Genomic DNA, 144179 nt, shown 5'->3' on the forward strand with positions numbered 1-144179 from the left:
TCCCATGTATTTCACGCTGGAGTGAATGAAGTTGTACTTCTAGAGAAAAATACTCAGGTCCTCAACTGAGGCAATGTCTTAAGTTGACAGAGAATGATATTGCACCTTTGGCACAGATGTGTGAAATTCCCCAATATGTTTGGCTGTCTAAAGGCAGCACGTCTTATCTCTGTTTTTCTTCTCAAATACTATCAGAAATAAAGTCTCTATCTACTTCTGCAGGAATATCATTAGTGATCATATCACGTTGCTTGACTAAAAGCATTATTTTCCTCCCTCCACCCCCATACTACATATCAGAATTTCAGTGAGTCGCAGTGTATTGTGATGTTATAATAGTCTTTTATGCTTATGGGTTATACTGTCTTTAATAGATGTGGAACAGATTTCTCCCCATGTTGGGCACAGCATAACCAGGATTATAATGTTATCTCATTTTTACAGTAATACCTGCCTATAATGGCCATAAATCGTGTCTCTAAAGAGTGAATATAATAGTCTTGCAGAAAATGGATGAATACCTCTGTTCAATAGAGGAAATACGCACTGCTTTTATTTTTTTTTTATTAGTTGAAGGAAATATCAAAGTTACATTCTAAAGGCTAGAGTTTTGTAAAATCTTGGGTCCATTTGTGGCTGTATAAGACCACAGTCTTTGACTTGTTTCCCGAGCACACTCTAGTAATACTGTCTCTTTCATGCATTTTGTGAATAGTAAACAGACTTTTAATTCTATATTGTCAATGGAAATTTTACTTGAAATTAAAGCTTTTGTTATGTTTTTAACCTTGAGGATAAGATTCCACTATTGTATATGAAAAGTGAAAAAAATCAAATCATGTACACTTGGAAATATTTGCACATATTTTTTATGAAAAGTAATATTGCCTTTTAAGCTATTCTGATGTGTCCCTTCCGAACAAACTATTAAATATAATAAAAAGGCTAAATTTAAGTGTTCCAGTAATTTTTTTTTATTGGGGTATAGTTGATTTACAGTATTATATTAGTTTCAGGTATATCATATAGTGATTCAAAATTTTTATAGATTATACTACTTTTAAAGTTATTATAAAATATTGGTTATATTCCCTGTGCTGTACAATATATCCTTGTAGCTTACTTATTTTACTTTATTTATTACTTTTTTAATAATGATACCTTTCTTTCTTTCTTATTTATTTCTTTATTTTTGGCTGCGTTGGGTCTTTGTTGCTGTGCACAGGCTTTCTGTAGTTGCAGCCAGCAGGGGCTACTCTTCGGTGTGGTGTGCATGCTTCTCATTGCCGTGTCTTCTCTTGTTGTGGAGCACAGGCTCTAGGCATGTGGGCTTCAGTAGTTGTGGTGCGTGGGCTCAGCAGTTGTGGCTCGTGGGCTCTAAAGCACAGGCTCAGTAGTTGTGGTGCATGGGCTTAGTTGCTCCGCAGCACTTGGGATTTTCCCAGACCAGGGCTCAAACCTGTGTCCTCTGCATTGGCAGGAGGATTCTTGACCACTGCGCCACCAGGGAAGTCCACTTATTTATTTTATACATAGTAGTTTGTACCTCTTAAATCCCTGCCCCTATCTTGCCCTTCCCCCCTACCCTTTCCCTACTGGTAACCACTAGTTTATTCTCTGTATCTGTGAGTCTGTTTCTGTTTTGTTATATTTGTTTTATTTTTTATATTCCACATATAAGTGATAACATACAGTTTTTGTCTTTCTCTGACTTATTTCACTAAGCATAATACCCACCAGGTCCATCCATGTTGTTGCAAATGGCAAAATGTCATTCTTCTCTATGGCTGAGTAGTACTCCATTTTATATGTGTGTGTGTGTGTGTGTGTGTGTGTATACACACATACCACATTTTCTTTATCCATTCATCTGTTGATGGACAGTTAGGTTGCTTCCACATCTTGGCTATTATAAATAATGCTGCTGTGAACACTGGGGTGCATGTTATCTTTTCAAATTAGTGTTTTCACTTTCTTGGGATATATATTCAGCAGTGGGATTGCTGGATCATATGGTAGTTCTAATTTTGGTTTTTTGAGTAGCCTCCATAATGCTTTCCACAGTGGCTGCACCAATTTGCATTCCCACCAATAGTGTAAGAGGGTTCTCTTTTCTCCACATCTTCACCAACATTTGTTATTTGTGGTCTTTTTGATGATAGCCATTCTGAGAGGTGTGCGGTGATATCTCATTGTGGTTCTGATTTGCAATTCTCTGATGACTTAATGATGTTGAGCATCTTTCCATGTGCCTGTTGGCCATCTGTATGTCTTCTTTAGAAAAATGTCTATTCAGTTCTTCTGCCTATTTTTTGATTGGGTTGTTTGTTTGATATTGAGTTGTATGAGCTGTTTATATATTTCAAATAATAACTGCTTATCGGTCATATCATTTGCAAATATATTCTCCCATTCAGTAGGTTGTCTTTTCTTCTTGCTGATGGTTTCATGTGCTGTGCAGTGTGTCAGTACTCTTTATTAGTCATCATTTTGATGTATTCTTCATAGCTCTACTTCCATTTCTGTGTAATTTCTTTTTGAAAAGACTTATGCATGCAATAAACAATGTTGCTCACAGATATCTCCATTCAATCTTGTAATTCTTACCCAAATATTTCCAGCTTATTTTGTGCAATGATTTTCATTATTTTAAGCAAACTTTTCTTTCTGGTACAACATACACATCAAAATGATACAAAGTATAGTGTACTACATGAAGAATTTTCACAAAACAAGCACTCCAGTGTAGCCAGCACCCAGATCAACAAGCAGGAAATAACCAGCATCCCAGATGCCCTCTCATGCTCCCTTCCAGCAATTGCCCCAATGGATAATTACTGTGCTGATTTCTAACACTTGTTCTTTGAACTTTGTATAAATGGAATCAAAATGGAAAGATTTCTATCAAAGTAGGAAGATTATTTCTCTTTTTCCCTTTCTCTTTTGTGTCTGTCTCCTTTCACTCAATATTACAAATGTAAGATTCATCCATGTTATTGCATATTGCAATCATTCATTAATTCTCACTGTTATATGGTATTCCATTGTCTGAATTTACCACCAGTTATTTATCCATCCTACTGTTTATGGATATTTGGGTTGTTTCCAGTTTTTGGCTTTCATGAATAGTGCTGCTATGAACATTCTTGTTATTTATTTATTTATTTGGTAAACATATGCACACAATTCTGTGAAGTATATACCTAAGAGCAGAGTTGCTGGGTCATATACATATTCTCTGTTTCAGTAGACACTGCAGTAGATAACTAGCATCTACAGCAGAATTTTTTCCAAAGCGATTGTACCAACTCATACTTCTATCAGTTGTGAGTTAGAGTTCTAGTTGCTACACATTTTTGTCAACACTTGGTTTGTGTATCTTTTTCATCTAAGCTGTTCTTGTGGGTGTGTAGTAGTATCATACTGTGGTTTTAATTTGCATTTCTCTGATGACTTAAAGAAGTTGAACACCTCAGATGTTTATTATCATTTAACATTTAAATATCCTCTTTAGTAGTCATGGGCCCAAATCATTTGCCTATTGTTCTTTTCCGGCCATCTGCCTTTTTCTAATTGCCTTGTAAAAGTTTATGTAGTAAGGATACAAATCCTTTTTGAAAAATGTACTGTAAATATCTTATTCTGTGGATTGCCTTTTCACCCTTAATCGTGATGACTTTTGATTGAGAGAAGTTCTTAACTTCAATATAGTTCCTGTAGTTCCATTTATCACCTTTTACCTTAATGGTTAGACTTTTTTTTTTTTTTTTTTTGGTGTCTAGTTTAAGAAATTGTGCCTCCCCAAGATAACGAAGATATTTTCCTATGTTTTCTTCTAAAAACTTTAATTCTCACATTTAGATATATAGTATATTTGAAGTCAATTTTTATATATGGTGTGAGGCAAGGAGTAAAGATACATTTTTTTGTTCCCAAATGAATATCCCATTGACCCAGCAACTTTCATTGAAAATACCACCTCTGGTGGTCCAGTGGGTAAGACTCTAAGCTCCCAATGCTGGGGGCCCAGGTTCGATCCCTGGTCAGGGAACTAGATCCCGCATGCATGCTGCAACTAAGAAGTCCGCAGGCTGCAACTAAAAGATCCTGCATGCTGCAACTAAGACCCAGCACAGCCAAAATAAATAAATAAATAAATATTAAAATAAAGAGAAAATACCATCCTTTCCCCTTCTTCAATGCAATGTAACCTTTATCATAAATCAGCTAACTCTATATGCTTGTGTCTGTTTCTAGACTCTCTGTTCCATTGGTCTATTTTTCTACCCTTGTACCAATACTTTACTGTCTTAATTACTATAGTTTTTAGTAACTCTAGATATTTGGAAGTGTAATTCTTCCAGTTTGTTCTTTTCCTACTATATTTATGCTTAGCCCTCTGCATTCCCATTTATATTTTAGAAGAGCCTATCAAGTTGTAACAATTATTATTCTTAATATGTTTTCTAGAATTAGCAAAAATTTTCATCAGGAAGGGACCGATGACCCTGAAAAAATTAAATTTAAAAAATAAAATGAAATATATACTGAAACTCATAAAATTAATCATGGTTATGCCTTATTAGATGATACAAAATATGAAAGCAACATGATTTTTGTGTTTTTTTTTTTAATTAGAGAGAAGTATAGATTTCAACTCAGGTGCTTCATAAACTTACATGGTGGGACTCCCAGGTTGAGGACAAGTTGTGTTTAGTTGGAACTGAGATGTGTCCAGGCACTGCCACTGATGGGCCAGGCTAAAGAGAAGTCTGTGTAATGACTGAGGAGCTTCTTGGGATAGACGCATTTATTCCAAAGCAAGAAGGAGCAGTCTTAAAGAGCTGACCCAGTAACAAGGCTGAGTTGTTGGTGGACAGGGTGACTGGCATAATATAGTGTCTGTCATTCTGGGTTATGTTCTAGAGACAGATCCATGAGCTCATGTTTGGGTCCTATGAAGCAATGAAGCTGCAAAAATATAATCCAAAAGAGCTGCTTTACTGAAACCCCTATAAAAGGATGGGGCCCATGAAATGCTCTTGACGACCATTATAACAATATAATTCCCAAGGCAGAGGAAGGCATTCTGCCCTGGTCTCCAGGCACACCTACAGCTCTGGAGACACCTCAGGTCTTCTCCTGCAACAATGCATGGAGGATAGCAGTCCTTGGTAGGATTGACTTTCTCATGAACACATTTCAGGGCTCATTAGAACTTCCAGAAATATTTGAGGGGTCTTTTATTTGGGGCTTAGGCCTGTATGAATAGATGAGATAAGAGTCAGTAAATTACAGCTCTTTTCAATTTGCATCAGGCTGGGTTCCTGAAGAAAGTTTGGTTTCGTTTAGAATAGAAAGCCCTTATCATGCAAACAATATAACAAAAACCACATGAATTTTAACCATAAAACTTCAGTTCCATAAAAAAGCCAAATAAAGACAAATAGCCAGAAGGAATGGGAGAGAGAGAAAAATAAAAGTGATGAGGGGGAAGGAAAAGAGGACCAAAGAGGGGAAGGAGAAAGAAAAAGAACCACGATGAGGAAAATGGCATCAGGGAAGGGAGAGAAATAAGAAAGGGGAAATTAACTGAAGAAAGAGAAAGAAAAGGAAGGTTAAAATAAAAGGTGGCGAGAAGAGATAGGACATCAGGGAAAAGTAGAAAGGAAAGATGAGGGAGAGAATTTAGTAGTGGAAAAAGAAAATTCACATAAAGGATTGACTTCAATACAATCGTATCATTTGAGAACTCAGAGAATTTAGCGGCGCTCCCTCTCCCACACATCACGCCAACCCCTGAGTTCTTGGTTCTCCTTACCTGGCTATATATTTTTTTCTCCATAATAGTTATCAGCCCACCTAATGCAATTTATCTCCTCTCCCTACTTCCTCTCTTATGCTAGAACATAAGCTCCACCAGGGTAGGGATCTGTGTTTTATTCCTGGACAGATTCCAAGCACTAGAGGAGTGAAGAGTGCCAGGCCCACAGAAGGTGCTTAATACTGCTGGAAGACTGAATCGCGATGCAGTGATGCTAAGTAAGGCCACCGTGGTTTGGGCATAGCAGTCATCCTGAGTATTCAAGACATTCAGAGTTTCCTGGGCTTTCCAGCCTCTTCCTATGGCCTACACAACTGCCTATCTGCCTGCTCTCCCTACTGGTCTCCAGAAAAACAGCTGGGGATTTACTAGGATACTCACAGAGCTCTAAGGAGCTGAAGGCTCTTCTAGACTCTACACTAATTTTGAATCTGCTGATGTAGCCCACTTCATCCCTTTCTTCAGGAATATCTTTGGGCCTAGACACAGGGGAACTGTTTTTGTATAAGATCCTGCCCCAGTGCACTGTTTTAGACCAAGTGCTCCAGTATTCTGAATCCCTCCCCATTACACTTAAAAAAACAAAAGCAAAACCATTTTATTTTGAAATGATCATAGATTCGCAAAATGTACAGCAAGGTTCCCATGTACCCTTCACCCAGCCTCCCCCAATGTCAGCACCTTACACAACTACAGAACAATTCAGAACCCAGGAAATTGGCATTGGTACAAACCATAGAGCTTATTCACATGTCACTACTCATTGGTGTGTGTGTGTGTGTGTGTGTGTATGTTCTATGCAATTTTATCCCAAGTATAGCTTCACGTAAACACCATCACAATCAAGATGCATGGCTATAACATCACCACAAGACTCCTGAGGACCCTTTTTAAAAAGCATGCCAAGTGCAGATACACCTCTCCACATCACACCACTCCCAGCCTCATTAAGACTGAACAAAGACATTCTGAGTTGAGGGAACACCTCTGATATTACACTTCTGTGGCCAGGATAAGTTGACCACCTAATATTCCATTTTAGAATGTGGTTGCAATTTTCTCCATTTAAAAAAAAATTATTATTTATTTATTTATTTTTGGCTGCATTGGGTCTGCGTTGCTGCATGCAGTCTTTCTCTCGTTGTGGGGAGCAGGGGCTACTCTTCGTTGCTGTGCACAGGCTTCTCATTGCGGTGGCTTCTCTTGTTGCAGAGCACAGGCTCTAGGCGCACAGGCTTCAGTAGTTGTGGCACGTGGGCTCAGTAGTTGTGGCTCACGGGCTCTAGAGCACAGGCTCAGTAGTTGTGGCCCATGGGCCTAGTTGCTCCGTGGCATGTGGGATCTTCCCAGACCAGGGCTCGAGCCCTTGTCCCCTGCATTGGCAGGCGGATTCTTAACCACTGTGCCACCAGGGAAGTCCCCAATTTTCTCCATTTTTACTCATTACTATCCCAGTCATGGAGGAGCTCTAGGCCATACAGCAGGAGTATCTAAAGATCACCCTTTGGACGTAAAAGAATGATACAGGTCCTTGACCAACCAGTGCTACAAGTTGGTGGAGACTCTTCAGGATGGAGACCAGGTATGGCTCTTGTCCTAGTCAGTTCAGGCTGCTAAGAAGGGGTGGCTTAAATAAAAAAACATTTATTTCTATTTATTTCTCATAGTTCTGGAGGCTAAAAGTCTGAGATCAGTGTGCCAACACGGTCAGTGAATGCCCCCTCTGGTTTATAGAAGGCACTCAGAGGGTTGTCTTCTTGCTGAATCCTCACATAGCTAGGTCTCTACTTGGAAGGCACTAATCCCATTGTGAGGGCTCTACTCTTTTGACCTAATTACCTCCCAAAGTCCCCACCCTCCAGATACCATCACTTTGGGATTATGGTTTCAACGTCTGAATTTGGGGGAGGGACACATTCAGTTCATTGCTGCACCCCTCAAGGCACCTGTGAACTAGGTGGCATTGCTATACACCTGAGGATGGGTCCTGATCTCTGCATGTTAATTAAAGTAGTCAATCCTACTCCTTCCAGGTGAATTCACTTCTGAGCTCATCAATTTGTGGTGAGTGTAGCATATCAGGATCCTTTAACCCATTCCCCCAAGCTTATACCGTATACAAAAGGAGCCCTGGGCATCCTTCTATTCCCTGGCACAGAAGTATTCAGGTGAATAGGAGCGGTCTGGACCAGTAGAACACACGTGTGCACCCATGACTTTTCTCCGGTAAGCTCCCCATCAAGCGGGTAAGGGAAGGAAGCGGTGAGAAATGAGGCTGGCAGGTGGACTGGGACCAGATTACAAGGGGCCTTGTACACCACATGAACAAGCGTGGATTTTATCCTCTATCCTGGTAAGAGATAAAGGCAAAATGGCTGGGTTACATTATCTAGCTAATCCAATCAGCTGACCTGGAAACCTAGAAATCAATTCAGAAGGTAAAATTAAAGTAGAGATGAATGAAGCTTTTGTTGTTTGGTTTCCAAGGACGGAGTAACAGGTGATAAATTAGCTTTTGTGATTTAGAAATAAAAAGCTTGTTCTATGGATGTAATTTTTATTTCCTTAGTTTATACTTTTAAGACAATTTCAGTATTCTATTATCTCTAATGATATGAGGCATTACGTTTATGATTAGGAAGATATGTGCTATATAAAACATGTAAGGCAGAAGTAGATACTGATTTGAGATCGTGGAGTCCATGTTTCCTCATAAACATGTTGCTGTTTCTATGCGGGAGTTGTTGTCTTTTCTGGTTTTACCTCCTTGTTTAAAAAACAGAACTTGCGGGCCCCAAACCAAAGGAGGAAGTGATTGCTTAATATTTCTGTTCAAACCAGTTATTAAATGTCTGTGACAAAATACGAGGCCTGGCAAACAAGTCCTCTGTGCTTGCTGTGACCTCCTCCCGAAGAACCGCAGGCTTCCAAGCTGCGGGGGTGAAGCCTGCTCTCCTCCTCCCTCACTGCCTCTCGTCCGCACTGGGTGGTTTGCCTAACCAGAGACACAGCCGGCCACGCGGTGTGAGGACGCTCAGGATAAAGACCTACACTCGGGAGAAGCAACATGGAGGCCAGATCTGCCTGCTTAGAAGAGCTGAGGCTACTTTCTCTTTTTAGTTTCATCTACCTTTATTTTCTTCAGGGCACTCGATTTTCCATCAGCTCCTTGTTCATCAAGTGCCTTTCCTGTGACAGGCACGTAACTAGAAGCTGGGTATACAGTCAGCGGTCAACAAAACAGAGCCCATCTCTATTCTCCTGGGACTTAAGTCTAATGTGGGAGATGGTCAGTAAACAAGCCAACATCCCAGAAAATACAGGTTGACTCCTCTACTTGTGGTAGAGGCTTGAAGGTGACCAAGGGCCTTCTGTCACGGAGGACGACTGGGTGGGAACCCTGTGTGTCTCTCCAAGGAGGGGATGCTTCAGGAAGGAATTAGCAAGCACAGACCTGGGGGAAATTGTCCAAGCGGAGGGAACAGGTAGGGAACAGCCCCAAGGCAGGATTGATCTCAGCTGAGAAGTGGTCATTTGAGCCCGAAAGAAGATCAGCAGGTTGGAGGAGGCTGCCAATGCAAGGTCCTAAACACTCGAGAGTTTGTACCTGGAAGGCACTGACAGGCTTTAAACTGGGAAAGATATGGCCAGTTTTGTGTTTTCAGAAGACTGCTCTGGGAGACTTGTTTGTTTCCCTGTGCAGAGAGTATCTCTCTAGGAATACCCAGGATCTGGTCATCTTGGCTGCGTACAGGAGGAGGAAGTGGGAGTGGGTGGGAGGCAAGGGCGGGAGGAAGAAGTTCTGTAGACCCTTTATTCACTTCTGATTCTGAATGTATTATATATACTCTAAGACTGGACGCAGGAACAGGGAGAAAGCTACTGCAGATGTCTAGGACAAATCTGAGACAGACATACAAAAATCTGGTGACCAGACTGTGGGAGCGAGGAAGAGGGAGGAATTAAGATGACCTGTTTTTGGATTTTAGATTGAGCAACTAAGTAGATGGTGATGATAACAAACTGGGGAGAGTTGAAGATGGACAGTTTGGGGGCCTTGGCAGCTCCTGAATTTCTAATTAGAAGAGGCTTAGGGGTGGCCAGCTGGTTGGAAGTAGTGACTGGAAGAGGTTTGTCTTAAATAGTGAATTTGCATAGCATTTTTTTATATCAGTCAGGATATGTCTGTTTATACCTAGTAACCTAAGATAGACACACGCACACACACCTGAGAACTAAAAAAAAAAAAAAAGAAAAAGGGCAAAACTTCAGGAAATTATATAACAAACTTTTTTTCTTTTTTGTTTTTTTTCCTTCTTGCTCAGTTTGCTGGATGTCCAAATGACCCTCTGGGCAATATTCATCCACGAGATGGCTCAGCATTCCAGGCTGCTTTGATCTTAGGCAGCTTTATCTCAACAAATGATAACCTGAAAACAAAGAAGGAAAAAAAAACAGCAAGGAGAATTGTACACCTAATCTTTTTTTTTTTTTTTGTACAGCTAATCTTAAATATTTCCACCTGGAAGCAATACGTGTAATTTTCACTCAAATTTCAGTAGCCAATGTAAGAGCCAAAGCTAAGTCTACCTTCAAGGAGGTGGATAAATATACTCCTCTTATATAAATAAATAAGATCTCTAGGAAAGGAAGGAGGGCTAGAAGTACTGGTGAGTCCAGTAAGGCTTACTATGATAGCTTACATAAGAATGAAAACACTTCAAAAATCTGTATCAAAGAATGGGGGTGGGGGCTTCCCTGGTGGCGCAGTGGTTGGGAGTCCACCTGCCGATGCAGGGGACACGGGTTCGTGCCCCGGTCCGGGAAGATCCCACATGCCGCAGAGCGGCTGGTCCCGTGAGCCATGGCCGCTGAGCCTGCACGTCCGGAGCCTGTGCTCCGCAGCGGGAGAGGCCACAACAGTGAGAGGCCTGCGTACCGCAAAAAAAAAAAAAAAAGAATGGGGGTGGAGGTTAGGAGGAGAGGTAGAACGTGAGCCATCAGTGAGCGTCCACCACCCTCCACACCCCCTACCCCCTGTTTAGTGCTGTGTTTTGTGTGTGGAGAAGAATACCACACATTCAAGAATCCCATTTCTGGACACATTAAATTAAAAATGCCTCTATCCAAGTGGAAGTGTCAAATAAGCAGCTGAATCAGAAGGTCGGAGGACAGGTCTGGGTTACAGCTATACTTTGGGAGATTAAAATATATACACCTGCAGTTGGATATGCGAGTGTGAAGTCCACGAGAGTGGTCTAGGCTGGTGTGGTTGGGCATGAGAATGTCTAAGGAAGATGTAGAGAGGATGACTGGGAGACAGTTGTGGACAGAACCTTGCTGACGATGAAAATTACAGGGCGTCTGGAAAGGAGACAGAAGAATCAGAGAGCAAGGGGGAGAATCAAGAGTGACTGTTAAAATTAAGGGAAAAAAGCTTTAAAAGGTCTGCATTTCTGCTCTTATCAAAGCAAACCCCTCCACTTGCGCGACGGATCCCCACCCCTTCTGCACCTCAATTCCTCTCTCTACTGACTTGATTCTGTTAGCACTTACACATGCTCCAGTGACATCTCCCTTCTGATAAAACAAGGCCCACCTCTTCCAACCTCCTCTCTAGCCACTGTCATATCACAAAGCTCTAGGTACATGGCTCTCCTTTTAGTCCTTAAACATGCCAAGTTCTTCAGTGCCTTTGCACTTCCTCTTCCCTCTGCCTGGAGGCTTTCCCCCAGCTTCTTCTAAAGGTTAACTCTTTCATCTTTTAAGTTTCAACTTAAACGGCATCTTCTCCAAGAGGCCTTCTGTGACCACACTATGTAAAGCAGTTCTCCCAGTGCCATAGGTGCTTGTTTTAGTCTGTTTGGGCTGCTATAACAAAAATGCCATAAACTCAGTGACATATAAACAACACACGTTCATTTCTCACAGTTTTGGAGGCTGGGAAGTCAAAGATCATGTCTCTGGCAGATTCACTGTCTGGTGAGGGCTCACTTCCTGGTTCACAGAAGGTGCCTTTTCACTGTGTCATTACATGGAGGAAGGGGCAAGGGAAGTCTTTTATAAGGGCACTAATTCTATTCACAAGGGTACCACCCTAAGACCTAATTACCTCCCAAAGGCCCCACCTCCTAATAATATCACCTTGGGGATAAGGATTTTAACATGTGAATTTGATGGCGGGTTGTGGGGGGAGGAGGATGACGACACACACGAACATTCAGACCACAGTAGTGCTTTATATATCACATTGTCCTGCTCTATTTCCTTCACAGTATTTACAGTTCTCTGAAATTATCATTTGTTTACATGTATACTGTGAGTTTCACCCCACTAGAAAGCAAGTTACAAGGGGATATAAGGAAATCTTTGTTGGGGGAGGGGGTGTGGGTTGGGAGCATAAGGAGTGGTCATTTCTTCCTAAGGTATCACATTTTCAGCAATTTTAAGATACTGTGTTGATAGGAGGGTTGTTAATAATATGATGAAAACATTTGAGCAAGCAGTCTGAAATTCAGATTGAGAGGCAAAGAAGAGAAGTGAGTCAAAGGTTGGCACCTTTATAAGAGTTTTCTATCCCACCAATCCAAGTAGTGGGGCTGACCACCACCAGTCCCCCGGCCAGATAACTCTGGTGGATGTTATAACATGGCTACACCCTTGAGACAGGGTCTCATCTAGCTATACATCACAGCGCTTAGAACAGTGTCAAACGCATAGCAGGTGCTCAGTAATTATTAGATAAATGTTAACTGCTGCAAACATTGCAGCCAGCTTCATTAGATCGGCGCCGAAAACCACCCAATGATTTTATTTTGTTTTATTTTATGTATTTATTTGGCTGTGCCGGGTCTTAGTCGCAGCATGAGGGATCTTTGTTGCAGCATGTGGGCTCCTTTAGTTGTGCCATGTGGGATCTAGTTCCCTGACCAGGGACTGAACCCGGGTCCCCTGCATTGGGAGCGCAGAGTGTTAACAACTGGACCACCAGGGAAGTCCTCACCCAATGATTTTGACATGAGGAACTTCACTGGTAACCTGAGTGCGGGCATTTGCAGTTGGGTGTTAGCAAAATGGCCCGACTGCAGGGAGGGAATAGAGAGAGAAGAGAGGAAGTGGAGCCAGAGAGACTGCTCTTTCTAGAAGTTTCGCAGCAAAGGGAAGAAAGAAGAGGACAGCAACTACAAGGTGCTAAATGAAGAGAGAGTTTTGTTTTGTTTCAACAGGTAGAGACTTGAACATTTTTTTTTAATATGTCTAGAGAATAGAGCCAGTAATGAAAGAAGAGTTGAAGCTGTATGAAAGGGAACACTTAACTGATGGTGTGTGGACAAGAGAAGATTTAACATACAAAGAACTCCCTTTCCTCCTGGGTAGAAAGGAGGTAAAGATGGGTTGGAAGTGGGGTTCAGGAAGCTGAAGGAGTGGCAACTATTTTCTTTCTAAACAGAAAGCTCAGAAAATTGACTTCCCAAACTGCTTTTTTCAATTTCTCCTCTTCACCAATTTAATTCTGTTCCCCATTTGTTTACGTCTTCTCTTAACTTTTACCCAGTTACACTTTGTCAGCTCCACTTGTTCTGGATCCGCCTACAGCCCCTAGATCTTCAGCTGGTTTAGTATATTACCATGGCCAGTCTTCTGGGATTGCCCTGCTCTGTGATACCCAACCAAACAACAAAACATTCCAGCCTAAGAAAGTACAGGGATTCCGGGCTTTTCTCTGATTTCTCTAAGTATTAATGAGGATTCCCACTGAGTGCTTTCACATTTCACAATCTTTATCACCTTACTTCGGTAACTCAGTTCCAGTTGGGATAATAATTCAGCCCAAAGATGGACACAAACCTCTCTCTTAATTCCCTAAGATATAACAAAGATATTTTAAACAAGATTTCATTTGAGGCTTAGGGATAACAGAAAGGAATAAGAAAGAAAAGTAAGAAAGTTTTGTAACTCAAATGTCCAGCCCATTTTGTTCTTGTTCTACCTTGAGATCATATTCACAGATGCCAGAAAAGCACATGTAATTGCAAAAGCACTGATGATATTCCTTATCACACAGAAAAACTTGCTAAAACCTCCATCTGAACTCTTTCACATTTCCAACCAAGTTTTTGTGCCTTTGTCAGAGGTCTGTTCCCTACAAAAGTTTCCTCCCTCGGGCACACAAAAATATCCGGCCTACAGCAGGGTCTTTCTCCAAATCACACCCTACTCAGCCTAACAAAAGCTGGAGAAACAGATTTCTGCAAAACAAAAGCCCCAGGTGCTAGCCAAACTGACCAAGTAACACACAAGCACTCCAGGATACAGAACAGGAAGGTTTCTCTGTTCCTGCGCTAATCCCCTGTGTCAGAATCTCCTGGAGTCTAAGAATCAAAAAACAGAACATGTTTGACTTGTAACTATTTTGGACAACTGCTTTAGTAATTATTATGGATCAACTGCTTGGTTTTGGGGCCTCAACATGTTTATATCTATATAGACATATTGCCTTATTACCATGACAGTTTTATTTCTGGCTCTTAGTAGGACTTCCAAACTTTTTTTTTTTTTTTTTTTTTTTTTTTTTTTTTTTTGCGGTACACGGGCCTCTCACTGCTGTGGCCTCTCCCGTTGCGGAGCACAGGCTCCGGACGCGCAGGCTCAGCGGCCATGGCCCACGGGCCCTGCCTTTCCGCGGCATGTGGGATCTTCGCGGACCGGGGCACGAACCCATGTCCCCTGCATAGGCAGGCGGACTCTCAACCACTGCGCGACCAGGGAAGCCCGAACTTCCGAACTTTTGATGAAGATAGTATACATGTGGGAGATTTTACTTACCTGTGGCTAGTGCCACCTAGTGGACATCATCTCTGAAAGAGCTTTGAGTCTAGGATTTTTATCTACCTGGCAAAGGTGGTGATGAAGATGAAGATGGATAACATTCATTACATGCTTATTATTCGTCAGGCATGGTGTTAGATGTGATGCTAATCTATTTAAATTCATAGGTTAATTTAACCTCGAAAACAAAACTAAAAGGTGGAAACAGCTGTCCCCATTTTGCAGACTATGGAAACTGAGACAAGGAAAGCTTAAGTGAATTGCCTAAGGCTGCTCAGGAAATAAATTCCAGAGTCCATGTGTTAACATACTGGGAGGTGAGTGGATGTTGATGGTGTGATTTAGCACCTGGGAGATGACTGAAGAAGACACCTAGTGACAGGTTCCAAGGAAGCAGCTCAGCTAACCCCTGGGGCAATATGAAGAGGCCAAAGAAATGTTCTGCCCTGGACACTGGGCAGACAGGATTCATTCTGAACTCCTCTGGTGCCTGAGGCAAGAACACAAGTGGACCAGGCCATCATTTTTATTGCCTTTTGTTGCAAGAGAGAAACAAATATTCACAATAAATGGGATAGCTAAAGTAGGGTAAAGACTGACACTTTCCCTCCCCCAACATCCAATTAGAAAGCTCAGACTCTACCCTACCACCTGGAGTCTTTTTTTCCTGATGAAGTAAGATTGTATCATCTCTAGCCTCTCAGTGAGAAGTTCAGTGCACTTCTCAACTCATTTCAGCATCAGGTCTGGTCTGTAGTCCAGAGTCTCATCTAAGTATCATCTAAATCATATATAGGTGAAGCTAGGTAGGATTCATCCCGAGGCAAAATTCCTCTCCAGCTGTAAAATCAAACAAGTGCTTCCAAAATAAATTGCGGGACAGGTATACGATAGACATTCCCATTCCAAAAGGGAGAAATAGTTAAGAAGGAAGGCGTGACAGGTTCCAAGTAGGTCCAAAACTCCACAAGGCAAATTCCATTAGATCTTAAGGCTGGAGAACCACCTTCTTTGGTTTGATGCTCTGCCCTCCAGGCTCACTGAGGTGGCACTGTCAGGCCCACAGCTCAGCGGGGCAGCCCTGCCCACATAGCTCTCTGTGAGGGCCCTGTCCATGCAGCTCTGCTGAGCAGCAGTCCTGTCCTTTGAAACCAAGGTGGAGGCAGCCTTGCCCCCTTGCTCAACCTTGCCTGTCTGCTCTGGACCTGTGGTGGGAGCAGCAGCCTTGATGGCCTCCGAAGTCACCTTAGGGGTCCTTCTTCTCTTTTCTTGAAGGATAGCACATATATTCTCAGCCACATAGATCTATGGTCCCATCCTTTGAGATCCAAGAAGCCCGAGAGCCTTCCTTTATTCCTTCCCACCTTCTCTATCCCCTTTAGTTCAAACTGGCAGTATCTCTGCTGTATAATCCCATCTCTCTGCCTGGCTTCTGCTGAGATGGACTAAGTCCGTAAATCTCTTTATCAAATGGTTGTTCAGCCATAGCCTTAGTGCTCTCTTCAGAACAAGCTTTTTCATTTTTTGCCGTATGGATAGGCTGAAGATTTTCCAAATCTTCAAGTTCTGGCTGCTTTTTGCTTAAAAATTCCTCCTTCAGTTCATCTCTCTCCTTTTGCATTTTAGTATATGCAGTCAGGAAGAACCAAGCTGCCCTTCAACAGTTTGCTTAGAAATCTCCTTAGCTAAATATCCATTTTGTCCCTTGCAAGTTCTACCTTCCACAAGACACGAAAACACAGTGCAGCCAAGTTCTTTACCACTTTATAATAAGGACTGCCTTTCCCCCAGTAAACATGTTCCTGCATAACGTTCTTCATTGCTCTTAATGTCTATGTGTCTAGTATGTACCTCAAAACTCTCTCAGCCTCTTCCAATTACCCACTTCCAAAGCCACTTCCACATATTTAGGTATTTGTTACAGCAACACCCCACTTCTTGGTACCAAACTCTGTATTAGTTATCTTGGGCCACCAGAGCAAAATACCATAGATGGGGTGGCTTAAACAACATAAATTTATTTCCTCGCACTTCTGGAAGCTGAAACTCTTGAGATCAGGGTGCCAGCTTGGTTGGGTTCTGGTGAGAGCTCTCTTCCTGGTTGCCTTCTTGCAGTGTGCTCACACGGTCTTTCCTTGGTTTATGCACGTGAAAAGAGAAAGAACAAGTTCTCTGCTCTCTCTTTTTTTAAAGTTAATTAATTAATTAATTGTAATTTTTGGCTGTGTTGGGTCTTCATTTCTGTGCGAGGGCTTTCTCTAGTTGCGGCGAGCGGGGGCCACTCTTCATCGCGGTGCGCGGGCCTCTCACCGTCGTGGCCTCTCTTGTTGCGGAGCACAGGCTCCAGACACGCAGGCTCAGTAGTTGTGGCTCACGGGCCTAGTTGCTCCGCAGCATGTGGGATCTTCCCAGACCAGGGCTCGAACCCCTGTTCCCTGCATTGGCAGGCAGATTCTCAACCACTGCGCCACCAGGGAAGCCCCTCTGCTGTCGCTTTTGATAAGGACACTAATCCCATCATGAGGGTCCCACCTCATGACCTCATCTAATCCTAATTACCTTCCAAAGGCCCCATCACTTTGGGGTTTAGGGCTCCAACATATGAATTTTGAGATGATGCAAACATTCAGTCCACAGCAGCAGATATTTAGTTTCTTTTCTGTATATTTATTTTTATTGCAAATGAGTCTTTCTAGAACTTTTATCCAACTTTTTGTTATGTAGTAGTTCAAACACCAGAAAAGTTGAACAGACAATAGTATACCACACCGAGATTCATTAATCGTCCCATCTGCCTTATCTATATGTCTATATGCCTATTAGCTGTATAGTTTCTGTTTAAAATATCTTGCTGACAGCATGATATTCTACCCCCAACTACCTCAGCATGCATCCCTTAACCAAAATACCATAATTACACTTAAGAAAATAATTCCCTTATATCATCTTGAAGCCAATCCATATTAAAATTTCCTCAATATCTTTTTAAAAATATTTTATTTAGCTATTTATCATTTACTTGGCTGCTCTGGGTCTTAGTTGCAGCATGCGGGATATTTGTTGCCACGTGTGGGATCTTCCTTGCGGCATGCGGGATCTTTAGTTGCGCCATGCGGGATCTTTAGTTGTGGCATGCGGGATCTAGTTCCCCGACCCGGGATTGAACCCGGGACCCCTGTATTGGTAGCACGGAGTCTTAACCACTGGACCACCAGGGAAGTTCCCCTCAATACCTTTTATAGCTGTTTCCCCCCGAGTTTGGATCCAATGACGCTGCAAGTATTACATTTAGTTGCTATAGCTCTTTAGTCTGATAAATCTAGAAAAGTCTTCCTACCCGTTTTTCCCCATGACTCTGACTTTTTGAAGAGACTCAGGTGTGATAATGGCATTGTGACTTTATTACCTCTTAGAATTTATACAGAAATATTTACCAATAGGGGAAATGCTGTTACAAAAATACAGTGCATAATTAATGGACCTTAGATTTGATTTAAACGTCTTAGTTGAGTGGAATCAGAAAGCTTATCAAGGCAGTAGTTAACATATTGTGATATGGTGATAATACTGAAGAAAACTGTGTGTTCATAATTCTAGAAATCTGCCTAAATTTACCATAGTTTTAAACTTATGTTCATTAATCGTTCAGCTCATCAGACTATATGGATGACAAATTTTTAAAAATCCAACTAAACAGTTCTCTAACAATGCAAAAAAAATTACAAGGATAAAAATTTAAGAGTCACTCAAATCAGTTTATACAGAAATAATCATTATTAACACCAGGTGAACAGCTTGCCCAGCTATCTGGGCAATACTTAATAGGTTGGTAGCAATACTTTTAAAAAGACAATACAATACTCTATATTCAATGCAAGGCCTGTGTGCCTGGGCATTCCTTACCCTGCCTCTGCTCTATCAACACTGCAGGTGGTGGTGGTGGGGGTTGATCCCTGCATTTCCCTGGCTCCTGTGCCAGCTGACATCCAGTTGGGGTCAATTAATTGGAGACTGGAGACCACTAGAAAGGGAGGAGCCAGGGGTACAGTCTTCACAGCAGTTGTGTTTTCTTCTGGCCCCTGTGTTTCAGGTAACGCTGCTTTCTCCCTTTGTCCCTTCAGCCTCAGGCTTCAGTGGCTTCTGGCTCTTGCACTAACCACTGTGTCACCTCATTGCCATACCTGGCTTCCTAGCTCTTCCATTCCCTGTATAACAAGTCCCTGCACTAAATTCCCTCATTGAAAATACTTGACGTAGTTTCTGGTTAGACCCTGACTGGTCTACAATAGATGATACTTTTAATTAAAATATTCTAATTTTATTTGAATTTGATACAACAAAAGAAAATGAAGTAGAAAATTCTTTTCTTTAACATGTGGGCATTACTTTCTAAAGGCTCTTTCTAGGTTAAGAAGAGAAATTATGAAAACCTCTCAGAAGTTAGAGTTGTTACTCGTAATAGTTTTAACTGCTTTTCAATTTTAGACAGTAAAGGTAGGCAGTTCATGAAAAATTAGTACTCATGTGCTTCCTGTCACCTTTCTCTTCACAATTTTTTAGTTACATTATTTTTATTTTGTTTATAACATTCACATTTTATTCTGTAACCATAATTTCCATAGTTGCTTAGTATTTGTAAAGTTACATATTTAAACCAGCTATATTTCTCTAGAATGTAAGTTTCACACTGCCAAGCTGGGCTATTTGCTTTGTTTATTGATAGATTCAAAGCAACTAGAAGAGTGTCTGGCACTGATAAATACTTGTTGAATAAATTTTTTACCACAGTTATTCACTTTCTTAGTCTAAATTTTAATTTCTCTCCTAACTGGCTGGATTTCACTGTGGTATATGTGTATATGTTTAAATGAGCACACACCTACACAGAGAATTTTTTCCCTCACTCAAGAAAAGCTCAGGCTTGCTGTGCTGCTTGAGTTCCTTCATGTTGGCAGATATGGGCTGTTGTCTTCTGGCATTAGATGTTCTTTGCTCATTTTATTGAATGAACTATGAATACTGGTGTCATAAATTGTCACTCATTCTTTACAATTCTAGTAGCCAGTGCCCTCCTATTGCAGTTATTTTTTATTGTAAGCTTTTATCCAGTTGTTAGCCGAATCCATTTGTTTTTTGTTGGTTTGTTTTATTTTTTTGCGCAGCGCCGCACGTCATGTGGGCTCTTAGTTCCCCAACCGGGGATGAGACCCGCGCCCTCTGCAGTGGAAGCGCGGAGTCTTAACCACTGGACCGCCAGGGAAGTCCCGCCACGTGCATTTGTGTTCAAAAGTTTTAAACGTTTTTTTTTTTTTTTTGACAGGGTCATGTTATCTCTGATGACATTCTTCAATAAGTCAACCGATATTTTTGTGAGTACCTTCTGCTAAATACTGTGTATTATACAAATATGAATTACTAATGGATACTATCCTCTAGGAGCCTGTCTTGTAGGGCAGATAAAATAAGCATGTTGCTACAATATGAAGTAGAGGGTGATGTCTTAAACATAGTTCTGAAGGGGCGGTAATTACCAAGAGGAATGAAGGAAATGAACATTTATTGAAGGCCTGTTATTTGGCAAGGGATAAAGAGCCTTCACAGACGTTATCTCCTGATCTTCAGACCAACTCTGCAAGGAAAGTTATTATTATTCCCATTTTACTGATACAGAAATTGAGCTTGAGTAATCATCCAGTATAACACAGGGAGAGTGGAGATGTGAACCCAGTTCTGCCTGATTCCAAAGCTCATGCTCTTTCTCTGCTACATATATTACCTACTGTGAGCTTGAGTCAGAGAAGGCTTGATGGGGAAAGCGGCATATGAGCAGGTGCCTGGATGGGTAGGTAGGTTTCCAGGTGGGAGTAAGAACTGCAAATCCATGCCTAGTATTTTTCTCAACTGAGGGACAGGTGGGTTTTAAATCTACTGTCAAGAAACTTTTTGTTCATTTGGAGATCCAGTTCTGAGGGGGTGGCTATTACCAAATACTGGAAAGAAACACCACGTAGCCCTCCTTCTTGAGTTTCCTGGCATTCTTTTCTTTTCTTTTTTTTTTTTTTTGGCCGCACCGTGCGGCATGTGGGATCTTAGTTCCCCGACCAGGGGTTGAATCTGTGCCCCCTGCATTGGAAGCTCAGAGTCTTAACCACTGGACCACCAGGGAAGTCCCTTTCCTGGCATTCTTTGATCTTGGATATCTACTTCCTCATCACCCCTCTGCGCAGACACACAAGGATTAATGCTTCCAGGTGCAAAGATTTACCCTTCCTCTTGGACATTTCTAGAATAGTATAAGCTCTTCAAAACAGCATGGGAGATAGAAAGTAGTGGTTTTCAAACTTAAATTCCATGCCATCAGGGCACTTCAACATTTCAGTGAGTCAAAACTACCACTTTAAAAAGAAATAAATTTATTTATTATATTTATTTATTTTTGGCTGCACTGGGTCTTTGTTGCTGCACGCGGGCTTTCTCTAGTTGCGGCGAGCGGGGTCTCCTCTTCGTTGCGGTGCACAGGCTTCTCATTGCGGTGCTTCTCTTGTTGCAGAGCACGGGCTCTAGGCGCGTGGGCTCGGTTGTTGTAGCGCACGGGCTTAGTTGCTCCGCGGCATGTGGGATCTTCCCGGACCAGGGCTCGAACCCGTGTCCCCTGCATTGGAAGGCGGATTCTTAACCACTGTGCCACCAGGGAAGCCCTACCATTTTTTTTTAAAGGGACAGAATAAAATAGAAATAGCAGAAAGCACTGCATACAGTGAGTACAGTTTCATGACATAGTTACATATATGTGTGTAAGTTTGTGTTTATGTACTGGGCTATGATGTAAAATATATTTCTGATAGTGACAGACATTTCTTTAACAGTAACAAGGCCTATTTACAAACCTAGTATACCAGGGAGGCCTGAAAGCCCCTTCCAGCTGGCATGGAGTGGCAGCTGGGGATACGGTCAAGTCGAGGAAACAGCATGACAGACTGCTTGCTCACAGCAGTTTAAAACTGCCAAGCATTCTTTCAGAAATATGGAGAGAAAAGAACAAAACAATGATCTCTTAGCAGAGGAGCTGCAGGGAGGAGCAGGCTTATCCAGCTGAAAGGATACCCACGGCAAAACAGTCCTTCTCAGAAGAGAAGGCAGGCTGCAGGGCCTCTCTAGATCAAAGGTCCCTATCCAAACGGGTAAGTATATTGCCAGGCCTCAAAGGACAGAGTGGGAAAATGCCTTTAATCAGCAATTTTCAGTCCTTATAGTCCTCCTTCTCATTCCCTGAATCTGTCTCTTGCCCGATTTTTTTTTTTTTTTTTTTTTTTTTTCGGTACGCAGGCCTCTCACTGTTGTGGCCTCTCCCGTTGTGGAGCACAGGCTCCGGACGCACAGGCTCAGCGGCCATGGCTCACGGGCCCAGCCGCTCTGCGGCATGTGGGATCCTCCCGGACCAGGGCACGAACCCGCGTCCCCTGCATCAGCAGGCAGACTCTCAACCACTGCGCCACCAGGGAAGCCCTGCTCATTGTTTTTGAATCTATCTTGCTGGATTGTGTTGTTTATATAAATACCTCATGCTAGGTTTTGTTTATATGCTCTTTCTTAACTGTTACTCTAAACTCTTACTTTCCAAGGTTCTCTACAATCATACCTTATTTTATTTTTCAGTATTCCCAAACATGGATCAACAGTACCAAGTGAAGCTGATCACTGTCCTGCTTAGAGCTATGACAATTCTCACATCTGTGCCCTTGCTCTTTCTTGTTTGACGTGTCTCTTTCATCGCTCTCCTCATCTTCAAATGCTATCCTGTTCATCAAGGATCAATTTAAATCCCTCTGTAAAGCCTACCTAACTGCCCTCAGCTCTACTGCTCATAATTTTCTCTGAATGTAGGTAGCACTGCATTCTCCTGAAACACTTAGACTGTAATTCCGTGTTTTAATTATTTCTATAAATGCTAGCCTGTATGGTCCTGGACGTACGGACCATTATTTATACAGTTCTTGCCTTCTGCAGTCTCAGGCACTACAGGGTGATAACAACTAAAAGAGTAATAAGGAGGAGGGACTTCCCTGGTGGTCCAGTGGTTAAGACTCGGTGCTTCCATGGCAGGGGCTCGGGTTTGATCCCTGGTCGGGGAACTAAGATCCCACATGCTGCATGGTGCAGCCAAAAAAAAAAAAAAAGCATTAAGGAGATGAAGGTTATTGCCCTGATTTGGTATTGAGGAGTCTCATACAAGCTCTCTGATACCCATCCTATGTTTTTTATAGGTAAACAGTGCTATGTAAATGTAAGGTCATCAAACACCTTGAAGAGCATTAGCTTATAATTCATAGGCTGGCAGATGTCTATCAGTGAGATGAAAATATGATATGCACCTTGGTGCTTCCGATAGTCCACTATGATGATGTTTCATTTTTATAAACCTTAGGACAGTACCAAGCTATAAAATAAGTATAAATGTTGACTTTCAATAAAGAAATTGTGACTGATTACAGTACACAGGTTACCAACAATGGATACCAGAGGGCAGTAATAAAATATAAGTCTATATACAGTTTCACTTATCAATTTAGGTGAAGAAATTAATATGCCATGCTGGTACTGCACTGGTACAGTGAGGCAACTACAGTTAAGGAGAAAGTGATTATAGAGCACAGGTACTTAAAGCAATGCATAAAAGCAGCAGAGGTCAAATCAAATAATTCAACTAATGTTTATCTAACATTTTATCAACAAGAAATCTAAAGTGAGTTTCCTTTCAGTAAATTTTCATAACTTGATGCACCACAAAATGCTGACACAACTTTTTTTTTTTAACAGAGAACAGGAGTATTTATTTATTTATTTAAAATTTATTTATTTATTTATTTAGGGCTGTGTTGGGTCTTAATTTCTGTGCGAGGGCTTTGTCTAGTTGCGGCGAGCGGGGGCCACTCCTAATTGCGATGCACGGGCCTCTCACTATCGCAACCTCTCGTTGTGGAGCACAGGCTCCAGATGGAAGGCTCAGTAGTTGGGGCTCATGGGCCTAGTTGCTCCGTGGCATGTGGGAGCCTCCCAGACCAGGGCTCGAACCCGTGTCCCCTGCAGTAGCAGGCAGATTCTCAACCACTGCACCACCAGGGAAGCCCCAACACAACTTTTGACTTACATATTATATTATGTAAAACAGTTTGCAGGCTCTTTTTTTATTCTAATTCTTTAAATATTAACATCAGCAGACACTAATATTATTATTCTGAACCTGGATTTGCATCATCTGAAGTATGGCTGATAGGCTAAATATGAGGATAGGAAAAAATAAAAAGAGCACTTCCTAGGTGAAAACTATCTTCTTTTACACCCCAAATTGGTGAAAAATGCCTGATCATATCAGCACTGTATTTAGAGAAATAGGGAGGAATGGGAGAAAGGTTGCACCCCAACCTGCAAAAGAAAACAAAAAATGCCCAGCAATTGAAAGCATCTTGAAAACCACTTAGTAATACAGAAACTTACATTTTAACAAAAGCAGGAGTAACGTTGATTCACAATTCTCCTTAGTTGTGAATGCACCTAAAAACCTGTTTATAAAGCTGCAGATATAGTGGGAAAGTCTTTAAAAAGATCCCAGTAAAACGTTCAGCAGATAACACAGAACACTTATAGTATTACTCATCATATTATTATTCAAAGCTCTTACTGTTTAACTATACAGATAGAGCACATCGCTACACATACTTTATTCGAAATTCAGGCACCATGAAACCACTTCTCTAAGAGGTCAATACAATAATCTGATTGATCCAGGAACTCTGGCACTGAAAGCGTGCATAACACAAGGTAATGATGTCGTCACCGAGGGACGACAAGAATAGAACCCAAATCCCTTGACTCCCCAGCTTGTGTTTTCCACTAATTGTGCTCCTTTCTACTCATTCGGGAGCATCAAGTGTGAAGGGCTGGAGAAGGGAGTGGACACAGATGCGCCAGGGTCGCGAGGTAGAGACCGCCCTGAAGGTCCTCAGGAATCACTCTTTGGCACTTGCCTTTTGTTTCGGCTGAGGACGATGCAAGCGGCAGCAACCACCGACCCGTGGGACCAAGAACTGGAACTAGGTACTGCCCGTGGCGGTAACTGTCTCTTCCTCATTTTAGGCCTTTCCTCTTTCCACCGCTCCCTCGCGGTCAGCCCTAACGTGCTCTCCCCAAGCTCAGCTCCGCTCTGCACTGGAGTCCCCGCTGCCTCCTAACAAGACGCAGCCACGCTGCATCTGTCCTCCACCTGGCCCCGCGTCCAGTCCTTAGGAGGGGTGTTGTGTGTGTGTGTGTGTGTGCGTGTGTTTGGTGGGGGAGGGTTTCTAGCGCCCCAAGAGCTTGCCCTAGAAAATGAGCGCTAATCAAGCGTTAGAAATGGGCTTCAACTGTTAGCAACTTTAGAGATGGGAACGGGGGTAGATACCCGTCGGCTCTGCCTGGGTCTATGCAGCTTGTCACGACAAAGCAAAAAGGAGACCATTTGCACAGAGCCTTTCTCTCTAGCTGGGAGCCTCATAAAGCTCAACCATCCCCCGGGCAACCTCCCGCTGGAGAACGCCTTCTAGAGCGCGCGTGTTTACACTTTTCCTGGACCGGGGGGCGGGGACCGTAGCTCGCGGACTCTGGGGGATTCCAAACCTTTACTCCGCCCGCCGAGGTGGGGCCAGCCCAACGGCCGAGCCTGCGCAGTGTGCCTGGCAGGCTCCAGGGTCCCGGCGCACTACAAGTCCCAGAAGGCAATGCTCCGCGGGGCTGGCAGCCGCCTTACCTGCTACGAGCTTAGTCCTATGGATACTACCGGCTTTCCCCCTCCCCCGTTCCCGTCGGTCTCCTCTCCACAGTTAAAGGCTACTTCCTTTGGAAGCACACAAGAGGAAGCCTTAGCAGGCTCCACATTGAAACTCTCTGCGTACTCGTTCTTTCTCTCTCTGCTCGAATTATGCCTGACTCCCTCACCGGAGTCAGCTAGCGGACGCGAGACAAGGGACCCTTTGGAGGCCCCAACCCGGGCAACCTGGTTGCACTTCCGCCTCCCAGGCTCCGGAAGGTACCGCGCACGCGCTCCCTGCGACTCCGGCGCGGTTGACTTCCGCTCCCACTGTGCCCTGCGAGCCGAATCATGGATCACACTGGTAAGGAGGCGGAGGCAGTGGGGGTCCTGGTTCCATGCCCCCTGGCCGGCCTGGGACTGGTCGCCCAGCGAGCATAGAGGGTTTACGCTCGCCCTACAGCATTGGGGTGTGGCGGCGAGAAAGAAATCTCACAGACCCCTCCGCGTGTCCGACCAGGGCCTGCTACTTCCTGGCCTACCCTCCGGTTTGGTACCTACAGCCTCGGTGCCGGCAACAGCCGTTCCTTCTCTGCTTCTGCCGGTCTCCGAGCCGGGACGGCGGGCGGCGCGGGCTTCGCGGGGAGGAGAGAGCGCTGGCTCTTTTTTTCCTCATTTTGGGTGCTCTGCCCTACGTTATGGGGACTGGCGGGTAGATTCCAATCTCGGAGTCGGGGAAGCCTCATTACGCTGGGAGTCGATGCGCGAGAGTGGGTTGGAGACTTCCTGCTATCTCAGTCAGCTTTGGGCGGGTGCTGCGGTGGTCACCGCCTGTCGTTTTTGTCTCTCCGCTCTTTCATGGACTAGAGGTGGGAGAAGGGAGTCAGATATGGTTTTCGGAATCCTACCGGGAGCAGCTTTTCTGCTTAAGCCCAAAGCATGCGCCCCGCTTCGGCTGTGGTCCTTAACCATCAGTCTTGAGCTTAAAATCAAGATAGTCTCATTCCTTTCTCCAAGTAAGAATGGCTTCACTCTTTGTTATGTGTTTTTTGGTTTTTGCTTCCTTGTGGTTTTTGGATGTTGAATGAGTGTATTTGGAGTTAGATAATGCTCCGTTCACTTATATCAGCCATATTACAAGTAGGGGGGGGGGAAGGCTTTTTCCAGTATTAAGTATTGTTTAGGATTCCTCAGTCATCAAGTGTCTACTTAATTTCATATATATATGTATACACACACACACACACATATATATATATACGTTATGTGTGTATGTATACATACACATAGATACATATACACACACTTCTAGGCTTGGAAATGGAATGGTAAAGAAGACGGACTGAGTCCCTCCACTTGGAGGTTACGTTCTATTGGGAAAGACAATAAACAAGTTTTTAAAAATACTTAAATGTTTACAGATTATGATGAGTGCTTTGAAGAGGGTAAACGGGTGCTCTGGTAAAGACTATTAGGAGGAAGCTTCAGAGAGGGTGGTTAGGGAAGGTCTTTCTGGAAAAGTAACATTTGTAAGCTGAGATCTGATGGATGAGAAGAATCCAGCGTGGAATAAATCACAAGGAAAGCATTTAGAACAAGTACAAAGACTCTGAGGGAGGAAAATTTAGAGAAGACCAGTCAGCTGCACCCAGTTAACTAGAGGGAAAGAACCGGAAGATGGGATTGGAAAGGAAGGCAGGAGTCAGGTCGTGCAAGACTTTGAAGTCCATGGTAAAGATTTGAATGTTAATTTAAGTGCACTATAAAGCCATTGAACAGAAGTAGAGGAGGAACATAATCTCTTTTTTAAAGCATAATAGGTTGTTTTATGGAGAACGGTGTAAGAGGAGGCAAGAGTAATAGAAAATAGAAAACTTAGGAGGTGATTGCGCTAGATCAGAAGGGAGGCTTGGCCTAGTGAAGGTGGCTGGTTTAGTGAAAAAGGGAGTGGGCAGATAGAACTCAAACAGGCACTGGTGGATTGGTTTGGAAGCGTATGAGAGAAAGGAAAGGTGCCTAGGGTTCTAGTTTGAGTCGTGTCCATTACTGGAAGACTTGGGAGAAAAACACTTTTTTTTACGGAGCAGAGGTGAGAAATGGGAATTTGGGAACAAGATTTTGGACTGCTAAGTAAGAGGTGTGTGTTGAGACATACAAGGGGAGATGTCAAGTGGAGATCAGAGGGAAGTTTGTTTGGGACTTAGTACCACAAATCACTTAAGGCAGAAGAGAAGAGGGCCTAGAACCAGGCTCTACGGAACTCTAGTGTTTGGAAATTTTATAGAATCGAAACTCTGGGATCTTGGTGTTAGGGTAGCAAACATGCCACGTTAGCAAATGTTTTTCATTTGAGCATCTTACTGGAATTTTGGGAGTCAAGCAGCTTCCACAGTTTAGAGAATGTCATGTTAGGAAATTGTAATGTGGGTGGGTGTGTATCTCCATATTTATTATCCTAGTTCTCTAAGTTAAAAGTTTGCCTAAGTAAGTAAAAGTCATCTGAGCATGAAAATATTCACTAATGAACTGGCCACTTAAAAAATTAGTTCCTGCTCAGATATCCCTGCTTAACACCAGCTTCTTTTTTATTCTTTTAGTTAATTTCATTATACGGCAGTGTCCATAGTGTTTCATATCAGGAAATGGTATAAAATGCTGTACACTGATTGTGATTACAAAAGATTCCGATTTTCATTAAATTCATAAATGTGAATTTGGTAATTATTTGAATCGCAAATAAAATCATTGGCAGGTGAGGAAATGCCAGTTAGCCAGTGAATTGAAGACATTATGACAGGATAGGCATCTCAAAAGGATGTTTCTAATATAAAAGGATTAATAGAGGCCCTTGGGGAAATTGATGAAACCCTCTAATGTTATGCAAAAATGACTGGTTTTGTAATCTTGCTGAAAAAGTCAGTCATAAAATAAAGGCTATCCTGTGGTGCTTTTATAATAGAATTTTGCTGGAAAAATTACTCCAGGAAACTCCTCCTTAACACTTGATTCATTCTTTGGCTATTCTAAGAATTAGCACTTAGTTGAAACTATAACCTAAATTTTGTAAAAATATTTCTTGGTTCCTTTAATTCAAGATAAAATTCTACACAAATCTTTTAAAAACCTATATAATATAATATAAAAGTGTTATGCCTTTTTAAAGTGGATTTCACTTTATATGGCCAGTTCTGTCCTTAATTCTCACTTTGTGTAATATCCAAAGACTTGTTGTTAGGGCTTTATGTTTGTAGTTGTCTTATTCAAAAGGAAATTATGCTGTATGTTCTGATTCTTAATAAAACCCCCAAAACCCTAAGACAAACCCAGAGTGATGTCACTATTAACCGCTGTACTTTGCTTATGAACTTGAAGTCTGAGACAGGCTGCAAGGCGTTAGAGGGCAGCAGGCTCTGGAAAGCCATAATAGGCTAAACAAGCCACAGTAGTGACCACAGGTGTCCAGGGTGGTGTGAAAAGGACTTGTAGTAAGGAAGTGGTGGTATCTTGATCATTCATCAAGGTGAAACCGTTAAGAGTCCTTTTACTATCTGAAGGACAGCACTGAACTGTCTACAGCAACTTGCTTTTTGTAGTTCATTGGAAAATCAGGAATACCTATTGAGCAAAAAAAAAAAAAAAAAAAAAAATTTCATTCTGTCTTATCTGTCTTTTTGGTATTACATTGCTTGTAGGTATTTTTACATAAATAAGCAACTAGAGTGAAAGCAGATGAAATGCATTATTCAAATTGTTAATACCTTTTGTGAAGTGTTGAGAGTTGATCGAGTTGGATTTATCCTAACTATAACTATACATGTAATCCCTTTTCCATGAATTTTTTTGAGGGTTAGCTATTATGAAAGTAATAATAGAAAGTAGACTGAAAGATATTTAAATTAATAATTAAGGACCGGTTTTGAATTTTGTTCTAACCTTCAGAAAGAGTGCAAATCGACGTGAGTTCAACATGTGTCTGTAATTCTAGTACCCTTGGAGATCATTAGTACTAATTAGGATACTATTTCCAAATTTGGCTTTACTGAATTTAATGTGGACAGTTTGGCTATCACTCTGGATTGTACTGTCTAATGCAGTGGCAGTTACACAGCCTTGTTCACTAATTGTCACGTTTAAAACATTACTATTTAAAAAATTATTTGCATTTCCTATTTTAGAGCATTTCCCTTTCTGTCTTTAGTAGGTAAAGGTAAATATTTTCTGGATTGTAATATCTTGTCATGGACTTGAAGAAAAGGTGGCTTTTAATCTTCAAATAGAGTCAGTTCTATGAAATAATGCTCCTATTACTCATGGGATATGAGTGAATTTAATTCATAAGCTAATAACAGACGGACGTAGAAAGTTTCAGTTATTTAGGCCAAGTACAGAAAACTTGCATCCTCCTAAATTGTAATTTTCCATTACAGTGCTGACCAAGAATAACACAGTCACATGTGTACATCTAGAAATGTTATAGCACAAGTACATTAGTGTGTGTTTTTACTACTAAAGGTTGCAATAATTTTTACTATATTCCTGAATGCTTTTTAGAAAAACAATTTTACACTTAAGAGAATAATCACATCCCTAAAACTAACTTCATTTTCAGTGCATTATTTATTTAATTTTACCATTGTCGGTGTTAGTTTTGTGTTTCCAGTATTATTGATTGTCCGGACATTTATGCAGATTACTAAATTTACTGAGTGCCTACTTTGCATACTTGATGGAGATAGTGATGATTTTCTTTCTTTTCGTTCTTCTTCCTTTACTTTTTCTTTTTAAAAAAAATCTCTTATAGTTCCAAGACAGAGGTTCTTATCTTAGGCTCATGAAGGGTTTTACGTTTCTGTAAATCCCTCTGGAAAAATGGAAAATTTTTTTAGGGAGAGGTTCTGTAACTTTTGTCAACTCTTTAAAGGTTCCATATCTCAAAAAGCATTGATTTAAGGGTTTGTCCAAAATAGAGAAAATTAGTACTTGAACTTATATAGTATAGTATTTAAAATCAGAAACCAGATATTCAACCCCTGATAATGTTGGGTATGTTGCTTTAATACCTGTGGCAGAATAATCTTCAAAAAGAAAAACTAAAAGAAATTACAACTTTTTTTCTAACATAGACAATGAGTTACAAGGCACTAATAGTTCTGGATCATTGGGTGGTCTTGATGTTCGAAGACGAATTCCTATAAAGCTCATCTCCAAACAAGGGAACAAAGCCAAAGCTTCACCTCGAACTCCAAGGACTATAAACAGGATGCCTGCAAAGGCTCCAGCTGGTGATGAAGGTAATTTGTTTAAACTAATAGGTCCAAAAGTCTTTCTTTTATATCTGATTCCACCAAATAAGCCATGTGATTTTATTTACCTTTAGTCACCTCTTTTTTTATCTTTTATACTCTCTTCCTTCTTCAGTCTTTGACTTCTTATTTTGGCATATTTTACTTTTCTCTCCCTTTATAAATATTTTTGGTTTATTTTGTTGAAAGTAACACTGCCTATTGTTTAAAAAAAATCTAAACAATATTGCAGAAAACATAGAAGTAAAATTGTCCCTCTCCCCCCATAATTATTCTCTTCCCAGATAATCCCTGGTATGACTTTTTCATAGTTACTTTATAACTGCCCTTTGTTCATGCAAGATGCATGTGAGATTTTGCCTTCTCAGTACATACAGTTGTATTTCATTTAAGAAAATAGGTTTAGGTATTTCACTTACAGATATACCGTAATTTATTTAACAGTTTTTCTAATTTTTTGCTGTTAAAAACAATTTTGTAGTAAATATCCTTGTATATGTACCTTAGTGTGTATATTTTGTAGAATTTAAACTTTGCATGAATTTGGGCATCTTAGAACTTGGTGGATTTTAGAATTTGTACATTTTAGAATTTGACAGTTGTTGCCAAATGACCCTTTAAAAACAGTACATCACTTTATACTCCCACACCAATATTGGTACTAATAACCTTCACAAATTTTTGTTCTGATACACATTTCTTTAATTATGAGTGGGGCTGTATATCTTTTTTTTTGCATGGTACGTGGGCCTCTCACTGTTGTGGCCTCTCCCATTGCGGAGCATAGGCTCCAGACGTGCAGGCTTAGCGGCCATGGCTCATGGGCCCAGCCGCTCCACGGCATGTGGGATCTTCCCGGACTGGGGCACAAACCCATGTCCCCTGCATCGGCAGGCGGACTCTCAACCACTGCGCCACCTGGGAAGCCCCATGTATATCTTTTCATAGTACTGGTCATTTCTTTTGCCTAGGATCTACCTGTTCATTTCCTTTTCCCATTTTTTTTTTCTGTTTGATTGTCTTTCTTGATTTTTGTGAGTTCTTCTTTGTAAATTAATACAATTGTCATGTATTGTATATATTCTCCATTTGTCTTTTGAGTTTTATATATAAAATTTTTGTTGTAGAAAAGCTTGACGATTCTATGTAGTCAGATATCCAGTCTTTTCTAGTGTGACTTTTGGGTTTTTTGTCATCATTAGAAAGACCTTTCCCCATTTCATGAGTGTAAAACAGTTTTCCCATCTTACCCTTTAGTACAGGGTCAGCAAACTATGGTCTATTGGCCAAATCCAGTCCTGTTTTTTTGTAAATAAAGTTTTATTGGGACACATCCATGCCTGTTGCTGCTTTTTTTTTTTTTTTTTTTTGCGGTACGCGGGCCTCTCACTGTTGTGGCCTCTCCCGTTGCGGAGCACAGGCTCTGGACACACAGACTCAGCGGTCATGGCTCATAGGCCCAGCGGCTCCGCGGCATGTGGGATCTTCCCGGACCGGGGCACGAACCTGTGTCCCCTGCATCGGCAGGCGGACTCTCAATCACTGCGCCACCAGGGAAGCCCCTCGTGGCTGCTTTTCACACTATATTGGCATAGTTGAGTAATTTCAGGTATGGCCTACAGAGCCTAAAATATTTACTTAACTGGCCTTTAAGCAGAAAAAGTTTGCTGACCCCTGCTTTGGAACTTTTATAGATATGTATTTGGTTATTAAAACAAAAAGGGGGTATGGGCTTGAAGTGGAAGGGAATGAAGAGATAACTGAGAGGAAAAGGATAGAAAGGGGATTTTAGCTTTTTTGCATTGTTTTACTGTTACACAAGAATTTATTTATACATTACTGTGTAGTTTTTAAAAAGTATTTAAAAACCAAAAAGGCCAAAGCGGGGGTACACTAGGTTATTGATAGAGCAGCAGCAGCTGGTATGTTATCTATACAAATATATATATAGCTTAATGATGGGAGTACAAGTTGAACTACTCTGAGAAATGATAATGTGCTCCTAACTTTCTTGGCTGTTGTTCTGCTCAATAATTTTTTGAGTTTTAGGTAAGTAGAAAAGTTAACTTTCCTTATTTTGAGTTTTAGATGACAGCAGCTTTTATAAGGTATAAATGGGCCATATAAGAACCTAGGGTCACTCAGATGTAACTTATAAAAACTCTACATTTGTGTTGGAGGTAATTAGATAGCAGTACACTGGTATGTATGTCTGTATCAGGTTCAAAAAATTCTCGCATCTATGCGTGTGTGTCTGTCTCTGTTTGTGTCCGTGTGTCTGTATGCAGATGCTGCAATGTGGCCATGTGGGTAAAGTTAAAACTTCTGTGCTTTGGCTACTCTGTTTACCAGTTCTAGGGCCAAAAGAGTCGTGAGAAGCCTGGCACCTTGGAAGGATAGATTTGTCTTCTCAGCTTTACTTTAGGTAATTGGATTCTACCTAGAATCCCCATAAGACTGTTTGCTGGTTTTCTTTTCTTTTGTATGAGATGAGAGGATTACCATCAACTTTTTAATTAGGTCAGAGAAATTGATATTGAGCCCATTTGATCTTCATATTGTTTTAAGTTTATTGATATTGATACATGCAGTGTAGGGGAGGATACTTGCAAGTAGATATGATACAAATTCTGCTGTTTGTGTGATTAACCGGGGAGAGGTTTCAATGGAAAGGATGAAGTATGAAAATGTTGGATGTTTCTAAAATCAGGCTCAGTTTAAAGCTGAAGAAGAGGATACCTAATTTACTAAGTCCTAAGAAGAAAGTCTGCAGAATTCTTTGTTTTCATTAATCCTTTAGCAATAATATCAGTTTCTTACAGCATAATACCACTTTTATAGATAGATCAGAATAAATGGTGATAAGTGTCTTTTATTTGTGTAATAATCATGATGATAATTAGTAGTTTTATACTAGAAATAGTTTGGTGAATTAAGAAGAGCACTTGAACGGGAGTGAAGAGATCTGAGATCTTTTCCTAGCTCTGCCACTGATCTTCTCTGTGTTGTTATTATGATCTCCAGTACTGCAATATTCTCAGTCATGAGAGTTGGACTGCATGATTGCCAAGATCATTTCTAGATGGTGCTTTAAACTAGACTTGCTTATCTTGTTCTTAGAAGAGCTTTGAAAGGTGTCAGTGAATAGGTCTATTTGGCCATGTACATGTACTTCCAAAATGAAACTGAGATGTGAAAAGTTAACAGGTAACACTTTCTTCTCTCAGAAGGATTTGATTTTAATGAAGAAGAACGGTATGACTGTAAAGGGGGCGAACTGTTTGGAAATCAGCGAAGATTTCCTGGACACCTTTTTTGGGACTTTCAGGTATAACTAAAAATAAAAAATTTTATTAGAACAATAAAATATTTTAAATACTTTATTAGAACAATTCAGACTACATAAAGAATGGTATCAACTTTTATTATAGTTGTATCTTTCAGTACTCACAAATCATTTGTTTATTAATGCCCTATTTCACTGTTTCCAAAAATAATCTGAAGTAATTTTTAGTAAAGTCAAGTAAAATCAATGACCATTAACACTGTTTAAGGGAATAAACCCCCAAGACTGATGGTGGCCCAACTAATGTGGCATATGTGGGGATTATACCAAGAAACCTTCATTTCTAATTGTTTTAATAACTTTTATAAAATACTAACCAATTCATTGTGTAAATTATGGACGTAAGTTTTAGAAATGCTTAAGGAAAATTTAATTATATCATTTCAACAGATAAACATCTTAGGTGAAAAGGATGATACACCAGTTCATTTCTGTGACAAATGTGGATTGCCTATTAAAATCTATGGGCGAATGGTAAGTGTAAATTAAATTCTGTTCTTGTAAATTAAATATTTGTGTAGAGGTAGGATTCTGAAATTTAAGTAGATAGATTTATTTCTGTTTAGTGATTAAGTTTATAACATTTTAAATAAGTATAAAATAGCTAGGGGAAATTTGGGAATAATATGTATTTAATAGAATTATCTTGACAAATTCTTTAATTGCTTGTAAAATATTAATTACGGAAACTAATTCTGAAAACTAAATAATTTCCTTGGACTGTTTGATACCTGTTAGTTTACATTAATTCTAGTTTATTAGGGAAAAATTTTTATTTTTTCCCTTGTTAACAGAATAAAATCAGTTATTCATTTCTGAAGGCTGTAATTTTTAATATAAAACTGAATTAATAAAGATTATTTATGATTTCTGAGAATTGAATTCTAAATGTTAAAAAATACAGCCCTAACTGTAATTTAATAGTAATTTTTATGTATAAAAAGATAGCTTTACATTTTTGTTGGAAAAAAAATTGAATTCAGTGATATATCTGTGATGGTGGAGGGTGTGGATTATGTACTGTTGCTTTGCTATATATAACACAGCTAAATAATGGTAATGGCCTGTGAGTTTTAAAATGGTGTAACATCATTTTACTGTGTCCTTCTGATTTATTTTTAAATATTTGTAAGTTCATTAACTTAAGACTACCAGGAAAGAAGGCTACTTATATTACATTAGAAGATATTTGTTCTTTTCCTGCCTAGGAATACTTTCAGGAGATACAGGATTAGTTAAAACATTATTCAGTATTCTTCAGGAGCTTTTAACCTGTAGGGACCATGAATGTGTAAGCAAATACGCATGTATATGTTTTTTGAGGAAAGGGCCAAAGTTTTCATCACATTCTCATGAAGAGCTTTGTGACTGAAAAAGGTTAACTGTTGCTTTTATGTAATTGGTACTTAATAAATGTTCATTTTAACAAAACAGTTCTCAAGTGCCTTCTATGTCTAGGTCACTGTGTTACTGTTTTTTTTTTATGGAAGTATTTTAATTTGTTCTAGTATGCTTAACTGTAACATGTCTCTGTTCACAGATTCCATGCAAGCATGTTTTTTGCTATGACTGTGCTATTTTACACGAAAAAAAGGGAGATAAGATGTGTCCAGGGTAAGATCATCATTAAATTTTTAAATAATAAAGTTTGTGATATAATGATTTATAATCTAGGTTAAAGGTCAGGGTGTGCTCTAGACCAGTGGCAGGATATCAAATGTGTAGACATGGCTCATGTTTCTCTGTGAGCCTAGAGTTGGCCTTAGTTAGCCTTCTCCTTAAGATAGGGCTAATTAGCTATTATCTATCAATTCAAATTGGCCAAAATAACGAGTATGGGCTTACCTGGTGGCGCAGTGGTTGAGAGTCCGCCTGCCGATGCAGGGGGCACGGGTTTGTGCCCCGGTCCGGGAACATCCCACATGCCGCGGACCGGCTGGGCCCGTGAGCCATGGCCGTTGAGCCTGCACGTCCGGAGCCTGTGCTCCGGAACGGGAGAGGCTACAACAGTGAGAGGCCCGCGTACCGCAAAAAAAACACAAAAAAACGAGTATATTTGCCATCACAAAGTTAGCGTTATAAACCAAAAACAGTTATTTTCTTGTTTTAATGGGATGCTAGAGAGGTAGTATCACGTAGTGATTGAGAGCAAAGTCTCTCGAATTAGAATTCCTGGATTCAAATCTCTATTCTCTTATTTATTAGCTGTGTGACATAGGTGATTTCTTCATCTGTAAAATGGAGCTAATAATAGTATTTACCTCCCTGGGTTATTATTAGAAGTAAATGAGTTAATACATATATAGTACGTAGCATATAGCAAGTACTATGTAAGTATAAGCTCTTATTTGTTACCTTCAAATCTGATTATTATGTCTTGAGTATATCTTAGAACACCATCATGTTCTAAGATAGACTCAGACAAGTTATGACAATCTAGAGGTGTTGGTTGATAGTGATCTATTTGGGGATGGTCTTGAAGGATCCAGAATAAACTATGAATTTTTATATCAATTTAGAACTCCTGATAGAAGGTTTGAGGAAAGCTTTGAGAGAAACTTCTTTGGAACAACTGTAGGCTTCCTAGATTCCTTATAACCTATGTCAGAACCTATCCCAAGGGTTGTAGTATTAGTTGATAGCAAAGCTATGGACGATTGTAAGGGGTAATTTTCTTTTATGGTGTAGGAAGATTGGTATCACTGAGAGAGAACGGATGATTCATTGACAAACCATTGCCAACTAATTGCCTTGGCATATTTTTATTAGCCCTTTAAAGTCACAGATTATAAAATTTATAGTGTGAGTTTAAAGAGTATTTCCTTCCTAGAATTATAATTCAGAAGAGTTATGAAATTAAAAGTGCATATTCACTGTTTGCCTTATTTTCTGTAATGCCTGATTTTCCAACATGGTGTACATCCACTGTATAGTAAATTTGATGGCCTCATTGGGATAAGGGATTTTGGATGTTGTAAAACACCATGTAGAGGACATCAAAAGGTTTTCTCTTTTATGTAAGTGTTCTAGTGTTAATATTTAAAAGGGAATTTAGTTTTCAGGGTGTTCAGTGTAATTCCAGTAAGCATCTCGCTGGTTGGCCCTGAGGTATATTAGAGCATAAGCCCATCTGGATCAACAGACCCAATCCAAATTAATGTAAGTACTATATACTAATGCTTAAGCATCACCCAAAAGAAGTGCCTCACATCCCATTACTGTGGAGATATTTCAGAGCTTACACCAAGTTAGAAGCAAAAAATAAGTGTGCCAAATGGCCACTAAAGGGATGCCTCCTAGTATCAAGAAGGAGTACCAGCCTTCAGTGAGGAAGGAAAAACAGACACCACTCAAAATCAAGAATATAGAGCCATGTAATATAGTGTCATATGACCTGACACACATATTCAATGATAACAGCTTATACATGTATAGTGCTTAAGTAGTCATTAAGTCCTGTCATTTTCACTGTTTTGTTGATGTTACAGATACTCTTTTAAGTAGGGTGAAGTAGATACAAAAACATTGTGAATTAGGTTAGATGTTTGAACCCCATTTTACAGATAAAGAAACAAAGTTTAAATGACTTCACCGAGATCTCAGAGCCAGTACTAGATCCCAGTTCCAATTCCTAGTTTGGTCCTCTTTCCGCTATTTCAAGAAGACTCTAAAGGCAAGAGTGGATTAAAAACAGTGAATGAAGAATAGTTACAATTTGACCCTGACTCATTAAGAAAATATTGAGTTAAATTTAGTGGTTATAATTTAGAGAAGCAGGAGTGTGTAACACTTTGTAGTAGTAACTTTGTCTGACAGTTCAGGAAGACCCCTTCTTGAAGGGACTCTTGGTGTTTGAATTTAATTTGTTTATGTTGTTTAATGTTAAGAACCTTGATGACTAGGATGATCCTATTTATTTTTGTAGTTCTTACAGTTCTTCCACTTGGTGTCTTCCACGTAGTATTATTTGCACAGAAAACAATACTCAATAAATACGGTACAAGTTTGAATTCCAAGATTGTGATAGATCCTTTGGTTTGCCCTTCCTGGATTTTTCTTTGCAACTGGATGCAAAGCATAGAATTGTTTGAGAAAATCAGATAAATTCTAGGAAGAAAAGGTCTTTTCTTAAAACATACTCTGTTTGATAAACACTTTGAATTTTTTTCTTAAGCGTTCTGATGTTGAAAGAAATGCTGATGCTTAATAGGGAACAGACCACAAAGTGGAAAAGATTAAAGGTTCACTTGCAGTAACTATAACTTTTAATTGTGAACTTCTGTAATATTTTTCATAACAAAATTTAAAACTAGTCATATCTTTGAAATTAAGTGCATTATTTTTATAGTCTGTTTTTAGTAAATCAAACTTTTTTCCCCTTCTGATTTAGCTGTAGTGATCCTGTGCAGCGAATTGAGCAGTGTACACGAGGTTCTCTCTTCATGTGTAGCATTGTTCAAGGGTGCAAGAGAACATACTTGTCCCAGAGAGACTTACAGGCTCATATCAACCACCGCCATATGAGAGCTGGAAAACCTGTTACCCGTGCTTCACTTGAAAATGTTCATCCTCCTATTGCCCCACCACCAGCTGAAATCCCCGATCGTTTTATAATGCCGCCAGACAAGCACCATATGAGCCATATTCCGCCAAAGCAGCACATCATGATGCCACCACCTCCTTTGCAACATGTGCCCCACGAGCACTATAATCAGCCACATGAGGATATTCGTGCTCCTCCAGCAGAATTGTCCATGGCTCCACCTCCACCTCGCTCGGTCAGTCAGGAAACCTTTCGTATTTCAACAAGAAAACACAGCAATTTAATAACTGTCCCTATTCAGGATGACTCAAATTCAGGTGCTAGAGAACCACCACCTCCTGCCCCAGCACCTGCTCACCATCATCCTGAATATCAGGGTCAACCAGTGGTCTCGCACCCTCATCATATTATGCCTCCACAGCAACATTACGCACCACCCCCACCTCCTCCACCACCAATAAGCCATCCAATGCCACATCCTCCCCAGGCCGCAGGTACTCCTCACCTGGTGTATAGCCAAGCTCCACCTCCACCAATGACCTCTGCTCCACCACCAATCACCCCTCCCCCTGGACATATTATGGCCCAGATGCCACCTTATATGAATCATCCTCCTCCAGGACCTCCCCCCCCTCAACATGGTGGTCCACCTGTAACTGCACCCCCTCCTCACCATTATAATCCTAACTCTTTACCCCAGTTCACTGAAGATCAAGGAACTCTGAGCCCTCCATTTACACAGCCAGGGGGAATGAGTCCTGGTATATGGCCTGCACCGAGAGGGCCGCCTCCTCCTCCACGAATGCAGGGTCCGCCTTCTCAAACCCCACTTCCTGGACCACATCATCCAGATCAGACAAGATATAGACCGTATTACCAATGATAATAGTATTTTGAACTGAAGATATGAGGAAACAAACTTATGTATAGTCAATCTTTTAATTAAGCTCTGACTGTTTGGGGAAGGGAAAGCGCCCTTACTGAGGTGGTTGTAAAACACTTAGGGTCTTGTCTCTTAAAATGGTTTTAAATCTTGACCTTAGGAGTGATTTCAAGTACTATACTGTAGTGCAGATAAGTGGCTCAGTTGAGCACAACTATATTTTAACAACTTTCTTCCCCTAGTGTGGTAAATTGACCCAGAGGTGACCATTTGTAAAAAATATGAAAAAATTTTTTCGTCGTCCCACTTTCAAAAATATTGCTTTTGTTTAACCCAATGTTTAGTTTTTCTTGTGATACATTTTGTTAACCTGTGTAAAAGGATTAAATTTCAATATGGTTGTAAAAATGCTATTTTTATGTGAATTTAAGTGCAGCCACATACTGTTTTTTAAACCATATGTTTTACCACTAATTTCCCAAAGTTATAATAAAATCCTAAAAGTAAAAATCTACTAGAATTTACTGTAAGGCAGACTGTTAAATGGTAGAAAATGATTTCACATGTTAGGCACTGAAATTTTGAGGTATATTAGGTGTATAATGCACTTGGATGCCTTTTCATTTGTAGGCAGCCTCAGGAACACCAAAATACATTGGAATTCCAGTACTAAGAAATATTTATGTTTGTAATATTGAAAGGCAGTGTTCGTTACGTGGAAAGTTACGGCCAAAGTAATCAACTCTGTAGGCTCCAAGCTGTTGGGGATGCTGGTACCCATTAATGCTTTTTACTGAATGGTTGGAATCACATGATACACCACACTGACCTATCTTAAGTAACATTATTTTATAGAACTGTTTAAATGGTGTGCTTTAGATGAAGTGTATTCCTCTCATTGTCTTAAACTAAATATTTAGGGCTAAATAGGCTTTATGTAATTCCTCATTTCATGGTAGAATTTGATCCCGTGCTTAAGTGGGTTCTTGTTTATTGGGTTTTAAACTATAATTTGAATGCCATGGAGGAATTTGAATACTGTATTAATGAAGGACATTCTTGTAATCACATACTTGTGTTGCTCAGGTTTCATTACTGTGTGATAAGGTTTTTCCTCTAACTTGATATTTAAAAACTATTAATGATTTCCTGTTTCTTTTATTGGTTAAGCATCTAATAACTTGGAACGTTTTAGCTTGGAGTCAACAGTGAAGACTACCAGATGATTTTGTATTGGAGAAAAGAAAAGTAATCTAAATTGTGAATTTCAGTGCTTTATAAGGTGTCTTCGGAGTCAGCTTTTGCATTATAGGGACTTCTTACAGTCCAGCTGAGATGACCACTTACAGTTTATACAGAACTCATATGTATAAATCAACACTCTTAGGATATTACTATATATCCTTTGAATAAACCCCTGTGAAGTACTTCCCCCTAAAATGGTGCATAACATATAAACATGAAATGTGTAGTATGCAGATGCCATTTATTAAATAGTTAGTAGTGTATAAATTTAGAACATTTCTTTTTGACAAAGGGTGAACTGATTGCTAATTTACCATTTAATTCTGTCGGGAACAGGCAAAACAACCTCTCATCTTGGATAATCAGATGCAAAGTCATCTATGAACTTAGAGCTGAAGTTAGAAATAATATAAATGGCCCTTTCAACCATGACCAGCTGAAAATAACTAATACACTTTTTTTTAAGTGAAAGTACATGATTTTTCACACCTAGCAATTTGAGAGTCCAGTTGTTAATGCAATATTCCTAGTGAGAAATTGTTATTAGAAGCATGGGAGTGAAATAGTATGAAATGGTGGTGAGTGTGTCTATCATATTACTGTAGGTACTTGGTCTGTGCAAACTTGATTCCTTTTCATGGCCCTATTTAGGAGCTGTTAAAATACTCTTGTTGAAAATCCAGTACCATTTTTTGGTTTCATGTAATAGGAAATAGCCGAATTCACTTTAAAGCTTCTCAACTATTTATGAAGAGCTTACCTGTTTTAATGAAATTCACTAGAATTGAATGTGGCATGAAACCACTTAGCCTATGTATTGGACAAAAAAATTAATATGATAAAATGCCACATGTTAAGAGAATTCTTGTAGGCTTTTAAGAAATGATTTCTTTTCGGTTAGGTTTAAGAAATATGTGTTATGCAGGAAGGCAGATCAGATGAAATGTGTTGTAACACAGTTTTTTAAAATGGTGTTAGACTTGAATTCATCCAGTTATTGTTTGAATGAGGGTGGGTGGGTAGAAGGAGAACAAAATTACTGTTAGTGTTTCTTTCCTTAAGGAAAAAGATGTGAATCCCAGCCTTATTTCAGGGAAGACTTTGAAGCTATGATGGACATAAGTCTAAATTAAATGTATGTATATTTCATTATATTGCTCTTAAGACTACTGAGGTGGCAGTTTAATTCTTAAAAACAATAAAATGAAAGCATAAATACTATTTTGCCTAGATGAATTTTTACCTAATGATGACACATTTGGGAGAATGCAGAATTTTTCTTGTTGATACAGCTTTTACAGTAAAATAGATTCACGTTTTTGGAGATGAAAACCAGCAAGTTGAACGTTAATATTTCTAAAGTGGTATGATTGTTCAGAGTACTCTGTAGTATTTTGGGGAAATATCAGTTGCAAAGACTAAGAAACTACTTAATATCCATCTTGCCCTGTAAAAACCACTTGCTCAAGTGATCGTATAAATACTACCACTGAAATATAAATGCAGAAGATAATCTGACCATATTTTTAAACTCAAAATAGGTGACTTTACTGTATGAAGTATACAGAGCTGCTTTACGCTTTGTTCTTACTAACATACCGGAGGAGTATTTTTCATACATCTTTTTGGAAAAACTGTATAGACATAAAATTCTTGAAAAAGCGTTACAAGTACGTGGAAAAATCTCACACGTACCTGAAACAAAAATAAACTTTTCTGACTGTTAGATCAGCCATCAAATTGGTATATTGATGTTAATTGAGGTTTGACATAATCATACTCTATTCTGACTGAAGTGGATTTATTTTTCTTCACTGGTTTTTGTAACTGTAATCTGTTCAGTTGTGGCCTAGACCAAGCCGACTTTACTTATTATAATATATGCACAGTCTAATAAAGCAATATTGGATATACTAGGTTTAAAGGGGAAAGAGAGGTAAGCCAGTTAAAATACTTGGTAATGATACTAATAAAAACATTTGAATTTTCAAACATATTTTGTTTTGATTCATGCCCCTTCAGTTTTCCATCTTTGAGGGGAAAAGTATTAAGGGAGAATTTTTAAAGCAACATTTTAGTATCAAACTTTAATTTTCTCATCTCCCTTAGAATTTGAATTTTTAGGCATTACAGAATCATAGGATTTAAATGAACAATGGTGGGTCATGGGTTTAACTCGAACACTTGGGTGGAACCATGTCTTTAAAAATCTGCCATTTTGAAATGTTAATCTATGTCCTGAGAATGTCTCATTGCTATTCCAAGTAGTTGTTAGCACCAACTTTCATATTGTATTTAAGCTCATTTCCTATTAACCTATTTCCTACCTTTAAAATTGTTCTCCCTTTGTCTTCCTTCAGATTGAAAAATCTTGCTCCCTTTACTTTTCTTCCTATGTGTTACTTTCAAAATCTTTAATTTTTTTGTTTTAAAATTTGCACTCATTTCAATTATACAAGCAATAAGTCTTTTGGGAGAAATATGTCATATTACAAATGAAGATCCCCTTGACTACTACCACAATTAACATTTCCCTTCCAGAGATAATTCATGTTGTAACTTTGGTGTATGAATTGTTTTAGTTGCAGAGCTGACAACTAAGTAATAGGCTCCATCCTCTGGTTAAGGACCCTAATCCATGGTAAATGTAGTATTTCATGCCTGTACTCAAATAGGTACTGAGCACCTACCATATGAAATATAAAGATTCATTTATATGCTAGATACCATTTAAAAAAATTTTTATTTTATATTGGAGTATTGTTGATTAACAATGTTGTGTTAGTTTCGGGTGTACAGCAAAGTGATTCAGTTATACATATATCTATTCATTTTCAAATTCTTTTCCCATTCAGGTTATTACAGAATGTTGAGCGGAGTTCCCTGTGCTATACAGTAGGTCCTTGTTGGTTATCTATTTTAAATATAGCCGTATGTGTCCGTCCCAAACTCCCAGTCTGTCCTTCCCCCCACCCTTCCTGGTAACCAGAAGTTCGTTCTCTAAGTCTGTGAGTCTGTTTCTGTTTTGTAAATAAGTTCATTTGTATTATTTTTTTTTAGATTCTGCATATAAGCAATATCATATGATATTTGGCTAGACACCATTCTAATCACTTTGGATGCACACATCTTTAGAGACAGTTGACCATAAATTTCGTTAAATTATGTAACATGTTAGAAGTGTGATAAAATCCTAGAGAATAAAGGGAAAGTAAGGATAATGGGGTGTTGGTAGGTTTGCAGTTTTAAATAGAGCAGTCTGGGTAGAATTCATTGAAAAGATGACATTTGAGCAAAGATTTGAAGTAGGTGACAGTTAGCCATGTATACTGTGTGGGGAAGAACTTTCCAAGCAGAGGACACAGTCTGTAAAGGCCTTAAAGAGGGGGTTGCACCTGGCATATTTGAGAAATAGCAAGGAGATTGGAATGGAATGAGTGAGTAGTAAGAGGAGGTCAGAGAGGTAATGACAGCGGGAATGGGGAGATCACAGGCTTCCTAGGCCATTGTAAAGATTTTGACCTTACTCCGACATGGAAAGCCATTGTGGGGTTCTGAGCAAAGGAGTGGAATGATCTGGTTCTTTTAAAAGGATTATTCTGGCTGTGTGTTGAGAACAGATGAGGGAAGCAAAGATTGGAAGGCCAGTCAGAAAGCTGTTTTAATCATTTTCACAAGAGATGATGGTGGTGACATAAGTATCAAGAAGTGGGTGAGGGACTTTCCTGGTGGTCCAGTGGGTAAGACTCCACGCTCCCAATTCAGGGGGCCCAGGTTCGATCCCCAGTTGGGGAACTAGAACCCACATGCATGCCGCAACTAAGAGTTCACGTGCCACAACTAAGAGTCCGCATGCTGCAACTAAAGCCCACATGCTCTGACTAAGTAGCCTGCATGCTGCAACTAAAGCCCACACGCTGCGACTAAGTAGCCTGCATGCTGCAACGCAGATCCTGGGTGCCACAACTAAAACCCAGCGTGGCATGCATGCATAAATAAATAAATAATAAGAATTAAAAAAAAGAAGTGGGTGACTTGTGGAAGGATGGAGATATATATATATATATATATAATAAAAATTTATGTATGTAAATTAAGCACTTATATATGATGGACATGGGTATATAATGATGAACCAACTAGATATGATCCCTGCTAATTAGGAGCTTACATTTCTAACTTGCCCAGGAATTGTTCTTGATAGTAACCTCTGAATTTTCCTCAAAAGATTTTATTATGTTCTTTTTCAAAGTATAGCAGCCAGGGTGGGGAAAAACACTAAAAAATGTATTACAACAGTATACAGATATACAACCATAATGAGAGAAATAATTTATTTGATTCTGGAATTAATAATATATTTCCTAATATCTTTTCTGGGTATATTTAATTGTGCAATGCTAAATAAGTGACTTTGGAACAGATCTGCAGAATGCACCTATATTGTTCCTGAATTTAGTCCTGCCTTGTGCTAGATCAGTTTTTAGATAGGTTTTTATTTCTTTGAAGACGTAGTATTTCCTAATGATTAAGAGCCTGGGCTCTGGAGTCAGACCATCTAGACTGAATTCTGGTTCTACTACCTATAGAACTAGCAAGTATATATAACTTAGACTAATAACTTATCCTCTTTGAGCCTTGAATTATTTTGCTTTTCTAAAAAATGAGGATAAACATAGTACCTATCTTAGGGGGGCTATTTTGAGAGTTAAGTGAGTTGATACTAGACATATTTAAAAGGTAGAGTCAATAGAATTTCCTAACAAAATTTTCAGCCTGAGCAGCTGGAAGGCTGGAGTTGGCATTAACTGAGGTGGAAAGGTGCTAGTAGAACAGATTAGGGGGAGAAGATCAGTAGATCAGTTTTAACATGTAGTTGTCCAGATGAAGATGGCAGACAAATATGAAATATTCCTCTCTCTGCTCTTGTTTATGCAGTGTATGGTCCAGCTTGCATTTAAGGCATTTCATTTACATTTCTAACTGGTAAGTTACTGTGTTTAAACAAGAATATGTATCAAATGCATAAATTAGCATTAGAAAATGATTTTGAAGATAAACTGCTCAACATGTATGTATGAGCTCCAACCTTTCTTAATTTCAATAATATATGTTTCTTCACAAGTGGTTCTGTCTCCCAGTTCATCACTGGATATCCTCTCCCCTTCAGTCTTGCTCTGATTTGTGTAAGTTTTATTTTTTGTAAGTTTTTTTTTTTTTTATAAATCTATTTATTTTTGGCTGCGTTGGGTCTTCGTTGCTGCGCGCGGACTTTCTCCAGTTGCAGCGAGCAGGGGCCACTTTTCGTTGCGGTGCGCGGGCTTCTCATTGCAGTGGCTTCTCTTGTTGCGGAGCATGGGCTCTGGGTGCGCTGGCTTCAGTAGTTGTGGCCCGCAGGCTCTAGAGCGCAGCCTCTGTAGTTGTGGCGCACAGGCTTAGTTGATCCGTGGCATGTGGGATCTTCCCGGACCAGGGCTTGAACCCGTGTCCCCCTGCATTGGCAGGCGGATTCTTAACCACTGCGCCACCAGGGAAGTCCCATAAGTTTTATTTTTATCTTCCAACTCAATCTCTTGTCCTCTTCCTAAATCAGGGTTCAGAGTCTTTTCCCTGGTCAGTTTCCAATATTTGCTCTGAGGCAGGCAAATAGAGGCCCAGCCCCATGTATACCCCTCACCCAAAGCATATCCACTTTAGAGGCCTCAGAGAAAAAGCATTTAAGGGTGAGGATAAGTGAACCTCACTCAAGATGTTAAGGTTGAATGGATTGTGATGGGGGCACGGTAATTGGAGTGCTTCTTCCTGCTCTATGACATTTTGGTTGGCAAGAAGAGGGTAGAGGACACCTTTGCTTGGGAAGATGCAGACATCAGTGACAATTCTATGCAAGGCTTTTGCCCCACCCCCAAGCCAAATGACCAACTAAATAGGCTCATGCTTTCAATTTGTACTCCCTGCCCTCTGTAAAGAGCTCTTAACCTGAGATTCATAGGGCATCGTATACAAAGGTATATGTGTATGTGTATTTTTTTCCCAAAGTCCTTAGGGTACATGAGGCTCTCTAAGGTGTCCATGACTCAAAAAGTTTAAGACACGTTGCTATAAAGAGTGCTGACATTCTAGTTTTTAATTAAGAGTCGCTATGCAAATAAGCCTTTGTTTTATTTTTCTGTAATTGGTTTTAAGTCCAGGAGACAAGCCCTCTCAGTAAAGACATTAACAAAGGATAGAAGGGTACTTTGACAATAAACATTCAGAGGTGAGATCTAAAACAATTGGGGCAACTTTTCCCATTGACAAAGTGGTTTGATGTTGAACAGAGGCCACTGAATCTTTTTCTGTTGGTGATGATGTTTAATTTCTATTACATAAAATAAATACAAATTTGCACCAAGAACAGTTCCAGCAAAAAAGAGGAACATGCTGAATCTCATTCTCCAGCTGAATTGAGCTCTAGAGCTGTTACCCTGTGAGTTACAAATAATGACCAGCAGTGAAGAAAGAGTCAAAAACTAGTTATAGTTACAGATAGGGCACTAGAAGGACTGTATCTAAATCTGGATAGGAGGTTGAGTGCTTTAAAAAGCTATAGTAATCATAAAATCTGGGCAAAGAAGTCTCATTGCAGGGGGTTTAGAAGATTCCCATGTAGCAGGTTTCCAGTCAGATCACTATAAAGAGGACCCACAGCAAGCATGTTTCAGAAAGCTAACAAGAAATTTAACAAAGCAAGACACACCCACTGTACAACTGATTTTTTTTTTTTGGTGGTACGCGGGCCTCTCGCTGTTGTGGCCTCTCTCGCTGTTGTGGCCTCTCCCGTTGCGGAGCACAGGCTCCGGATGCGCAGGCTCAGCGGCCATGGCTCACGGGACCAGCCGCTCCGCGGCATGTGGGATCCTCCCGGACCGGAGCACGAACCCGCGTCCCCCGCATCGGCAGGCGGACTCCCAACCACTGTGCCACCAGGGAAGCCCGATTTTTAAAAATGGATATATATTAGTATGAACTATACAAATTACAAGATTCAAAGCCGTGGTGCAAATGCACTGCAAAATATGCACAAAGGTAGTGACTTGGATGGAAATCTGTCAGTGCTATAAAAATACGTACAAACAAAATAATTTTCCTTTGATAAATCTACAAGGTATAAAATTAAGAGTATTTACATAATTGCCTACTAGATATGTGAAAAATAGACCATGCTAGAACAATCTCGTTCCAAAGTTTGAAACATAATTTCTGTCAAACAAAAATATTCTTCATACAATGTATGAACTTATCAATAAGTTTCTGGGTATAAAGTTGTTCTTTATGTGACAGTCAGATGAGGACCCCTCTGAATTATATTTTGATTAGAATTTTGTTTCAGTGGGTACCTGGAGGAAGACAGAAAGTTCTTGCTTTAAAGACTTGTTAAGTTCTGTCCCTCTTAATAATGATATCTTGTATTTAAAAAGAGTAAATGTGGTCAATCTGATTAAAATTGGGAGCTAGAACTTACCAGAGTCACCAACAAGTTTTTTGTCTTCAATTTTAATGATCAAATACCTTCCACGACTACTTGGTTAACGTAGAACCATGTGATACCATGTTGTAATAGAAGTGTATCTTTCAAAGGCCTAATTTAACTTAACCAAAATAACAATATAATGTGTTTTAGTAATATATTTCTTCACGTTTGTTACGGGGGCCATACAAACTCAAAGGGGCTATGTGTGCTGGTCAGGGACACTCAGCTTTTACATGAATCACCACTGGTGGCCTAACCACGACTGCTGATTTATCTTCCTCTAAGTAATGCAAAGAGCTCATGTTAAATGTTTCTTTTTTTTAAATATAGGGAAACAGGTACAGGATGGTATTGACTACATTCTGTTTGACAGTTGGTTCTAAAGCTTTGATTGGACATCAGATTTAAATTCTGTTCCTATACTTGATCCTTTAAAACTTGGTGACAATTCTGAATACAACAACTGGGCAGAGGGTTTCTGGTAAGGCTCTCTTTATGGGGGCCTCAGGCAAGGTGCTAGATGTGGGGTTTTCTGGAAAACAGCCCTGGGAAACAGAATCATGGCTCTCCTCTCCCCCTCCAGGTCTAATTTTCTGGAATGGCTTTTTCATCTAACCTTTTTCTGTTTGATAAAACTCTTAATAATCATCCAGGCCTATCTTATGCTATACATTGCTTCATTTCTAATTTAAATTTCTTTTTGCTATTCTTCTTAGACCTTTCTTCAAATAAGAGAAATACCACCAGCCACTTCCCGTACTTGAAGACAATCATTAGATTCTTTCCCAGGACCCTCACATCCATTAGTTTTTCACCAAAGGAAACAGCCAGTATAACATAGTGTGCAGAACATAGATCTTGACATCAGACAGATCTTGCTTCAAATCCTGTTGTTGTCACTTTGGTGTGTGACCTTAAGCAAATTAGTTAAGCTCTCTGAGCCCTTCTAATTTCCTCATTTGTGAAATGAAGATACCTGCTTTGCATATTGTAAAGATTGAGATCATGAATGTAATGCACCTACCATATACTTGCCTTACAGCAGATACCCATTTTGATTTGTAGTTCTGCTTTTCCCAAACTAGAGACAGTCCCTTATAGGAGTGAATATTCTAGAAATGAATATTCTAGAATGAAACGGCACTATCCAGTTAAATGATGATTTGGCAACTCTTTCAAGTAAGGAAGTAAAGGAACCTAACTTTCAGTGCTGGGCTAACTTCAGTGCTGAACCTAACTTTCATTGTCTGGGGGCTTCGCATGCATCTGGGGGTCAGGAGGTGTACATTAGCTTCTCCGCTCCATCACGAATTCATCTGTAGATGGAAACGGTAATTCCTTCCCTGCCTCATGGATTGACAAGACCAGAATAAGATCTTTGTTGTAAGTACTTTGAAAACATAAAACGTGCTCTCTCTCTCTGCTCAATATTGCGCTACGAGATCGAGTATCACTATTTTCCATCCTTTTTTTGTACTGGTCTGAGCTTATTTCCCCCCCAAGTCCCTATGAGATTGACGTTGCTTCAGTTTTCTTTCTTCTTTTTTTTTTTTTTTGTTATTGCTTCAGTTTTGTAGGGATGAGGCACAGAGGCTCAAACAGGTGCTGGACTTTCTGCAGTGTGCTGGAAGAGGCCTCACTATTTTTAAAAGTGTTTTGTCCTAATATCTAGATACAGGTAAACCTGCTGAAGAGTCTTACCTGACATTCCCGATTACGTAATGCTCCATTTGTGTTTATGGTGAAATCAAATTTTGCTGCTTTTTCCTGAAAAACCAGGATGGAATTATGGATTAGGAATATATTTTTTTAATGTTGAAAAATAAAGGGAAATTTAAGAAGCACAGATGGTTGGTTATACAAACGTGAAAGTCGCCAAAAAACTGGTACCTGACTGGGATTAAACTTCAAAGTACTGTAATCTTTCTTCATCAAAATATGCAAAACAGCATCATGGATTGTTAAGAAGAATATTGAGTCCTTGACTTCATCATCAAAAAATTCACACCGTGCAAGCTTCTCAATGAAGTCATCTGAAGAGAGGAAAAACAGGAAGAAGTAATTGTTTGGCTATGGGTTTCTCCTTGAGGTTGGGGATTTGAACTTACATTTGCAAATGTGCATTTCACTGATGTTTGGTTAAGTGTTTGGGGGTTGCAGTGGTACGATACCAGTGTACCATTAGTACAATGTCTTCTGGAACTAAAGGACACCTTTCTAAGAAAATTACACATATAATGTGTTCATGTAAAAACAAAGAAGGAAAAGGTTCAAATGAGAAAAACTCTTAGGCAGGAGCCTTGTGAGTTAATCTCCCTCGTTAATGACTGGAGCATCAAATGTAGCTTATTACTAAAAGCTGAGATTCTGCCAAAATAGAACATATATACTCATGGACCAGTGCCATGGTTCTGGATTTACTAGTTACTTGCTTTTGTCCATTTTCCCAAAGCTGCTGGGTACTATCAGAAAACATCTTCCTTGGCACCGTACATTACCTCTCCAGTCATCTTTGAGGAATTCTATTCTTGTAGGCACTAACCATTGTTTGCACAGATAACCAAATATTACATCATGTCTACTATATGCAAAGCTCTGGCTGGGTAATATGAAGGATCAAAACCTAAGTTAGACATGAATCTTGTCCTGGAGTGAAGGTAGAGCACGTATATACTATCTTAATGCAAGGGAAATTGTTGTAGAATCATAAGGGCAGGAAGCAATCTGATTTTTTCCTTTAATGTTTTTTTTGGGGTCTTAAATAATGCCTAGCACAAGGTAGGTCCTCACGTTTTTGAAGAATGAATAAGAGAGGCACAGATCATGTGCTATGGAAATTCAGAGAAAGAAGGGTAAAGGTTGTTTCCTCTTGGCAGGATTCTGGGAAAACTTGATGAAGCAGATACCGTTTAAAAGAATGCCTAGGATCTGGAGAAAGAAGGATGAAGAGAAGGTAGGAAAGGGTGGAGGTGGGAAAGTCTGTTCACAGGCAAACGTTCAGTATCGACAAGACCTAGCAGTGCCTGAGGGAGAGGGAGAGAGGAGGGCATTGTGGTTGCCAGAACCCAGGATGCAGGTGGGTGGTGGTGTGCAGTGAGAGGGAAGGTGATGATCTTAGTTAAGGACCAAGAGGGATGCCAGGCAGCAGAGGCAGCAGGAAAGGACAATTTTAAAAAACCTGGGATGATGGAGGAAGAATAACATTGTTTAAGAGATTCAAGGGTTACTGAGAGTAAGAGAATATTTTTAATTATAAGGAAGCCTTGAAACTAGAGTATATCTGTAGATTTTGTGGATAGGAGCCAGTAGAGAGCAAAAAATTAAAGATGCCAATTTCATGCCTCCCTCATAATGATTGCTAATGATTTCATGCCTCCCTCATTGTCCTCCCCCTCCCTAAAATGCTTTCCCCCAAGATACTGTCAAGGTTGACTCCCTCACTTCATTCCAGTCGCTGCTCAAATGCCACATTACCAGACATCCTTGATCACCTGTCTAATATAGCACTACCCCTGTGGCTGTATGTCTCTTAACCCTGCTCTTTTCTTCACAGTGCTTATCATTACCTGAAATATCTTTTTATTTGTTTATTATCGGGCTTTCCCACTAGACTATAAGTTTCTTGAGAAAGGTTAATGGGATGAGTCAGAAAATGGGATGGGAGAATATTCTAGGTATGAACAAGGACACTGATTAATTCTTGCAGAGGACTTAGATGAGAAATGATAAGGATCTGGATTAAGGCTGTAGAAATGGAGAGGAAGAGTGATTCACTAGGGAATATTTATGGTGACTCACTGAATATAGAGGGATGGGGAGGAGAAATTAAAGACGGCTCCAAGGTTTCTACTTTAGGCAACTGGGTGGGTATGTGGTGATGCCGTGATCAAGATAGAAAAGGAGAAGGAGTAGTTTTGGGAGGGAAGGTAATATATTTAGTTCTGAATACATGTATCTTAGGTACTTGGAGGACATCCAGATGGTTGAATACGTGGGTCTGCAGCTCAGAAGAAAGGTCTGGGCTGAAGGTGTAGTTAGCGGATTCATTAACCTGTAGACATACTTGCAGTCATAAGCATGCTAAGAGATTGACTTAGAAAGAGTTGATAGAATTAGAACCATAGGGTTTAGGTTTGAACCTTGGGGAAGACCGACTGTGGCGTGGAGAGGAACCAATGTCAGACACTGGAGCTCTGAGAGTGGTGGGAGAGGACTCAGAAGAATGGTCTTGCAGAAGTCAGGGAGGCAGAGGCTAAAGAAAGGGCTCAATGCTAAAGTAAGCTGCAAGAGAATGAGGCTGGGCTGGGGGTGGTTGATCTTGACAACCTGGACATCACTGATGACCTTGGCGAGGGCAACCTCATCAGTGAGGTGAAGCAGAAACCAGGTAATTATGGGCCGATGAATCAAGGGAGGTGAGGAAAAGAGAAAACAAGCCTACTTTTCTAGGAAGTTTAGAGTAAACAGTGGTTACATATTCACTCCTTTGCTGCCTGTTAAACTAGGATTCAAATTGTAAAGTTAATTACATATTGACACAACTCAAATATAAGTATGCTGTTTCCCTAGAGATTTCTGTTGGAAATCTACAAATTAGATTTCCTTCTTGGTGATCATAAAAAGTGCCCGTTCTTTGGAGAAGCTGTCTAGATTGAGAGTTAGCAGTGAAGAAATTGTCAGAATATAAAAACAAAAAAACTTACCATCAGTTCCAACAATATACACATCTACCTGAATCCTGATAAATTCTTGCAAGATCTGTTAAAAAGAAAGTAGATCTTCCTTAGGGAACAGTTTCACTTGTCAGAATCATAAAGAAAACTATCATAATTGTGTCTCAGGGTGATATGTTGCTTTCAGAGCCTTTTCCATTTTGAAAAGAGACAATAGTGTAGAGATGCTAAAGTTAATAACAAGGCTCTATGACAGAAAGAAAGAAATCCAAAGGAAAGAACTCTAAGGAAGGGTGATGGGAAAATGTTCTGCCTGGACTCACAAGATGAGCTCTGACTTAATTTTATAAGTTTCTTCTATGGGATGATCTTGACTTAGAGCTTTCATCTATATAAAAGTTAAAAACCCCCATGACCCGTACACATTGTTCTTTATTCCTGTCCACAGTGCCTGGAGGTATCTAGCACCAATGAATCTTTATCCGTTTTCTTGGTCTCTGGGCTAAGAACAAAGGACAGTAGTGATATAGGAAAGGTCATATAAGGTTAAGAAAAGTAGCTTGTACTGTTGATCAATTTAGCAATCATTAATATCACTATTATCATCAGTAAACACTTTTAGAGCCTCTACTGGGCTGAAGTAAGAATTAGGACCTTAAGGAAACCAAGGAAACCTAAGGCAGAGTCCCTGTCCTTTGTGCTATACTGCCAAGATCAAAACATAAAATTTGGGCTTCCCTGGTGGCGCAGTGGTTGAGAGTCCGCCTGCTGATGCAGGGGACATGGGTTCATGCCCTGGTCCGGGAAGATCCCACATGCCGCGGAGCGGCTGGGCCTGTGAGCCATGGCCGCTGAGCCTGTGTGTCCGGAGCCTGTGCTCCGCAACGGGAGAGGCCACAACAGCAAGAGGCCCGCGTACCGCAAAAACAACAACAACAACAAGAAAAAAACCCATAAACTTTTTGTGTATTTTCTCCTCCAAAGCTAAAATAAACAGAAACAAAGAAAAAGAAAAGGCAAGCAGTCTCAAAAGTTATGTGATGTTTAGATTTTCTTTTAAAGATAAGTTTGAAGGAAATAAAATTGATCCTATTTTTGAATTTTGTATCCAGTTCACCTATACTTAATAGATCTTAGGTCAGTTTTAATGTAGGCGTATTTCTATTAAAAAAAAAAACAAGCAAAAGAGGGGGACTTGGAATTCTTAAATTCTCTTGATATCTGTTTCTGCATTTCTGTTAGAAACTCATTATTTTAGAAATGCTGACGAAACTGTGCAAAGAAAACAGCCTGCAACCTGACTGTTACAAGTTCTGTTTTAAAATCACATGTGACATTTATTCTTTTGCATATCTACTTTAAAAAAACCACACATTGTTATATAGTCAAGTGAAATCTCGCTGCCTTATGACAGATGAGGATAAAAACAAAAGGCCCACTATTCCACTTTTTCCCAAGACCTCCTCTATTTCAGGACAATTTAGATACAACACCCACAAGGATGTGAAGGCACTGCAGACTTGAAATTTAATAGGATTATGAGCATTGTTGTCTATAAGCATACATTAGAAATTATATGCAGTCTCATGGGAAATGCACTTTTAAAGAGTTCTCTGAACACACCCCACCTGCACTCCCTCCATGAAATATTCTAAGATTAAAATTTACTTCTACTTAAGCATGTGTTATATAAAGGAGCATCCTTCCACAAATACACCTTTTTTACCTTTAGTGACTGATTAGCTGTTTCCATTCAGAAAAAAGAAATTACCATTTTGAGACCCCTCATTGAAGAAATGTCAAGAAATGACACTGCTGAAAAGTCAAGAATGAGGCTGTGGAGGTTGATTTTAGGGACCACGATGTTGAGAGGAAGATCAGCGTTCCAGTCTATCTGGAAGGGCAGGTCTGTGGTATTGATGGGCTGATCCAGTTCTTCTATATTATCATTGTCCAGCTCTTCGTCAGAATCTTTAAAGCCATCAACAGTACATATATATCCTTTCTGCAAGAGAGGATACTAATATGCATAAGAACTGTGACCAAGAAAAACACTGTAGGCAAAGATGTCACAAAAAAAGAAAACTACAGGCCAATATCGCTGATGAACATAGATGCAAAAATCCTCAACAAAATACTAGCAAACAGAATCTAACAGCACATTAAAAAGATCATACACTGTGATTAAGTGGGGTTTATCCCAGGAATGGAAGGATATTAACAAATATTAACAAATTGAAGGAGAAAAACCATATGATTATCTCAATAGATGCAGAAAAAGCTTTGGACAAAATTCAACACTGATTTATAATAAAAACCCTCCAGAAAGTAGGCATAGAGGGAACTTACCTCAACATAATAAAGGCCATATATGACAAACTCACAGCCAACATCATTCTGAATGGTGAAAAACTGAAACCATTTCCACTAAGATCAGGAACAAGACAAGGTTACCCACTCTCACCATGCTTATTCAGCATAGCTTTGGAAGTTTTACCCAGAGCAATCAGAGAAGAAAAAGAAATAAAAGGAATCCAAATTGGAAAAGAAGAAGTAAAACTGTCATTGTTTGCAGATGACATGATACTATACATAGAGAATCCTAAAGATGCTACCAGAAAACTACTAGAGCTAATCAATGAATTTGGTAAAGTAGCAGGATACAAAATTAATGCACAGAAATCTCTTGCATTCCTATACACTAATGATGAAAAATCTGAAAGAGAAATTAAGGAAACACTCCCATTTACCACTGCAACAAAAAGAATAAAATACCCAGGAATAAACCTACCTAAGAGACAAAAGACCTGTATGCAGAAAACTATAAGATACTGATGAAAGAAATTAAAGATGACACAAACAGATGGAGAGATATACCATGTTCTTGGATTGGAAGAATCAACATTGTGAAAATAACTATACTACCCAAAGCAATTTACAGATTCAGTGCAATCCCTATCAAACTACCAATGGCATTTTTCACAGAACTAGAACAAAAAATTTCACAATTTGTATGGAAACACAAAAGACCCCAAATAGCCAAACAATCTTGAGAAAGAAAAACAGAGCTGGAGGAATCAGACTCTCTGACTTCAGACTATACTACAAAGCTACAGTAATCAAGACAGTATAGCTTGTGCTGTTGATCAATTTAGCAATCATTAATATCACTATTATCATCAGTAAACACTTTTAGAGCCTCTACTGGGCTGAAGTAAGAATTAGGACCTTAAGAAAACCAAGGAAACCTAAGGCAGAGTCCCTGTCCTTTGTGCTATACCGCCAAGACCAAAACATAAACTTTGGGCTTCCCTGGTAGCACAGTGGTTAAGAATCTGCCTACCAATGCAGGGGACATGGTTCGAGCCCTGGTCCGGGAAGATCCCACATGCCACAGAGCAACTAAGCCCTCATGCTGCAACGACTGAAGCCTGCATGCCTAGAGCCTTTGCTCCACGACAAGAGAAGCCACCACAATGGGAAGCCCGCACACTGCAACGAAGAGTAGTCCCTGCTTGCCGCAGCTGGAGAAAAGCCCGCACGCAGCAACAAAGACCCAACACAGCCAAAAATAAAGAAAAGAAAAGAAAGGAAAAAAAAAGACAGTATGGTACTGGCACAAACAGAAATATAGATCAATGGAACAGCATAGAAAGCCCCGAGATAAACCCATGCACATATGGTCACCTTATCTTTGATAAAGGAGGCAAGGATATACAATGGAGAAAACACAGCCTCTTCAATAAATGGTGCTGGGAAAACTGGACAGCTACGTGTAAAGGAATGAAATTAGAACACTCCCTAACACCATACACAAAAATAAACTCAAAATGGATTAAAGACTTAAATGTAAGGCCAGACACTATAAAACTCTTAGAGGAAAACGTAGGCAGAACACTCTACAACATAAATCACAGCAAGATCCTTTTTGACCCACCTCCTAGAGAAATGGAAATAAAAACAAAAATAAACAAATGGGACCTAATGAAACTTAAAAGCTTTTGCACAGCAAAGGAAACCATAAACAAGACCACAAGACAACCCTCAGAATGGGAGAAAATATTTGAAAATGAAGCAACTGACAAAGGATTATTAATCTCCAAAATATACAAGCAGCTCATGCAGCTCAATATCAAAAAAACCAACAACCCAATCCAAAAATGGGCAGAAGACCTAAATAGACATTTCTCCAAAGAAGGTATACAGATTGCCAACAAACACATGAAAGGATGCTCAACATCACTAATCATTAGAGAAATACAAATCAAAACTACAATGAGAAAAAAAAAAAAACTACAATGAGGTATCACCTCACACTGGTCAAAATGGCCAACATCAAAAAATCCACAAACAATAAATGGTGGAGAGGGTGTGGAGAAAAGGGAACCCTCTTGCACTGTTGGTGAAAATGTAAATTGATACAGCCACTATGGAGAACAGTATGGAGGTTCCTTAAAAAACTAAAAATAGACCTACCATACGACCCAGCAATCCCACTAGTGGGCATATACCCTAAGAAAACCATAATTCAAAAAGAGTCATGTACCACAATGTTCATGGCAGCTCTATTTACAATAGCCAGGACATGGAAACAACCTGTGTCCCATCGACAGATGAATGGTTAAAGAAGATGTGACACATATATACAATGGAATATTATTTAGCCATAAAAAGAAAGGAAATTGAGTTATTTGTAGTGAGGTGGATGGACCTAGAGACTGTCATACAGAGTGAAATAAGTCAGAAAGAGAAAAACAAATACCGTATGCTAACACATATATATGGAATCTAAAAAAAAATAAATGGTCCTGAAGAACCTAGGGGCAGGACATGAATAAAGATGCAGACATAGAGAATGGACTTGAGGACACGGGGAAGGGGAAGGGTAAACTGGGAAGAAGTGAGAGAGTGGCATGGACATATATACACTACCAAGTGTAAAATAGATAGCTAGTGGGAAGCAGCCCTATAGCACAGGGAGATCAGCTTGGTGCTTTGTGTCCACCTAGGCAGGGGTGGGGGGGCGGATAGGGAGGGTGGGGGGATAGGGAGGGTGGGATGGAGACATAAGAGGGAAAGGCATATGGGGATATATGTATACGTATAGCTGATTCACTTTGTTATAAAGCAACAACTGGGGCTTCCCTGGTGGCGCAGTGGTTGGGAGTCTGCCTGCTGATGCCGGGGACGCGGGTTCGTGTCCCGGTCGGGGAGGATCCCACATGCCGCGGAGCGGCTGGGCCCGTGAGCCATGGCTGCTGAGCCTGTGCGTCCGGAGCCTGTGCTCTGCGGCGGGAGAGGCCACAACAGTGAGAGGCCCGCGTACCGCCAAAAAAAAAAAGAAAAAAAAGCAACAACTTACACACCATTGTAAAGCAAATATACTCCACTAAAGATGTTAAACAAAACACTGTATGTCGAGGATAAGTAGGGAATTTCTGAAGCATAGATTCATAGTTGGGTCAAGTGATAGGACTGTAAACTGTTTTATTTGGAGGATAAAAATTTTCTTAGGAGAATACAATTTTAAGGAGACCCTTAAAAACATGACACTAATTGACACACAAAGTACCTTGTTTATCCGGCATTTCATTTAAAGGAATGGAACCAACCTCTTGAACTACATTTTACTAAGCTTTTAGGTATAGTATGCAGAAATGTGGGCAAGAAGCTTACCAGTGTCATTTGCAACAGGCCTTTCTTCTGCAGTTTTCGGATTTTCTTCAAAGCTTTGTTGCGCTTACGAAGAATTCGAAGTGGACTAAAGCCAACCTGAAAAGCCCATTGCTGTGTTACAAGAATGCTGAGTATTCTGCTACTTATATAGCATAATTCTAGTTAATAGCATAATTCTACTTATATAGCATAATTAAGTGGGATGGGTTGAGGGATTGGGGCACATAAAGCAGATATTCAAAATAAAATTTACAAGTGGTCCAAACATCATCATTGAGAGCATTGTATCAGACCTATGGTCTGCTCAGCCTCTATGCAGTTAACATTCAAAAACCTCTGTACTTGGGCTTCCCTGGTGGCGCAGTGGTTGAGAGTCTGCCTGCCAATGCAGGGAACACGGGTTCGTGCCCCGGTCCGGGAGGATCCCACATGCCGCGGAGCGGCTGGGCCCGTGAGCCATGGCCGCTGAGCCTGCGGGTCCGGAGCCTGTGCTCCGCAACGGGAGAGGCCACAGCGGTGAGAAGCCCGCGTACAGCAAAAAACAAAACAAAACAAAACAAAAAACCTCTGTACCATCCAGGTTTTATCCCTAAAGTATCCATTAATGGGTCTAAATTCTATTTGAAGTTTTTGTTTTTGTTTTTGGCCCACACAACCCTTAGGGAATTTTATTTTATTTTTTCTATTTGTTGAATATGAGTGGCATCTAATTAGTATCCTGCTTCTAGATACTTTTTATTCTATTAAGATTTATATGATTATATTTTATAATATCTACTGTTATATATCTTATTTTATACTTTTAGTATTAGATCTGAGGGTAACATTCATTTTTCCCCTTTTCAAAAGAAATGTGTTCTTATTGTGGTAATATTTAGCTCCAGAGTAATAAGTAAGGAGGATCAAATTATGTAATAAAAAAATCATTGACAAAAAAATGTAGTGAGATGGAAAGATAAGTGAAAAGGACAGTGTCTAAAGCCAGATAGACAGTATGATCCCATTCTTGTAAAAAAAAAATTGTTGAGTAGAAAGATACTTGATGCATAACAAATGACTAAAAATAGTTAGGGTTTAAGGCAGAAGCTCTATGCAAGGTATAGAGTGGACCAGAAGGCATGTGAAAGTGAGTGCTGAGCTTTTGTTTCCTAACCTTAAAGTCTGCTTCTTTGTCAGCTTCTCTCCAGTCCACCAGAGACACTAGTTGTTATTTAGTGTTAAATATTCATTTATATTATATTTATTCATTTCACTTATAAGTATTCATTTGCTATCCTGAATCTCTTCAAGATGCGGTCAAATATTAAGGACTCGTGTTGTTTCTGAAGTTGATTCCCAAAGAAAATCTGTAGGAGACCATCTATTAAAAACCAGCAGCCCAAAATCTTGCAGTAAATCTTTTTACTTTACAGCAGAATTTAATAAAAAGGGTCTCTATATTGGACCTTATACAAAAAGTCTCGGGCTTCCCTGGTGGTGCAGTGGTTGAGAGTCCTCCTGCTGATTCAGGGGATGTGGGTTCGTGCCCCAGTCCGGGAAGATCCCACATGCCACGGAGCGGCTGGGCCCGTGAGCCATGGCCGCAGAGCCTGCGCGTCCGGAGCCTGTGCTCCACAGCGGGAGAGGCCACAACAGTGAGAGGCCTGCGTACCGCAAAAAAAAAAAAAGTCTCATTTCCCAACATATTAATGGACTCCTTATAATGTAGTTCCACCTGCCCTGGGACACAGGATAAAAAAACACAAACACAACCCAGCCTCAACATATGAGAAATGAATGACACTCCTGTTACAGAACAAGCATTTCTTTCCTAGATATTCAGTGGAATTAAAAAAAATTAATAACCCCAAACCTTACAGCATCGATAAGTTTCTGCTTAAAGAAACTAATGTTTGCAAAGTAAATAGGAGATGGACATCTGAAAATCTTCACACCGTCTGGTTCATACATCTGTAAGGCAGAGAAGTCATAGTAGATGGTGCCCATTAGATTTATATTAATATCATTTAGCAAATCAAAGAGAAAAATGAGTTTTCCTTACTTCAGAGTAATCTTTTCTATTCTTATAGATGTTGCTCCTTCCAACATTAGCCAGCGTGCTGCATTTGGGACTGTAGGGAAAAATCAACACCAAGTGAATCATTCACGCATATATGTTAGGCCTATGAGGCTAACATCGATGTTTTCCCAGCATCCCAAAGCAGGCTCGCTTTTTCAAATTTTAAAGGTTGGGGAATCCTCATGCCATCATGCCCTGGAGGGCAAACACCTTCTTTGACTGACCCTCCCACAGCTCCTGGAACCGTGCCTCTCCTCCCACTTACCACATCCAGTTTACAAAGCACTTCCATATGCTTTGCCATTTTGATTCTGAATATTAGTTAGTGGGTGAAATAAGGCAGATACAGTCACCTTATTGTATAGGTGAGGACATGGAGAAGTATTATGATTTGCCTATGACCACTCAGTTTGTCTCTGTGCTTGATGGGTCCCCAAGAAATGAATGAAAATATAAGTGAATAAACAAGTGCAGGAACATTTCAATGTGAATGTGTTCCGTCAGTCCAGGATCAACCTTAACTATGATAACACCTTCTGTTCTAGAGCACCTTAGATCCCAAGAAGCCTTACCTCTCTGTTATGCCATGTAATCCAACATAGGCTGAGTGACCACACGGTGGTGACATTACATGGCAGAGATTTAAGAATCCAAAGATATTTGGACTGGAATTCTGTTTGGAATTCTGTTAAAAATCAAGAATTCTAAGTAGCTTTTGTGGCATTTTGGGATGAGAGGGGCCTTTGAGAAGTTCTCTAATCCAGCTCCTTGATTTTCAGGTGGGAGTCCAATCTAACAACCCATCCAGAGGAACAACAACACTCCCCCAGACACGGAGAATCTCAGAATCTTCTCAGAAACACTTTCCCATGTTTAACAAGTCTGACACGAAGACAGTAAACCTGCTCAAAATAGAATTACCACCAGTTTACAGCAGGGCAAACAGACTCAGAGATTTATGATTTCTTTGAATTGGTGTCAAAGCAGGGAGCAGACCAATAACTGGTGAGATCTGGCTGATGCTCTAAGGTGGGGCCATTCTTTCACCTTCAGGCCTTGGGGTGAGGCAGAACAGATTGGCCAATCTTCTGTTCCTTTTTTTTTTTTTTTTTTGGCTACACCGCACAGCATGTGGGATCTTAGTACCCACCAGGGATGAACCCTCGCCCCCTGCAGTGGAAACGCGGAGTCTTAACCACTGGACCACCAGGGAAATCCCAGGCTTAGCCAATCTTGATAGATTTGCATACCTATAACTAAACTGCTTTTCCCTTAACAAGTGACAGGTTTTTTCTCCTCCGATCTGGGCAGGTCAAAGCCTGCAAGGACGCAGACCACAGTGGGCACTTACAACTGGGTCCTGAAGACGATAGTCAGGAGCTGAAACGCCACACTAGCAGCCAGGCCTAGACCGAGGCCCAGGACGACGGCAAAGATGAAGGTCATAACCCAAATTAGCTGTCAAAAGAACGCAACACATACACTACTGTTTACTCTCATTTAAGTACAGTGTCCTAGGTCCAGAGCTATAAGAAAGCATGAACTTCTAGGGTCCAAAGCAGAAGTTGGGAGTGCACAGCAGATGGGACCTGCCTTGAGGTCATTTCTACTGGCTCGGGTTCTGAGCTGCAGAAACACAAGCAAATCGTTTCAAAAATCGCAAGGGAGTGTATCCATTTCTAATCCCATCCCTGAGCCAGTTAAGGAAATGATCGAATCTGTCACAGCGAAAATTCCAGAACCAGCTGCTGTTTGTCAAAATCAGCAAATTAATTGGTAGAGCCTGGACTAATCTCTTACTTTTGGTCCTCTGATTTAATTAAAGGCTACTGTCTCTACCAGACTCCTAGCATGCCAAAAAAGTGTTAAAATCCCTGACACTGATCTATCAGCAGCAAAACTAAACCAAGTGTGGTTTATTACTTTATGCTTGTTAAGTACCATAAGCTATGTTAACAAGCCTTTTTATACCACAGACTTTGACCCTGATATCATTAGGGACGCGGGCCTCTCATTGCAAGGCATGCTGAGAGTGAGGGGAGCCTTTATAAAGTGTTTCCAAAAGGAATGTTCAGAATTTTTCTTCACAGATTCTCTGGAAACTAACATATGATGTAATGAAGAACAGAAGCAATGCATACCCTAAGATTCAGAGAGTTTCTATGGTGTTAGAGGTGACTGCAAGAATTTTTACAACAGATCTATGAAGTTCTCCCCTTGTGTTTCATGGACCATTTCCTACTTGTAAGTAGCTCATCCTTTTACATTAAAATCCCAGAGAATAATCATTAGAGTATGTAGTTTCAAGACAGCAAAAAAACCAAACTCAGGTTATTTGAACAGACAGATAGAAACAAAATTTCACTTTGTTTACAATATAAATATGCATTTTACATCAGCATTAAAATGTCATTCTGATTCCTCTCTTTCAAATACCATCGCCTCTACTTACACAATCATACTTATCCTTTCGCCACAATCTTCGTATTTCTGTGAACTGCATCAGCATTCCTTTCAAGTTTCCAAGTGCTAAAGCTGCCAGGACAGACTGTGAAAAACATAAAAAGCAGATGTACTTTGAGATAATCCAATAACCATAGAGAAGCAAAGGTGAAGGTTGTAAATAAGTGAGTCCTTTCAAGGGCCTCAAGGCCTATCAAAGGATACACCCTTTTCTGGTGTGCAATGCCATGCACAATACACCAGACCCGGGACTGTGAGCTGTCCCCAGCCATGATTTTGTCCCCACCACAGTGACAGGGACATGCTATAGATGATCTGATAGCATTTACTCGCCTGTACCTTGGGTCAGAGAAAGGCAGATCTGAAGACCTATGACCAAAAGAAATTCTTCCCAAGCAGAGATGGTCTAGTGTATGTCTATTTACTGTAGGTCGGGAGAGGGGGTTGCTCTTTGTTTAAAAAAAAACTTGGGGGGACTTCCCTGGTGGTCCAGTGGTTAAGACTTTGCCCTCCAATGCAGGGGGTGCGGGTTCCATCCCTGGTCGGGGAGATAAGATCATGCCTCGCGGCCAAAAGTCCAAAACATAAAACATAAGCAATATTGTAACGAATTCAATAAAGACTTTAAAAATGGTCCACATCAAAAAAATCTTAAAAAAAAAAAAAAAGAAACTTGGGGAGCTTGGGGTCTTGGAATCAGAATTCAAACCTTGGATGATGATCAGTCATCATGTCATTTAGTAAGAGGAAGCCGAAGATCACAGAGAGGTTCGCAAAGATTTGACGCCGACTCTCTGGGACAGTGTGAAACTTATCTGTCTTGTTCCCTGCTAGATCCCCAGAACCTACTGTGCTAAATGCACATGTGAGGGGCTTCATAATGATTCAGCGAATGAGTGGGTGAACTAATGTGTGGAAGAGGCAGGAACACAGCCTCCTTTAAGAAGCCTGATGGTGATACCGCTGAACAGCAGAGTCACGGAGAGGGGTCTGGGTGGTCAGCTAAGCTCAAGTTTTTGTTTCGTGGCATGCCGAAATGAGATACTTTGTCTTGCAGGAATTATGATAATTAAGGTGAAAAATGCCGAATGGCACGCTCTCTTCCTTATTTGGGTTTTAACACAATGGTAGGAACAGGCCCCCAACCCCTGCCCCCAATTCAGCTGTTCGGTTCTGAATGGACTATGGAATTTGTAGCCTGACTACTTTCACACCATAAAAGAAATGTACAAAGAAAAACCAAACACAGTTTGTGTTTTCCTATCTCAAATATAGTTTAACTGATCTAGACATTTTTTATTTTCACAAGTTATGTTTATACTTTAATGCCTGACTAGCTCATTTACTCAGTGTGAGAATAGAGGTGGTTGTTTAGAAGACTCAATATTGTCTTAAGTGACTTTAAAAAGGAAATTACACACAAATGCACACCAGTTAAAAAATGGGGGAAACTGGATAAAGTCTGTAATGTGGTTAACAGTACTGTACTGATGTCAATGTACTGGTTTTGGTATTGTAGTGTAGCTATGTAGATGCCCTGCCCCCCTGCCATGGTAGCTGTGTGAAAGGTTCACAGTACTCTGTACAATAAGCCTGCTGCTTTGGGGGATTTTACTATACAACATGTACCACCTGCAGAAGAGACATTTTTTTTCTTTTCATTAGGCGTTATTTACCACCTGGTCAGTATTCCATGGAAAAACTTGAAAATGGGTAAACAACATATATATGTATAACTGAATCACTTTGCTGTACACTTGAAACTAATACAACGTTATAAATGAACTATACTTCAACTTAAATTTTTTTAAAAATTAAAAAAAAAATTGAAACAATTTTCAGTGAAATACCTACACAATAGAGCCCTTTAAAGAAAAGTAAAGATTACAGAGCCCTGAGAAGCCATAGACAGGAAAAGGGGAATCATTTTACCAGGAACCAGGTATCCATACTGTAATTGATATAAAAGATTAATTGTAAACAGAATGCTTAGAACTCTGCTGATGCTTAGTAAGCGCTCAAGGAACGTTCATTCTTAGCTATCATGAAGGGTTATTTTGTCCTTATATGATAAAAAGAAGTAGACCGGTTATTCAGATGAAACAAAAACATTACAGACACAATGGTCTAAGAAGGAATTGTCACATGGTTCCTTTACAAAGTAGGGCCTTTGATTAGCATCCTGGACAGCGTCATTGGTGTGGTTTATTCACGAAAGAGATAGGATTTTATTTTTTTATTTTTTAAATAATATTCTTTTTTTTTTAAACCCTACATTTGTTTATTTATTGATTTTTGGCTGTGTTGGGTCTTCGTTTCTGTGCGTGGGCTTTCCCTAGTTGCGGCGAGCGGGGGCCACTCATCATCGCGGTACGCGGGCCTCTCACTGTCGCGGCCTCTCTTGCTGTGGAGCACAGGCTCCAGACGCGCAGGCTCAGTAGCTGTGGCTCACGGGCTTAGTTGCTCCGCAGCATGTGGTATCTTCCCGGACCAGGGCTCGTACCCGTGTCCCCTGCATTAGCAGGCGGATTCTTAACCACTGTGCCACCAGGGAAGCCTGAGAAGGGATTTTAAATGGCAATTGTTTTTTTAGTTTCTCCCAGTTGAAGTGGGTGAGGTAGATCCCAGGGATGCACATGGGAGGAAGCACACAGGGCAGAATTCTCTATGTCGGGGAGCTGTGTGTCCATTTATTTTTATTGAGATATACATTCTTATATACTTTATTTCTTTGGTGGTGGCTTTTTGACCCATTTTATGCCATTCCTCTGGAAATCAGTAGGTTAGCATAGGAAGAATGCATAATTTTAGCAAAGAGTACTGTGCACTGCTTGGCCACATTCGGGATAACTGCACTGGGACTCCAGAAACCTTGGACAAAACTCATGTTCCAGCTACCAACCAACAAGGAAAAAGGCCTAGATAACAACCAACAGACTTTGGTGGGCTGTGTCCTATCTCTATGTCCTTTGTAGTCAGAGGTATAATAGAATGTTTGTAGCATAAGAATAACAACAATAATAATCTTTACAATAAAGGCTAGCATTGGGACTTCCCTGGTGGCGCAGTGGATAGGAATCCGCCTGCTAATGAGGGGAACACGGGTACGATCGTTGGTCCGGGAAGATCCCACATGCCGCGGAGCAACTAGGCCTGTGCGCCACAACTACTGAGCCCGTGCTCTAGAGCCTGCGAGCCACAACTACTGAGCCCGTATGCCTCAAGTACTGAAGCCCACGTGCCTAGATCCCGTGCTCCACAACAAGAGAAGCCACCACAAGAAGAAGCCCATGCAAGGAGAAGCCCACGCACCACAACGAAGAATAGCCCCTGCTCACCACAACTAGAGAAAGCCCCTTCACAGCAACGAAGACCCAACGCAGCCAAAAATAAATAAAAATTTTAAAAAGCTATTATTTATTAAGTGTTTATCATGTGCCACACCCTGGGCTAAATATTTCACGTGCATTATTTCATTCAATTTTTGCAACAACTCTGTGAGGTGGGGACTATTTCCCTCCCTATTTTACAAATGGGCAACTTGAGGTTCAGAGAGGTTAAGTAATCTGCCCAAAACACACAGATAATAAGCAGCAGAGCCGCTAGAAATAAATCTACAGGACTAGAGCCAGTGCCCCCTGTATTCCCTCAAAGTCAAATTAACACCACAAAGAACAAGGTATTGACCATCATCTGGTTTCCTACAGATCCTGTATTTTCTAGGGCCCGCTGTTATTTTTGTAACCTGGATGCTGCCACGGTGGACAAAGCATTAAACTACGCCCTCAAAAATTACAGTTCTGGAGAGATGGACAGAGGAGCATGAGGTGAAGGTACAAGGTCAAAGTCTAGCTGTTTGCTCCCATCCAGCAATCTGACAGCTTTGGTCTTGGAGTCAAACCAAACTCTGGGAGCTGCAGGGCGTATTCCTAAGAAGAGGTTGTGTGGCTGATAGCACCATTCTCTGAATTCGATAGAGGCCCTGATGACCTCAACCTTTAAGAAACACTTTAGTCAATCCATATCGAAGCTGCAGTGCCAGGATGCCTTCCTTTGTAAACATTAATTATATCTGGGGCTACAAACATAGCGGTTGAAGAGGAGAGTTGATAAGGCAGAGTATGAGTTGCAAGGGTAGAGTTGTTGGATATTTGCATTCCTAACATTCATAAGATAGTGCCAGGAGAAAAAGAAATAGTTTTGGCCCATAGAGTATTGGCTAAGAAGAGTACTTGAGAGTTTGTAGATACTCATTTTCCCTAGTTTAGTTTGTGCTTCCTCAGTTTAAGAACCAGCGTCCTTGATTCATCACCCAAAGGAGAGAGGTGTCAGTCCGAGAGAGGAGTGCAACCTTTTGCAGAGGCTCCAGAAGAAATCCAATGGCTAGGATGACAATCAGCACGATGACAGCAGAGAGAAGGCCAGCAATCTGTGAAGATGAGAACATTCTCATCACAAACTCAACTTTCCCCCCGGGCTCCGCATCCCCAGTGACTCATGCTAGGATGACTCTCACAGCAAAGATCCTCCAGTACCTGGGTTTTGCCTCCTGTACTCTCCTGGACCCCTGATCTGGAGAGGGCTGTACTTGCTGCAAATCCTCTGAACAATCCACCAAATATGTTACTCACTCCCAAGGCGATTAACTCCTGATGGGAGAACAAGGAAGAATCTTCTTTAGATGCAGCACCATTGATATTATGCATGCAGAATAGTATATAAAGTTGCCTAATTAGACCCAGCATCAGCTTATACTTACCTGATTGCCATCAATGGGATAATCATATTTGAGGGAATAGACGCTGGCCACAGAGAAGGCCACTGCAAAGCCAACAATGGCAATGCCAAAGCAGTCTCCGATGGTATCTCGGAAAGTCTGCACATTAGGTGTGATAGGGGCCTGAAACCTGAAATTGAAATTAAGCAAGTCAGAGTGTCACCAACCTGCTTATAAACCTTCAACGGTATCCATTTGTTCTCAGGAGAAGTCCAAATTCCTTAGCAAGGTCCCAATTACGCCTCCTCCACATCTTGCTTAATTACTACCATTTTCCCAGAATTTATACTCCAGCTATACCAAGCTTTCTTTGTTTCTCATCACCCATCATCTCTCACCTGGACAGCTTCTAACTTGCTGTTGCCTCTCCCTGAACCATTCCCCTCATCCCTATCCTTCCCCCCAGAAAGTCTTTCTTCACCCCCAAGGTCAGGGTTAGGCAAGATTCTCTATGCTTCCCCAGTTCTTGATGCCTCCTGTTTCCATCCCTGCCCCTCTCTCCCCCAACTCTCCATCCAGACCCAGAGCAGGGACTGTAACCAGTTCATTATTCTATGACCAGGACCAACAATGGTCCTTCACAGCATATGTCAGGTGGTCAGTAATTGTTGGGCAAGTCAGCGAATGAATGAATGCAATCTAGGCTGAGTTGTGCCTTTGGAGTATGACTAGCAAGAATTTAGCACCACTGAAAACCTTGGAATCTGTTATCTTACTGTTGAAAAGCAATGCTGCCTGTATTTGATATGAGTGTAATTCTAGTCCAGTGATGGTGATAAATCTGATATGATTTTGCTAGCATAGCCACACTATAGTGTACACTTAGATCAATATAAGCTTTGTGCAAAATGTCTCAGGTCCCACTTGTATTGTTACATTGGGTTGCAAAGTATCACCCATTCTGCCTCCAATAGCTATCCATGGATGAAGGCTCTTTGAGCAAACGCAATTCTGAGAGAAGGAAAGCAAGAAATTCTTCCCTTCACTGATAATGGTAACCTTTCATGGAAAACCCTTAGCAAATAGACGGGCGTTAGACTCTGGCCCGCACTCCACAGAACTTCTAGAGCCAACTGTGGCCCTGATGGAGGGCGGGTTTCCATTTAAAGTGAGATAGTGTCAGGGAAACATTCAAGTCACAGAGGATACTCCTGTGCCTGTGCCTCATGAACTTAGAGCAGTTAAATAATATTTACTAATTGTATTATAAAGTCCAAATATCCCAAACTCAACATCAATTTACTAAAATGCTCAGCTCCTATAAACATCTGTTTCTGACCTAAAACTTATTGGAGGTAAGTTAATTGGGTCCATTCAACTCTTTTTAAATTGCTATTCATGTTTTGTGAATGTTAATAAATTTTTAGCTCTAATTTTGAAGAAGTACTATTATTTCATATTCTGCAGCTTTCATAAATCAGAAAGTTAGCTTGGAATATTATATATAATCTAAAACCAGTGCTACAATTATAATCTGCATTTTATACCAAAATAACCAGAAGCCTGCTATTATTCTTTTTTTCTAGCCTCTAATCACCATAGGCAGAGTGGTGTGATGGAGATTTACAGTCTGAAAACTTGATTCATTTCCTGGCTCTGCTACTTACCCAGGTTCCCCATTTGTAAAGTGATGATAATAACACTTGATCTCTTTTCTTCATAATTTTTGTGGGAGGGTCAAATAAATAATGAATGTGACTACTGTTGACACACTGTAAAGTACAAAGTACCTGTAAGCTACTATTACAGGGTCCCTCTGGAATCTGAATATATCCTTTGTGTTTCCTTTACTATTTCAATGATCTCTTTTCTTCAGCCAAGTTATTTGCATTCAGTGTATGTGGCTTCACAAAGTCACTTCTAAGGTGTCATATTAATTAATAACAGATTAGCAATAATTAGCAATCGTTACCTTCCAGTTATCTACTATTTGCAATCATCAGAAATTGAAAATGCTCACTCGATTATCACTCAGAAAAAAATGGGACTGTAAAAAGCATGTAGGGGCTTCCCTGGTGGCACAGTGGTTAAGAATCCACCTGCCAATGCAGGGGACACTGGTTCGCGCCCTGGTCTGGGAAGATCCCACATGCCGCGGAGCAACTAAGCCCGTGCGTCACAACTACTGAAGCCTACGCTCTAGAGCCCGCAAGCCACAACTATGGAGCCTGCGTGCCTAAGAGCCCGTGCTCCGTAACAAGAGAAGCCACTGCAATGAGAAACCCGCGCACTGCAAAGAAGAGTAACACCCGTTCGCTGCAACTAGAGAAAGCCCAGGCACAGCAACAAAGACCCAACGCAGCCAAAAATAAAATCAATCAATTAATTTAAAAAAAAAAGCGTGTGAAGTGCCTAGTACCTAATTTAGGTGCTAAATTAGGAACAGCAGTAATGCAGTTTGAACACTTACAGTAGGCCAGGCACTTCAGGACATCACACATATTAACTCACTTAATCCTTACAAGAACCTATGTAATAACCTATGCTATTTTTAGCCCCATTTTTACAGCCAAAGACGTTAAGGCACAAAGTTTATTTGCCCAAGATCAGGAAGTGAGTCTGAAGTAAATCCTAGGCACTCTGCCTCTAGAAAGCATGAGTTTGCTTACTGGGCTACACTGCCTCTCTGTAGAGTGTAATGACCTATAAATGTGAGTTACCCCTTTCCCCACCCACACGCACTATGGAGGGAGGTCCACTGACATTTAAAATATATTTACTAAGTAATGTCTCTAAGACTGTAACTCAGTGTTCTTACCTTTTATTTCAAAACCATTCTGGCAAGATCCTCTTTAATTTTGTATCTACTTATCTATCTAGTTTGTGTCTCCCAAGATGTTTAAATAAAGCATAATCACTTGAAAGTTGCAGAGTAGAGAGAAACATTAGAAATAGTCTTTAAACTTCAGCCTAATTTCTACAATTTAAAAGTGATATTTGTGATCCAAATATTACAAGTGTAACACAATTTTATCTGACGATAAAAATATTTTTTGCTTAAAAAATATATTTGCTTTTAATAGAATTTAGTTAGTTTTAAGTCAACAATGCAATGCATATAAATGCTGATTCCTGGAATAATTCTCAAATACTCCTAAGCATGGGGAGGGAGGGAGGGTTGTTTTTTTCTTTTTTTACAGGAATACCACCTTTCCTTGGTAAGCAAGTTGGAAGAAATTGATGCTATGGCCAGAGGGCAGAGAGAGGAAAGAGCACAAAACTGGATCTCCCTCCTCAATCCAATAAATGCAATGGAATACGTTTTCAAATTCCTTGTACAAGCTGCGCCTCCCATCCTTCTGCAGCGCTAAGAGTTGCTCTGGGCTTGTCTTGAATTTGATCTTGAGAAAGGACAGAGTGTGCCCATCTGTATTGCTCAAGCAGCGTGTGGCAGGTATGCCTTCAGTGTCTCCTTTGAACTGTCGGAACTTGGCTCCAGTAACCTCAAACAAAACACTACATATTGTTTATAGTAATTTATGGCCAAGGAAATCTGGTTTCCCTCGGTTCCTTTTAAGGGGAGGAGCAAGTTCACTTTGCCTATTTTTCTACTTTCACTGTCTCACTTTTCTTGCATGTGAGCCCCTTCTCTTCTGGTCTGTGAGTTCTTCCACACAGAGAAACTTCCTGATGTTAAGAACTGCAGACCCTGTGTCCTTTGTGACTCCCTCCTAGAAGGAGAGAAGTGAGCCCTCTTCCTGGATGCATGATGGATGCCAGATACAGGGAGGGTTCTGAACTGGGTTCATGCATTTCAACTTGGAGTCGTTCGTCACTACTGCTTACTCTCTAATTAGTGCTTGGAGATGCCATAATAAGAGAGACACTTACCCACTTTTCATCTCCCCAACCACGGCCACGTTAAACCTGTTTTTGAAGTCAAAGCCATAGGACACACCTGTTGCGATCACAGTCTGCAAAGTTGCAAATTGCCCAAGTTAGAAATGGAAGATGTAACTAAAGAGTCTTGCTTTGAAAAAAAAAATACCATTGCCAAAAGCCACCCCTTGACTTATTAGATAAGAATCTCAAGCTCAGGTTTGGCTACTTTTTGAAAAGTTCCGAGGCAATTCTAATGTACCACCAAAGCTGAGAACCACAGCTCCATTCCAATGGGTCTCTCACTAGGATTCTCAGAGGTCTGCTCTCTGCCCCATCCTTGTCTTACATGGAAAGAATAAACCCCAAATCATCAAAGCAAGTTATTAAATTCTGAATAAAGAGAAAACCATACTAAATATGATACCCAGAAACTGCAGAGAGGTCGCCGGTCCCACTAAAACCTCCTGATCTACAGACGGTGAAGGGCTTTAGACATAAAAACACAAGACTAACGAATTATGAAAGAAAGTCTTGAGATGATCAGTTACCATGATGAGTTCAATTGGAATGGGCACTGGAAGTTTGGCTTTGTAGCGCTGATTTATTTCTTTAACCATAAATACCACCAACAGGATAACCAAGGATGTCACAAGGTCTGCAATATTAGTCTTCTCTATTTGTGAGAATATGGAAATTAGTACCTAAAGTATAAAAGTAAAAAACACCCAAGTGCTACATTAATGTGTAATTTGGATATAACACTTAATTAATTCCAAATAGATAAAAGTAAACAGACGTGAAACGACTGAAAGATTGATAGCAATTCCCTGTTCTGCTCAGGTTAGCCACGAGTAATTGTAGAGATCAACATGGAGATATGAGAAGGCTAAGTCAGCACAGCATTGTCACCACACTGGTCTAGGGATGCTCTTCGTCTAGTGTTGAATTTTCTTGGATGTTTTTCACATTTTTATAACTGGTCTCTTCTGCTCTTAGGTCTCGTTGCCATCTTTTTTTTTTTTTTTTTTGCGGTACACGGGCCTCTCACTGTTGTGGCCTCTCCTGTTGCAGAGCACAGGCTCCGGACATGCAAGCTCAGCTGCCATGGCTCACGGGCCCAGCCGCTGCGCGGCATGTGGGATCTTCCCGGACCGGGGCACGATCCTGTGTCCCCTGCATCAGCAGGCAGACTCTCAACCACTGTGTCACCAGGGAAGCCCTGCCATCTTTTTTATTTCACAATCAACACTACTGCTCTGTCCAGGGAATAACCTTTGACCTCTGGTAGTTTTTCTTAGCATGTATCCCCTTAATTCCTGGCTTTTTTTTTTTTAATGTTCAGACCCCTCATATTTCTTCGTTGACTCTCTCTGTCACTTTTGGAAACTAGTTTCCTGGCTAGCTGTGTAATTCTTGAAGCCAGTTGGGTGCCATATCTGTGGGATCCAGACAGCTCAAGCAGGTCCAAACTGGATCCCAAATGGTTCCCAAAAGACTCCACTTCTGGAATAGCTCTGGATGGGAGTGAGAGAGGGCTGGTTCCAATTTGGAGGGAGTTTGTCTCTGACTCCCAAAGACTGTATTGACAGAAGCACTAACAAGCCCAAAGTCAGTAAAAGGAAGGAAATAACAAGGATCAGAGTGGAAAGACGTGAAACACAGACTAAAAAGACAATAGAAAAGATGGATGGAACTAAAAGCTGGATTTTTGAAAAGATAAAAGAGACAAACCTGTAGCTAGCCTCAGAAAGAAAAAAAGAATGAGGACAAAAATACATAAATTCAGAGGCACTAAGAACACTCTCTGTTCTACAGAACATCCTTTAGAGGAGAGAAGAAAGAACCACTGTTCTATTTACATATTAGCCAATTTCCTTTTGTTTTATAAACAGGGATGCATAAGAGTCAGAAGAACTTCAATTCTAAAAGAAAAAGACCTGCTCTTTAGAAATAGGGAAGCACTTCCCCTCAATCAGCACATTTCTTTCAAAATAAGATTTTGAGAAAGATTTTAAAACTTGGGACAAACTTTTAATAATGGGCATCGATGTTTTTTTAAAAATACTGAAGACTCAAATCTAAGAGAAGTGGTAGTTAATTTCTGTTATTCACATCAGCTGATGTGGTATATGGTGGCTGGTATGTGGTAGATTTTCAGCATTGTTCTCCCTGCCACTTTTTCTTAATGTGAGTACATTTCACAGCCCGTTGATTTCTTGGAAGTTATAGGTAAGTCCTGCAGCAAAGGCACGAAAGGAAAGTTCTTCTGGAAACATGATAGTGAATTTCGTGTATTTCCATATTTTTTAAGCAAAAGGAATACTTACTTTGAAAATTGAAAATGGATCAGCATGTGCTGGGACTGTCAGCTGAAGAATAAATTTGAGCTGGGAAACCAAAACGTGAACAGCGGCAGCTGTGGTGAAGCCACTGATTAAGGATTCGGACAGATAAATCACCACGAAGCCCAGCTGCAGAACCCCCATGAGCAACTGCAAAGAGAGAGCAGAGCCTTAGTGTAGATTCAGAGAACACCTCGGCAGACTGAAGGATCAGCTACTGTAATGATTCAAAATGTGGAGGTTCAGCCTCCACTCCTGTGTCTTGAAGAAGCAAGTGTTGTTGCCTCCTGGAAAACCTCCCATGCAAGGTACCACCCTCTGCTTCCCTCCCCCATCCCAACACCCCCCACCAAGGTGGAATGTTACATGGTGTTCAAATAACACATCAGTCCAGTATACCCCCAAGAACTAACAGGTTTCTTCTCTTCCCTCTTTTGAAGGCGCGGTATCTTTAGGAGACTCACCCATAAACCTTTCATAGCAGAATCTTATCTAGCATCAGCCCTCATAAATTTTCCCAGGGAATTTTCAGTTAACCTTTACAGCTGCTGTTGCATGCATGGGTGAGCATCCATTCAGATTCCCTCAAACAAGTTGCTTGACTTTCGTTAGGAAATATGTAACTGCTCATGACATCAAAAGTGCTTGATTTTAAATGAGGGCAAAAGTGGTTCATTCCCCCAAAGCATCAGGATTTTGCAAGAAAGTAAATGGATAGATGCTTGGCCTACCTCTCCACTCCTGTCCCCGGAATGCAAACTGAGCTGTGAGTTTGCAAAGGCACTAGGATCAGAGATGCACTCAGACCCCATTGTTGAACTGACCCCATTGTTGGTCAAGAAGACCCACCACTAATGTCTTGGTTTGAATTGACTCTTTTTCTTTTTCTTTAAGGAATGGTCTTAACTAAAAATATCATTAGCCGTAAACTTAGGCAACATCTTGAGGAGTCTGACATTTTCACTATCTAACATCTTGAGGATAGGGACATTTGTATAATCCAGGCATGGTGACAGGGGTGTGGCTTGGGAGTGAGGCTTTAAACCCCTCCATAATCCTTTTCAGCTTTCTCCATATCTTTGGCACGGACTATTCAAAGCACTAAGTGCCTGTCCCTTCCAAATAGACTATAGTCAATGAGGAATTAGAAAGAAAAAAATTCCCTAGCTGCCAGTTTTGCTATTGTATAGAGTTCTGTTTAGTGAGTATATAAATTCCCAGGTATATTATTGAATCCAGCATTTCACTTGTCACCACATGTGCCTCCCCACTCTTATTTTTCCTTCTCTCTAGACCCACATTCAATCATCTTTGCAAAGTAGATCTGCCCTTTCACTTCTGGCTGTGGTGAGTGACTCTTCTTAAATTATTTCCAATGGGCCACTGAAGGAGGCATGTAAACTAACGGGAAGAGTCGGGAGGGGTGGCAGGAAGGAGAAAAACCACAAAGATGTGTACCAGTCAGGACACATAAATTGGGGAGGGTAGATTCTGTGACAAAGTACTCACCTGGATGATTCCAGAAAGAATTGTGACCGTTGCAGCCACCATCACCTTATGCTCATCTAGTGATGAATCATTAGCCACTGAGCTATTAGTGACTGTCAGATCAGCTGTATCGGCTATTGGGGTTAATCTCACAACTACTGCTCCCACCATCATACTAAGAACTGGAAATGGACCTAATAAAGAGAGGGCGAGTTGTAGTCATTATGTCTCCCTATAGCACAGTTGTCTTTCAGCCATAATGTAACATATAAAAAGACTGGTGTCTGGAGTTCTGGTCTACTTCCCCAAGCCCCAGTCCTAATTCTTACAAGAAACTATGACTCCTCTCCTGGATTCTGCACAATTTGGAATTGATACAATGTATGGCTAATGGCATTCATAAAGAAAAGCAATGTGAGCATTAATTAGCCCAGTAGTTCACTTACCCACTGATATGTGTCTAGAAGTGCCCAAGAAAAAGTAGATTATGACTGGGAAAAAGGCTGCATACAACCCATAGCTTGGGGGGACAGTGACCAGCAGAGCAAATGCTAAACCTGTAAATACACAAACATCAGTGTCCTTATTTCATGCAAAGGGATCATAGAAGTTTTCATTAGGTTCTTCAAGTATTTAAGATTGTACCTTAAAAATTATTTTATTAACTCAAATGTATCAACGGTGTAAATGTAAGAGCTAAAGCTATAAAACTTTCAGAAGAAAACTTAGGTGTAAACCTTTGTGACCTTGGATCAGGCATGGGTTTCTTAGAAGTGACACCTATAGCATAAGCAAGCAACTTAAAAACAGATAAACAGGGCCCCATTAAAATGTAAAAATGTGTGCTTCAAAGGATATTATCAAAAAAGTGAAATGGCAGCCTACAGAAAGGGAGAAATTATTTGCAAATCATATCTTGGATAAGGGTCTATTATCCAGAATTATATAATTAACTTTTGCAATCAACAATAAAAAGACACATAACCTAATTTTAAAATGTGCAAAAGATTTACACAGACATTTCTCCGAAGATGTACAATGGTCAGTAAGAACATGAAAAGATGCTCAACATCATTAGTCCTTGGGAGAATGCAAATCAAAACCACAAAGAGAGACCATTTCATGCTCACTAGCATGGCTAAAATAACAAAGGCAGACAATAAGGATGTGGAGAAATTTGAACCCTCACCATTGCTAGTGGGTTATTATATGACACAGCAATTACACTCCTAGGTATATACCCAAGAGAAATGAAACATGTTCACACAAAAACTTGTGTACAAGTGTTCATAATAGTATTATTCATAAAAGCCACAGCGTGGAAACAACCCAAATGTCCATCAACTCATGAATGGACAAACAAATTGTGGTATATCTATACAGTAGAATATTATTCACCCATAAAAAGGAATGAAGTATCCGTACATCATGGATGAAACTTGCAAACATGATGCTAAGTGAAAGAAACCAGACACAAAAGACGACATGTTCTGTGACTGTTTGCATGAAATGCTCAGAATAGGTAAATCCATTGAGACAGAAAGTTGTTGCTGAGGGATGGATGGAGGGGCAGATGGGAAGTGATTGCAAGAGATTTTGGGGGATGGTTGTAGTGAAAAGGTCTTGCAATTAGTTAGTGGTGATAGTTGCACAACCTCGTGAATACACAAAAAACCCTGAATTGTGCACATTAAAAGGGTGAATTTTATGATACATGAATTATATCTCAAAAACAAAAAAAAGTTACCTTGCAGTACAGCCACCAGCCCTGTGCTGATTCCAGAAACAATGTCACTGAGGAGCCATTCCTTTATGTGATACGCTGGCAACCAAGATGCTATGGGGAACAAAGAGAGGGCAATTCTCTTGGCCTTTTGTGCAGAACAGCTGAAAACATTGAAAGCCACCATTCAGTTATTAATGTCCAATTTTAAGTTTAGTACCTATTGTAAATGGAAAATTGGGAAAGATAATAATATATTATCATCTCACTAACTTTCCCACTAACATTCACCTCCTTACCCATATCAACTGCCCCCAAAGGATTGACCACCACCAAAGGATTTTTTTTTTTAAGAAAAATGTTGCTTTTCTTTAGAAACAATAGAAATTATTTGTCATCCTCAGCTTGACTTTACAACACTTTGATGGAGAATTTTCCTCTGTCCTCATGTATCAGTTCTCTGATATGGAGAGATTGTGTTGAGAGCCGAGATTGGTGTTCATTTCAGAGACTACTTTTCTAGCCCTGGCAGGAAGTAGGAGGTTTGGAAACCAAAGATAAAAAGACTTTGGAGAGGGGGGAAAAATATTTGAAAAAGGAAACATTTTAAATCTTTAATAAGTAGCCAATTATAAATATCTGTTTGAAAAAAAAAAGACTTTGGAGACTGTGGGCTAGAAAGAAGAGCTTGGAAGCTTAAAAATGTCAGAGAAAGTGCTTCATTTACTCCTAATGCCAGTACCTTAAAAAAATATCTTACCGGAACCACTTTTTGAGATGATCCAGAAGTGTCTTACGATGTCTGTGTTTCTTCTTATGTTCTTCCCCAAAAGCATTTGCGGAATACACTGGCCTGGCCACGACGTACTGATTCCCGATGGGTTCAATCATTCTGCTTTCTCTGACCGTTGTGGTAAGTGGAAGACCTTTGGAACTATGTGGCAAACCCTTCTTGCCTTTAGCAGGTTAAAAATGCCTGAAACCAAACAGAGCTTGCTTCTTAAATAACTCGGAGATAATGTGATGCAATTTACAGATGAGTGAGCTCTGAACTGAATGTTACCACCTTTTGAGATCAAAAGAGGCTGGATTAAGGGACCTAGATTGTGTTTTGCTCCTGTGATAATCGCTTTTTACTGCAAGGAGCTGGACACAGCTTCGCTGGGTAAGTAAACAAGGGCTTTGATTGATTTATTTTTTAAAAGATTGCCAGAAAGCAATAGAAATTGACTCAGTTTACTAACCAGTGAGTGCATTTTTGACTTGTAAAGCGAGATCTCAAGAAAGGAATTTAGTTAAAAAAATTTTTTTTCAGCAATGTTTCCAAAGTTATGGCACTGGGGGTACTGGGACAGGTTAGATTTAAAGTCTAGTCATTGCCCCTAACTCTAGTCAAGGCTGTTCCATTTGACCCATCAGAATTTTTGTAATACATTATAAAATGTTTTTAATTTGTGAAATTCAAGGATATTGCCCATTTTCTTATTATTTCTGGGAATTAAATAGAGTTTTATCATTTGTAGTTGAGGAAACTACTCGATTTACTTAACCTCTTTGAGCTTCACTTGTATACTTGGAATAATAATACTCGTTACAAGGGGATGGTGAATATTAAATGAGAATGTTTTCACAGCCTCTAGCATTGCTTCAAAGCATCTAGCATTGCTTCAAAGCATCTAGCACACTACAAGCATTCACTAAATGGTAGTTCTTATTCTAACTCTTTGCATTTTCTGCACAAGATTGTTAATTTCTTGGTTCTTATCTCAATCCTTTTTACTACAGTTAAAAGATCAGTTTTGCAAAAGTTTTTTTATGCACATTATCTATTTAGCCCTCACGATTCTTTGAGGCAATTACTATTATTATTCTTGTCATCTTCTTACAAATGAGAAGATAATAAATAGCACATAAAAGTCTCCATAAAAATACAAGAATCTTTTCCTCAGGTCATACAGCTAGTACACTGTCAAAAATGCGACTTCTGTTTTCAGACTTTGCTGTTTCTTCTACAACATGCAGCTTCTCTTTTGTCCAGTGTGAACAGAATTGAAGAACCTTCCAACTGTTAGCATTTTGCCCTCTAATCTTGGTTCTGTATCACAGTTATTAATTGAATTATCTCAAACTAGATTGTACCTTGTTACATGGTGCTTTTCCAAAGCTCAAGGGAGTTTTAGCATGTTTGCAGAGCTCAAGTTATAACCAGGAATCAGATGCTGGCCTCAATTTCTGACCCCACGTGATCTCTCTTTGACACCCATTTCTTTTCCCACCCCATTCCCTAGCTTCCTCCAACGTCCTTTCTATTGACCTTCTCTGACCACAGTGTGGTGTTTCTGCCCCAGCCTCTGGCTTGACCTCCAGCATTTGAGACCCTGTGAACTTTGTTATGACTGTGAGACCACCTTTGCTATTCTTTCTGAGCCTCCTCCAACCCCAAGCTGCTTGTCCTCCTTGCTTCTCATTTCTATTCCCTCTCCCACCTCTCCACACTCAATTCCAGGTGTTATATCCCACTACCTATATAGTACTTTCCATTATCAAAAGAACTTGTACGTGAAGGCGGGGGTTGGCTTACTCATTGCTGTGCATAGCAAGGATTTTTATCCTTGTTTGCCAACTACCAACCATATGGTTGGGATGTTTACACAAGATCTATCCCACGTTAGTGTCTCTTGACACCTTAGGTCTCTTGCAAAGGCTGTCTTCAAGAAGAGCTTTAATCCTTGAGGTATGCAACCTAGCCAGAATTATTATTATTATTAGGCCATGCTGAGCAGCTTGCGGGATCTTATTTCCCCAGCCAGGGATTGAACACTGGCCCCCATATCAGTGGAAGCATGGAGTCCTAACCACTGGACTGACAGGGAATTCCCCAACCTAGCCAATTTAGGATGAAGATGATTCGGGTACTGTGCATTCTATTTCTGGCAGATGCTGCCATGGACAGAAAAAAAAAAAAAAAGAAGATGCTGCTATTTTGTCACTTTACTCATATTTTCATCAAGTTGTTCACAGAAACTCATTAGTTCACTTCTTTAAGAAAGATCCTGAAAGTGCTTTTTTTTTCTTCCTTTTGCGCTGCACATTTTCTCTCTGCTAAGTCACAGTCTAATTTTTTTGGCCAGTGACAATGATGGCAGATATAACTACCTCTCTATGAAACTTCCTTCCCTGAGGATGACCATGCCCTGGCTCTTTAGTGGATCAAAGGCCTGAGCCCTGGCCATCCTGCCACAGCCTGGGAAATGCCACCACCTAATGCCCAAGCGCTGACTACAAGGGGAGTGCTCGAGGGCCGGCGTCAGGGTGGCTTAAGAAATCTTTCCAGGGCCTCCCTGGTGGCGCAGTGGTTGAGAGTCCGCCTGCCGATGCAGGGGATACGGGTTCGTGCCCCGGTCTGGGAGGATCCCATATGCCGCGGAGCGGCTGGGCCCGTGAGCCATGGCCGCTGGGCCTGCGCGTCCGGGGCCTGTGCTCCGCAACGGGGGAGGCCACAGCAGTGAGAGGCCCGCATACCGCAAAAAAAAAAAAAAAAAAAAAAAAAAAAAAAGAAATCTTTCCAGAATTTAGAGCGAGAGAGCTTGAGGGCCAGCATTCCAGTCTTGTGGTTTTCCCCTAGCTGCCATCACTGCTCCCGAAAGCTACTGCTTCATATTCCACATGTAACCAGGGACTTCCCTGGCGGCCCAGTGGTTAAGACTCCATGCTTCCAAAGCAGAGGGAACTTAAGATCCCACGTGCCATGCGGCACAACAAAAAATCACTAAATCGACCACCCCAATAGTGCCTCTGCTGAGAAAAGCTCCAGATACTCATAAATTAATGTCATTCTCCAGTTCATCATTTCTGGGATTCTTGAGAATGACCTACTTTAGTTAGGAATTCAAAAGTGATTTTTCTTAACTTAAAAAAAAAAAAAAACCTGAACATGTTACCTTTTCCCCAGAAATTCTTGGAAAACTTTTTCTTGGTTCCTAGAATCAATTCCAATTTCAAATATTACACCCTCACTAAGGTACACCTTTTCATGTTCTGTTTTATCTTCATGCCTCAAATTTTTCTCTGGGTTTCTTAGGGCATCAGTGGCTTTTGGGGGATTGAAATTCATTCTCAGGTACTTTTCCTCCTCATAATTTTTGAACTTTAAGCCTTGTTTGTGTATATTTCCAGTCTTGCTTCCTTTCCTATGATGTGTTCTTTTTGGCCTCTATTACATATAAATTACATACATAGACACATGCACATACATACATATACCTACATATCTTGGTCCTGTGACTTAGACATACACGTTTGTCTTTCTCTGCTTTTTTTTTTTTTTTTTTTCTGAGCAGAAATTTAGTCCTGGGATTAATTTCTGAAGTTCAGTTTTTCTATTTTAGCTATTCTGATTTATTAATAACATTTTGATACTTCTAGGAATTAGGGATAGTCATGCACATTACCCATCCCCCTAACCCCTCTGAGCTCCACCCAGCTGCAACCTGCAGCGCAGCACTGAGTGTCACCACCTGGCTCCCAGCTACCTGGGCTCCTCCATTTTGCCTGCCCCACTCCCCTGAGAAGTGTCGATGGCCATGACCTTTGCATGTCTCAGCATTTATCCATTCAGTGTTCTAGTCTTTCAGGGGTCTTCCCCTTCTGTGGGAAACTAATTTGAACCAAGATGCTCATAAGCAGTGCTAGTATTTTTCTTTAATTGGTGGTAACTTGAAACCAGGAGGGAAGCAGGTGTGCAGAATATTTCCCAGCCCCTCCCCAGTCATGGTAGATAACCTCTACCACCCTTGCACAAGGTTGGCTTTCAGTGACTCCACCCCTCCGTCAGACCTCAAAATACCCCTGTGCCAGTCGGTGGAAAACCAGAGGAAAGCCAGGCCTATTTCATGAATTGGTCCTTGGACAATGGGAAAAACAGCCATGTCTTGATAGCTACATCTGGGGGAGAGATGGGAGAACAAGCAGAATAATGGCTCTGGTGAGCACCTTCAGAGGGACCCCACTCCACGCCAAAAAGAAACCAGAAATCAAGGGCACGTAGATCCACATTCTGGATGATGTCAAGCTGAATGGAAGTGGGGAGATAATGGCATCAATATCGTAGAGGGACAGAGTGGTGGTTAGGAGTCACTGGGCTGGGGGTGAGTGGGAAGGATACGGGTGAAGAGAGCTCGAGGCGGAGGCTGATCCTAATGAAGAAAGGTCAGAAGGGTCAGAGGCGGGGCAGGCTATACTTTCTAGCTAAATGCTGTGGTTCTTGTGTGCTTCACGTCTATGGTATAGATGTGAAGTTGGACCTGGTAGCTCTTTGGGAGAAATGAATGTGTCCATTACCATTTAGAACATAAAAAGCACTCCTGTTTTCCTTCCACCCTTTAGTCATGATCCTTGGAAAGCTATGAGCACCTCAGAAACCCTTCCAGATTGCTTTTGAAGCCAGAGTCTTCCCCTGAAGAGGGGATACGCTGACATAGAAGGCAATTAAAGGTGGTGGGACTGGAATGAGAATCCTGATGGTGTGGGGCAGTATCTCCAAAGAGTCCCAAAGGTTTTTTTTTTGCCACAATAATATGGATGATTCACACAGCTCTAGTTCAGTGTCCATAGTGGGCAAGAACATAACAGGTATTTTGTATTGCTTATTCAAGAAATCTGTGTATGTGACAGATTTATAGTGGTCTTATCTTCTAGGAACTTAACTCAGTTTTATCTTAATCTTAGTTCAGGCACTATAGTTATTATTGACAATTCTTTTTATTGGCAATTATTATTCTCGACCATCTGCTGAAAAACTCAGTCAAACCCTATTGAGTTGGGAGGTGCAACAGAAAAGAGTGGGAACTGGGCAGCTAAGTAGACCTGCCTTCACATCCTTGCTTTGCCATTGCTTCACTGTGTTGCTATGGGCAAGTGCTCCAAGCCTTAGTTTTTCTCATGGTGAAAGGGGATGTCATTACCTCTCTGGTAGGACTGTTGTCCAGACTGAAAGTGAGGTATGTAAGGAGAGACTTCTTAGCTTTAATTGCACAGATAATAGCTTCAGGATGGAGTTTAATAACTGGGTAGACCTTACGTGACAGTCAGCTGGAACCTGTCTGAAAATGTTAGTGCCGCCATCTTTTCTATAGTTTTGTGTTTATTCTGGACTTCTCCAGAATTCGAGCTTTTCCATTCCCACCCATTTATTTTAACATAATGTTAAAGCATCTCCTATCTAAGCTTCTTAGCATGGCATACAAGGCCCCGCATATCTTGGCTCTGGCCTACCTCAAGACTCTTCACTCCTCCTTCATAATTACAGCAGTTTCTTAACAAACCATGATATTTAACACCCCCTCCCCCCATTCCTTTGCATGCATTGTTTTCTTTATCTGTGTTCTCCAACACCTGGTAAATTCCAATTTGTCCTTAAAAATACTCAGCTGTCCCTGACCATTGATTTGTTCCTTTGTTCCTTCAACAAGCATTTATCATCCTATTGTTTGTTAGGAATCCTGTTCCTATTGTAACTGTATAAGATAAGACAATGCTGTAAAGCCTTCATGGAATCCCCTAAAAAGAGTTAATCATTTCCTTATCATACACACCTTGTGTGTATTTCTCTCCCATAGTGTACTGTATTATCATTATTTGTTGATAAGTTTCTCTTTCCAATAAGACTCAGTTCCTCAAGGACAAGGTCTAAATCTTAATCATTTTTTCCCTTTTGCATAGTACCTGTACCATAGTAATTACTCAGAAAGGTTTGTTGAAATAAACTGAACTATAAGCAAAAGATATAGAAATGATGTAGTCCTAAATTCCAAAGTTTACTTGCATAGAAGGAGTGCCCAAAACGATTGGTACAGATAATAAATTGTAAGCAGAAGGGATGTGAGTGTGGGTTGGCATTGAGGAAGATTTCATCAAGGGACTGTGGGTCTTGAGTTAGACCTTAAAGAACAGGTAAGTTTGAAAGAGATGATGAGAAAGCAGTGGGGGATGAACACATCATGTTCAAAGGCTAGCGGCCAAATACTGGAACAGAAGATTTTGTTGGCCAAAAGGCTGAACTGCTAGAGAAATGTTAAGGTGTGCCATAGGAAGGAATCTCAGACCCACAAGCCTCTCAAAATAATAAAGAGAATCCCTTGACTTTCTCTAAGGCCTTGCATCTTTCTAAGAACTTTCACTTTTCTCTCTTGAGTGTTATCCTGTGAAGGAGGCAGAGAAGGTAGGCGTTATTATCACCAATTTATAGACCAGGAAATTGAGGTCAGAAAAGATATAAGACTTCCCAAGTCTCACAGCTAGCAAGGGACAGGGCCAGGACAAGAAGCCAGGTCTTGTAAATGATTCTCTCCAATCCACACTCTTCTCTGCCTTTTGATGTGGGGATGCCCATGAGCCGTGATCCCCAAGAGAGACAAGAGAACAGAGCTCCAGATGAGGTACCTACAGTGCTCTTGCCCTTATGCAGAAGAGCCCCTCCCACCAGGCTCCTGCTCTCAACATCACGTACACAAAATGTGAGCCTGGATAGCCTGGAGTTCAATCTCACTGAAGTGAACTGGTTTATTCTCCCCTTTACTACTCAACAAAGTGAAACAGAGTCTAGAGGAAGGCTCTTTTCTCCTTGTTTGGAGAACCAAGGACCTCCATCATGGAGAGAAGCTGGACCAAGTTATTACTCATTTATTCTAGTAATTAAAAAACATCCATTCTCATTTTGTGAACTGTTTTGTTCCTTAGTGAAGTATAAGCTATTTAGTAGCTATTGAGACATTTGTTCACTTGTTTATATACCTACTCATTCATTTATCCAGGTGGAGGAGGCAAGGTGTGTGTTAACTCACTGTAAACTGTTTAATACTTTTGTCTGAAATCAAATAGTTGCTTCCTCATTTCTTAGTAGGAATGATCTTTATGTGGTCAACTTTCACTACACTGTTTCTCTGAGTGACACATTTTCTTTGGAAAAGAGAACTATCTAATCCAAAGATTTAATAAGTTGTTTTTCACACTCACGTTTAAAGAATATTGTGTAATCTTTTTTTTTTTTTGGCTGCACTACATGGCATCTGGGACCTTAGTTCCCCTACCAGGGATCAAACCCGTGTCCCTTGCAGTGGCAGAACAGAGTCCTAACCACTAGACTGCCAGGGAATTCCCTGTAATCTTCTTCTGACATTTTAAAGAATGAAATAAATTTTCCTGTTAGGACTGGTAATCCATAGGAAAAGTACTCCTGCTGGTATGATATTATTCATGGCATGTGACATTCTGCTACTTTCCAGTGGCAACTTTTTTCTCTTTCTTTTTTCCTGTCTGTCCTACTTGTTTCTATTCCCTTTTCTCCCCGCTGTCACCCGGCCCTGCTTTCCCTTCTTGGACTTTCTGGACTGTCTGGCAGTTAAATCCCTCACTTTGGGACCAAAAGTCTTTTCTCAATACCTTCTAACAGATCATTCTATCTCCTGGAAAAAACCTTTCCTAAAATCTTGCTTTATTTGCCAAACTTCAGAACAGGTGGTCTACTAATAAAGTCAGGTGTGAGTGCAGAATTAAAGGAATATGTGAATAATGAATGCAAAAAACCCTGCTATCATTGAAAAGGCTATTTTAAGCCCTAACAGTGCATACAAACATTTACTTGGTCATATCAAAATCTACTCAGGTATTTACATCACATTGCTAGGGTTCCAGACTAACATTTTTAGCCTACTGTTAGTGGTATCATTCAAAATTTCCTGCTCATGGAATAAACTCAAGAATGCAACCTAAGTTTTGAATCGGCTTTGATCAAAAAATATAACATTTGCAAGAGAAAACCAGTTTGAGTAAAATGATCACATATTTGTTTCCTACCTGATACACACTCATTGAGGTCCTTCAGCGATGGTGGAAAATAGCCCAGTTCTAAGAGGCAGCGTCCATCCACTTCGGTCTATAGTTCTGCACGCATCCATATGTATAGAGACGTCTATATATAGGTTATGTAAGGCAGTGGGGAAATCACCTTTCTGTCAGCTTTAATAATTAACTTTCATTAACTTTTACAACAATGGAAAGACTCCAGTGTGATCTTGACCTTTGAGACTCTGATCAGCAGATAGGGTGATGACAACAGCTTCCTCAAGTTCCTTGTGAGATGATACCTCTCATTGCACTTGTATGTGTGTGTGTGGATTTCATTGGTCTGCAGAGATCTGCACAGCCTATGTGTATATAGAAGTAAAAAAAAAAAAAAATCTCAGCAAATGTTATCTTCCTGACATTTTACCTACTAGTTTAGATGGGAGTTGAGAGGTGTTACTTCTTGGCTGGATCACTCCAAAGAATGCTCATGAGATGCAAAAGAGCAGTGCACAGGCTAACTCATAGTGTGATAAAGGCCCTTCTTAGGAAGCTCTCCTAACTCCAGGCCACAGGCCTCTGTTTTCCCTTTAATTTCTGCCCCGACCACAGCTCCTGCTAAGGGCAGCAGACCCTACATTGCTAACTCCAATGAGTGTTGTTTTTTTTAACATCTTTATTGGAGTATAATTGCTTTACAATGGTGTGTTAGTTTCTGCTTTATAACAAAGTGAATCAGTTATACATATACATATGTTCCCATGTCCCCTCCCTCTTGTGTCTCCCTCCCTCCCACCCTCCCTATCCCACCCCTCTAGGTGGTCACAAAGCACCCAGCTGATCTCCCTGTGCTATGCGGCTGCTTCCCACTAGCTATCTATTTTACATTTGGTAGTGTATATATGTCCATGCCACTCTCTCACTTTGTCACAGTTTACCCTTCCCCCTCCCCAAATCCTCAAGTCCATTCTCTAGTAGGTCTGAGTCTTTATTCCCATCTTACCCCTAGGTTCTTCATGACTTTTTTTTTTCATCTTACTTAACCTCTTAGCATTTGACTGTGCTGACTACTCGTCCTGGAAAACCTCTCTTTTAAAAATGTTAATCTTTAAAATCACACCTCTCCCCATTTTCACCTCATGCTTCTTTGCCAACTCCTCCTCTGTCCAACTCTTTTTTTTTTTAGGCATTCCCCTCTGTCTTGGTCTCCCTTCTCTTCTTGCTACCAGCTTGAGTCCTTGGACTCTTTATTCAATAGAAACTGATGAGGCCAGACGAGAATTCAGGCAAGGCTTTACTGGGGCCCCTGCTGCAGAAGCGTGAGGGAGCAAAAACAAGCAACAGGTTCCTTTGCTCGCTCCCTGAGGAGGGCGGGCTGGGTCCTTAAGCGGGGCGAGGACAGGGCTCAGTTGGTGAGTCTGGATCGGACCGGAGCGGCAGCTTGGGTGGTCGGCCCATCCTCATGGGGGTGCTGTGTGCAGGGATTGTGTGCAGTACCCTGCTTTTATTCCCGGCACCTCAGAAGTGGCAGTTGGTTTGTGGCCTTTTTGTAACTTATTGTTCATAATTTGCCCCAACTGCGCATGCACGCAGTTCTTTTTAGTCCCTTATAGTTTGCATTCTGTTGCTGGAGGTGACGTTCGTCCGGGTGCAAATGCAAGCACTCTGGTAGATACGGGTCCCAGGTCCCAACCCATCTTATTCTCTCTCTTTATCTTCTTGCTCTAAGAGTCCCGTGGCTCCCAGGGACTTTCAGATTTCTAAGTCCAGCCCTCCAGATCCACATATTTAACTGTGTACCCAATATCTCTGCTTAGAGGCCCCACAGGCCTCTCAAACTTGACACGCCCGGATCTGAACTCTTGATCTTTCCTCCCAAATCTGCTTCATCTCTACTTTTCCCCATTCTAGTAAAGAACCCCACCCCCCAACTCGTGTCAGAAATCTGAGAGTCATTTTGCCAATTTCTCTTACAATCTCCCCACCCCCAGCCAATGCGTCATCACCAAGTCCTGCTGAATCTACCTCCAAAATATATCACAAATTTTCATTGCACTTTTGCCTCCCTAGCCTAAGTCACCACCATCCCCCGCAAGAGCTTCTTGCCGCACTTCTTGCTTCCTCTCTTAGCCCTCCCAGTCTCTTTACCACCCAATAGTTAGAATGATCTTTTCATGCTGGGACTCTTCAGGGAACTAATGATGGTACTTAGGATAAAAGGACTCCAAAGTCTTGCATGATAACCTCTTGCCCAACTCTCCAACCTCATCTGGCTCTGCTTTGCCTATTGTTTTCTTCCTTCCAATCATAGTGGCATCTTTAGTGCCCTGAATTTGCCCACCCCTTCCAGGCATAGTTTCCTCTGCTTCAAAGCTCTCTTCCCTCCCTTTCTGTCTGGCTGTTCAATATCACTTCCTCAGAGAGAAGCATTTTGACTCCCAAATCTAAGTGAATTCCTCTGTGGTATTTCTCTCATAGCGTCCTGTACTTTCCTAAAGTATCATCATAATTAAAAAGTAAACAGTTATTTTTGCAAGTACTTGTTTAATGTTTGGCTCCCTCATTCGAATAAAAGCTCCATACAGGCAGTGACCTTGATGGTCTTATTGACTACTCTGTCCCCAGTACCTAGAATGAATCTACCACAGAACTGGTTGAATGACGGTTAAATGAGTGAATTATATTTGGTACAACAAAATTCCAAAAGAAGTTGGACAAGTCACTAGAGTGCTTTCTAAATTAATCTAACCTGTATTTTTAAATTTGTCTCAAACATGTACTAAGTGTGTAACTGAATTAGTTGTGTCATCATTTAAAGTACATAATACTGCTTTTTTTAAAGAAAAATGTACAGTGTACAAACTACTATATATGAAATAAATAAGCTACAATATATTGTACAATACATATATTGTACAATACAGGAAATATAGCCAATATTTTATAGCTATACGTGGAATACAGCCTTTAAAAATTGTGAATTACTAAGTTGTACACCTGAAACATATAATATTGTACAACAATTATACCTCAATAAAGAAAAGTACAGCATTTATTCAGACCGACTGTGCATTGATCAAATTGTGTTTTGTTTCTTGCTGAGAGAACTGGAAAATGCTTCATAGAAAGATAGAATTTCAGAACCATTTATCAGATGAAAAATTATTTATTTTAGAACAAATAAGAGAGTTTTGAAAGGTTTATGGATACAAGCTGAACAAAGACAAATCAAAAGCATTCCTATATACTAACAATAACCAAATTTTAAAATGTAATAGAAAGATACCATTGGTAATAGCAACAAAAGATACAGAGATAAGTAGAAATAAATTGTTTTTTTGAATTTTATTTTATTTATTTTTTATACAGCAGGTTCTTATTAGTTATCCATTTTATACATATTAGTGTATATATGTCAATCCCAATCTCCCAATTCATCCCACCACCACCACCCCTGCACTTTCCCCCCTTGGTGTCCATATGTTTGTTCTCTACATCTGTGTCTCAATTTCTGCCCTGCAAACCAGTTCATCGGTACCATTTTTCTAGGTTCCACATACATGCGTTAATATACGATATTTGTTTTTCTCTTTCTGACTTACTTCACTCTGTATGACAGTCTCTAGATCCATCCACGTCTCTACAAATTGCCCAGATTCGTTCCTTTTTATGGCTGAGTAATATTCCATTTTATATACGTACCACATCTTCTTTATCCATTCGTCTGTCGATGGGCATTTAGGTTGCTTCCATGACCTGGCTATTGTAAATAGCACTGCAATGAACATTGGGGTGCATGTGTCTTTTTGAATTATGGTTTTCTCTGGGTATATGCCCAGTAGTGGGATTGCTGGGTCATATGGTAATTCTATTCTTAGTTTTTTAAGGAACCTCCATACTGTTCTCCACAGTGGCTGTATCCATTTACATTCCCACCAACAGTACAAGAGGCTTCCCTTTTCTCCACACCCTCTCCACCATTTGTTGTTTGTAGATTTTCTGATGACGCCCATTCTCATTGGTGTGAGGTGATACCTCATTGTAGTTTTGATTTTCATTTCTCTAATAATTAGTGATGTCAAGCAGCTTTTCATGTGCTTCTTGGCCATCTGTACGTCTTCCTTGGAGAAATGTCTATTTAGGTCTTCTGCCCATTTTTGATTGGGTTGTTTGTATTTTTAATATTGAGCTGCATGAGCTGTTTATATATTTTGAAGATTAATCCTTTGTCTGTTGATTTGTTTGCAAATATTTTCTCCCATTCTGAGGGTCGTCTTTTTGTCTTGTTTGTAGTTTCCTTTGCTGTGCAAAAGCTTTTAAGTTTCATTCAGTCCCATTTGTTTATTTTTGTTTTTATTTCCATTACTCTAGGAGGTGGATCAAAAAAATCTTGCTGTGGTTTATGTCAAAGAGTGTTCTTCTTATGCTTTCCTCTAAGAGTTTTATAGTGTCCAGTCTTACATTGAGGTCTTTAATCCATTTTGAGTTTATTTTTGTGTATGGTGTTAGGGAGTGTTCTAATTTCATTCCTTTACACGTAGCTGTCCAGTTTTCCCAGCACCATTTATTGAAGAGACTGTGTTTTCTCCATTGTATATTCTTGTCTCCTTTATCAAAGATAAGGTGACCATATGTGCATGGGTTTATCTCTGGGCTTTCTATCTTGTTCCATTGATATATGTTTCTTTTTATGTGCCAGTACCATATTGTTTTGATTACTGTAGCTTTGTAGTATAGTCTGAAGTCAGGGAGTCTGATTCCTCCAGCTCCGTTTTTTTCCCTCAATACTGCTTTGGCTATTCGGGATCTTTTGTGTCTCCATACAAATTAAAATTTTTTTTGTTCTCATTCTGTAAAAAATGCCATTGGTAATTTGATAGAGATTGCATTGAATCTGTAGATTGCTTTGGGTAGTATAGTCATTTTCACAGTATTGATTCTTCCAATCCAAGAACATGGTATATCTCTCCATCTGCTTGTGTCATCTTTGATTTCTTCATCAGTGTCTTATAGTTTTCTGCATACAGGTCTTTTACCTCCTTAGGTAGGTTTATTCCTAGGTATTTTATTCTGTTTGGTGCAATGGTGAATGGGATTGTTTCCTTAATTTTTCTTTCTGATCTTTCATTGTTAGTGTATAGGAATGCAAGAGATTTCTGTGCATTAATTTTGTATCCTGCAACTTATCAAATTCATTGACTAGCTCTAGTAGTTTTCTGGTGGCATCTTTGGATTCTCTATGTATAGTATCATGTCATCTGCAAACAGTGACAGTTTTACTTCTTCTTTTCTGATTTGGATTCCTTTCATTTCTTTTTGTCTCTGATTGCCGTGGCTAGGACTTCCAAAACTATGTTGAATAATAGTGGTGAGAGTGGGCACCCTTGTCTTGTTCCTGATCTTAGAGGAAATCCTTTCAGTTTTTCACCATTGAGAATGATGTTTGCTGTGGGTTTGTCCTATATGGGCTTTATTATGTTGAGGTAGGTTCACTGTATGTCCATTTTCTGGAGAATTTTTAATCATAAATGGGTGTTGAATTTTGTCAGAAGCTTTTTCTGCATCTATTGAGATGATCATATGGTTTTTATTCTTCAATTTGTTAATATGGTGTATCACATTGATTGATTTGTATATATTGAAGAATTCTTGCATCCCTGGGATAAATCCCACTTGATCATGGTGTATGATCCTTTTAATGTGTTGTTGGATTTTGTTTGCTCGTACTTTGTTGAGGATTTTTGCATCTATATTCATCAGTGATATTGGTCTGTAATTTCCTTTCTTTGTAGTATCTTTATCTGGTTTTGGTATCAGGGTGATGGTGGCCTCATAGAATGAGTTTGGGAATGTTCCTTCCTCTGCAATTTTTTGGAAGAGTTTGAGAAAGATGTGTGTTAGCTCTTCTCTAAATGTTTGATGGAATTCACCTGTGAAGCCTGGACAAAAGCCTGGACTTTTGTTTGTTGGAAGATTTTTAATCACAGTTTCAATTTCATTACTTGTGATTGGTCTGTTCATATTTTCTATTTCTTCCTGGTTCAGTCTTGGAAAGTTATACCTTTCTAAGAACTTGTCCATTTCTTCCAGGTTGTCCATTTTATTGGCATAGAGTTGCTTGTAGTAGTCTCTTAGGATGCTTTGTATTTTTGTAGTGTCTGTTATAACTTTTCCTTTTTCATTTCTAATTTTATTGATTTGAGTTCTCTCCCTCTTTTTCTTGATGAGTCTGGCTAAAGGATTGTCAGTTTTGTTTATCTTCTCAAGGAACCAGCTTTTATTTTTATTGATCTTTGCTATTGTTTTCTTTGTTTCTATTTCATTTATTTCTGCTCTGATCTTTATGATTTCTTTCCTTCTCCTAACTTTGGGTTTTCTTTGTTCTTCTTGCTTTAGTTCCTTTAGATGTAAGGTAGATGGTTTATTTGAGATTTTTCTTGTTTCTTGACGTAGGCTTGTGTTGCTATAAACTTCCCTCTTAGAACTGCTTTTGCTGCATCCCATAGGTTTGGATCATTGTGTTTTTGTTGTAATTTGTCTCTTGGTATTTTTTGATTTCCTCTTTGATTTCTTCAGTGATCTCTTGGTTATTTAGTAGTATATTGTTTAGCCTTCATATGTTTGTGTTTTTTACGTTTTTTTTTCCCCTCTAATTGATTTCTAATCTCATAGTGCTGTGGTCAGAAAAGATTCTTGTATGATTTCAATTTTCTTAAATTTACTGAGGCTTGATTTGTGACCCAAGATGTGATCTATCCTGGAGAATGTTCCATGTGCACTTGAGAAGAAAGTGTAATCTGCTGTTTTTGGATGGAATGTCCTATAAATATCAATTGAATTTATCTGGTCTATTGTGTCATTGAAAGCTTGCGTTTCCTTATGAATTTTCTGTCTGGATGATATGTCCATTGGTGTAAGTGAGGTGTTAGTCCCCCACTATTATTGTGTTACTGTCAATTTCCTCTTTTATAGCTGTTAGCATTTGCCTTATGTATTGAGGTGCTCCTATGTTGAGTGCATATATATTTATAATTGTTATATCTTCTTGGATTGATCCCTTGATCAGTATGTAGTGTCCTTCCTTGTCTCTTGTAACATTCTCTATTTTAAAGTCTATTTTATCTGATATGAGTATAGCTACTCCAGCTTTCTTTTGGTTTCCATTTGCATGGAATATTTATTTCCATCCCCTCACTTTCAGTCTGTATGTGTCCCTAGGTCTGAAGTAGGTCTCTTGTAGACAGCATATATGTGGGTCCTGTTTTTGTATCCATTCAGCAAGCTTGTGTCTTTTGGTTGGAGCATTTAATCCATTCACATTTAAGGTAATTATTGATATGTATGTTCCTATTGCCATTTTCTTAATTGTTTTGGGTTTGTTTTTGTAAGTCCTTTTCTTCTCTTGTGTTTCCCACTTAGAGAAGTTCCTTTAGCATTTGTTGTAGAGCTGGTTTAGTGGTGCTGAATTCTCTTAGCTTTTGCTTGTCTGTAAAGCTCTTGACTTCTCTGTCGAATCTGAATGAGATCCTTGCTGGGTAGAGTAATCTTGGTTGTGGGTTCTTCCCTTTCATCACTTTAAATATATTGTGCCACTCCCTTCTGGCTTGTAGAGTTTCTGCTGAGAACTCTGCTGTTAACCTTATGGGAGTTCCCTTGTATTTATTTGTTGTTTTTCCCTTGTTGCTTTCAATAATTTTCTTTGTCTTTAATTTTTGTCGATTTGATTCCTATGTGTCTCGGCATGTTTCTCCTTGGGTTTATCCTGCTGGTACTCTCTGTGCTTCCTGCACTTGGGTGGCTATTTCCTTTCCCATGTTAGGGAAGTTTTTGACTATAATCTCTTGAAATATTTTCTCGGGTCCTTTCTCTCTTCCCCTTCTAGGACCCCTATAATACGAATGTTGTTGCGTTTAATGTTGTCCCAGAGTTCTCTTAGGCTGTCTTCATTTCTCTTAATTCTTTTTTCTTTATTCTGTTCTGTGGCAGTTAACTCCACCATTCTGTCTTCCAGGTCACTTATCCGTTCTTCTGCCTCAGTTATTCTGCTATTGATTCCTTCTAGTGTATCTTTCATTTCAGTTATTGTATTGTTCATCTCTGTTTGTTTGTTCTTTAATTCTTCTAGGTCTTTGTTAAACATTTCTTGCATCTTCTCGATCTTTGCCTCCATTCTTTTTCCGAGGTCCCGGATCATCTTCACTATGATTATTATGAATTCTTTTTCTGGAAGATTGCCTATCTCCACTTCATTTAGTTGTTTTTCTGGGGTTTTATCTTTTTCATTCATCTGGTACAATGTCCTCTGCCTTTTCATTTTGTCTGTCTTTCTGTGAATGTGGTTTTCCTTCCACAGGCAGCAGAATTGTAGTTCTTCTTGCTTCTGCTGTCTGCCCTCTGCTAGTGTTGGAGGGTGTCCTGCAGAGTTGGGGGGTGGCTGTGGCTCACCGTGGGGACAAGGTCACTAGAAGAAATTTTAATCTAAAGACATAAGAACTTTATGGAGAAAATGGCAAAACATCATTAGGGGATGAAAAGGAAATCTGAGAAAAATATGAAGCCATACATCTTCATGGATGTGAGGACTCAGTGTCATGCAGATGTTTTCCCCAAATTAATTTATTACATTAAATGCTATTGCAATAAAAATCTAAAAGTTTTTTTTATAGGACTGGAAATGCTTATCATAAATAATACATGTATGGAAATACTTGTATGGAAGCACAAAGAACCAAGAAAGTCAAGACAATTTTGAAGAAGGAAAAGTACAGAGACTTACTCTGCCAGAAGTAAAGCCTTATTATAAAGTTTTAGTACTTATGACCGTGCTCTATTTGTGCTATGGGAGACAAGTATACCAATGGAACAGAACAGAAGGCCCAGAAACATATTGAAATTTGAGATATGATTGATGTTGCATTCCAGCTGTGAAAGGATGGACTATTCAATAACTGGTACTGAGAGAACTGGTGATCCACACAGAACAAATTAAACAGATACAATTTCACACCATACACACACAAAAATTTTCAAGTTGACTAAAGATCTCAATGTAAAAAGCAAAATTTTTAACCTTTTAGAAGACAAAGTAATACCATTATAACCTTAGGCTAACAGTATTTCTTAAACAAGTCACAAAAAATGTGCTCATCATAAAGAAAAAGATTGATAAATCCTACTCCATTAAAATTGAAACATGAGGGCTTCCCTGGTGGCGCAGTGGTTGAGAGTCCGCCTGCCGGTGCAGGGGACACGGGTTCGTGCCCCGATCCCGGAAGATCCCACATGCCGCGGAGCGGCTGGGCCCGCGAGCCATGGCCGCGGAGCCTGTGCTCCGCAACGGGAGAGGCCACAGCAGTGAGAGGCCCGCGTACAGCAAAAAAAAAAAAAAAAAAAAAAAAAATTTGAAACATGAAATACACTGATAACAATAGTGAAGACAAGCTCCAAACTGGATATTTGCCCCAATTAAGTCTTAAAGGATTAATGTCCAGAGTATATAAAGAACTCCTACAAGTCAATAAGACAAAAGGCAAAAACTCAATGCAAACTGTCAACCTACAGAAAACTTGAAGTGCCAACTAACATCTGAAAAGATGTTCACTAGTAATTTCATTAGTAATTTCACTAGTAATCAGACTATTTTTTTATGCAATCACATTTTTAATAAAAAAGATACTGTTTTTAACATGGTCACATATACTTGGCTAAGTCCAGCTCTTAAAAAACAAAAGTATCTAGCCCAACAGTACAACCATACAGCTTTGTACAGAACATTCCATAAATCAACAGAAAACACATTTGAGCCCCAAAATAAAAAATATTTAAAGAGAATCTCTAAGCAGCATCTTATTTCTGCAAAACAGACATAAAGTACTGATTAAATATCTACAAGTGCCTTTGCAAAGATACGTATATTCTTTTTTTTTTTTTTTTTTTTTTTTTGCAGTACGCGGGCCTCTCACTGTTGTGGCCTCTCCCGTTGCCGAGCACAGCCTCCGGACGCGCAGGCTTAGCAGCCATGGCTCACGGGCCTAGCCGCTCCACGGCAAGTGGGATCTTCCCAGACCGGGGCACGAACCCGTGTCCCCTGCATTGGCAGGGGGACTCTCAACCACTGCGTCACCAGGGAAGCCCAACAAAAATACGTATATTCTTAATAGACTAAGTCATTCACAATGACCTGGTAAACCTTCACTTCAATCTGAATGATTTATAAGCTAAATCTTACAACCACAAAAAGGTTTTTATTTGTATTAAATGTTACCACTTTTGACCAAAAAATAGCTTAAAATATTTTATATTTCAAAGGAAAATTAGCAACATAACTGTATAATATAGTCTATGATGGTTTTATTTGATGTGAGGGCTACTCTATTAAAAACTGGTGCTTGCTGTTGTGTTGCCAGATGCAGGAATGCAGCAGAACACTGGTGCTTCTCCCACAAACTTGTCGACCACAGCTTCATAAGGATACTTGGGACCCCATCCCCATTCAAAAAAATACAGCAAAAGAAAACCGACCCCAAACAATGTTAGGCTGATCTCATTCCATTTCTAATGTGCAGAACTCCTGCTCTGCTGGACTGATGTGAAGTCCACGGATACATAATCTATTCACTATCTCTGCATTGCCTGGAAATATTTAATCTTCCTTTTGTACTAGGTTAGTTTCTTATTCCATGAAGCTCTGAAAGATAGAAGAAAACTGGACCCAGCATTTAATGTTTCACTTGATTCTAGATTAAAAGATAATTAAAATTAAAAAGCATTTCTGAATAATGACTCAAGTTTTGATTCCTAGAAAAAGGAGCATAACAAGTATTCAGACATTCTAATGAGCATTTAAAATTATTTTTGTTTAGTTTCATAACTTTCTGAAAAGGATGTGCTTAAACATTTTAATTCTATTTGGAAATATAGTAAGGATAGCAAATAAACACACTACTTGTGAAAACTACATTACATTAGGAAGAGGATCACTTTTAAATTATTTGGGAAAATGTCACTGCTTTAAGAAAAAACTATAGGGGCTTCCCTGGTGGCGCAGTGGTTGAGAGTCTGCCTGCCGATGCAGGGGACACGGGTTCGTGCCCCGGTCCGGGAAGATCCCACATGCCGCGGAGCGGCTGGGCCCGTGAGCCATGGCCGCTGATCCTGCGTGTCCGGAGCCTGTGCTCCGCAACGGGAGAGGCCACAATGGTGAGAGGCCCATGTACTGCAAAAACAAAACAAAACAAAACAAACTATGAAAACCCTGTAATGTATATTTGAGTACATTTTAATGAACATTCAATGTTAACTTTTTTCAACAAAATACTACTGAACTAGGTGTATCAAGTAAATCCAGAATTAGTTGGTTATTTTGTGCTTTCCAAGGGTTTGACTTTCTAGTATATTTAATATTTTTCAATTTTTATAAACCGGATCTGGCAGACATGTTATATTCCTTATTGTAGGGATAGATATATCTCTTAAAATAATAGCATTTCATGTTTTTATGTTTCTAACCCAGAAAATTAAAGTTATGGCACACTCACTCATTTTTTAATTCCCACAACCAATATCTATATCTCACTTGTATAATGCATAGCCTGCTGGAAAATTCCTTATGGTAAACCAGAGTATGTAATGGAGTCATCCATATTTATCCTATCCAAGGAGATTTACCAGGTGGCCTGTCAGGAAGACTTCATAATGTGAGCTTTACTTGAGGTGACCCACAGCATGGGCTCCCCAAAAGATCGGTGGGAGAGCAGGGCTTAACCCGGTGTATATGCTCTTCATAAGGGGCTTATCTTGCCAAATTTGGCTATATGGCTAGATTCTAAAATACAAAGTAATTGCTGAGAAACAAGACAAAGAGTTACTTTTAAAAAAACCACAGGCCTTTAGGAAAATTTTGCTTTTGAATACAGAAAAAGCATTTACTTATGTGAGTCCAATAGAATGTACTGTTTTCTATACAAGTAAGCATGTCTGCACTTTTACCCAAGTAATTTCACCAGTGATTTCACTAGTAATCAGGGAAAAGTAAATTAAAACCACAATGAGATCCATTTCACACCTGTCAGCAGGTGTGAAACTATAACTAGATTTGGTGGACCCTGAAGCTTATGCAATTTGTGTGGCTCATTTTAAGAAAAAGAATACAAAATTACAAATACAAAGTTAGCTATGGGCCTTTTGAAGGGGCCCAAGCTTACGAAAGGTCCTTAAGCTTCATTTGCTTCATGGTAAATCTCTTTTGCCTGAAAATGCCAAAGGTCACAGAGGAGCATATGCAGCAATGGGAACTCATACTATTGGTGTGAGTGAAAATTGGGGCATCACTTCAGAGAGATGCTTGGCACTGTCTTGTCAAGTTGAAGATACACGTTTTCTAAGACTTGGCAATTCTACGCTTAGGTATACATCATTAAGAAACGTTGACATGTGTTCCAAGATGTTCATAGCAGCAATGTTTGTAATAGTGGTAAAAAAAAAAGGGTGTGTGTGTGTGGGGAATATCCCAAAAGCCCACTTACAAAACAGTGAATAAAGAAACTATGCTTTGTTCATACAATGGAATTCCGTACAATGATGAAAATTAATGTATCAGAGCTGCACGTGACAATATGAATTCATCTGACAAGCACAAATCAAGTGAAAAAAATTATGAAAGAAAAATTACAACATGATTCTGTTTATATAAGGTTTAAAAATATGCGAAATGCTTATGATTCATACATACACAGCAAATGTATAAAAACAGGCAATAGAATGATAAACAAGAAATTAAGGATAGTGGTTACCTCTATGGTGCGAGGGAGCAAATTAACTGGGGGGTGGGGACTGTGAAGAGGGCTTCAACTATATCTGTAATACTTTATCTTTCTTACTGCAGATTTCTTTCTTTTTTTCTTTTAAAATATGTATTAGTTTTCCAGCACCAGCTTAACAAAGTATCACAAACTAGGTGAATTAAAACAACAGAAATTTATTCTCCCACAGTTTTGGAGGCCAGAAGTCCAAAATTAAGGTGTTGCAGGGCTGTGTTCTGTGTGAAACGCTGGGTAGAATCCCCCCTTGCCTCTTCCAACTTCTGGTGGATGGCAATCCTTGGCATTCCTTGTCTTGCAGCTGCTTCACTCCAGTCTCTGCCTCTGTCATCACATGGTGTTCTCACTGTGTGTCTCGGTCTTCTCCTCTTTTTCTAAGGATGCTTGTCATTTGGGATTAAGGGCTCATCCTATTTTCTATGACCTCATCATAACTAATTACATCTGCAATAATCCTATTTTCAAATACTGGTCATTCTAAAGTACTGGGAGCTAGGACTTGAACGTATCTTTTCAGGAGACGTGATTCAAAGCATCACAAGACATCATTTCCATGCAGTGAAACATACAGATCTAAAATGTATATTTTGATGAGCTTTGACAAATGCATATACCCATTAGTATTAGTTTTCGATTGACCCTGTAACAAGTTACCACAAACTTAGTGGCTTAAACAGCACAAACTTATTATCTTATACTTTTATAGGTCAGAAGTGTGAGATAGATCTCACTGAACTAAAATCAAGGTGTTGATTGGTCTGTGGTCCTTTCTGGGGCTCTAGAGAAGATTCTATTTCCTTACCTATTCCAGTTTCTAGAGACTACCCACATTCCTTGGCTCATAACTCTCCTTCTTCTTCAAAGCCAGCAATGTTACATCTCTCTGCACTTTCTTCTGTTGTCAATCCCAGCCAACACCCAGAGGCAAACTCTGTTCTGATTTCTATCATCTTCAATTAGTTTGGCCTGTTCTAGAACCTCATATAAGTGGTACGTACATACAGTACCACTTTTGTGTGTAGCTTCTGTCTCATTGCATAATACTTTTAAGGTTCATCTATGTTGTACATGTATGGGTCGCCCATTCTTTCTTCTTGTTCAATAGTATCCCATTGTATGAATATACCAGCATTTGTTTGTACATTCTCTTTCTGATAAACATTTGGGTTTTTCCCATCTGGGACAATTGTAAACTTTCTCATACAAGTCTTTTTTGGACACATGTTTTTAATTTCTATCAGGTAAAAATCTAGGCAAATTGGTGAGTCAGGGGATAGAAATATATTTAACTTTATATGAAACTGCCAAATTGTTCTCCAAAAGTGGTTTGACCAATTTAAATTCCCATCATAAATGTATGAGAATTCCAGTTACTCCTCACCTTTGCCAACATTTGGTATTATTGATCTTTTCAGTTTCAGGTGGGTATTGGTTTTATTTCTTTAAAAAAAAAAGAAACAATTATTTTTTTCCTTCAAACAACAAAATAAGGAATATTCCTCAAAAGGTTTGCTCAAGTTTTAAGAGTGAAGCTCTGGTGGTATATGTTAGCAAATTATTTTTATGACCATCATATGATTATAACTTAGAGGCACTCTTAAAAAATTAACAGTTGAGCCTGAATATAACAAATGTATTGATTTTTACATACACCTTAGGAAACCAATCTTTTTCCCTCCCATCAAGTTTTATCCTCATAACTGACCTGATGCCTTGAATTAAATACTTCTCTTGGTTTTTCAACATTCTCCCATTTTCTGAAGATGAGCTGTGTTTTAGTTATTTGCCTTTCTATCCCTAGTACCTAGCATAGTGCTGGGAACATAGCCAATGCTCAGTTAAGGCTGCTGAGTGCATAAACAAATAAGCATACTGATATAAAGCATAAATATGAAAGACTAGAGTTACTTATCTCTCTTTTAATAGAAAACCAATTTCAGATTTGTGCTTAAATCATAATTTGACCTCAGTTACATATTTGGGTTGAGATAAAATCTTTTTTTATTCTAGTTCTAATTTAAAGTGAAAGAAATTTGCTTAAGAAGAAAATTAGCACTTGTCAAAAAAAAATCAGTGATTTGATGTTTGTGTTCTCTGAAACCACCAATTTTCTAGCCACAAGGTTGTTTCAGGTGTGATATCTCATGACTCAACGCTTTTGAGATGGCTGTTTTTATATTTAGTAGCCCCGTATCACCCTATTCTACAACACCAGAAGGCATGGCCTTCCAGCTGTACTGAATTGTACTAGAGGTAAAAGCCTCTGGATAAAATTTTCATGAGTCAAAATCAACCTAAATGAAACCAGCAGTGCCTGTCTGGTACCTCTAGATCTGTGGTTGGGATTCAGGGACTCTGTTAAAATTCTGCAAAAATGTGTATGTGTATGTGAGTGTACAAGTGTGAATTTTTCAGGGAAGATGGTCCCGTTTTCATCAGATTTTCAAAAGCCAAGAAATATGAAAAATTATAGAGCAGAGTTCACAGATTTAATAATGTGGCTACATTGATTTGTCAGTTATATCAGTTTGTGCATAACAGTAAGTTGATTCATCAAATTAAATAATTAACTTGATTTTTCTTCTTCTAAGTTGACCAATCAAGTGTTTGCCTGAATAAATCAAACAAATTCCTTGGCATAATGCAGTTGCATCCCCAGTCATCACTGACAAAGTGGGAAGAAATTACACCAGGAGGCAAATCTCTTGCTCATGGAGAGAACAACAAAAGTTCACCTCCCTGAGGTTTACCATTATGTGTAGATGTCAAATCATACTGATTTTTCTAATAGAACCTAGGCTGCCTTTCCAAAGGTCCAATTGGCCCATCTAGATCATCTTTTTCTGTTTCCTTGAGGAGTTAGGAAATGAGACAGTTATTCTTTTGTATTTCATAGAGACTGACCCCCCAAATGATTCCAATCCATCAAAGAAAATAATTTCTAATTTAAAATGAATCAATCTATTAATCCCTCTTAGAGTCAAGATGAGACCAGAGGGCTTCCCTGGTGGCGCAGTGGTTGAGAGCCTGCCTGCCGATGCAGGGGACACGGGTTCGTGCCCCGGTCCGGGAAGATCCCACATGCCGTGGAGCGGCTGGGCCCGTGAGCCATGGCCGTTGAGCCTGGGCATCCTGAGCCTGTGCTCCACAACGGGAGAGGCCACAACAGCGCGAGGCCCACATACCGCAAAAAAAAAAAAAAAAGGATGAGACCAGACCCCAGAGGGAAATTCAAATTTTAGAACAGAGAGAAAAGAGTAAAGCAAACTAGTAATTACCAATCAGATTTAGAAAAGAGTACCAAGGGAAAGAAGAAGCCATCCTGTAGAATATACTCCTTTGGAAGAGTTTAGATTAGAGTGACCTAGAGGAGGCAAGGTCATCCTCAGATATAAATGGGGGGTGGGGGGTGGTTGAGAAAGGGAGTGGGAGGTGATTCTGAGACATTTGCAGGAAGTATACTTTGTACAAACTTGAAAACAGTCACCTAGGGTTCATGACTCTCATTCCAAGCATAAGTCGCATTTCCTTTATTGTTTTTTATTTCAACTCGTTTTATTATGTGTAGTAGTATAAGATTTCTTATAGCAATATTGGAATGGAGGATTGTATTTTATGTGTTTAAATATAACATTACAACCTTCTGTCCTCATCATTCTCTGCCTCCCTCCCAGTGCTGGTCTTCATTTCAGAGGTGGGACTCCAGGAAAAGAATGAGTGTGCAGAGAGTACTGGGATGGGATGACCATACTGGTCATTTGGAAACTACATTCTACTTTATTGTCAAGATTATATAACATTTTGGAAGTGAGCCAACTTCATCTTTGGGGGAGTTTAAAGAGCTGGCTGGGTTTTGTACCAGCTTCATCATGGTGATGGTTTTCTAGTAAACAGTCAACATTTCTAACATGGATGTTCTCCACAAGAGTCCCAACATCTGAATAATAATAAGACTGAATTAATCCATTTTCATTTCTCTGCCAAATCAGAGGGCTCCTACTTGGCCATCTCCCTTGTTCTTCATGTAACCTGTTATACTTTTCACTTCTTTCCTGGAATTCTCCTCCTTTGCTGTCTATCATCTTAAATTCTCTTGATTCTCTTGTCTCTTATTAGTCTCCTTATAGCCAGTTCTTTCTGCCATCTTCTTTCTGGTTTCCCAGGGTTTAGTTTTGTTCCTCTTCTTTTCTAACTCTGCCTTCACTCTGTGTGTGTGTGTGTATGTGTGTGTGTGTGTGTGTGGTCTTCCAAATAGTCATTTATTTATTTATTTATTTAAATAAACCCTAAATATCCATTATATTTTGTTAAACCACATATACAGTTGTCCCTCAGTATCCACGGAGGATTAGTACCCCGACCTCCCCCACAGATACTAAAATCTGTGGATGCTCAAGTCTCTTATATAAAATGGTGTAGAATTTGCATATAACCTATGCACATTTTCCTGTATACTTTATTATTTTTTTAATTTAATTTTGTTATAATAATGAAGAAACAGACTTGCAGATATAGAGAAAAATCTAGTGGTTACCAGTGAGGAAGAGGGAAAGGGGGAGGGAAAAGATAAGGGTAGAGTATTAAGAGGTACTATGTATAAATAAATAAGCTACCAGGATACATTGTACAGCACAGGGAATATAGCTGATATTTTATAATAACTATAAATAGAGTATAACTTTAAAAATTGAGGATCAGTATGTTGTACATCTGAAACATATAATCTTGTACATCAACTATACTTCAATACAGTCACTCTTTGAGAGACGTTTATTCTTTTTTTGTTGTTTTTGTTGTTGTTTGCTGTTTTTTAAAATTGAAGAATAGCTGATTTACAATGTTGTGCTAATTTCTGATGTACAGCAAAGTGATTCAGTTATACAAATATATACATTCTCTTTCATATTCTTTTCCTTTATGGTTTATCACAGAATATTGAAAATAATTCCCTGTGTTATACAGTAGGACCTTGTTGTTTATCCATTCTCTATATGGCAGTTTGCATCTGCTAATCCCAAACTCCCAATCCATCTCTCCCCCACTCCCTCTCCCCCTTGGCAACCACAAGTCTGGAGAGAACTTTATTTTTTCCACGCTTGTGATTCCAAAATCAGCATTTATGCTCCCCACTCATTCAAATGCAGATCCTATACTTGTAGCTGCCTACATGAATGCTCCCTTTAAATGACCCTGCATCTCCCCAAACTCAGAATGTCTAAAATTTCATGCAGCAACTTAAAACTATAATACAGTCACATTATTCATGTGTCAGTCTGCCAAGATAAAAAGTTTGAAAATATTCATTCTAATGAGAGTGTGGAGAATCAGGGCCATCTGTGCTCCGTGAGTACAAGATGTTTATTAGTAAATGTGATTTATTTGGCAATATTTATCAACATTTAAAAGATATTTATTAAAATTTTAAAAACATATTATTGGACCTAAGTTTTCTAGTCTAAGAATTCAGCTTAGAGATACGTGTCCATAAATATGTAAAAATAATTGCATATAATAATTTGCATTGCAGGAATGTTTTGTAGTTGCAAACAATAATAGCAGCAATGGGGAGGGTGGGAGAGGGATGGATTGGGAGTTGGGGATTAGCAGATGCAAACTGTCATATAGAGAATGGATAAACAACAAGGTCCTGCTGTATAACACAGGGAACTATATTCATTATCTTGTGATAAACCACAGTGGAAAGGAATATGAAAAAGAATATATATATATGTATAACTGAATTACGTTGCTGTACAGCAGAAATTAACACAACATTGTAAATCAACTATACTTCAATAAAATAAATTTTTTAATAACAGCAGCAACAACACCCTACCAAAACAATCCCAATAAATACAGCCAAAATACTTATCAGGAAAGACTTGTTAAACATAGTATGTCCATACAGTGAAATACTATATAATACTATGTAGCTTTGACAAATAATAAGGCATCTCTGGAAAGCTCTGTCTTAAAAATATACTATTCAATGCAATGTAAATAAGAATTGGTAGAGTATGGTCATATTTATGGGAAAAAATTTCAAGTAAGAACACACAAGAAGCAGCTAATAGTCACTATGTTCTGAGGCTATGAGATGGGGAAGAGGAGGAAGAGGATTGTACTTTTCTTTTTTTCTCTTTTTTATAAATTTCTTTATTTTTTGGCTGCATTGGGTTTTTGTTGCTGGGTGTGGGCTTACTCTTCGCTGTGGTGCGTGAGCTTCTCATTGTGGCTTCTCCTGTTGCAGAGTACAGGCTCTAGGTGTGGAGGCTTCAGTAGTTGTGGCACGCAGGCTCAGTAGTTGTGGCTCACAGGCCCTAGAGTGCAGGCTCAGTAGTTGTGGCGCACGGGCTTAGTTGCTCTACAGCATGTAGGATCTTCCCGGGCCAGGGCTTGAACCTGTGTCCCCTGCATTGGAAGGCGGATTCTTAACCACTGCACCACCAGGGAAGTCCTGAGGATTGTACTTTTCAATATACACCATATTGTTTTGCCGGTTTTTTGAAAATACTCACAGTTATATTGATAACAAAAAATAAAATGACTTCATTCTTTCTTACAAATTCATCTCCTGGTTTCCCCAACTTTGTCCACATCACTCTCCTTATCAACCTAGCTTGAGGGTTTGGAATCAGCCTTGATTTCTCTTTCATTTTTAACTGTGTTGTAGTGTCTCCAAATCCCCTTCTTTCTCTTCAGTGTCTCAGCTTCATCTTTTCCCCTCCGTAAGGCAACCTCTGCCCTGGTCCTGATTCTTCACCACTTATTTCCCATGAGGACCTGGGCAAGCCACTTAATCACTCTTTAATTTCCTCATATGTAAAATGGAAATAATAACCCCTATACTGGAGGGGAGGGGATATTTTAGTCCCTGGCCAAGCATCTAGCTGGGTGAGGACACAGCCCCACCCACCAGCAGGCCAGCCACCTTGGATTCCCCAAGCCACCCTGGCCACACGGGAATCTGACTTTGTCCACCTGAGGGCCCAGGACCCAGCCCCACCCACTAGAAGGCCAGCACTAGCCCTGGGACCCCTGGGCCGCCCATAGCCAGCGATCTGACCCAGCCTCTCCCATCACCATTGGTGATGCTCAACATCACTGATCATCAGGGAAATGCAAATCAAAACCACAAAGAGATATCACCTCACACCTGTCAGAATGGCTATCATCAAAATGACAACAAATAAAAAGTGTTGGCAAGGATATGGAGAAAAGGGAACCCTCATGCCCTCGTCCTGAGAATGTAAATTGGTACAGCCACTATGGGAAAGCATTATGGAGATTGCTCAAAAAACTAAAAATAGAACTACCACACCATCCAAGATTCCATTCCTGGGTATTTATCTGAACAAAATGAAAACACTAATTTGAAAAGATATATGCACCGCTATGTTCATTGCAGCATTATTTACAATAGCCAAGATATGGAAGCAACCTAAGTGGCCATCAGTAGATGAATGGTTAAAGAAGATGTGGTACATATATACAATGGAATATTCTTCAGCCATTAAAAAAATGAAATCTTAACATTGTAACAGCATGAAATAAGTCAGGCAGAGAAAGACAAATACTGTATGATTTGACTTATATGTGGAATCTAAAAAAACAAAACAAATGAATAAACACAACTAAACAGAAACAGTCATAGATACAGAGAACAAACGTGTTTGCTGGAAGGGAGAGAATTGGTAAGGGGAGAGAAACAGTTGAGGGAGGTTAAGAGGTACAAATTTTCAGTTACACAATAAATGAATCACAGGTTTGAAATGTGGGGAATTTAGTCAATAATTATGTAATATTTTTGTATGGTAACAGATGAAAACTAGACTTATCATGGTGATCATTTTGAAATGTACATAAATATCAAATTACTATATTATATACCAGAGACTAACATAGTGCTGTAGGTCAATTATGCTTCAAAGATAAACAAGCAAACTCATAGGAAAAGAGATCAGATTTGTGATGACCAGAGGTGGGAGTGGGAGGAGAGTGAATTGGATGAAAGCGTTTAAAAGGTACAAACTTTAATTTGTATGAAAAACTTTCATAATGTATGACATGATAAATATAATTAACACTTCTGTCCATTATATACGAAAGTTTTTTAGAGAGTAAATCATAATAGTTCTCATCACAAGGAAAAAAACTTTTTTCTATTTCTTTCATGTTGTATCTACATGAGATGATGAATGTTCACTAAACTTACTGTGGTAATCATTTCAGGATGTATGTAAGTCACATCATTTTGCTGCACACCTTAAACTTACACAGTGCTGTATGTCAATCACATCTCAATAAAACTAGAAGGAAAAAAAAGAAAAAAAGATCTTGCTCTATCATAACTACCTCATGTTCTTTTAATTTTCCCTTAATTTGGCCCAAGTTTCTATACTCTCCTTCCCATGTTCATTTTCTATTTTTATTTCTTCTGGCACAAAAGTTACACATGCTCATTGTAAAAAAAAGATATTACATTTTATGGAAATATGCACAATAAAAATGCAAGTCGCATTTCACCACCCCAATTTTACTTGTCAACAAGCAAAGCCAATCAAGAGATAGTCAAGATGGAATTTTTGGTTTTGTCAATAGATTTAGATAAGAAGAAAAACTATAATAACCTTTTACCTTTTGTATCTGTTTAAATAGCACTGACCTTTGAAGATTTTTAAAGGGTTTCGTGGACATGATGCAAACATTCCATTTTTCCTCCGCATGTGCTCATGGGACAGGCAGACGTTGCTATTCCTATCGCCCAACAGAGGACCCAGCAAAAACGAGTGAAGCAGAGAAGCCTTGGAGGAGGTTCCCAGAAACAACCAATGCTTGTGTGAAAGGAGATACCATCTGGTGGGACCAGGTATTTATGACCTCAGGTTCTCTCTCCCTTCCTCATGCCCCCCTCACCGGGCACTCCCCATTCTACTGTGTGAGGCTTACCTCACTGGACACAGCTCATTTCCCAGGAGCCTCTTTGCCTCCTGAGTCCCAAGCACAATCATTTCTAGGCGTGCTCAACTGTTCCCTCAGAGCCTCCCTGCTCATCTTGCCAAAATTCTCCATAGGCCTTCGTGAATAAACACAATTCTTATACTTTGGTTATTGGACTGCATTGGCAATTGATTTATGTACACATTAAAAAGTGTATATTGTGTAGCATATAGGCATATAATTCAGAATTGACTACATGCGATACTGTGGTCATTTCCAAAAAAATAAAAAATAGTGTATAGCATGAGGCATTTGGTTACACACATAACCCTGCTCTTGCAGCATTGTTCCTGTGAGAAAATCAGATTTGATTCACAATCTGCTGATTTATTATACTCTTTTGAATAATGCAACCCATTGTAAGTTTAAGAACTGCTGCTTCTAGTATTATTAGTATTTATAATGATTGGATGTTTTTTGAGTTCATTATGAAGCAATTGAATAGGCGAGTACTGCCAACTTTACTGTGTTCTTTACCATGTAATCAACATGGTAGAACCAGAGAGGGAAAGAACACATAAATCATGGGCAACTGGGTATGAAAGGGAAGGAAAAATGACTTCCTTTATTGACCATGGAGGCGTTTTCTTGACAAAATTCACTAGTACTAATTAATAATTGACTTTGCTGCATTGCTCTATTTCTAAAAATAGGAAACAGGATTCCTGTAGGCTTTTCTCTTTTGTTCCAGTAACATTAAAATCTATTTTACTGTTGCACTTTTCTGATCCAAGCTAACCCAGCACGTAACGCAACCCCAATCAGAGGACAGGCTATTGTGAACCATAGAGACATAACTGTTGGCTCAAAAATTCATTACCTTACATTTTTTTAATGATATAACTCCATTAATGAAGCAGATCAAAAACAAGACCAAACAATGTATTGTGTAGGTTACATATTTGGTAAAACTGTAGGGAGAACAAGGGGATGATAAACACAAAATCCAGGAGAATGGCTGCCTCTGGGGGTGGAAAGGATGGAGAGGTGGCCATGGAGGCCGACACAGAGGCCTCCAATAGTGTTGGGAATGCTTCAGCAAGGTGGTGGGTCACAGGGGTTTTACTCTGACATCAGAATGTCTTACAATTGCTGTCAGCAGGTGGCAGTGATGACATAGTTGTTGTTGCCTGGAACGTATCTTTTTTTTTTTTTTCACATTTTTATTTATGTTTTGGCTGTGCCACATGGCTTGCAGGATCTTAGTTCCCTGACCAGGGATAGAACCTGTGCCCCCTGCAGTGGAAGTGCAGAGTCTTAACCACTGGACCGCCAGAGAAGTCCCCCTGCCTGGAACATACCTTAATGATTTTTTTTTCACTTACATTTTCCTTTTGATGTATGCACAGTTACACATGCCATAAATCGAAGCCTGAAAGACCTCTTCCAGCGAGTATAAAATTTAAAAGTCGAAGTGACAAGAAGAACACAAAACAGAGATGAGAAGAGGGGAGCAAAAGCCAGCTGGGCTGGGTGAGAATAGAGGCCCTGGTGGGGGTGATAAACGCAGAACCCGGGAGAATCAGGGATGGAATGAGGGAGGAGAGAAAGGAGTCACTAGAGGTACAGCTGGGAATTATAAATTAGATCCTCCTCAATGCCCTCCAAGAGATTTGATTACAGGGTGCAATTCCTCTTCAATTATTTACAGCCCGTTTTTGCACGGGATTCTTCACGTGTGCGGCAGCTTCAGGTCAGAACCGCAGGGGTCAAGGAGTCTACAGGGTTGCCATGGGCAGGTGGCTTTTATTTAGTGTTGATTAATTTAATCCACCTGTTCGCTACAACAGAAACAACGAAAATAGCATCAGAGGTGAAGCAAGCAAGCACACTTAATCTCCCTGAACCTCATTTTCTTCATTGGACAAATTGGGCTTCTAATGCCAAGCGTCGAGGTGTCCAGGTGCGAGGCTTAACTTCTAGGTGGGTGTCTGGGACGGCTGGTCACCTTGTAAAATAGAAATTCTCTCCTCCCAGCAGCTGCCTAGGGCCAACCTCTGTTCCTTGACTTCTCTTTCCTCTTGCTGTGGGATTCTGCTTTCTGGGCTCCACTTTTATGTTGGGATTCTTCAAGTTTCCACTCCATTATCTTACATTTAATTTAAATGAGTTATCAAGCCCAAATGTCGTCTTCTACTTCTTTGTACATTTATAGAGCCTTGAAAAAAGTCTCCAAATTGTGTTGGGTCCCACTGGGTTGTCTTTTCCCTCTCCAACACAACGTTGTCATAAATGAAGTTTTGATTATGTGGTCCCTCTTCCAGAGCATGCTATTAAGGTATTAAATGAGACCAGGTTCAGGGGTGAAGGCTAAGAACCATTTGTTAACCCTTTCCTGCCTGCAAATGTTCATTTTTGTTCTTATTCTTTCCTGTTAATTTGAGAAAACTCATATTCTCATATTCAAGTTTTTAGACGTTTTCTTCTCTGTGTCTATAAAGGGAAAAGTTTGACATCCAAGAGTGTGAATTGGACACCCCCGTATCTATAGTGAGTTTCACGGATACCAGTTGCAAGATCCCTGGTTCGTTTACCAGAAATCAACATCTCACTATTTCGATGCAATTTTCTGAGAAGTTTGCTATGGTTTGTCTCTTATCATCCATTGTGGTCTGACTGCCTAAAGTGTGCCTTCGCCTCAACATTTTCCCATATCTATGGTAATTCAATGTTTTGTTTTATTTATAGCTTTGAGAATAAAACAGTATTTTAAAATTCAAAAGACATTATGTGAGCCATTACCCTTATCTATGTTCTTATGTATTTTTCAGTAAAATCTAAAGGACTAGTGATACATGATTTTCCTGGACAAAAATCCGTGCCCCTTAGAGGGCCAGCAAACGCTCTTCCTTTCCTTTTTCCTGATGAGACTTCAGATGTGATAGTGAGTTAATTTGGATCACGTGAATACAGGCAACCACTCTAGAGAAGTAGAACAAGATGGAAGGAGCCAGGTTCCTGATACTATGAAGACTCTGTACCAGCCCCAATAAGATCCTTAGTTTTGTATTGAATGATGCCACCTTATATTATAGTTCTATGGCTTATCCAGGTAAAAGAGTTTGATTCATTAATCCACAGTGTTCAAGACTTCTTTAAAATATTTTATGGTTGGAGTTTTAGCTAATAAGGAGCCTGTGTTACAAGTAGAATTAGTATTAAAACTAGTGACCATCCCGTCCCCCACCCCCCAATTTTTTTGCCATGGCTCTAATTTTAAATCACCTGTCTCATTGTCCCTGCAGTACACGTGAACTTGTAAAATCCTGTATTCCCACTTTCTGGTTGGGAAAATACTATGTAGTTACTGAAGCAGATAGCTCTTGGCTGCAAATAACAGAAACCCCAAGTCAAAGAGGTTTTAACATAAAGAAAAAAAGTAATAGCCCATGCAATTGAAAAGTTCAAAGGTAGGTTTCACATAAGGTTTGTCTGGCTTCATTTCTTTGACAATTTCTTGGCTCTGCTGTCCTCCATCATCAGGTTAGCTTTTCCTCATGAGAACTGAGGTAGAGACTACTCGATTCCAGTAGAATTTTTAGCTAGATCCATGATGGCCCAGCCACGGCTAACTTTCCAAACCCCCTTGCACCTGGGTGTGACCACGTGACCAGATCTGGCCAACAGGATATGAGCAGAGGGATGTATGTGATTTCTGAGTCTTGCTTTTAGAAATCGGGGGCTGGGGTCGGGCTCCTTCCACCCTTATCCTCCTTCCTATTAGATAGATTTTTGGACATGGTAATGAGTCACTGAATTATACAGATGAAGGCAACCCTTTTGAGGACAAAGCCATCTTGAATCCTACATATTAAGGCAGAACAAGAGGAAAGGATTCTGGATCCCTGACACTGGAAATGCCATGACAGTTTTCTTTTGTTTTATTTTTTGGCTGCACCGTCAGCATGTGGGAGCTTAGTTTCCCAACCAGGGATCGAATCCCAGCCACGGCAGTGAAAGTGCCGAGTCCTAACCACTGGACCGCCAGGGAATTGCGGAACTGCCATGACAGTCTGGAACTGCTTATGGTTTAACTATAATACAGGAAAGAAACACTCCTATTTTGTTTATACCAATATTATTTAGAGCATCCATCCTGAACCCCTGGGGTCCCTGAGGCCCTTTTAGGGGATCCCTGAGGTCAAGTCTATTTTTGTAATAATGCTGTTGTAGGCTGAATAATGATCTTCCAAAGATGTTGACATTGTAATTCTCAGAACGAGTGAATATGTTACTTTATATGGCAAAGGGAATTTGCAAATGTGATTAAGTTAAGGATAATGAGAGGAGAGTACTTTGGATTATCCAGGTGGGACCAATATAATCAGTGAAGGAAATAAGAGAGCAGAGTCAGAGGAGAAGCCTCAGATGCCACAACATCGCGGGCGTGGAAGATGGGAGGGGAGAGCCGCGAGTCAAGGAATGTGGGCAGCCTCTAGAAGCTGGCAAAGGCAAGGAACTGGAGTGTCCACTAGAGCTTCAAAAAGGAGCCGTCCCTGATGACACCATGTTTTTAGCCCCGTGAAGCTGATTTTTGGACTTCTGATTGAGGAATATAAGGTAAAAGTTGTGTTGTTTTAAGCAGCTATGTTTATTTTGTTACAGTAACAACAGGAAACTAATACAGATGCTTAGACATTATTTGCCTTTATCCTAAGCATACAGTGGAGTTTTCCAGAGGATAGATGATGTGTTATCAGCACGGACTGAATGTGTCAGCTATGAGAATCCAGCTGTCTTTCATTAAACTGAATACTAAGGAGGTTAACAAAAATATAAAAAACAATGCCACTCTTCTCACTAATTTTTTTGGGGGAAATTTTAGTGTTTTGTTTTGGAAATTTTAGTGGTTTTTTCATTTAAAACTATGTTCTTTATATTAAAGAAGACTTTCTTTAATATAAAGAAGAAGTCTTTTTTGTTGTGGCTCTCCCGTTGCAGAGCACAGGCTCCGGACGCGCAGGCTCAGCAGCCACGGCTCACAGGCCCAGCCGCTCCGCGGCATGTGGGGTCCTCCCGGACAGGGGCACGAACCCGTGTTCCCTGCATCGGCAGGTGGACTCTCAACCACTGCGCCACCAGGGAAGCCCCCAGCTTTTATTTTGATTGAACCAATTTAGGATCTCTGCTCCCTCTTACACCAATCACTCTGACAAGGGGCTTGATTACCCTGATTCATGCAGTAATCAGGACCCATGCCTGGGGTTGGGTTTAATCCCAATTCAGCTGTGTGGTTGCTACCCAGTAGGAGAAAGAGACACACAGAGGCTAGGGAGTCAGCCAGCAATATCCATCATGGTTACCATAGAAAATAATGATGATGATAGCAAACATGTGGCACTTCCTGATAGGCTCTGTTCTAAGCCCTCAATTCTCACAGCTGCTCAATGAGAACAGTATTGTTATTATTTATTATAACACGTTATATACCCTCTACCCCCATTTCAGCCCAGAAATATGATTGGAGAATGTTAAAAGATTTCATTTTCGGAAGATTTTGACCAAAGGTTTACCATTAGCACATGCTAGCAGCAAAATGTGATGGTTTAGAGCACAGGCCGTGAGGTTGGACAAATTTATTCACCTTATGCTCAGATTTTTGACTGTGGACAAAGATAGCCTATTTGAGATCCTTTATAACCCCCCATGGTATTTGTTAGTGGGAAAATTCTATTTTGCATTCAGCAAAACTATTTTAGCCTAACTAACTAGTCTCTTTAGACTTAGCATATTCTGTTTCTTTGGGGATAGTGCCCAGTCTGTCGGATTCCTGGCCCCCCTCTTCCAGTTGGTGCTAAGTGTTTTGGGGGACTGGGCGTGGAGAAGTGTGATGGAGTGTCTGTGGCGGAGAAGGGTGAGGTCCTCAGAGCTACATCCTGGATTGGCAACTGCTAAGGGTGACGGACCAGCCCCCGGGTACTTCACCAGTGTCCGCGGCTGAAGGGGGGCTGTGGCGTTCTCTCTCGGCTTGATTAGGCAGCCCTTTCCACCGCCAACACCTGGGCCCTGCCTCGGCCTTCACTGGGCCTGAGGGGTCTTTGCACACCAACACCTTTGGCAAATTCCTCAACCAGTCTCTAAACTCGTGTCTGTAACACACACCCCTGTTCCCCCAACCCCAATATTTCGCGTGGGAACTGATACCCTTCCGGGAACTGGAGTGCGGCCCTCCCTCTGCCGAACCGCGCCGCCTCCTGGATTCGCTTCAACATGGCGGCCTCCAGGCAGCTGCAGGGCGGCTCCTAGGCGGTTGTTCCCCAGAGCCCTCGGCAGAGAGCAGGGCAGAGACCCCTCAGATTTGGTCTTTCCCTTCACCCTATCTACTAGTACTCTTCTCTCAAGGCTGTTGGCACAGAGGGAATTTTGGGGGACACATCTCTCCCTGCCACTACAGCTTTGCTCTTCTCACCACAGGCTATTGAGAGAAAGAGGAGGCTCTTCTGTTTTACCTACGCCTCTCCTCTGTGAAAGTCCAGGATCAAGGCTTCCAAATAGCGTTTCTTGATAGGGCAAAGGAAGAGGTGAGAGAATTTAGAAAAATTCTGTTCTCTGTTGACACAGTCTGACTTCCAAGCCTGTTGTCTTGCTAAGGAATTGAAAATCTGATTTTGGATGTTGCCAGCTGAATATTAACTCTCTCTGTCTCCTTTTCAGCCTTCCTGTTACAACAATCACAACTCACATTCTCACCCGCTCCCTACCTCATTCATGTCCTTGATATGCCTTAGGCGCTCTGGGAGGAAGGTTGTATACATCCGAGAGAAAAGTATACAACATGAAAATACATATGTGGGAGGAAGAAAAAGGGAACATTCATACACTTAATAAGGTTACCCCAGGACATGGACAAAGCTAGCTTAGAATCGTGGCTCTGTTACTTATGAGTTGTGTGCCCTTGGGCAGGTAAAAATCTCTAAGTTCTGACTTCTTTGTTGAGCAGAGAAAACAATAGTATCTATCTGATAGATTTGTTGTGAGGGTAATAATAATAATTATGATTAGTGCATGTGTTTATCACATTTATGGAACTTTGTAGGTGTTCCATAAATGTTAATTATTCTATTATTAGTGCATAGGTTTATCACATGCCTGCCAATCCCATTTACATACTCAGCTGGTATAACACTTACCCTGTGAACATATGTGTTGATGATTCTACACATATTGTTCTTGAATTAGTCATTTAGTCTCTGCTCAGGCTTAGGCTGAACTAAGTCAATACTGTGAGAAAATATTACTCAGTGATTGTTAAAGCATTTTGTCAAGCATTTTACTTTCTAACAGTTCTTCCAATTCTTACAGACTGTGCAAAATAAGATCTCTGGGGCTTCCCTGGTGGCGCAGTGGCTGAGAGTCCGCCTGCCGATGCAGGGGACGTGGGTTCGTGCCCCGGTCTGGGAAGATCCCACATGCCGTGGAGCGGCTAGGCCCGTGAGCCATGGCCGCTGAGCCTGTGTATCCGGAGCCTGTGCTCCGCAACGGGAGAGGCCACAGCAGTGAGAGGCCCACGTACCACACACACACAAAAAATAATAAGATCTCTGTATCTTTGGGGACCTCTTTATCAGGTGGAGGTGCTCCTTCTCCTCTCTGAGCTGTGGAGAAGCTAGATTGGAAAGAAAAGGAGGAAGGAGGCAGGAAAGGAGGGTAGGAGGAAGAGAGGGAGACAGGGAAAGAGAAGAGGAGGGAGACCCAGGTAGCAGCATTTATTATAATCTTTGATTCTAGCTTGGCTGACATGTATGAAGGCTGCTGTAATCCTTATGTAGAAACATCCTTCTGTATAAAATGTGAAGCCAGTCTGGTTATTGTGGGTGTCTTTAACAGGCAGTTTAGATTTTTACATAATTTATTCACATAACAGATTTCCCAAGCTTCTGTAAAACAGGCATGATATTATGATTCTGTGACTAACACAGGCCTGTTTTGTAGCTCTAAGAAAAGTGTTTTAGATGCACAACTATATACCTATAAGGAGGTGATGTGGGCAATCACCTATACCAGGGCTCGGCACACTTTTTTTTTGTAAAGGAACAGATAGTAAATATTTTAGGCTTTGTGGACCATAGAGTTTCTATTACAAATGCTCAGTTCGGCTGTGGAAGCTGAAAGCAGCCATAGACAGTATGCAAATGAATGAGCATGGCTGTGTGCCAATAAAACTATTGATGAGTACTAACATTTGAATTTCATGTTATTTTCCCTTGTCACGAAATATTCTTCTCTGATTTTTTTCCCCCCAACTATTTAAAAATGTGGGCTGAACAAAAAGAGCAGCATGCAGATTTAGCCTCTGGGACTGTAGTTCACTGAACCCTGATCTGTGCAATGGAAGTAGAGAAACACTGAGGGATCTTTCTACTTGCTTCTGCCAAAAACCTGTAATTCCACAGTGGATATTTGAATCTTTTAGCTTAGGGTTTTAAATTTTTTCTTTTTAAAGAAGATACAAATTTTCTCTGCGGAGGCAATGCTTCTAGTTGTTGTCAGCCTTTACAGTTGCTTTTTTTTTTTTTTTTTGGCCGTACGTGGGCCTCTCACTGCTGTGGCCTCTCCCGTTGCAGAGCACAGGCTCTGGATGCACAGGCTCAGCAGCCATGGCTCACGGGCCCAGCCACTCCGCGGCATGTGGGATCCTCCTGGACTGGGGCACAAACCCATGTCCCCTGCATCGGCAGGCAGACTCTCAACTACTGCGCCACCAGGGAAGCCCTACAGTTGCATTTTGATAAATTTCTGATTCTTAGTAGATTTTGACAGAGAGAACATGGGAGGACCCTAAGTTTCCTCAGGAGGGAAGAGGTGATGTAGAATGTGGTTAAGAGGTGGAAAACTGGATTCGTGGGAAACTTGTGGTGGCATCAAAGACAAGCTCCTCTTGTTCAAAATTTGGCCTGGCATCATAGCTGCTTGGATAGACTTTAGAAAAGGAATTGGTTAAGGATGGAAGCTCCAAAGGCAGTGTCAGTAATAACCATTTGAAGAGAAAATCTAGGCTCTAAGTATCAACTTACCCCAGGGCATTGAGGAATCCAGTCTAAAGACATGTTGGTCAATAACTTCCAACGCTAACCCCCAGTTGACCTTCACCACATAGACATTGTATTTTGATACAAGAAGAAAACTCCAGGGAATTCCCTGGTGGTCCAGTGGTTAGGACCCCGTGCTTCCACTGCAGGGGGCACAAGTTCAATCCCTGGCTTAAAAAAAAAAAAAAAAAAAAAACTCCATTTAAGAATGCCCACCCCCAAACTTCATGCGTTATTTAACTAGCTTGTCCTGTCCAGTATGGGAGCTACCAGTCCCATGAGGCTACTGAGCACTGGAAATGTGGCTTGTCTGAACTGATGAGTGCTGCTGGGTATAAAATATGCACTAGAGTTTAAAAACTTAATACCAAAAGAGAATGTAATCAGGTTACATAAACTATATTATTAACATTAATTGGGTTAATTTGGCCCAGCGAAATTGACACAAAAAACTAAGCATGGCAATGCTTAACAGTTTTGAGGCGTATTGGTCAGATACTTTGTAGAATGGTCCTCAACTGGAATTTGGCTGATGTTTTGTCATGTTTGCAGTGGGGGGTTGTATTTTGGGGTGGACTATAGTTTATTGGCCAATGAACCAAGGGGTGACGGTGGCAGGGAGGGTTGTTTGGAAATATGTTCCTTAGAAATATTATCTTGGCCCAGGCCTGGAATATCCAGTGTATGCTTGCTATGGCTTACCATTTGTATTCTGCTGGAATGTTCAATTTGACCTGATGATGACGATAATGATGGTGATGATGATGATGATTTAAACTTTAAAAAAAGATGATATTGGTATTATAATGAATTGCAAAAAATAGTGTAGGAGTTCCTGTAGAAACTTCCCCCAGCTTCCTCTAAAGTTAACATCTTCCATGACCACGGTACGATCACCCAAATGAAGAAATTGACATTAGTACAATACTATTAACTGAACAATAAACTTTATTTGGATGGCACCAGCTTTTCTACTCTTGTCCTTTACTGTTCCAGGATCCAATCAGGATGGCATTCATTTAATTGTCATGTCTCGTTTGTTTCAATCTGTGATAGTCTTTGTCTTGCATGACCTTGAGACTTTTGAAGTGTTCTGGTCAGTTATTCAGAATGTCCCTAGGTTTGATTTGTCTGATATTTTCTAGTATTGTTTGATATTATTCTTAGATTGAGGTTATGCATTACTGGGGAGAATACCATAGAAGTAATGTCTCTTAATGTATAATATTGGGGTACCTGAAATAGATACATCTTATTACTGATGGTGTTAAGCTTGATCATGAGGTTAAGGTATCTGCCAGGTTTCTCCAATGTATAGTTACTACGTAGTTACTATTTTTGCCTTTGTAATTTATAATTTTTTGCAGGGGGATTGGGAAAGAGATAATTTGAGGCTACATAAATATCTTGTTTCTTCTTAAACTTGCATCCACTGATTTTAGTATCGGTTTGTGGATCTTGCCTGCAGCATTTATTACTCCGGTGTTCTAATGATGATTTTCTATTTCCCTCATTTCTCCTACGATTATTAATTGAAATCTTTTGTAAGGAAGAACTAGTCCTTCTCCTCCATTTATTTTTTTATCCGAGTGTTTATTTATATCAGTGTAGACTTACATGCTTTTATGCTTTCGGTAATAAACTGATTATTTTAAATAATTTTCTATTGTAATTTTGAAATGGAGAATTTTAATGAATCTTTGAGAAGATACTTTGATTTTCTCATATTTCTCATTGTTATTACCTATCTTAATGTTCTTTAAAGGAACCAAGTAAATGTAAATTGCTGAAAAGTAAGGAGTAGATTGTCTAGTGAAGTCAACTAAGTTGAATCACACTGCCCAGGTTCCAATCCAGACGGTGCTCTGTGACCTTGAGCCAGCTACTTATCCCCTCTGCTTCGCTTTCCTCACCTGTAAAATGAGCTTGTAGAGAAAACAAACTTATGGTTACCAAAGGCGAAAGGCGGGGTAGGGATAAATTAGAAGTTTGGGATTAAAATATACACACTACTATATATAAAATAGATAACCAACAAGGACCTACTGTATAGCACAGGGAACTATATTCAGTATCTTGTAATAACCTATAATGGAAAAGAATCTAAAAAGAATATATATATATAAAACTGAATCACTTTGCTGTACACCTGAAACTAACACAATGTAAATCAACTATATTTCACTAAAAATTTAAAAAACAAACAGGCAAACAAAACAAATAAAATGAGCTTGTAAGCAATATTTGAGAGGATGAAGGATGAAAGAATAAAAGGATACTTCAGAGGGTAAAACAAGCTATCATATGGAGAATGTTCAGTGTAGCACCTGAGTGTATAGTAAATGCTTGGTAAATGTTAGTTTTCACTAGTAAGAATAAATAGCTGAAGGCACAATTAACTCTTTGTCATGACTGAACCAGAAATAATGAATTGAGGGATTATTAGAAATCATGTCTTAGATTGGTCCTTTCTTTATGTATTCAGTAAATACCAGACTGAGCATTTAACCTAAGTATTATTCTTAAAATTTTGATGAACTGGACCTGACTTGGAGCAGTTGAGAAAATTATAGAATTAAAAACAGGCAGGGAATCCCCTGGCAGTCCAGTGGTTAGGACTCTGCACTTTCACTGCCGAGGACCTGGGGTTCAATCCCTTATTGGGGAACTAAGATCCCGCAAGCCACACTGCATGGCCCAAACAAGCAAACAAACAAAACAAAGCAAGCAAACATTTATCTTCAATGCCCAACCCTCCTCTATAACAATCCCTCTTCCCTGTGGCCCCCTCAATCCCTTAAGCAATGAAACTTCTGTATATTTGGTAACAGGAGCAGACTTACTACTCCTCTCCTGCCACCCCACCTTTTGCCAGTTGGAATATTATGCTCTCGTTCCCTTGTACGGTCAACAAATTCTTATGTGTACCAGCCTCTGTATTCAATCCCTTTATTCTTTCCTAAGATTATTCATGTGTCATTTTATGACATCATTGTTTCTCAGTATAACTAGAAATTTGGGGGTTCCAAAGCAAAACATTTCATAAAGGTCTTTTTGCTAACGTAAAATACAGTGTGTCCCTGGGTTCTACCCTCTTCTTAAATGCCCAGAGAATATAGCTTATATTTTCTTCATAAAATGTAGAAGTAAGGAACTGGCAGGACTATCTCTTTGTACTGACTCTACCCAAAAGTCTATTCAGTGGACTTTTTAAAAATTGAAGTAAAATTCACATAACATAAAACTAATCATTTTAAAGCATACTAATTCGATGGAACTTAGTATATTCACAGTGTTGTGCAACCATCACTTCTGTCTGGTTTCAAAACATTTTCATCACCCCCAAAGGAGGCCCCATACCCATTAAGCAGTCTCTTCCCATTCCCCACTAACAGCCACTAAATCTGCTTTTTTGTCTCTATGGATTTACCAGTTCTAGGTATTTCATATAATTGGAATCATATATGACCTTTTATGTATGGCTTCTTTCAGTTAGAATTATGTTTTTAAGGTTCATCCATGTTGTAGCATGTATCAATATTTCGTCCCTTTTTATGGCTGAATAATATTCCATTGTTTGGATATACCATAGTTTGTTTATCCCTTCATCTGTTGATGGACATTTGGGTTGTTTCTACCTTTTGGCAATTGTGAATTGTGCTGCTGTGAATTTTCATCGGCAAGTATTTGTTTGAACACCTGTTTTCAATTCTTTTGAGTATTTTCTGGGAGTGGAATTGCTGGGTTATATGGTAATTCTATGTTTAAATTTTTGAGGACCTGCCAAACAATTTTTTTATAGCAGATGCACCATTTTACATTCCCACCAGCAATGTCAAGTGTTGCAATTTCTCCTCATTCTTGTCAACACTTGTTGTTTTCTTTTGTTGTTGGTGTTGTTATAGCTATCCTAGTGTGTGTGAAGTGCTCACTGTCATTTTGGCTTGCATTTCCCTAATGACTGATGATGTTCAGTATCTTCTGTTTTCATGTTCTTGTCAGCCATTTGTATATTTTCTTTGGAGAAATACCTATTCAAATCCTTTGTCCATTTTTAACTGGGTTGTTTGTCATTTTTTTGTTGAGTAGTAAGAATTCTTTACGTATCTTGGATACTAGATGGTTATCAAATATATGTCTTTCCCCATTCTGCAGGTTGCCTTTTAACTCTCCTGACAGTATCCTTTTTTTTTTTGGTCAGTCACTTAATATGTATTTATTTATTTTTAACATCTTTATTGGAGTATAATTGCTTTACAATGGTGTGTTAGTTTCTGCTTTATAACAAAGTGAATCAGTTATACATATACATATGTTCCCATATCTCCTCCCTGTTGTGTCTCCCTCCCACCCTCCCTATCCCACCGCTCTAGGTGGTCACATAGCACTGAGCTGATCTCCCTGTGCTATGCAGCTGCTTCCCATTAGCTACCTGTTTTACGTTTGGTAGTGTATATATGTCCATGCCACTCTCTCACTTTGTCCCAGCTTACCCTTCCCCCTCCCCGTGTGCTCAAGTCCATTCTCAACATTTGCGCCTTTATTCCTGTCTGCCCCTAGGTTTTTCAGAACCTTTTTTTTAGATTTCGTATATATGTGTTAGCATACAGTATCTGTTTTTCTCTTTCTGACTTCCTTCACTCTGTATGACAGACTCTAGGTCTATCCACCTCACTACAAATAACTCAATTTCCTTTCTTTTTATGGCTGAGTAATATTCCTTGTATATATGTGCCACATCTTCTTTGTGTTGGGTCTTCATTGCTGTGCACGGGCTTTCTCTAGTTGCGAGCGAGTGCTACTCTTCGTTGCGGTGCGTGGGCTTCTCATTGTGATGCCTTCTTTTGTTGCGGAGCACGGGCTGTAGGCACACAGGCTTCAGTAATTGTGGCTCGTGGGCTCTAGAGCACAGGCTCAGCAGTTGTGGCACACGGGCTTTCTTGCTCCACGGCATGTGGGATCCTCCCGGGCCAGGGCTCAAACCTGTGTCCCCTGCATTGGCAGGCGGATTCTTAACCACTGCGCCACCAGAGAAGCCCCTGATAGTATCCTTTAATGCACTAAAGTTTCTAACTTTAAGGTCCAATTTATCTATTTTTTCTTTTGTTGTTTGTGGCTTTAATGTCATATCTAAAAATCTATCGCCAAATCCAGGGTTATAAAGATCTACCTCTAGGTTTTCTTTTAAGAGTTTATAGTTTGGGGACTTCCCTGGTGGGCCAGTGGTTAAGATTCCACCCTTCCACTGCAGGGGTTTTTGGTTCGATCCCTGGTCGGGGAACTAAGATCCTGCATGCCTCATGGTGCAGCCAAAAAAAAAAAAAGTTTATAGTTTTAGCTGTTACATTTAGATCTTTGATTACTTTGTGTAAACTTTTTATATGACGTAAGGTAGGGGTCCAACTTCATTTTCTTGCCTATAGATATCCAGTTGTCCCAGCACCATTGGTTGAAGAGACTCTTCTTCCCCCATTGGAAGGTCTTGAAACTTTTGCCAAAAACCAACAGACCTTAGGTGTATTATCCATTCACTCTTATACCTTCTCTGCCCAGACAAGACCAGCGGGACATGTGAACTTAACCTTAAAAATGAAAAAGCATTTCTGATTTAACACGTGAAGCTTGTCTATTCTATTTCCCCAATATATCTCCAGTCTGTGCACTTCTCTGCATATCAGCTGCTATCGCTTTAGTCCAAGCCTGCAGTAGCACTCACTGGACCCCTGCAGTGGCCTCTCCACAGGTCTTCCCTTTCCTTTCTCAACTATTCCAATCAGTCTTCAAATCAGCAGGCAGAGACATCTTCTAAAGCTAAAATATGGTCATGTCATCACTGGCCTTCAATTCTTACAGTTTCAAGGGTAAAATTGAAAAATTTTAACACAGTCCCAAAGCCTGCATAATTTGCACTGCCAATACCTTCCCCCACTTGCCTCTAGATCATTGCATTCCAGCCTCTCTGGACTTCTTTGTGTTTCTTGAATTCACCAAGCTCTTTTTTTTTTTTAATGCAGATTCTTTTTTAAAAAAATTAATTAATTAAATTTTTACTGCGTTGGGTCTTCATTGCTGCATGCGGGCTTTCTCTAGTTGTGGTGAGCGGGGGCTACTCTTCATTGCGGTGACTAGGCTTCTCATTGCGGTGGCTTCTCTTGTTGCAAAGCACGGGCTCTAGGCATGTGGGCTTCAGTAGTTATGGCACGTGAGTTCAGTAGTTGTGGTGCACGGGCTTAGTTGCTCTGTGGCATGTGGGATCTTCCTGGACCAGGGATCGAACCTGTGTCCCCTGCATTGGCAGGTGGATTCTTAACCACTGCGCCACCAGGGAAGTCCTCACCAAGCTCTTTACCATATAAAAACCTGTGCGTATATTGTTTCCTCTGCCTGGAATAATTGTTCCCCCTACCCTTCACTTTGCAATTATTCATCCTTTGATCTCAGCTTACAGTGTTACTTCCATGAAGAAGCCCTTGCTGATCTACACCCCTTTATTCTTTCTTGTTGATCCTTGCTCTTTTCTTTCCTGACCCTGATCACACTCTGTAATTACATATATTTTTTAATATCTGCCCCTTTTTTGATGCCTGATTCCCTCACTAGAATGTAAGCTTTATGAAGGCAGAGACATGTTTGTTTTGTGTTGTTACTGTACTTCCTGTGCCTATGGTAGTATCTGGCACATAATAATAAATAAATGCTTTGTCGAATGAATAAACAGCCAAGATGAGAATGTTTAATTCCATTTATTTCCCAGTCATCCATTAAACGTGTGTTAAATATCTATTAGTACTAAGTGCTGGGAATAAAAAAGGAATAAAACCCATACCATACCCATTCTGAAGTCCCAGACTATTGGGACAGTGTAGTGGCCTGAATGTTGGCCCCCAAAATATTAGACACAAATTCCTAAACCTGTAAATGTTACCTTATTTAGAAAAAGGGTCTTTGCAGACATGATTAAGAATCTTGAGATGGGGAGATTAGTCTGGATTGTCCAGGTGAGGGGAGCACTAAATGCCATCACATGTATCCTTATAAGAACGGGGCGGAGGAGAGGGTGATGTGGAGGTTGAGGCAGAGATTGAAGTGATGTGGCCACAAGCCAAGGAGTGCCAGCAGCCCCCAGAAGGTGAAAGAGTCAAGGAACAACTTCTCCCCTAGGACCTCTGGAGAGAGTGTGGCCCTGCTGACACCTGATCTTAACCTAGTGATGCTCACTTTGGACTTCTGGCCCCAAGAACCAGGACAGAGTAAATTTCTGTAGTTTTAAGCCATCCAGTCTGTGATAATTCGTTACAGCAGCCATAGGAAACTAATAGAGATGGTGATGTCAGTAAATAAATCCTTGCAAAACAACATCTTAGGGCCTCCCTGGTGGTGCAGTGGTTAAGAGTCCACCTGCCGATGCAGGGGATACGGGTTTGTGCCCCGGTCTGGGAGGATCCCATATGCCGCGGAGCGGCTGGGCCCGTGAGCCATGGCCGCTGAGCCTGCGTGTCCGGAGCCTGTGCTCCACAACGGGAGAGGCCACAACAGTGAGGGGCCCGCATACCGCAAAAACAAACAAACAAACAAAAAAAACCATCTTATATGGAGATAAGAATCCAGGTGGTGTAATAAATTAAAGAAGTAACAAGGTTCATTTTTATAAGCCTCCTTAGCCTGAACCCCCTACTTCTGGTGATAAGGGTGTCTGTCTACCTCCAGGTGCAGGGAGGGCACCTTTCACAGGAGAGATTGATCTCCTGCTTTTGGGGAGACAGGAGGGTCAGAGTGTCCTTCTTGCATCGGCCATTTCTTAAGTAACTTTCATTCAAAATAATCAATACACCATTAAGTCATGTTTGGGGGCCACCTATGGACCCCAACAGCATGTTCAGGGAACATCTCGGTTCAGCTGGAGTGTCAGGTAGATGGAGAAGAATGATGGGAAATAAGGAGGGAGAGAATTAAATTGTGAGCAGACTGTGAAGGGCTTTGCATGCCATGTCAATGTGCTTCACATTTTCTGTAAGTGATAGGGAACTAATGGAAATATAGGAATAACTGATGTGTGGAAAATGAAGTTCTGCAGCAACTGAATAGTGGACCAGAGTGAGGTGGGGTCAGCTCAGTTCTGCCAGTAACTGTATCTAAAGATGAATAAGACACAGTTATTGCCCTTACATAGCTTGGAGACGATGAGAGGAAACACAAGGGACTCTATTCCAGTTACTCATAATAAGACTGTGGCAAGGGACTTCCCTGGTGGTTCAGTGGATAAGACTCCACGCTCCCAATGAAGGGGACTGGGGTTTGATCCGTGGTCAGGGAAATAGATCCTGCATGCATGCCACAACTAAGAATTCACGTGCTGCAACTAAAGAGCCCACGTGCCACAACTAAAGAGATCCTACAATGAAGATCCCACATACCGCAACTAAGACCCAGTGCAGCCAAAAAAAAAAAAAGACTGTGGCAGTAATCCTGTAAGAGATGATAGACAAAGGCCGTAGCAATAGGGATAGAGAAATGGAGATATTTGGAAGACATCCCCTTGGTATTTAAACTAAGAGAACCTGGAGACCTACTGAATATGGAATGTAGGAGAGGGAGGACTCAGGATGAACCAAGGATTTTAGCTTGTGTGGTGGAGAAATACTGTTAGCGGAATTGTGTGGGGAAAGGTCTAGGAATCTAGTTCTGGATCTATTTCATATGCCTGAGGGATAGCCAAGTAGAGACTTCAGGGAGATGGTTAGAGATATTGACTGGGAGTCTAGAGACACTGATCTGGAGGTCGTCAGCAAGAGATGGGATTTGAAGGCATGAAAGGGCATGAGCAGGTAGAGAAGAGAAGATCAAGGTCAGAGCCCTGGACAGTACTAGTGCTTGAATAGGAGAAGAAATACAAATTGTGTAGTGCACCAAAAGGTTATAGACATGAATGAGTATTCTGGAGTCTTTGAGGTATTGACGAGTTCTATAAAGACTTTATCTGAAGGACTTTTGGGTGTCTTAGAAACTGGAGTTGTCCCCAGGTCAACAAACAGGGAACTTGGCTGGCACCCTATACGTCTGTGCTTGCTGGCTTCCTAGCATCCGGCCTAAGGATAAGGCTGTGTAATTTGGTTAATCTGAACACCCACGTCAGTAACCAAACCCTTGATCAAATCATTAAACAATCCAGTGAGCACTTAATGATCCAATCTACTTGGTCAATAGGGTAACCATAGTGAAAATCAAAATGCTCCTTTGTCCCAACAGTTGGACCAATTCATCATGTAGATGTTTCTTGAGATAAGCATTTAATTTTTCAGTTATTAAGAGGCTTGTGGTCAGATTGTCAGTAACTCTTAAGCTAGGTAAGTTGGGCTTAAATTAATGAGGTCAAGGCTCAGTATTCTTGTGCCCTCATCGCCCTTTCTGGGTGTTACGTGGCAGCCTCGAGGCATGAGCAAGAAAGGGGAAAATAAGGAGGGAAGACAAGGAAAGAAAAAAAGACAGGAGAGAAAGGGGAAGAGGAAAGTGGAGAGAAGTTTGAAGGAGAGAGAAGAAAAGAGAAAAGAAAAGGAAGGGGTATATCCGTATTTGTTCCCTGAAGGTAGGATGAAATCTTTCCTGCATTCACAAGATCAAGGCACCAGTGAGGTGTAGTGGGAGGCATGCATTGTGATGCCATATGAACCTGGCCTCTGAGCCCTGGCTCTGCCATTCTAGTTGTGTAACATTGAGCCAGGTAACCTCTCCGAGCATCCTGAGAGGCAGTGTGGTCCAGAGGGGAAGAGCCTTGTTTCTGGAGCTGGGTTTAACTCCTGATTCTGACACATACCAGCTGCAGGACTTTGGGCAAGTTACTTAACCTCTTAATGACTCAGTTTCCTCATGTTTTAAAGTGGGGATAATAACAGAGTCTGCTTTATCTCATTGTTGTGACTCTTAAATGAGTTAATACTTGTAAAGTACTTAGAAAAGTGTGCTCCATAGTGTTAGCTTTTAGCTATAAAATAGTAACAATTAGGTTGTAAAATATTTGTAAAAGTTCCTAGCCTAGTGCCTGCCTTATGGAGGGACTCAAACTGTGGATCATCTTCCCTTGTCTCAACTCCTCGGATGTCCCAGATTAGAAGAATGACTGTTCCTTAGCTCCTCTTCGTGAGGATACATCCAAGCCCACTTAGACTAGGCTTTTCCAACCCCTCATCCATAGCCTGGTCTCACCAGGCTCTGGGTCAAACAGATGGAGCACTGCGTGGGAGGAGGGTTTTAATAGGTTGCTTTTTTTCCCCAAAGCAATCTTAAGAGTAGTGACAAACGGTCTAATAGTTTCAGAGTTAACTTTGCAACAGCTTCCAAAGCTCAAGACTTTTGGAATGTCCACATGGCATATGCATGGTATGTTGATTAAAACAGTAACCCAGAAGAGAGATCTAAGGGGACAGAAATTACACTCAATATTGGTAAATCTCAGCAACTGGAAAGTCACTGCCATGTTTATCCTTTTGTGTATGAACTGAGTGCAGAGCGTGGAGTAAGAGAGTGAGGCCAAGTATTTTTGCCCCTTTCCTAATGGAGACATGTCACACACACACATATATACATATACACACACCCTTTATTTTCACACAATTCGCTAGCAGTATGAAACCAAACTTTATGACTTAAAAAAAGCCATTCTTCCCATATTTAGCACAATTCTTACAACCCAAAAGTCAAAAATTGGACAGGCATAAATCCTGGATGAAGAAACATCCATGAATGAAGGTGGAGAGCTCTGCATGGCAATTTCACTCCTGCAGTGAGGGGAGCATGAAAGAACCCTCTTTCCACTTTTCCTAGCCTCTAGGTCACCTCCAGTCTCCTGTGATTTCCCATTTAATTAAAAATATTATTTTATTGAAGTATAGTTGATTTACAATATTGTTTAATTTCTACTGTACAGCAAAGTGATTCAGTTATATCAATACATATATATACATTCTTTTTCATATTCTTTTCCATTATAGTTTATTACAGGATATTGACTATAGTTCCCTGTGCTATACAGTAGGACCTTGTTGTTTATCCATGGTCTATGTAATAGTTTGCATCTGCTAGTGCCAGACTCCCACTCTAACCCTTCCCCACCTCCCCACCCCCTTGGCAACCACAAGTCTTTTCTCTGTGTCTGTGAATCTGTTTCTGTTTCATAGATAAGTTCATTTGTGTCATATTTTAGATTCTACATATAAATGATATCATATGGTATTTGTCTTTCTTTCTTATTTCACTTAATACAATAACCTCTAGGTCCATCCATGTTGCTGCAGATGACATTATTTCATTCTTTTTTATGGCTGAGTAGTATTCCATTGTGTATAATATATACCACATCTTCTTTATCCATTCATCTGTTGATGGACATTTAGGTTGTTTCCATGTCTTGGCTATTGTAAATAGTGCTGCTGTGAACATTGGGGTGTATGTATCTTTTCAAATTATAGTTTTCTCTGGATATATGCCCAGGAGTAGATTGCAGGATCACGTGGTACTTCTATTTTTAGTTTTTTGAGGACCCTCTACCTTGTTTTCCCAGTGTCTGCATCCCATTTACTTTCTTTTTTTAAAATAATTAATTTTATTTTATGTTATTTTATTTTTGGCTGTGTTGGGTCTTTGTTGCTGAGCGTGGGCTTTCTCTAGTTGCGGTGAGCGGGGGCTACTCTTCATTGCAGTGCGTGGGCTTCTCATTGTGGTGGCTTCTCTTGTTGCAGAGCACAGGATCTAGGCACGCAGGCTTCAGTAGTTGTGGCTTGGAGGCTCTAGAGCACAGCCTCAGTAGTTGTGGTGTACGGGCTTAGTTGCTCCATGACATGTGGGATCTTCCTGGACCAGGGCGCAAACCCATGTCCCCTGCGCTGGCAGGCAGATTCTTAACTAATGCACCACCAGGGCGGCCCCCATTTACTTTCTACTTCCCTGTTCAGGGGACTGGAAGAAACCGTGACAGATCCCTTCTGGTGACAGCAAATGCAGATGACACTAGGTAGTTTAAAGGGAGATGAGCACATAGATCTGGCATCAAACTATCTGAGTTTGATGCACAAGTTTTAAACCTTCTTCTTGCCCCATTTTTCTCATCTCTAAAATAGAGATGGTGATAGAACCTACCGCATAGGGTTACTGTGGAGATTAAACAAGATGACTAAATGAGAAAAGTTGTTAGCCCAGGCTCTGAGTCATGGTTAGCAGTTAATACCTAGTTGCTGTTATCAATAGCTCAAGGTAAAGGCTACATATCAGGCCAATTATGCAGAAAATCTTTTGCCCACCCTGGGGTGGATGGACACTTTTCCCAAGGTGCAGGAGAAATCGAATTCGTCATAACTGCAGCAATGTGTTAATCACATGGACTTTATCAGGATATGGCTATCTCTTTTAAGTGTTTACAGTGTGCTACGTTATCCTTCATGAATTGCTATCAAGGTCACATGTCAATTAGCTTGGAATTACTGATTAACTGTTTTAGTAAATATCTGCCTCTTCCACCTTTCACTGGAAGCCTGAGCTGCCCAAAGGTGGGTGAGGAATCCTGACATTTTCTGGAGATAAACTCCAAAGAGGAGGATTATTCACACTTGCCAAGTCCAAACTAGGGTGTGGGAAATGGTAGGATGTTACTCAGTCACTTGTACATTTCTGCCACCTAGCCAGCCTAGTGAAGACTTTAGCCAGGGGAGCAGCTCCTCTCTCTTAAAATTGGCTTCTCTTTCTTTCCTGTTGATATCCCAAGGTCATCTGGGGGTGAGGTGAGGGGGGTGGTCAAGAATTGTCATGTCTTTAGGGCTTTGACCTCAGCGAGGCACACCAACTTCTACATGTACTCCCAACACCACATTTAGAGATAAGATAGGGACTTCCTCGGCTGTCCAGTGGTTAATACTCTGTGCTTCCACTGCAGGGGCATGGGTTCGATCCCTGGTTCGGGGAGCTAAGATCCCACATGCTGCTTGGTGTGACAAAAAAATAAAAAAGATATAGTCAGAGGGGAAATAAAAGAAAAAGATATTTGTTGGAGGTTGGAGGTGTGGAAGGTGCCTGGGGGAGCAGAATGGCAGAAATTCAGGTGATAGGTTGTAGCACCAGGCCAGCAGTGCATTTTGGGTTTGAACGAGGTGAAGTTGGAATTGAACTGATGATTCAGCTTTCTGCATCAAAATGCCTCTTGCAGGACTTCCCTGGTGGTCCGGTGGGTAAGACTCCAGGCTCCCTATGCAGGGGACCCGGTTTAATCCCTGGTTGGGGGAACTAGATCCTGCATGCCACAACTAAGAAGTCCGCGTGCTGCAACTAAGACCCGGTGCAGACAAAATAAATAATAAATCAATTAATTAATTAAAAAAATGTCTCTCGCACACTTCCCATGTTTCTATGCCCTGTATTCCTTCCTTGTTCTCACCAAATGAATGAGTCAGCATGGAAACTTTACTTGCAAGGAAGAGATCAACGTTGCCTTAAAAAAAAAATGGAGGCGGGGGACACCTCTGTGTCTCCTCACACCTGCCATCATCTAAAGGTCCCACATAAAGTTCGGTTGTGAAGGTAGCTTGGGGGTGGGGTGTGGTGCAGAGCTCTGGGGAGCTTGCCTGCTCCACCTCTCGGGACACTGCTCTGCCTTCTCTAGCCACCACTCTCCCCACTCGGCCCCCTCCCTCCCCCACCATCCCTGGCCTTCATTCTGTCTTATTCACTCATTTGAACATGCACAGGAAGACCTCGATTAATTTTTGTTGAGTGAACAAAAGAACGTGGATTTGGAGGCTCTGTATATAAAGATTACATTTGTGTGTGTGTGCCAGCCAGAAAGTCAGGATAGAGAGTGAGGTTTACAACTTAAAAAAACTTTTTTTTTCTCCCATAAACAAAATCTTATAGGCCCAGGGAGGAGATATTGCATTTTTTTTCCCTAAACTTTTCTCTCAGGGAAAGTCTTGGAAGATTTGACTCTAACGATTCTGTGGAGGATTAAGCAAGGGCAAAGACACATATCACAGACCCACATCAGGTACATTCCTTATGAAGCACAGACTGAACTGGCCAGGAATGCAAGAAGCCCAGCCCTGACCCCAGCACCACACGAAGACTCTAGGAGATTTTAGCAGACACACAGTGAAGCAGTGTACAGTGATTTTAAACACTCCCTCTACCATCACCACCTCACTCCTCCGAGCATAAATCAACCACCACCTAGATTCAAACAGAGAGGGAAGAAAACACCCAGAAGGAAAGGGGAATGTTGACATGACAGAAAGGACAGGAATGTAGAAGCTGGTAAGTAAATTTTAATCACCGACCTTCAGATGTATGTGGACAGCAGTGTTACTCCTCAGGATTGGAGACAGGACACCTATCAACCTAGAGACAATGCTGAGGGGTTTTTGAGGACAGGGAAGGGCTCCTCTCCCTAGATGGCCTGTGATTTGCTTCTTTGCAGCAAAAGAACACTGGATCGGAAACCCTTTGGAACATGTTCCATTAGAAAACACGTGTGTAGCTAAGGTGGGGTAACAGGGAGAAGCCTCTTGTTCACGGAGTCCTAGGTACATAGCAGGTGCTCAGGACATTTTGCTGTATTGCAGAGTCTGAATAAATAATTCAAGGCCTGCAGCTGTTGCTTCCTGGATCATTTTGAAGTCTAATCTGGGGCGTGCCAAAAGGAACATTGGTCCTTAAGATTAACCATGACCTCCACACTCCAGAGGAAATTCTTCCTTGAAATTCTTCTTGGTCTAATCTAAAATTGTTCTTCCAGATTAAGGCCAAAGACTTCCTGAAGTCTTCATTAAAAAATTAAAAAAAAAAATCCAGGCACATTAACCTAAACACTCATTGACTCTGGTTAGTTTATCAGATTTCTGCAATGGAACAGGGCCCAGAGGGTAAGGTAGGCGGGGAGGCATGGGGAAGTGGGAAGGATTCTCATTTCACCCACACTTCGGCCTGATAAGGGTCCCAGCAAGCACTGTCTTCACTTCACAGTGTAGACAATTGAGGGTCAGAGAGTCATGTCACTTGCCTGACACCACAGCCTTAGTGAGTCCTGGAACCCAGGACACTGGTCTTTCCATCATGTTGGCTCCCCCTGAATCCTGCTGGTTTGTGCTGAGAATTTCAGAGAAATGCCCTCATGGGTGCCAATAGCTAGGGAACCACAAAGCCTAAGAAATATTAGTTTTCCCTTGGACTCTGCAGCTCCTGAGCTATGAACTCCCATCTGGCAACTGAGAAAATAAATATATAGCATCTAGAGGGAAATGGTTGATATTATAAATGACATCAGTCTATCTAGTGTTCATCCAACACATAGTGATCACCTACTATGTGCCAGGCACTGTTCTAGGCCCCGGGGGGATACAATATTTAATAAAAGAGCTTATATTCTAGAGAGCTCTCATTGAGTTTATATTCTAGTGAGGAGACATATGCAATAAACAAAATATGTAGCATTTACAGTATGGCAGATGGGGATAAGTACCATGGAGAAAAGGGGAATGCAGAGGTTGGGTGGGGAAAGTGACGGATGTGATATTGAGTGGTCAGGATGAACCTATTGATATGGTGAATTTTAAGCCAAGTCTCCAGGGAGGTGAAGGACTAAACCATGAGGATATGAGGGAGGGAGTGTTTGAGGCAGAGGGAATGTCAGGTTCAAAGACCCCACTACAAAACGTTAATGACACGTGGTGAAGAAAATCCCGAGTCAGATATGTTGTTTGGTGGTTTCTGCAGACATAGGTGTTGATCAAGGGAGAAAAATATTTAGTTAATACATAAGCTTACAATTTAAACATTTGGCCTATAATTACCAGAGAAGAAATCAATATCTGAATCTTGGACTGTGGTTTAAGTAGGAAATTATCCTTTGAAGTCACTTTTTCATTAGGAAAAGCTTTAACTTATTAATTAATAACTTACTGACTGTGGGAAGGTTTTTGCCTCATATATTGATTAAGTCTGATTCTTTCCTATTGTTGAGGTGTTTGAGTTCTCGTGGCGGTGTTGCTCAGGGCAAAGGTATTGTGAGCACATGCACATCACCATAATGTTCCAATGCATAATAGACACGATTTGGTTCCACCCAGACTTTGGAGAACTCACCCCAGAAGTCTTTCAACATGGAGAAGAAATGCAGTGATGAGGAGCAAATGTACTGGTTTACACAGCTTGGGTTTTAGTGCAGTTCAGTATGGTACAGACATCTTATGCCTCTGAGACTAGGAGATAGTAACAGCTGTTGGCTTTATAGGTAATCATAATACTGGCTCAACTGCTGCTGCTGTTGATTGTTTTGCTTGCTCTGGGAAGGGCCTCTAGTCTCCTTGGTTCAAAAAACATTTATTGAACATGTATTGTCTTACTTAGTCCATTGTGGCTGCTATAACAAACTACCACAGAGCAGGTGGCTAATAAACAACAAATTTTTTTTTTTGCAACTCAAATGACTTTTCTTTAAATAAATTTATTTTATTTATTTATTTATTTTTGGCTGCGTTGGGTCTTCGTTGCTGTGCACGGGCTTTATCTACTTGCAGTGAGGGGGGGCTACTCTTCGTTGTGGTGCGCGGGCTTCTCATTGCGGTGGCTTCTGTTGTTGCGGAGCACGGGCTCTAGGTGCGTGGGCTCCAGTAGTTGTGGCGCGTTGGCTCTAGAGCACAGGCTCAGTAATCGTGGCACATGGGCTTAGTTGCTCTGCAGCATGTGGGATCTTCCCAGACCAGGGCTCGAACCCGTGTCCCCTGCATTGGCAGGTGGATTCTTAACCACTGCACCACCAGGAAAGCCCCAAGATCAGTGTGTCTGCAGATTTGGCATCTGAGACCCTCTTCCTGGTTCATAGATGGCTGTGTTCCCTCTGTGTCTTCATGTGGCCGGAAAGGTGAGAGAGCTCTCTGAGGTCTCTTTTATAACGGTGCTACTCCCATTCATGAGGGCTCCACTCTCATGACCTAATCACCTCCCAAAGGCCCCACTGCATAATACCATCACATTGGGGATCAGGCTCAACATATGAATTTTAGGGGGACATAAACATTCAGTCTATAGCACCTGCTTTGTGCTAGGAACTGTGTGAGGTGTTGGAAACACAACAGTGAACAAGGCAAAAACTGGTGTCTGCTTTCACAGGGCTTCCACCTCCAGGGAAAACAGATGGTCCCTGAATTATGATGGTTAGACTGACAATTTTTGGCTTTACAGTGGTGCAAAAGTCACGTGCATTCAGTAGAAACCATACTTCAAATTTTGAATTTTGATCTTTTCCTGGGCTAGCGGTATGCCGCGTGATACTCTTGTGATTCTGGGCAACGGCAGCTCCCAGCCAGTCATGTGATCACGAGGGTGAACAACCAATATACATACAACCACTCTGTACCCAGACAACCATTCTGTTTTTCACTTTCAGTACAGTATTCAATAAATGACATGAAATATTCAACACTTTATTATAAAATAGGCTTTGTGTTAGATGATTTTGCCCAACTATGAAATAGGCTTTGTGTTAGATGATTTTGGGCTAATGTAAGTGTTCCGAGCACATTTAAGGTAGGCTAGGCTAAGTTATGATGTGTAGTAGGTGAGGTGTATTAAATGCATTTTCGACTTACGATAGTTTCAACTTACGATGGGTTTATTGGGACATAACGCCATCATAAATTGAGTGAGATCTGTATAGGTGATAAACAAATTTATCAGTAAACAAACAAACAAAAAAGTGAAAGATCATGACTTTCAATTGGTACTCAATCTAGCTTGAGGAATCAAGGAGAGGTTCTCTAAGGAGATGGTGCTTAAGCAGAGACCTACAGCATCAGATGGAGCTAGTTGGGGGAGCAGTTGGGAGCGAGCAGCCCTAATTGAGTGAAGTGCCTGTGCAGAGGGGTGGTGGTGGGGAGGCTGCAGTGGTGTCCAGGATCGCTTGAGGCCGGCGTGAGCAGAGTGCAGTGAGCCTGTACACAATGATATGACTGGCCACCAAGCCACCGTTTCATAAAAACACTGAAAGCCGTAGTATTCCTTTGGTCGTATGGATCACACAGATCCAACATTACCTGCAGGAGCTAAGAATGGGGTTTGCCTTTATCTTACATAGATGCAGGGGGTGGGTATCACTTATTTTTTAAGTCAGGTTAATTGGGATGTCATTTACATACAATAAAATTTTTAGTGTACATTCTTATAAGTTTTGATAAACACATAAGTCATGTAGCTACCATCACAGTCAAGTTTAAGAATGGTTTCATCATACAGAAGAATTCCTTTTGTAGTTATTCCCTCCTCTACCCTCAGCTCCTGGCAACCACTGGTCTGTTCTCTGTCCCTATAGTTCTTGCATCAGTGGAATTATACATCACATAACGCTTTTTTGAGTCTGGCTTCTTCACTTAGCATAACACAGTTGAGATTTATTCACGTTTGTGTGTATAAGTAAATTGCTCCTTTTTTACTGCTGAGTAATATTCCTTAGTGTGGATGTACTTTGTACCATTCCCTAATTGAAGGTGTAAAGACGAATAAAGAAAAATATCATGCAAAATGGAGTCAGGAAACCCTGAAAGGGAAGCTGTCACACATGTACTATTGTGGCAGCTTACTTTACATACCCCAGCAGAAAGAAGGAAGATTTTCTTCTTGCCCAGTGACAGCTCAGCCAATGAGAAGCCACCACAACCCCAAACCCTTGCTCTCCTCCAGTGACCTTTTGTTCAAACAGCTCCTCCCAACTTCTTCCTTTCCTCTATAAAAGAAATGCTCCTCTCCTTTGTTCTCTGGACTTGCCTATGATTCACCTTAGTTTGCATGTCCCGAATTGCAGTTCTTCCGCTACTCCCAAATAAATTGGGTTTTGTTGGCTAAACCATTTACCTTTCTGTTTTAAAGGTTGACACAGGTCATTGGGTAGTTTCTGGTTTTTGGTAATGATGAATAAAGCAACTATCAATATTTCTGTCTATTTTATTTTTTGTATGTGGACATATGTTCTTTATTTAGGCTAACCACTTAGGAGTGAGATTGCTGGGTCATATGGTAGTAGTTGTTTAACTTTATAAGAAAGTACCACACTGTTTTCCAAACAGTGGCTGTATCATACTGCATTCCCACCTTGAACTCATGAAAGTTCCAGTCAGCACAGCAACAAATCCAGTGAGCACAAATCTTTTTTTTTGTTTGTTTTGTTTTAAAGGTAATTAAGATTCCCTTTATTTTCTGTCTCATTAAATTTGCAGCATTTATCTCTAGATAGGATTCTATGTTGTTTGGATATGGGTAGAGAATGTTGTATGCTTTGTGAATAACAGTGGAAGGAATTATAAATAGATCCCAAACTGAGAGCAGCTGACAAGCAGAGAAGGCTCAGTTGGAGAAGTTGAGGAGGTATAGGCAATGCTTGCTTTTATTTTCCGTGGACTAGATCATTTTTTCTTTCTTCAACTGCTTTAGCAAAACTTCAAGGCAGTTCCTACTTCTTTCAATAGTCACAGCAACCTGCTTCATGGAGAAAACAAAGAAGAGGTGGAAAGGTGAGGTGGCAGTTATGGGAAGGGGTGTATGTGAGCAACTTCATTAAGTGATCCCATACCTCAGGGCAAAATCATCCAAAAACACATATTTTCATCACATACCATTCTTTTACTACTCTAATTAAAAAATATGGATGTTATTGTCTATTCCTTCCTCCAACCTGTTCCCTGGATAGTTTTTTCAGGAGTAGTGCATTTAAGGGAATTCCCTGGCAGTCCAGTGGTTAGGACTCCAAGCTGTCACTGCCGAGGGCCTGAGTTCATCCCTGGTCAGGGAACTAAGATCCCACAAGCCGTGTGCGTGGCCCCCCCAACCCTGCCTCAAAAAAAAGTATTGCATTTGATTTCATATTTCTCCGAATACTTCATGTGACAAAGAACCTGTATTTGCAGCATGGCTGGCTAGAGATGAGTTGTAGTCTGGGTTAAAGAACTAACTGAAGATCACAGGTAAATTAAATGAGGTCAAGTAAAACCCCTAGGTCAGAGAAGGGTATACTATAAGAAATAAATGTTATTTCGCACTCACTTTACCTACCACTTATCACTCACTGATGGAAGATGAGACCTATGACTTTGATCGTACATAGGGTACCTGGGGATTGTGATTATTTAGATTAATAGCTGCTGTAGATAATTAGAACTTTCTGCCGGTAAAACTTGAAGGGTTAAGCTCACTTGACAAAAATATTTCCCAGTAACTCAGAGCTCCTTGAGTCCCCCAGGTCTTCCAGAGCCAGCCCCCAGCTCTCCGGTGCATCTCTGGCAGTGAAACCCAGTGGCTGGTAATGCACTGCTCTGGAGATGCAAGCATGTCACTGTCAAAGGCATCATCATGTGAGAACAAAGGCTAGAATGGAGACCAATTCAGATGGCTCCTAGTTTTTCCTACTTGATAGCTTCCTTGGCCCATCACAGCTAGAAGTGAGCCTTGCACCAGCTAATGACTGTAATAAAATGTGACCAGGGGAGGAAGATTTGCTGTTTCTTCATTTCACTCCAGAATCATCCCACAAGGCCCCATGTACTGGAATGTTTAACTTTGTCATCTTTCAAATCACTTACGGCCCTCCAAAGACCCCGCCTCTCCAGCATGGGCAGGGCAGTATGGTGGGTGTGGAACAAATGGACTTTAACATGGGTGAGGTCAGTGCCCAGAGGCTTGGTATTACTCACTCAAACTATATTAAACTGCAATTAGGGTTTGGAAAATTGGGAGGAGAGGATGGGAAGGAAAGATGCAGACTCTAGAAAAGAGAGGCACAGGCCTGAGTCTTTGCCCTTGACTTGAAATAAGGTCTGTTTACAGAGAACATACACTGATGCTTTGTCATTGATTCAGTCATTCAACAAATATTTATGGAGCACCAACTTAGGGTCAGACTCTAAGTACTAAGGAACAAAACAGATGGAGTTTTCTTGGAAGCTTACATTCTAGGGAGGACAGACAGACAGATAATAAGTAGACAAATGACAGGATAAAGTGATGCAGACTGGAGAAGGAGAAGCTTTTTTTTTTTTTTTTTTTCTCGTGACTCAAGGGGTTTACTTCATCACACTCTCTTTGTTCCTGGAGCCTACAGGCTCAGTGTTCTTATTTAATATGAACCAAAATTCACCATAAAGTTCTTAGGTACCAGTCTGCAAAAGCCCCATGTAATTATTTATTTTATTATTATTATTATTATTTTTACAGTAGGTCCTTGTTGTTTATCTATTTTAAATATAGCAGTGTGTATATGTGAATCCCAACCTCCCAATCTATTCCTCCCCCCTACCCTTCCCCCCTGGTAACCATAAATTCATTTTCTAAGTCTGTGAGTCTGTTGCTGTTTGGTAAATAAGTTCATTTGTATCATTTTTTTTAGATTCTGCATATAAACGATATCATATGATATTTGTCTTTCTCTTTCTGACTTCACTTAGTATGATCATTTCCAGGTCCATCCACGTTGCTGCAAATGCTATTATTTCATTTTTGTTAATGGCTGAGTAATATTCCATTGTATATATGTACCAAATCTTTATCCATTCATCTGTTAATGGACATTTAGGTTGTTTCCATGTCTTGGATATTGTAAACAGTGCTGCAATGAACACTGGGGTGCATGTATCCTTTCAAACCATGTTTTTCTCCACATACATGCCCAGGAGTGGGAATGCAGGATCACATGGTAGCTCTATTTTTAGTTTTTTAAGGAACCTCCATACTGTTCTCCATAGTGGCTGTACCAATTTACATTCCCACCAACAGTGTAGGAGGGTTCCCTTTTCTCCACACCCTTTCTATCATTTGTTGTTTGTAGATTTTTTGATGATGGCCATTCTGACTGGTGTGAGGTGATATCTCATTGTAGTTTTGATTTGCATTTCTCTAATAATTAGCGATGTTGAGCATCTTTTCATGTGCTTTTTAACCATCTGTATGTCTTCTTTGGAGAAATGTCTGTTTAGGTCTTCTGCCCATTTTTTGATTGGGTAGTTTGCTTTTTGGATATTGAGCTGCATGAGCTGTTTGTAAATTTTGGAGACTAATCCCTTGTCGGTTGCATTGTTTGCAAATAATTTCTCCCATTCTGTGTGTTGTCTTTTCATTTTGTTTGTGGTTTCCTTTTCTGTGCAAAAGCTTTTGAGTTTAATTAAGTCCCATTTGTTTGTTTATTTTTTTAATTTTCATTAGTCTAAGAGAAAAATCAAAAAATTTATTGCTGTGATTTATGTCAAAGAGTGTTATGCCTATGTTTTCCTCTAAGAGCTTTACAATATCCGGTTTTACTTTTAGATCTTTAAGACATTTTGAGTTTATTTTTGTGTATGGTGTTAGAGAATGTTCTAGTTTCAGTTTTTTACATATATAGCTGTTCATATTTACAGCACCATTTATTGAAGAAGACTATCTTTTCTCCAATGTATAGTCTTGCCTCCTTTGTCTTAGATTAACTGACCATAGTTGCATGGGTTTATTTCTGGGCTTTCTATCCTGTTCCATTGATCTATATTTCTGTTTTTGTTTCAGTACCATATTGTTTTGATGACTGTAGCTTTGTAGTATAGTCTAAGTCAGGGAGCCTGATTCTGGAGAAGGAGAAACTTGAGTGATATCTAAATGTCAAGATGGAACCAATTATATGAAGTGCTAGTGAAGAGTATTTCAGGAAGACAGAAGAGTAAATATAAAGACCTTGGACTAAGAAAAAGTCAGGTGGTCTTGAGCAGCAGAAAAAGGGCCAGTGGGTTGGGAATCTTCTCCTAAGACTCTGTTTTGTTTTGTTTTTTAAATTGTGGTAAAATTAACATAACATGATTTACCATTTTAACCATTTTTAAGTGTGCAATTCAGGGGCATTAAATACATCCACATTGTTGTGTGGCCATCACAATCCATCTCCAGAACTCTTTTATTATCCCAAACAGAAACTACCCATTAAAAATAACTCCCTATTCTGCTGTCCCCCCAGCTCCAGGCAGCCACCATTCTACTTTCTGTCTCTATGGATTTGCCTTCTCTAATGCCTCATATAAGTGGAATCTTATAATATCTGTCTTTTTGCGACTGGCTTATTTCATTTAGCATAACGTTTTCAAGGCTCATCTGTGTTGTACCATGTGTCAGAATTTCCTTTTTAAGGCTGGATAATATTCCAGTGTATAAATAGACCATATTTTGTTTGTCTACCATCCGTGGATGGACACTGGGTTGTTTCCACCTTCTGGTTGGCTATCATGAATAATGCTGCTATGAACATTGGTGTTGAGACTCAGGTTTTAGTTGTTGGCATCAATGGTCTAATTTAACTCTTGCAGTGGATATATATGTGATTGAAACACATACCTACAACATGAATTGTGTTTCCAAAAAAAAAAAAAAAAAAACCAAACAAAACATGGTGGGAAATGGCAAATTGACTTAACTGATAGTGTATGTTCCCATCCCCAAGGTCTATAGTTGACATAGTTATTTTGCTTATTTTTATCCATTAATTGGCTTAGTGTCATTCCTAGACATTGTCTTGTACATTTCTAGATATTGATTGGGCATAATTATAAAGAATATCTGTTGAGTCTAAGGATTGCATGTTGAAATCATTATAATTATCTTCTTTCTTAGAGTGCTTAGTGTAAAGTATAAAATAAAAAATAAACATTTTTAAAAAAAATTGCATAATGAGAAAAAGCACCCAGAGATGACTTGGTTTCTAAATTGCCCCAAAGCTCAGCCAGAATGTTCCAGAGGAGAGGATGCCTCTTACTTTGATGCAACAAACAAAGAAACAGCTTTGTTCACGTAGCTGTGCCTGTGTCTACAAAACTGTGCCTGAGTGAATATGCCATAACCATGTTCCCTCAAGGTCACTGCAATGTGTTTTGACAATGGGTCTGAAATTTCAATAAGCCCCGCTTTTCCCATGCCAGTAAGTAACAGTGATTATGACGTCCTTTTTCACCCTACGTGTATGTTTTTTCAAGGTGGTTCTTAACAGATACATTTAAGTGCACACCTAACATTTATCTAGTGAATGTGGTTTAATAAGAAACCAAGTGATTCACTCCCTACATGCCCCCAAATACGTTTGAAATCTTAGCTAGATTCATTAGTTAACCAGATAATTCACTCAGAGCTGAAGACATTCACCCAGGGAAGACTGTCCTCACTATTTTAAAACCCTGGTTTAGGTTTTCAAAATTCCTTTAAAACTCATAAACTCTAAATCATGCAGAAAAGGTGTAGCTATGTAGCACTGTAAGCTTTTGTGAGACTTCACAAACAAATCACAGGGTTTTCTAAGTCCAAATTCACTATAGCTCTGGCATTCTTTGCTGTCAAGGACTACATAAGAATCATCCTCACTTACTGCAATCCTATCATCTACACTTACAATGAATTCTAGATACTAATGTGGTCATTCTCATTGGTGAAGGACCTGCTAGTCGAGGGTGGGGGCTCTGTGAAAAGGTGTCATTGGATTGGGTTCTTAGCTCTGTGTGCATCAATCACATAGCCCAGAACTCTAATTTCTCCTGAGCTAGGGGCTGGCGATGATTTTGCAGAGATTGCTGCCACGGTTTGTTCTATGGGCAGGTGTGGTGGGGAATGCGGGAGAGAGGTGGTGAACTGGAAAAGCAAGTTGAACCAAGTCTGAATTTCTGTTTCTTCCTCCCCACCCCCACAGCGATAAGGACAGAAATGGGTTTCCTGTCCTTTGCTGCCAAAGACAGCAATATTTGTGGCTGCAGCAACTCCCAGCATCTCAGCCAGAGCATCACCTCCCCTGGACGTTATACATTCTCATGGTTTCTCCTGGTTGGAGAATCAGTGAGCTGAGACAGTCTATATGCCTGGAAATTTCTTTCCTTCTCCTAAATTTCCACACTAGCCTACAAATTCCTTCAGAACTTCAGCCCTGAATCACCACACCTCCAGTTTACTCTGTGATATCGTCTGCAGACATCACAGATGGGTTAGGAGACCAAAAGGATGTCTGATCTTGGCGATTTGTCTCCATTGTCTAGCACATTGTTTACACCATTGGGAAAATTAGCTATAGTTGAGTTTGTACTGGATCTAAACACAATTCTTGCAATCCTGGCCAATTTCTACCTGCTTGTGTCTACACTGTGCTTAAATATAAGAATTTATAACCCAGAAGTGACCTCTGTGACAGTTGTAATCTGGGATAGGTGGATCTAACTTATGATACAGAAAGGCAGAATGGAGAGCTGTGGTTGACCAGATGACCCAGAAGGGAAAAGAACACTCCTGATCTAACACTGTAAAGAAGATGTTCTCTGATAAGCCTCCTGAGTACACAGCTCAAACTTTAAAAATCTGATCTTCCCTGCCAGTGTCCGTCCTACCTTTACTACCCTATCCCTCACCCTCAAACTTAAAAACTTAATATACTTTCATTCACAAAATGAAGACCAAACTCCTTAGAGGACACAAAACACAACAGACTTTCCCTCGATCTAGACTCTGTCTACCTTTCTAGTTCTATATTTAGATACCTCCCTCCCCCCAGCCCATGCTACAGTCAAACTGGAGTATCATTGTCCTGCAAATTCATTGTGCTGTCTCTCACCCCCAGGTCAGGGCTTTTCATATGTTGGCCCTTCCACCGCAATGGCCTTTCCTTCCTGCTTCACCTGGTACAAAAAACATTTGACACGTTTTGACTCACATCCTGTAAACCCTCTTCCCATGTGAGGACAATCCTCACCTTATGAGTCTTGTTGGTAAACAGTACCTTTCTTCCTTTACAGAAGTGGAAAAGACCCAATACTCAATTTGCCAGCTACCCTAGTACCTAAGGAGTGGGAAGGTAGCCAGCCTTGGCCCATCAGCTGCACTGATCTGGAATGTGGACCCTGGAAGTAAAGCCACCAAGAAGCAGAGCAGGGAAGATGCCCTCTTAGCCATAGCAGTGGTGGGGACAGTAGCATGAAGTTTCCTGGGGCCATCTGCAATGCCACACCACCAACAGCATCCACATCACATTGGTACCACTTTTCCAACTTGTTCCATCGCCTTCCCAGAAATTGTGTGTCTAATTGATGTCATTTCCATAGATTCTGGCCAGAGCCCCTTTCTGTTACTTGCAATTAAGACTCTGACTGTTATATCTGGCTAGCTTCTATTTGTCCTTGCAGACCACTCTCAGTTACAACTTTCACCAGAAGCAGTACCCACCCCTGTCCTATCCCTCACTAGTGCTTCTCTTGGACTCCCATAGATGTGTGGTCCTCCCCAGCTCAGCACTAGTGACACTGTGTCACAACCTGCACTCACTCGTGCCTTCTAGGCTGTAAGTTCCCTGAGGACAGAGACTAGGCTTTGCTCCCCTCTGTCCCTAGAACCCAGTATATTGTCTAACATGACAAACAGTAATAGTAGCAGAAGTACTAATACTAGTAGTGATAGTAATAATAACGTTTATAACTAACATTTATCGAGCACCTACTATGTGCCAAAAGGCTACATTATCTTGTCAGGTGCCCAAAAGATGTTTATTTAATGAGCAAATGAATGTATATTAAGAGTTGCTCACAAGATGTTTTTGAATAATGTGACACAGGCAACCCAGCGGAAACCCTGGTACCATCCCACTTCATCAATAATATCCCTTCTTCTCTCTCTGCTTTCTTCCTCTGGACATATCTCTTGCATTTCACTCTTGTCCTCAACTAGATGTTGCTTAATACCTAGAAGGGTGATTAGCAATGGTTATGGTGTGAGTTGCAAGTGTGTTTGCCTTTCAAAAGAAACTTCTTAAAGTGTGAAAATGTTTCAGAAGGATGGAGTCTTTACTGTGGACACGTTTGACCATGTCTATAGGAGACATGGTCACTTGTTTTTAATGGCATGGACACAGGAGCTGGGGATAGAGAGAGAATACTCGTGTAACTGTGTGAAAGAGTGAGGGAAGCTGCTCCCATGCTCCCCTACATGTGCTCTCTTCTCTGGACAATCTTCTTCTGGGGTTTCCTAAGCCCCACAGAGATTCTTCCAAGCCACCTACCCTGGAGCAGGCTCATGGGGAGAAGGAGGAGAGGGATGTGTAGAAAATCCTGTTTAATTTTCTACTTCTGTCTTCCGCTTTCCTGCCTCCTGACCGAGTAACACCGTTGACACACCATCTCTCTTTTTTTTTAAATAAAATTTTTTT

General features: G+C 40.4%; 2 protein-coding genes and 1 long non-coding RNA gene across 5 annotated transcripts; 2 read left to right on the plus strand and 1 right to left on the minus strand.

Annotated features, from left to right (window-relative positions):
- Window positions 1-25476: 25476 nt before the first annotated feature.
- On the plus strand, window positions 25477-42752 carry CBLL1 (Cbl proto-oncogene like 1). 3 transcript variants are annotated; one of them, XM_082633100.1, is made up of 6 exons: window positions 25477-25800; window positions 30560-30727; window positions 33970-34067; window positions 34476-34559; window positions 35626-35699; window positions 38476-42752. In XM_082633100.1, exons 1-6 carry the CDS (start codon window positions 25788-25790, stop codon window positions 39509-39511), a joined length of 1473 nt encoding a protein of 490 aa, XP_082489226.1. In that variant the 5' UTR covers window positions 25477-25787; the 3' UTR covers window positions 39512-42752. The 3 variants fall into 3 exon arrangements, with proteins under 3 accessions (XP_082489226.1, XP_082489225.1, XP_082489227.1); XM_082633099.1 differs by having other exon boundaries at window positions 25480-25800; window positions 33967-34067; window positions 38476-42751; XM_082633101.1 differs by lacking the exon at window positions 25477-25800 and adding an exon at window positions 26146-26452 and having other exon boundaries at window positions 33967-34067.
- A 6803-nt stretch (window positions 42753-49555) lies between these two features.
- Window positions 49556-78183, minus strand: SLC26A3 (solute carrier family 26 member 3; the record flags this gene model as incomplete). The annotated part of the gene is made up of 19 exons (XM_082632310.1): window positions 49556-50036; window positions 50160-50302; window positions 52973-53027; window positions 54714-54947; window positions 58619-58714; window positions 60476-60568; window positions 60660-60729; window positions 62029-62135; window positions 63130-63225; window positions 67492-67569; window positions 67676-67789; window positions 67900-68047; window positions 71749-71831; window positions 72288-72440; window positions 74067-74231; window positions 75591-75763; window positions 76016-76126; window positions 77317-77456; window positions 78053-78183. 19 exons carry the CDS (start codon window positions 78181-78183, stop codon window positions 49938-49940), a joined length of 2289 nt encoding a protein of 762 aa, XP_082488436.1. The 3' UTR covers window positions 49556-49937.
- LOC309810351 lies at window positions 74280-78451 on the plus strand. Its single transcript, XR_014294968.1, has 4 exons — window positions 74280-74389; window positions 75375-75428; window positions 78126-78205; window positions 78329-78451. It is a non-coding gene; the product is annotated as an uncharacterized lncRNA (long non-coding RNA).
- The last annotated feature ends 65728 nt before the right edge of the window (window positions 78452-144179 follow it).

Source organism: Mesoplodon mirus (assembly GCF_964341445.2).
Source record: "Mesoplodon mirus genome assembly, chromosome: 9".
In the NCBI taxonomy this organism is placed as follows: domain Eukaryota; kingdom Metazoa; phylum Chordata; class Mammalia; order Artiodactyla; family Ziphiidae; genus Mesoplodon; species Mesoplodon mirus.

Bases quoted from the DNA above. Each gene is read 5' to 3' on its own strand.
- CBLL1 (XM_082633101.1), top strand. From the start codon at position 26,197: ATGCGCGAGAGTGGGTTGGAGACTTCCTGCTATCTCAGTCAGCTTTGG. The intron at 34,068-34,475 runs GTATAACTAAAA...TCATTTCAACAG, and splicing joins ACCTTTTTTGGGACTTTCAG to ATAAACATCTTAGGTGAAAA. The intron at 34,560-35,625 runs GTAAGTGTAAAT...CTCTGTTCACAG, and splicing joins TTAAAATCTATGGGCGAATG to ATTCCATGCAAGCATGTTTT.